We start from the raw sequence: 144,179 nt of genomic DNA on the forward strand, positions 1-144,179 counted from the left end.
TAGATTTTCAGGAGAGGTATCGTTAATCACACCTTAGTGTGTTTCACCTTATCTTCTCTCCTCCATTTACTACGGAATCAGACTCAATATAGAAAGGATCGAAGCGTTAAAACTTAGATAGACATTTTAACTAAAATTAACCAAGATTCTTGCATCTCACATTAGCGTTAGGATCTGCATTTCATATAAGACAGTTATTCATCCAAGCAACAGTTGTTCATCAATTACTTGGTCCTAAATTCCCTAGAAATATTGTTGACTCCATAAAGCAATGGTATCAATCATCTAAATCTAATCGAATCCTACAAGTCTTGCTAAATCTAAAACAAGTACTTGGTCACTTCACTGTCCCCCGAACTGGTTGGTTCCCAACTAATTCTCCTTCATTCCATTTCCGTAGAGTCTACCCCCCTTAGCCTGTTGTTGGAAGACAACTTAAACGGAGAGATTCGAGATCAAGGTGACAACCCCCAATCTGAGTCCTCGTTGCAGTGCCTAGACATTTTGTGTGACAACAAGACCATTGAGCGATATTTGTCTTTGAAGGAGCTCTCCCTTCATATGATCTCACATTCAATGATTAGCGCAATTAGTGGTCACCACTTGTTAGGTCTAAAGGCAAGCCATTGATCAAGACTTCTTGGTTCTCAACCTTGAGGCTCTTCAAAAAAGGCATCCATTAGGAGAATGATGTTTTCAATAATTTAACAAGTGGCTCCCCTAGGTTGATCTTAAGCACAAATATAATCTCGCCTCCAGATACAAATCCATTTTGGAGTGTAATCAAATATTGAACCACTATGAGCTCATGATTAAGCTTAGCATCCCTACACGTCAAGCTTGGTGAAAACATTGGCAATGGTAAAGGCTATAGTTTTTTCAAGATACAAATCAACCATGGGCTATAAGTTGCTTTGCTTTAAGCCTCTCCTTGAAGGTTAGTTGACCAGATTGTGGTGTCTACAATCTTCAAAAATGAACTTGGTTACATTGGCTTCACGACATCTAGAAACTGGTATCTGAACCCAAGAAAGCAATGTTTATATGGTATCTAATTATTGTTGGGGGGACTCCATGCAAATAAGACATTCTAAAACTCAGGTGTGCAAAACCCTTATTGTCCATTGTGGATGAGTGGAAACCCTTAAACATATTCTAGTTTTTCCCTCTAGTCAATCTATGTAGGCATCAACTTGGCTAAGTCATTATGTCAAAACAATATCTCCTTGCCTCTCTCTCCAACATTGCCTTGTTAGGCAAAACCTTCCTTGGGCCATTTCATTCCACTATGCTTGGATACTTATTGCCATTGAAGTTTTGTCTTAGTTTTGGAAGAGACACTATGATGCTTCTTTTAATTTTGTTGTCTTGTCACAAATCTTTTCCTGATATGACAACACTCTAATAGATCCCAACTTGTCCTTGCAAATCATTATGTAGGCTCAAAAGATTCATGTTGAGATAGAACACTTCTAGAAGCTTTTGGAACATGGATGCCCCCCTTTGTTCTATGAATAGAAAGCTAAATGCCCTTAATATACATCTACAAGCTCACACATAAGAGATAATAGGTCATGCCACTGAACTAAGAGATAGACACATGAGTAACACAAGCACTAGAGGAGTTGGCCACTAGCTATATTGCTTGATGATAAACAATTTTTTACTTTGACCTTCGCTATTTCCAAGGGAGTAGTCTTTAACGCGACTTTTTGAAAGCCTTTCCGGCGATTTTTTCCGGTGAAAATCCGGCAGTAATTTATTGGAATCCAAGTTTGATAGCTAATTTCTGCACAATGAAACCGTCCCAGGGGTTTTTCAGGGTGCTGAATCCGAATATGCAGTTAAAAAACCATTTTAACTGCAACAAATCATGATTTCATCTCAATTTCTTCCGCCGGATTCCGTCACCGGAATCTCAAAAAGTCGCATTATAGACAACTCCATTTCCAAGTGGCCCAAGCCCCCAAAGCCTTGCAAGGATGGGTGGGAACTTGGGCACCCGGATGATGTCAATCTTATTATATCTAGATGTGGCCCTACCCTAGATGACCATGGTTGCTTCTTAGTGTTATTTGCTCAAGCCTTCACCCTTTGTCTTTGTCACCTGAGCTCTTCACCCTTTATTTGTGCCACACTAGCTTTTGTTTTCATACCCAATGTGTGACATTAACTCATAAGTTTAAGCCAAGACTTTTTTTTAAGTCATGATTGTGGGTGTTTTGGCCTAAAATCGAAACCACACATTGTTTACTTTGCATCATGTTTGTGAGGCTTTCTATATTGTTTACTTTGCAACCATTTTTTATTATTAAAACGTTGCATACTTTATTCATAATATTAATGATATGAAAGAACTTTAATAACCAGAGAAATTAATAAGAAAATGAAATATAATGTCATTAAGTATAAACCCTAACTTAACATTAACATACCAGCACGACATTAATATGGAAAGGGAAATTTAATGCTTTACGAATTAACCATGAAATAATCTCCGAAATACTTCTTTAACACAAAAATAACTTTAGCAAAGCTAATCCTAATCCAGCGTGGAATCTCTGACCAAATTCAATGTGAAGAATGATGGTTAGAAGAACAGGGAAATTTTAAAATGAAGACTTTAGCAAATCTAATCCTAACCCAGAGTGGAAACTCCAACCAAATTCAATGTAAAGAATGATGGTTAAATGAGCAGGAAAAATTACACAATGAAGACTTTAGCAAACAAAACATTAACTTCATACAAAAGAGGCGAATAAAATGTGAATTAAGACACAAACAGAAGTTAGCCCTTCTTATAGCAGTGTTTTGAACTAAATTGTTTTAATACTGAATATAAACATGGCCAAGTGGCAAAATGAGAAAAAACAATGAAATGGTGGGAATATCCACTGAATGTCTCAATTCTCATCTTCATCAGTTCCACTCGTAATCAGTAACCATTTGGCTCTCATGCCTTGAGGGGTGTTATTATGTGTTTGTCCTGCACATCCTGTTCTAGCCTGACCAGTGTTAGAAGAACTCTGTTCTCCAAACTTGAACATGCAATATCAAAAATAAAAAAGATAAACTTATCAACCTACACCATGTGTGATAAAAAATTTAAGTCCAGACTGGCTTCAGTGATTCTAGGATATATCTAGGAAGAATGAAAACAGAGAGAAATCATGAAATGTGAAATTTACAATGAAGACCACTTGGAAAAAAATAGAACCAGAGGGACTCTAGTGATTTTAGGTTACATCTTAGAGGAATGAAAACATAAAGAAATCATGAAATGTGAAGATACCCTAAAGCATAGCAGAATATCTGCTATGAAGACTCTGAACGTTGTAAATGGAAAAAAAGGCTTGCAGCCACTCAGAAAGTAAGTCTTTCTGGCCTGCAATATATGTACAGGTACAATAATTGTTTGACATTCTGACCTTATGATTCAATTGGCAAGCTCACTCTCATAAAAGAAAAGGCCTCTCGAGAAAGAGGTGCATGCCAAAACCGATCCTAAAATTATGATAACTCCTGCAGATCTTTGCTGTTTGTTCCTGACAATTTGTGCCTTAGTGTTGGCAAAAATTATGTTACAAAATAGAAATAAGGCATTTTTATTGCGTATCCTCCTTAGATAGGCATACTTCATCAAATCCAATGACCCACAATACTAAACTTTAGTTTCTCTTCAGCTGTGAATCAGATAAGCGAATGACAGCAAGGTGCTTCCAAAGATATCTGCCACTTATTTATTGACAATATTTCGAGGAATCAAGTGGTAAAACACGAGAATGGCATTGTAGCATCTGCACATTTTCTTTTAAGGCAACGGCTCCTGTACATTGCCAAGCCTATTTAGGTGCAGGTAGGCATCTGTCCCTGCAAACGAAGCCAAGTAGAACTAATTCAGACAAATGACAAAAAATATATGCTAACTCATGCAAAATAAAGAGGTATTGTGACTCTCTGTCATCTTTACTGAATCAGTGTAAAAAAACATATTTGTGCAGGAATGCATAATTTCAGTTGCAGTTACCATTTTTCTTATTTTCTTTTTGTTAATAAGGAGATTGAGGGTTCAAATTTTTGCTTTCAAAAAAACAGTACTCGTAAAGGAATTGTATGGACCAGTAATTGTTAAACTATTACTTTCATAAACAAGTTCTTTCGATGGAGAAATTACCATAGCCTTCCATGGAAATAACCTGCAATTCACCTCCAAAGTATCTTGCATAAAGTCTACTAATGGGAAGACCATAACCATAACCAGCCATAATGCAGGGCATTTCCAGTATCTGCGGTCCATATAAGACTGGAGTCTGTGCAGTACTATAGAAATATGTCCAGATTTTTGGCAGTCCACGCCTGGGAATACCACCTCCTTCATCAGAAATCTGCCACCGTGAAAGGGAAAAGCTAAGCACAGCCTCAGTATAATCGCTACAATTGCATATATTATTAGCAAGCAGCATAGAAACACAAGTAACGACTTGTTCTTCTAGAATTAGAACACAAACACACAATTTGGTAAAATTGCCTGCCAGCGAAAGTACAGTCTTTGACAACAAGGGAAAATATGTGTAGCAAATTGCAATACAGCAACATAAATATCCTTCGAAGTTTTCTACAGCCAGATTTGAAGATTTCAAGTCAGAGTGGCAGAAGAAAATTCAAGCTCGGTGTTCACTAAAATTCTATAGTTCATAATATCATTGTGAAGCAGATTTGAAGAATTCAAGTCAGAGTGGCAGAAGAAAATTCAAGCTTGGTGTTCACTAAAATTCTGTAGTTCATAATATCATTGTGAAAAAACCCAACGACTATGATGTAGCAATGTAGTACTAGGAACGACAGCATCACGGAAACCCCACTTGGCGTAATATCTTCTATTGTCCAAATTTTGCACTGTCCGTCGAGGATTAAGATTGCAAATAGACCAGTTAGAAGGCCTCACAAAAATATGAAAATCCACACATTTAATCTATTAATAAAACTAAGATCCAGCTATGGAACTGAACTTCTATATCTGATATATTGTCCCCCAGTTAATTTACTGTCTTGTCATGCAGCTGAGGAATCTTCTGACCGTATATTGATACATTGTCCTGCAATCAATGTTGCAGAACTTTTAATGAGACAGGGAGGATGGTTTAATAATAGTTTGGATCTTATAGGTAACTGGGAGAAAACAAATTGTAAATCTTATCTGAAATGGATCCATATGGTCTCGCATATTTTAAACTTTGTAAACAAAACAATATTGCAAAGTTTGTCCAAAAAGTCATGGAAGATGAAAAGACTCATCTGATGGTTGGCCTTTGAAGAAAATTCTTCAATTTATCACTGGGGTTTTATCTACTCCCAGTTATCCTTCACTCTGTCATTGATATTCTGAGTTGACTTGAAATGTGAGCCATAGAAAGCTACATCCAGTATGAGCTGTAAACAGTATGCCTATCTGTCCTTCTCACCAACATGGATCATCCGTGAAAATATATTTTCATTGCCTTGCTCTGCTAATTATCAGCAGGAAAAATAAAAGCTCTATTTGTGTGATGGGTCACCTTGCTGGTTACTTGCTTGTGGTGCCCAGCAAATCTATTCTGTCTTCAGATCTGGTTTTAAGATTTGACTGGTTGGTTTATCTGCCGTCATGCCAAGGCCACAGCCCATCAAGAAGGAGAATGCACTTCAGTTGTGTTGACTTAAACAATGCACTAAGTGTTTATGAAACAGCAATCACAACACTTGATTAACAACATGCATCCTCCCATTCACAATACGAGCAAGCAATAAAACAAGCCTTTAATCATACACAACGCTCTTAATTCTGTCTTACCAGCTGGATACATATACTATGTTTATATATTTGACCGTACATACTGTAGGGAAATAACTCAACATCTATTTGAGTATTCTAGCCCAGAGCTCTAGTCAACACTTAATTCACCATTTGAAGGAATTTATAACCATACAAAGAACAGCCTCCTATATGGTTAATGAATAGCTGAAGTATGTCTCAGTTTTGTAATATAGAATGCGCAACATTCAATCGGATAATTCACTACCTGTTACATAGAAATGCACAGCACTGAAGCCTTGCATCGTACCAGCAATTCAATCTAATAAAAATTAAGGCTGAAAGTTTAACCCAACAATCTGATATTTAATAACAAGGATTTCCGTAGGCAGAGCCAAAGTTTTTGGGTCAGCACTCAATTAATTACATGTATCTGCACCTCATACGACTCAATGTGCTGTTTAAAGTTTAAACAGAGCAAAACTATGGCAGAATATAAAGCTGAAGTCTGCCTAGATGCTTTACTGTCCACATACCATCCAATACGAGGAACAGTGTTGGTGGAAAGGCACAAAACCATGGAGAATGCTATCTCAACTCTATATGCAAACTTATCCATTCCTGCAAAAGCTTCTAGAGTCCTTGCAAATTGCTTCCACGGCTGCTAATGAACCTTCCCTTCTCAAGACAATAAGAATCATAGTAGGCTTTATTTGTGGCACTTGAATCACTTTACGTGGCTCAAGTCTTTATGCCCCGTTCAAGGAACCTAAATCCTTCTTCTGTCCCTTCCCAAGTCCTTTCTTACCACATTTCCTCGTCTTCCCAATGAGGGCTAGGTTCCAACTCTCTTTCATTCTGGATAAAGGAGTCTCTACTAATCTCCTCTTAGATGAAATCACCACAAAACTTTTGAAATGTAGGAAGGTTCTCCCAAGCATAAACCACTGAAACAAACATATGAAGGATGAATGGAACCCATTTATTGCTATGGGCACTGTTACCCCTCATTTCAGCATGGGTACATATGATCATTTCTTCACTTTTCATAACACCATTGAAAGTCTAAACTATGCAAGTTACAACCTTGTAGGCCATGTGAGATTTTGCATTATTGGTCAGCCATGGCTAGTCCCTTTAGTTCCCAACTTCCCACTCTTATGTCGGGTGTGTGTTATATTCTTTCCCAAAAAATTATTTTATGCAGACCCAAACATGGTGGGCAGACCTACCCATGGTTTTGCGCAGATCCGGTCAAGGGAACTACGGTTATGTTCTAATCCAGGGTTAGTGGATTGGGGTTTATGAATGCTTCGACATGTATATATATGTACTGTAACATCAAAAGGAATATAATGAAAAATCAATCTGGTATTCCTAGTTTTGGGATCCAGGGGAAAATCTCTGTGTATATTTGTTTTATGTTCTCGCCATTGTATATTTTTTTGTTTTAAAAATTCGTTTACAGGGAATTTATGTACAAGGTTAAAACCTACATCTTAGTTCCTTTTGTCCTTGATAGGATTGGAAGACTCGGAGTGTATCTCATTGGGCCTCATGGTTTATGGGAACCTTTGATTATGTAGGGGTGATTGCAGTGGTAGGGCTAGTCCAGTGCATGTTGTGTGCACCTATGTCTTACCACATGGTCATGTGTCATAGTGTTTGTATGCATCCTTGGCTTTGGTGCAATAATCATCAAATAGTTCTCAACATCGCAGTCTCAGAGTTCTTAGCAGTTCATGTTTCTTGAGGCAATTCACGTTTCCCAATGCATGTGGTCCCGAGGTCAAAATGTCATGAGGTTCTTAGATTGCTCAAAATTAAATATAGATAACATGCCATGTAAAAAAAATTGCAAAGATGAAGGCATCATTCAAAAAATTACAGTGAAAGATGGCCAAGTGACACATGGGGCATCTAGGTGGCAGAATAAGGTGAAGACTTGGAGTACAAAGGAAAAATTTACGTCAAAATTTATCCAAAACATTAGTAGGACAAAACCTTGTGGCAGATTCCTCAAATTCTCAAGGGATTTGGAGTTCTAGCAAATGAGCCATCCATGCAAAGATGGACGTCCTACCTTAGTGCCGCATGGGGTCAAGATAGCCATTGCAAAGGTCAAAACTAACCATTGGGACTCAAAGGAACATTGAAGATGGTCAAGAACTCAAGGATAGACGAGTCATCAAGTTAGAAAAAGCAATGGCATTGAAGATCTAACTCCATGGAGCAATTCGACCCCCCTCAACTAGTGGTTTGGTCTTCCAAGTGGAACATTGGGTTTGTTATGGTCAAGGCAATGGAATGTTGGAGCAAAAGTGGACAAAAACAAAAAATAGCCATTCCAAGAAAATTCATTCTCTCTTCCAACAAATTAAGCCACTCTTGGACCAAGTCAAGCTTCTCTAGCAAACTGACCCTAGTCAAGCAAGTTGAGCTACATCACCTAGTCGTTGGGTCAACTCAAGCAAGTCATTAGGCCTTTTGTGGTTATTGTTCATCATCATATGCTTCTCCAAGGTCAATGCAAGGGAAACGGTCCCTCCTCAAGTCCTTTCATAGTCAAATCAAGTTAGGTCGAACTCCTTATTGTGGACAATTTGTAATAAAAATATTTTCTCATGACTAACTTAACATTTGGTTTGTGCATGACAAGTTGGAAAATTATTTTTTTGAGAGACAAGACCAACTAGCTGTTACTAAAGAAATTATGTAAGTCTAACCCTCTCATTTTGGTGGTTGTTGAACTATGAAATCATTGTATGCCATAATAGAGCTTTGCCATTTGCAAACATTGTGTACTTTGTGGATTGATTTTTTCTATACTTCATCTTTTTAGCACTGGGGGTAATCGTACATGTTGCCAAACAATCTAGCAGGGATACCTAAGGGGCAACTACTAGACCAAATGACAACAATGGGGCAAAGACCCACTATCACCTCAATCAGTGTCCCCTGCTCTTTACAGACTTTCACTGATGGGAGGAGTCCCGGTAGAAAGAAAATCACTTGAATGATAGGATGAATGGCAAGGTATAACGTGATTTCCAAGGCCCATTGAAATGAGAGATTCAATTAATGGTTCGAATGCTTAAAGAAAAGCTAAAAGACTCCCCAAGAAAGACCTATGAAGGATGACCTCGAGCTTAGGAATATTCAATAATGATGAATGCCTAAGATCAAAACTTCCAAAATCCCTCACTTGTGATTGATGTGTTTATACTAGGGTTCAAAGTGATGCAAGGATGGCTCATTCAATGGAAAGATTCAATCAAAGTGTGAGATTTAGGAGAAGCTAGGGTGACTTTCCACGAAAAACCCCTTGAGAGAAATATTATAAGAGACCAAGGGTTGAGAGATATATGGATGCCATGGTAAAGGTTCATCCAATGATCAACTATAGTTACGAGAAAAGGTCTTGAATGATGAAGTACAAAGTGCAAACCTTCAAGAAATCCCCCAGTCAAAGCAGCTTCAAGGGTTCCCACTTGGTGTGATAGCTAGGGCATCCATTTATTTGAAATTCCACCCTCAGAATTCATCCAAAAATAGAGGATGCCTAGAGGAGACATAAATAACGTAACTTGTCCAGATGGAATCCTAAAATTCTTCCTCCCTAAAATTTCGCACCAAGCCCTAGAAAATCTCCTTATCGATACTTGTAACTAAATTTTGGATAAATCACATCAATAAAATTTGATGGTTGACGTTTCGAACCTACTAATGAGGTTTATCTTTAGGACCAAGGTGAAAAACCGATCTACCAAAAGGAATAAATAGCAGAGATGCACCATGTTCCAAAATTAGCCATTAAAATTTATAATATAATTTATTCAAAACCAAAGTTAACAAATAGTTATGGTCAAAATATAAGAAATTATAAATAATTTGGTCAAGGTATAAGAAAATTATTAAAATATTAATAAAGTAAAGGAAATTAATTGTTAGAATTATTAAGAATCAAAAATAGGGAAAGAACAACCAATTTAGGGATGAAAAAAAGAGGTGAAAGAATGATATTTCGTTAAGTTAATGTGATCACCAAGGATCTAGGACCAGTGCCTAGCTATCGGGAAGATTGGAGTCAAAATGATCAAGATTTAGGAACTTTGCTCTTCAAGGAGGCATAAAGAAGCAATTATGCTCTCTATGGATGCAACTTCACAACAACCTTAGACCTTTATACTTCAATGGAAATTATTATGGAGTTTCAAGGAAGCAAATGCAAATTATCCTCTAGGAACATTTATTCATTCTTTATCCAATGAGTAACACATGCAAAAATCTCCAATACTTTCAATGATTCCACTAATTCACATTAAGTAGGGCACATTATTTCACCATAAGAAAATAATTCCATGCATTAGACATCCATTAAAACAAAAAAATATAGCATTATATGACACTTACAAGAAAAAGAAGCGTATATCCATCCACAGTTTTGCTGATAAGAAGGCTCCAAGAGAGATAGAGAAATCTTTCCACACATCAAATTGCATTTATTCATCCAAAATCATTCCACAATTGTAGGTCTGAATTCTTTAGAGAGAGATATCTCAAATCCAAGTGATGATGTTTAGCAAATGAGGCTCATTTCTAATTTATATGAGCCTCCAATAGTTCAAATGGGTCCAATTAGCCTAATGAGCCCCTAAAAATGACTCTAATGTGCAAAATAACAATAAAATTGGTGAAGTCCACCAAATACCTCAAAAGGTACATAATAAGCCCCCCTAATAAGGCTGAAATGATAGAATCATGGTGCAAAGGGCCACTGGAAGGCCAATACATGTACCTCATGTGTCGTAATGAAGAACAGGGCTCTAAAAATGATGACCAAGGGGTTGGCCCCTTGGTTTCCAAGAAAAACATCTGTGGTGCTCCCAAGTGGTTGTGGGGGCACAGTGAATGGTCTTCTCCCACTGGATCAACATGTCGATACTCCATCTATAAGGGCTAGAATGATGATACAAGCCCTCCTATGTCTCCCTAGGTGAAATAAAGCCTCATCTGGGCCTTGGATCATATGCCATGTGTTTGGTGTAAGTATGTGGTCGGCTGGGTGATGTGGTCCAAGTGCATCATCATCATGCATGAGCGGGGCATGAGCAAGCCAAATGTGGTGTTGAAGAATCCCATGGCATGGAAATCATTGTTCTACTTGTGGAGGAGGCCCACGGCTCTTAACGCTCACCCTACAAGTGCCATCATGACCCTCTGGATGGCCTGGATCCTGTATAGGGAGGCAAAACCCACGACGAAGACCCACCTGCAATCCTGTATAAGATCCAATGTGTCTCCTCACCTTCCAATACAACAATTCATTAGTGCAATTGAGTAAATGAGCTTACAAATCAGGGGCCCAAGTGGACACTTCATAGTGGCATGCCCTTCCATAATGGGCTTTAGAATGTACAAATGTCCCTAGGCTCAAGAGGGAGGTTAATAAAGGACCCTATTAAGTGATTTCAACCTCTAAGGGAGTGATAGGTCCATGGTACATCCATCAAATGGAAAGTGTCATGTGTGTTGAAAAATGTAACTAGGATAGGTCTTCATAATGTCCTATGTACTCTTGATCTTTGTATTTGATGTAAAAGAGAAAAGAAAAATTATTATTATTATTATTTTATAGCATGGGTTTCATACTCTGGGTTAATTTGTTTTAGGTCATGCACCCATTGTGTGCTTCTAGGAAGTTGTCATAGAATCAAAGAAGTCAAAGAGTCATTGTCATATGTAAGAGACCCTATTGGGCATTTTGTATCAAGTCAAAATAATTTATTTGAGTCATAAATTGTGTCAAAATCCCTCAAAGACCAAGTTGGCCTGCAAGAGGACAAGTCAGGCTCATGATGACAGTTCGAGCTCTAAGGAAAGTGTATATATAAGTGCCATCAACCTCATTTGAAGAAGGAGTCCAAGAAGTTCGATCTCAAGAAGGAAAACAAGAAAAAGGAGCAAAGAAGGAGAAACACGGAGACAACAAAGAAGCCGAAATCTGAATTTTTGGGTCCAATTCTCTCACACGTGTGAAGAGATTAGGGCATCAATCTGTTGCAACAAAGATCAAAATTGTAGTCATCACAAAAGGTCGAAGATTGGGTTCAAAAAGGATCAAAATGGAAGTCGAGTTATCAAGGAGAAAGTACCACCCTAAGCGAAGGAGAGAGAAGGTCAATTTCAGCCTCTAAACCACTCACACGTGCGAAATTGCAGAGATTGCATGAGGGCCGAAAAGTGGAGACCTAAGGCAGTAGCCAAAATTCTGAAGGAAGGTCGAAATCTGAAGTGTTGAAGTAGTTTGACTTGGGTTGACTTTATGAAGTACAAGCTCATCAAAGGAGGGGTTGACTTGGTCTTGGAGGGGTCTTTGTTTTGAGTCTAATAGGTATTGGAATTCGTCATTTGAAGATTCTATAAGGAGAGAAGAATTCTTGTGGGTTTTCCTCTCAAGGGAGAGGTTTTGGCCCTAGCTAGTAGCCCATATCTTGTGTCCTCTTGTTCTCTTGATCTTCATAGTTAGGTAGTTGTTTGATGATATGAACACAATAATAATCAAGTGAAGAAGAAGCTAATTACAAGTACATCAAGTTAAGTAAAAGAACATCACAAGAAGTTATCAAAGTAAAGAGAAATCACCCTAATCTAGCTGCCCTAGATTTCTCAACATGGTTTCAGAGCTAAGGTGACAAGAAGAGGCAGCTTGAAGATCATTCAATTGAAGAAGGATACATAAGGGCCAAGCATAAGAAGAGCATCAAGGAAATCAAATCATCAAGGAGAACTACGAGAATCAAGGAAATCTTAAGGCCCTATCATTTTAAAGGAAGAACTCTTGGAAGGAGAAGACCTCAAGGACCCTACCTCTATTCAAAGAAATAAAGATTGTACATATTTGAAGTATTTTGTGAAGTTTACACATTCTATATCATCATCCAAAGAAAGCAAGAAAAGAACTTCATCATCATCAAGGAAATCAAAGTGATCTCCCTCTCATTGAAGAAAGGATCACACCTCAAACATCTCTCCTTATATTGAAGAAGAAGCATTGTCATTCTTGAAGAAGGAAGATCATCATCAAGGAAGCATCTAGTGGAAGACACCATCAAGGAGGTATCTTCATTTGACAAGTAAGTACTTTATATTTTATGTCTCAATCTACAAACCAAATGACTTCTTTCTGCAAGGAGAACAATAAACTTGTTGGGACATCAAACTAACTTGCATGGAAGAAGAGAATAGATTTTATTCTCATGGAGAATAAAGTTATTGAATATGTCAAGTGCTCAATCTCCAAACCACCACAAGAGCAATCTCAAGCACTATCAAAGCATACAAAAGGCGAAATAAGGGCTCAAAGAATCCTCATTGAATCGATCAAGGATTCTATCATCCCCTACATAGCAAAGTTGAAGACATCAAAAGAAATATATGACAAGTTGATGGAATTGTTCTCTGTAATTACTGCAAGGGAAATAATATCTTTAAGAACCGAACTATACAAGATGAAAGTATCAAGGGAAAAAGGGGTAGCGTCATATCTCATAAAGGTATCTCAAATAAGAGATCAACTATAAGAGCTAGGAGAAACTATGTCAGATCCAGAGATGACCACTCTTGTACTAATGCATTACCAAATGAATGGGGACACTTTGTATAAAGGATCTATGGAAAGAAGGAAGCCACTCCATTCAGTGATCTGTGGTCATTATGAAAGATTGAAGAAACCATATTAAAGGCAAAGAATGATAGCAAACTCAAACATGTGCAGTTATGACAAGGAGAAAAGGGAAGTTTTGGAAAGTTTGAGCCTTGAACGAAATTTCAAAAGAAAATTGACATGTCTAAAATCCAGTGCTATGAATGTAATGAATATGGGCACTTCAAAAGGAATTGTCCTAAACTCAAGAAGGGCAACAAGAAAAGAAAGGAAAGAAGTGAAGCCCATGTGACCGAAGAAGTAGAAGAACCAGAAGAGAAGAAATCAAAGAAGGAAGAAGTAAAAGAACTCTACTATTAAAAGGTCTCTCACATACATTTAGTTTATTTTTCAATATATAGAAGTTAGCAAGTCATGGTAGGAAGCATTACAATCATGATAAGATGCAGTATAGCAGTATTGAGATGACATCATATTAGAAGCATGGAAGGATAGCCGAAGTAGCAGTTTGTATGGTTGAAGCAAGTCATCTAGCAAGATAGGAAGATAAGAGTTTGTCACACCTCATCATCATTAGAAAGAAGCATTTGCAGAATAAGGATCATCAAGATCCTCCTTTGGAATCTTTGTTAAAAGGTTCACCTCTACTTAGAAGAAGCAAGTGTCACACAGATAGTCTACATTCCACCTAGTGTGGGATCCACAATTTAGAAGGATGAAGGTATGGTGATAGAGAAGTGCAACATGTCAAGTTGGTTGAAGCATTTTCATCTTCAAGCAAAGAAAAGGGAAGTTGTTGAAGGAAGCCTAGGTGACCACATGTAGGACGAGGTATGCATATATTTGTTATCTTTAATAGATGGATAAAGTCATGTCATTACTTCATTGCAAATAGAATGTTTAATGATTAAAGAAGGGACCCTTCGTTATGAATGATACATGAAGGCATGAATACAATATGCCTTGAACTCTTCTATATGATGACATGATGGAATCAACATTACATGACCTCATGAAGAATATGAGGTGGTTAGAAACCATTGTTCCTATAATGAAGGAGCTATGTATTGAGATCCCAAGAAAAGAGGTATATGGTGAAGCTGGAAAAAGAGTTTGAAAGATGCACCTATAGTCATTTGAGATAAGATGAGTAATCAACATATGATAAAAATTAGAAGGATTAGCTATGACGTCTCCATGGAGAAGGTATGAAGACCCTGATATGTAAGATGAAGAAGGAGGACTTTCGTAGTGATGTCTTGGAGATGGATTCATACAATATGCAGGATTTTGATGTTGCAAAAGATGATATAATGATGAAAGGCCATCATGAAGAGGTAATTATATTTTTGAAGTTCACTTTTTGATTTTTTGAGCATCTAGTTGGGTTGGAACAGGGCTACTAGAAAAAGGTTGTAGAAATTCACCTACAACTAGTACACAGACTTGGGTAGAAAACTCTGGAAGGAACATGACTTGGAAAAGGTAACAGTATGAAGGTTAGCCAGATGATGACGAAGAAGGTCACTTCCCGATGAAAAGAAGGATGACATGACTATTGGTTCAACACTATGTTTCGTTGAAGGGAAGTGATGTAGAAGATGGTCGAAGCCCTACGAAGAAGATGGCTCCATGATGAAGTTGAAGTTCATCCATGGCATGATGATGCAAAAAGGAGGAACCCTACAAGCAGTTGATAGTACCATGATCTCCACCAAAGAACAAAGAGTTGTTGTTGGAAAAAAGTCCCTAGTTAAGAGGTAGCTTGGGTATATTCCTTTTATAGGAATGAATGGATCCTCCCTAGTTGAAAGGGAGAGATAGACACATCATTCTTGTCTTATTAAGAAAGAATGGAGGATTGGGTAAGCATCTGAGACTAATACCAATACTCTTTGAGGATGAGGTAAGGCAGCCAATAGGTAAGAGTAGTCAAAGAGGAAATTCCTTGAGGATATGTAACTCCAAGACAGGAATGGTCCTAAAAGGACATACCTTGAACATTCGGATGGGGTATGTGCCTTCAGAGACAATGATGAAGGTGTCTATAAATCATTGTCTCCCCAACATTGTGCTCTAATCTAGTGGAGAGATAGAGTTGTTAGTTAAGGCCTTGCTATATGACAATGTTGTTTGATATGATTAGATGCATTGATATAAGCTGATAAGATAGCTTATGAGATGGCTTACCAATCCAACTCTTCTTATGAAAATTCTTCAGTATGAGAATGTCCATGTACCGTGTATGTATTATGAATACCTCCCTAGTTAAGAGGGAGTGTTAAAAATGTAACTAGGTTTGGTCCTCATAATGTCTTATGTACTCTTGATCTTTGTATATAAAAGAGAAAAGAAAATTATTATTATTATTTTATAGCATGGGTTTCATGCTTTAGGTTAATTTGTTTTAGGTCAAGCACCCATTGTGTGCTTCTAGGAAGTTGTCATAGAGTCAAAGAAGTCAAAGAGTCATTGTCATATGTAAGAGACCTTATTGGGCATTTTGTATAAAGTCAAAGTAATTCATTTGAGTCATAAATTGTGTTAAAGTCCCTCCAAGACCAAGTCGGCCTGCAAGAGGACAAGTCGACATCATGATGACAGTTCCAGTGCCAAGGAAAGTGTATATATAAGTGCCATCGACCTCATTTGAAGAAGGCATCCAAGAAGTTCAATCTCAAGGAAGACAAGAAAAAGGAGAGAAGAAGGAGAAACAAGGAGACAACAAAGAAGCCGAAATCTGAATTTTTGGGTCAAATTCTCTCACACGTGGGAAGGGATTAGGGCATCAATTTGATGCAGCAAAGACCAAAATTGCACTCATCACAAAAGGTCGAAGTTTGGGTTAAAAAAGGATCAATTTGGAAGTCGAGTTATCAAGGAGAAAGTACCACCCTAAGCGAAGGAGAGAGAAGCTCAATTTCAGCCTCTAAACCACTCACATGTGCGAAATTGCAGAGATTGCAGGATGGCCGAAAAGTGCAAACCTAAAGCAGTAGCAGAAATTCTGAAGTAAGGCCGAAATCTAGAGTGTTGAAGCAGCTTGACTTAGGTTGATTTTGTGAAGGACAAACTCATCAAAGGAGGGTTTGACTTGGTCTTGGAGGGGTCTTTGTTTTGAGTCTAATAAGTCTTGGAATTCGTCATTTGATAATTCTATAAGAAGAGAAGAATTCTTGTGGGTTTTCCTCTCAAGGGAAAGGTTTTGGCCCTGGCTAGAAGCCTATATCTTGTGTCCTCTTGTTCGATTGATCTTCATAGTTTGGTAGTTGTTTGATGATAAGAACACAATAATAATCAAGTGAAGAAGAAGCTAATTACAAGTACATCAAGTTAAGTAAAAGAACATCACAAGCAATTATCAAAGTAAAGAGAAATCAGCCTAATCTAGCTACCCTAGATTTCTCAATAATGTGAAATAATAGATATCATTTTTGGGATTCAACTGCGTTAAGTAAGTCATTCAAACGTATGACCATTTCCATGAGAGGTAGTCGTAACTGACTAATTTCTCATGATTTTTGAATAGTTCACTTAGCACTCATTGCATCGGGTGATGCTCATAGGGGTGAAGAAGTGGGATTGAAACTAGTGAAATGTGGAGAACGAATCACATAGCATCAATCATCACTTCCGGGGCTTGCACCCGGTAACCAGGACTTCCCAGGAGGTCACCCATCCCAGAACTCCTCTGGCTCAAGCGCGCTTAACTGTGGAGTTTTTCCCACAATCAAGCCCACTTAGCTTGCTACCCCATTTGCTACCCCATTTGCTAAGGTTTTGCAAATGGGGTAGCAAGCTAAGTGGGCTTGATTGTGGGAAAAACTCCACAGTTAAGCGCGCTTGAGCCAGAGGAGTTCTGGGATGGGTGACCTCCTGGGAAGTCCTGGTTACCGGGTGCAAGCCCCGAAAGTGATGATTGATGCTATGTGATTCATTCTCCACATTTCACTAGTTTCAATCCCACTTCTTCACCCCTGTGAGCATCACCCGATGCAATGAGTGCTAAGTGAACTATTCAAAAATCATGAGAAATTAGTCAGTTACGACTACCTCTCATGGAAATGGTCATACGTTTGAATGACTTACTTAACGCAGTTGAATCCCAAAAATGATATCTAATATAATGCACTGCGTAAATCCCCCATACTTAAATTCAAAAAGAGTCAAGGGATCTCTACTTGAATGGTTCATGAGGCACAATACTTGCTAAGGTTTTGCAAATGGGGTAGCAAGCTAAGTGGGCTTGATTGTGGGAAAAACTCCACAGTTAAGCGCGCTTGAGCCAGAGGAGTTCTGGGATGGGTGACCTCCTGGGAAGTCCTGGTTACCGGGTGCAAGCCCGGAAGTGATGATTGATGCTATGTGATTCGTTCTCCACATTTCACTAGTTTCAATCCCACTTCTTCACCCCTGTGAGCATCACCCGATGCAATGAGTGCTAAGTGAACTATTCAAAAATCATGAGAAATTAGTCAGTTACGACTACCTCTCATGGAAATGGTCATACGTTTGAATGACTTACTTAACGCAGTTGAATCCCAAAAATGATATCTAATATAATGCACTGCGTAAATCCCCCATACTTAAATGTGAAATAATGACAAAATAGAGTGGGGCAATAGGAAAGTCTCCAAGCCACATGCCATGGTACAAGGGTAGCTACAATGAGGGAAATCCACACACGAGTGTATAGATGTAGGAGGGAGCAACTGTGGTACATGAGTTACCCCGACCTTTGTTTTTCCACCCTTCATATGTCTTTTGCCTTTTATTGATTTTTCTTTCTTTTAATTGTCCAGGGCTCCAAGGAATGAGACCATGATGTGTATAATATAGCAGTGAATACCCCCTTAAGGTTGGGCAATTCATTACCCACCAAGGTTTGGGATAATCATGGGTTCCTTAATGATGTAGGGGACTCACATAAGGGCCCATAATGATAGGGGGTCGAGCTCATGTTTGACTTTTGCCCACGTGCTAAATCTTTATGTCCCAACCATCTTTTTCATTTTATGTTACATTTCCTGTTGTAAATGGCCAAATTATGCTTTTACCTTTCTTTTTCGCTGCATCAACCTCTGGAGAATCATTCCAGGCTTGACCCAGAGTGTGGACAAGGGGAGGGGGAGGCTAACTCCTTGTGGACCCAATGGATAAATGTGGACTCGGATGGGAAATATGTGAAAAGGGATTATAATGAGTGGAGGGGAGTGATGTATGTCGTGTCGAGAGGCGGGACCACGCAGCCAAAATCAGGGTTTCCCATGTAGTGCCACTACTAAAGCTAGTAGCCAATAAAGGAGATCTCAAAGGTCTAGGATACAAGACTAACCACCAAGTTAGACAAGGGAGCAAGACTATAGACCAAGCCCATTCTTTCCATCGAATCCCTCCACTAACCCATGTCCAAATGTGTCCATGATAAGTAAGCAAAAATACCCAATTATAGAATGAAAAGCCATACCTTCGGGGTTGGAAGGCCCACCTTCAACAAGTTGTTGGATGATGATTGAAGACAAATCTAGGAAAAATTTTCTCCTATGGTTGTCACCCACTGGTGGTGGGTAACATTTGGCTCCAATTGGGACATGAGCTCTCAGTAAAGTGCACGAACATACTTGAATAGGGAGGTCATGAGAACACCAACAATCTCTTGGGATCGTAAGAACTGTTACCTGCACATCAAAGACTAAGCACACGGGGAAACATGTTTTTATTGCATCTTTTGATCGCCCATGCTTTTGTTAGGCCATAAAAATCAACAAAAATAAAATTTAATTCTAAATGCACTTTTAATCTAAATGCATCTAATCCAACAGGATAATAGAATATGAAATTAGTTCTAATGCAAAAACCTACATGCAATGCATCCTACTCTAATATGTTAGTTTTTGTAGCATCAGATGTGTTCTAGCCACGAAATTCGGTGGAGAGGCTAGAATATATGAGATCTCCAAAACCCATAAATCTTTTCTGGAAATTCGGTCTAGAATGACTTAATTATATTATTAACTAGTTTTTAAATATTTCCTAAGTCTAAACTTAGGGAATATGGTCAAGGTGTGAATGATCTAGAAATTCACACGAATCGACTTCAAGATGATCCTACCCATCGATTAAGATTTAATCTTGGCCATTGGAGTCACAACAGAGGATTATACGAAGTCGATGGGCACTTGGAAAATACACTTGAGCAGTTCGATTTCCAGAGTAGCAACAGTCAGTTGCCGGAGAGAGAGCTAGAGATCGAAGCAGTGAGAGGGGCAGAGACATTGAAGTCAAACCAGTATTTCCAGATTCGGCGAGTGCATTTGCAGAGAGGCAAAGAGTCACAGAGAGGTTGACGCTGGGGCAGTGCAGTAGCCTCTAGAGGCAGTTTCGATTTTGCTGGGGAAAGCCGAGTTTCAGTGCTAGAAGTTGGACAGAGGTTTTGGAGGCCAGGAGAGACATTTTCCCAGATAGCAGCAGACTAGACGGCTTGAGGAGAGGTTGTTCCAGACTAAGTGCAAAAGGAACTGCGTTAGGGTCACGCAGTGTCCACGCAAAGCCAGTTTGGATGGCTCACTTGGAGCTGAGGTCAGAGCCCGGATTTTCCTGTGGGGTGAGGAAATTTCCTCACTAGATTTTTGCCAATATTTTCTCTACAAGATTGCCAATATTCGGCATCCAAATTGTACTCAGATTATTTCACTGCTGCTTAATAATAAAACCCTCAGTTGTTGCACCGGTTTTCCCAAGTTGGGTTTTTCCGGGGACTTTTGTCCAAAAATAATTGTGTTATTTTATGTGTGTGCGCTACCATTTCTTCTAGCGTTTATTCTTCTGCAATTTTATTTGTGTAGGTTGCAGTGTGATTTATTATTTTTTGTTGTAACAAATAGTAAATAAATTGTTGCAATAGGATTCTAGTTTGGAATTTTCACATGGTATCAGAGCGTAGATGATCAGCCGGAGAGCTCAGAGGCAAGAGAGAGAAGGAATTTCGCTGCTCATTGTGGGAAGCAGGTCGAAATTACCAGGGGCAGTGCAATCACTTTGCCAAGACGTCAAGTTACTTGAGGAGATTTGATTTTTCTGAGTGGGGCAGAAAAATTCGATCTCTCTAGATTAAGGGATTCCAGAGGCAGAGGGAGCAGCTTAGTATTTTCGTGGAGCAGATCTCTAGCTAGACACAATGGTTTTTGCAGCAGTTTGCTAGAGCAAAACCAATGTCAGGTGGAAGGAAGAAGAGCACACACAGAGGGAAAAATTTCCTCAGGGAACTTCTAGTCTCAAGAAGTTCAATTTTTCCTTGCAGATCAGCAGTCGTTGTGAGCAGATTTTCTCACTCCAAAAGGGAGTGCGAATAGCTGAACAACAGCTAAGCAGAAGGAAAGAGGAGATTTTCGACATTTTGTTGAGATGGCCATTGTTGGGCTTCATGATCAGGATAGGTTGGATGGAGCTTCCAACTATGTCATCTGGAAGGCAAGGATGTCCTTCCTTCTAGATGAGTTTGGCCTGAAGATGTATATTGATGCAATGGTAGCAGTTCCCCAGGATGCAGACCAGCTGAAGGAGTACAAAAAGGAGATGGCACGGGCTAAACGCTTGATCCTAGATGGTGTCTAGGATCATGTGGTTTCTCACATAGCTGGCAAAAATACTGCCAAAGAGATGTGGGATGCCCTCTCTACACTATACCAGGGTACTTCCGAGCAGCGGAAGATGTACCTAGAGGAGAAGTTGAGGTGTGTCAAGATGCAAAAGGGGGAAGGCATAGACCCCTTCCTCACCAGGATTCCAAATATCCAGGACTAGCTTGCAGCTGTTGGGGCAACGCCTAAACCCATGAAGCTAGTGCAATTGGCACTCAACAGTGTCTCCGAGGATTGGCAGGGATTCGTCCAAAGTATTTTGGGTAGAGATACATTGCCAAGATGGGACATGACGTGGGCTGATTTGCAGCAGGAGGAATTGAGACGAACTCTTCTAAAGAGCTCCATCAATGGCAGCAACAATGGATCGATGAAGGAGGAGGAGAATGTGGCCCTCGGATCAAAGGTTCCCAATCAAGGATAGGGGGAGTAGAGGAAGAAGAAGAAGGACCTGTCAAAGGTCAAATGCTTCAGGTGTGGTGAGCTTGGTCACTACAGTACCCAATGTCTTCTCAGGAAGAAGGACAAGGAAGAGAAGCAGGACCAGCAGGCAGCTTCAGCAAAAATCGATAGGCTATCCTCCAGGCTGGAGGAAGACTTCGCTATGTTTGTTGATACACCTCCAAGAGTGAGGTGGGGAGATTTGGTGTAGCCCCATAGCGCTACAAATGGGCAGGATCCTTGAGGAGTCCACCTCATGGATCAACAACTTGTTACGGGGGCCCACAATATTCAGTAGCAGGATGGATCAGTGACAGTTGTGCAGTCAGAGACTGAGTGACAGTTGCAGAGACTAGTAGCAGTCAGATGTTGGGGAGCGCAGTGCAGAGTGCACAGTGCAGAGTCGGCAGCTACACAGTTTCTCTAGTGACAGTGCAGATAGCAGTTAGAGACTCGAGACAAAGATGCATCATACTGATCACAGTTGATTCAATGTTTTGGATGCTTTTCAGTTGCAGATGTTGCAGTTGCAGCAGCAATAGATGAGAGGGAGTTGCAATGCAAATGTAGTGTTGGCAGCAGTATGGCAGTGTCAACAGCAGCACAGATGCAGCATGTATCAAAGTTGCGCAGTGGTTGGTGGGCAGCATGGCCAGACATCAACAGCGTGACAGGGGATGATGCAAAGATAGGGTGTTGCTACAGGGGGTGCAATAGCACTAAAACACATTCCTCGCTAAGAGGGAGTGTTAGTTTTTGTAGCATCAAATGTGTTCTAGCCACGAAATTTGGTGGAGAGGCTAGAATACATAAGATCTCCAAAACCCAAAAATCATATCTGGAAATTCCGCCTAGAAATGATTTAATTAGATTATTAAACACGTTAATAAATATTTCCTAAGTCTAAACTTAGGGAATATGGTTAATTAATCAAAATTAATTAAGTCAAGGCATGAATGATCTAGAAACCCACACAGATCGACTTCAAGATGATCCTATCCATCGATTAAGATTTAATCTTGGTCGTTGGAGTCCGAACAAAGGATTATAAGAATAAATCGATGGGCACTTGGAGAATACACTTGAGCAGTTCGATTTCTAAGCAAATCGATTTCCAGAGTAGCAACAGTCAGTTGCCGAAGAGAGAGCAAGAGATCAAAGCAGTAAGAGAGGGGCAGAGAAAGTGAAGTCGAAGGAGGATTTCCAGATCCAGTGAGTGCATTTGCAGAGAGGCAGAAGAGCCACAGAGAGGTTGACACTGGAGCAGCACAATAGCCTCTAGACGCAGATTCGATTCTGCTGGGGAAAGCTGAGTTTCAATGCCAGAAGCTGGACAGAGGTTCTGGAGGCCAAGAGAGACATTTTCCCAGATAGCAGTAGACTAGACGGCTTGGGGAGAGGTTGTTCCAGACTGAGTGCAGAAGGAACTGTGCTAGGGTGATGTTGTAGCTGCGCATAGCCAATTTGGGCGGCTCACTTGGAGAAGAGGTCAGAGCCCGGATTTGCCTGTGGGGTGAGGAAATTTCCTCACTAGAATTTTGAGAGCATTTTCTCTGCAAGATTGCTAGTATTCGACATCCAGATTGTACTCAGATTATTTCACTATTGCTTAATAATTAAAACCTCAGCTGCTACATCGGTTTTCCCAAGTTGGGTTTTTCCGAGGACTTTTGTCCAAAAATAACTGTTATTTTATGTGTGTGTGCTAGCATTTCTTTCAACATTTATTCTTCTGTAGTTTTATTTGTGTAGGTTGCAGTGTGATTTATTCAGTTTTTGTTGTAGCAAACAGTAAATAAATTGTTAAATTGAATTAACAATTAAGAGAATAAATTCCAGTTGCTACAATAGGATTCCAGTTTGGAATTTTCACATAATATGCATATGACATCAAGAAAATGCTAAGTGTCATCATAAACCCAAAGTAACCAACATATCATCCGAACAATATGAGAACACCTGTTCCTCTTACTCATACAATAGATCCAAAGATAAGGGCAGGAATGGCCATATGGAAGGTCACAAGGGCGGGAGGTGGGAAAATAAAATGACCACACATGGAGGATCATGGGTGAAAAGGGAATGAAGGGATGCAACCTATTCCATAGGATCCTCTCCTTCAACCAAAAGATAGAGATATCAACAATCAAGCTCATAAATCTCCGATGAATGGCAACCTCAGGCATATCATCTTCATCATGGTCCCTATCATTTATATCGAGCTTTGTGGCCACCACAAGGTCATGATCGGAAGGAAAGGGAGACTGATGACATGGAGAGACACAACAAGCAGGTTGCTCATGATGACCACACTTAGGAAAGAGAGAGGGTTCCTCATTATTAGAGATAGTGCATAGAGGCTTGAGGAAAGGGTCCACATGAGACTCAATTACATCCCCCTAGGATCATGAGGAAAGACATGGGTCCCATTGATATCATCATCATCGGTGTCATAGATAGGGTCCTTGTCAAAACGATGCCCATGAACCTCCCATTTCCCCTCTTCAATATGTAAGTAATCATTGATATCAAAGTTCAAAGGGGGAGCAGGATCACTTTTCCCAAGATCTTCATGATGTTCAATGAAGGCTTCGTTTTGAATATCCAATGGTTGGTACGCCTAAAAATGTTCAAGAAACCATCAAAGAATGCTTCAATAGACAAGATACCATTACATTTGCAGTTATGTAACCATGAATTATGACCATGGAGGGATCTCATAAACAACATCATGAGGACATCGTGATGAACCAATTTGGCGTTTGAGGCATATGTGGCAAATCTTGCCACATGATCAACTGCAGATAATGGATCACCATCAAACTTGGGCACCCCACGTATGATAGTCCATGTGAGATGCTTAGGGCGTCCAGGAATGCGAACAATGTCCAAGGCAGGGAAATCATCAAAGAAAGACATCCTATTAGGATACACATGTGATTTATGTAGAATTCACCATGGTGAAATTAGAGATGCCTGGAGAGATGCTTGCTTCACCCTACATGCATTGACCTTAAAGTTCAATGAAAAATAGGGGCTTTGTTCTTCCAATGGAGTCGCCAAAAGATATGTCAATAATGTCGTATGGGAACCACACACACGTCTCATTTCCCCAGCAACGACGCCAAAAATGTTGCCACACAATCTAGCAGGGGTCCTAGGAAGGGTATCTAAGGGACAAATACTAAACCAAATGATAACAATGGGACAAAGATCCATTATCACCTCAGTCAATGTCCCCTGCTCTTTATGGACTTTCACCGATGGGGGGGAGTCCTGGTGTAAAGGGAATCACTTCAATGATAGGATCAGTGGCAAGGTATAACGTAATTTCCAAGGCCCATTCAAAGGAGAGGCTCAATTAATGGTTCAAATGATTAAAGAAAAGCTTAAAGTCTCCCCAAGAAAAACCTATGAAGGATGACCTTGGGCTTAGGAATATTCAATAATAATGAATGCCTAAGATCAAAACTTCCAAAATCCCTCACTTGTGATTGATGTGTTTATACTAGGGTTCAAAGTGAGGCAAAAATGGCTCATTCAATGGAAAGATTCAATTAAAGTGTGAGCTTTGGGAGAAGCTAGGGTGACTTTCCATGAAAAATCCCTTGAGAGAAATACTATAAGAGACCAAGGGTTGAGAGATATACCGCGGTAAAGGCTCATCCAATGATCACCTATAATTAAGAGAAAATGTTTTGAATGATGAACTACAAAGTGCAAACCTTCAAGAAATCCCGAAGTCAAAGCAGCTTCAAGGGTTCCCACTTGGTGTGATAGCTAGGGAATCAATTTATTTGAAATTCCACCATCGGAATTCGTTCAAAACTGGAGGTTGCCTAGAGGAGACAAAAATGAACAAAACTTGTCCGGACATAATCCTAAAATTCCTCCTCCCTAAAATTTCGCACCATAGCTTAGATAATGTCCTTATCCTTAGAGGGACAAAGAAAAGAGGTGAAAGAATGATATTTCGATAAGTTAATGTGATCACCAAAGATCTAGGACCAGTGCCTAGCTATTGGGAAGATTGGAGTCAAAATGATCAAGATTCAGGAACTTCGCTCTTCAAGGAGGCCTAAAGAAGCAACGACGCTCTCTATGGATGCAACTTCACAGCAACTGTAGACCTTTATACTTCGATGGCAATTATTATGGAGTTTCAAGGAAGCAAATGCAAATTATCCTCTAGGAACATTCATTCATTCTTTATCCAATGAGTAATGCATGCAAAAATCTCCAATAATTTCAATGATTCCACTAATTCGCATTAATTAGAGCACATTATTTCACCATAAGAATATAATTCCATGCATTAGACATCCATTAAAACAAAAAAATATAGCATTATATTGCACTTATAAGACAAAGAAGAGTATATTCATCCACAATTTTTCCAATAAGAAAGCTCCAAGAGAGATAGCGAAATATTTCCACACATCAAAATGCATTTATTCATATAAATTCACTCCACAATTGTAGATCTGAAATCTTTAGAGAAAGATATCTCAAATCCAAGTGATGATGTTCAACAAATGAGGCTCATTTCTAATTTATATGAGCCTCCAATAGTTCAAATGGGTCTAATTAGCCTAATGAGCCCCTAAAAATGACTCTAATGTGCAAAATAACAATAAAATTGGTGACAAGCCCATCAAATAGCTCAAAAGGTACATAATAAGCCCTCCTAATGAGGCTGAAATGATAGAATCACGGTGCAAAGGGCCAGTGGAAGGCCAATATGTTAGAAAATGGAAAGACAAAACTAGAATGAAACTTACACAATGAAACTAGCAGCTCACAAGTGAGCAAGCTACACCTGGGGACTGCCCAAGCAATACGCTCTATCTCATTAATCAATAAATCAGAAATATATAAGTTTACATTCAATTTAGGAAGATCAAAACAATCTCTTAGAAAATAGGAACTAACTCTAATCTAGGACACACACCCAACCGTGAAACAAACTTTCTCCATTATTTTCAACTCTCCCCCTTAATGGAGAAAGGATTCATTTGCACACCTAACATCTCTCTAAACAATTTAAAATTTAGTCTTTCCAAGAGGCTTGGTGAAGATATCAACAGCATTTTCACAGGTGTTACAATATTCAATAAAAATCTCTTTGCATGGAACCTTTTCTCTAACAAAATGAAATTGAGTATCTATATGTTTTGTGTTTTTATGAAAAACAAGACTATTTTCCAGCCTGATTGAACTTTCGTTGTCACATTTAATCACCATAGCTTCTTTTTGTTCTTCCCCTGCATCATGAAGAAGTCTTCTCAACCAAATTGCTTCACAAGTGGCTACACATACAACTTGATACTATGCTTCTGCTGATGATAAAGATACAGTACTCTGCTTTTTACTGCTCCAAGAAATGACCCCGAACCCAATATTGAAAGCATACCCTGTTATAGATCTTCTATTGTTTAGATCTCCAGCCCAATCTGAATCTGAATAGCCTATCAGTTTAACATCAAAAGAATCAATATATTTAATGCCAAAATTTATGGTTCCTTGAAGATACCTTAAGACACCTTTTGCTGCCACCCAATGATTTTCAAGAGGTTTTGTCATGAACTGACTCAACACACTGACTGAATATGCTAAGTCAGGTCTGGTTGTAGTCAAATAAATCAAACTTCCAACCAGTTGTCTGTACAATGTAGCATCCACCTCTTTAGAACCATCATCATTCTGAAATTTAACATTCTGTTGTATAGGTACTGAAGCAGTTTTACACTAATCCATTATAAATTTCTTCAACAATTCCCTGACATACTTTCCTTGAGTAACAAAAGTTTGGCCAAAATCCCTCCAGACTTCAAGACCCAAACAATAATGCAGTTCTCCAAGGTCTTTCATTTCAAATACCTGTGACATCTGCACTTTAATTTTTTCAACCAATTCATCAGAATTTCCAATAACAATTAAATCATCAACGTTTAAGGAAATCAACACAATCTGCCCCTTTGAATCAAATCTGGTATACAAATTTGGGTCATTTTTACTTCTCTTATAACCATGTTGTAAGAAGAAAGAGTCTATCTTTTCATACCAAGATCTGGGAGCCTGTTTCAATCCATACAATGCCTTCTTTAATTTACAGACAAAGTGTTCCTGCCCCTTTTTAATAAACCCTTCTGGTTGAGTTAAATATACCTCTTCTTTCAACTCTCCATTTAGAAAAGCAGATTTCACATCTAGCTGGTGTAGGCTCCAATGGTACTTAGTAGCTAGAGCTATTAACATTCTAATGGTATTTAACTTAGCTACAGGAGCAAAAGTCTCCTCATAATCAATTCCTTCTCTCTGTGAGTACCCTTTGGCCACCAACCTAGCTTTATACTTGTCTACACTACCATTTACTTTGAACTTAGGTTTAAATAACCATTTACAACCTATGGGTTCTTTTCCTTTTGGCAATTCAACTAATTCCCAAGTTTCATTTTTAATTATGGACTCATACTCTTCTTTCATAGTTGACCTCCATTCATCATACTGATTTGCTTCATTATAATTCATGGGCTCAACAACATTTAAAATACTAGTCATAAGAGCATAATCTTTGTACCTTGCAGGTAAGTGAGTCTGCCTACCTGATCTCCTTGGTAGCGGACTTGCCTCAATTATGTCTTGTGTGATTTCTTGCTCACCTCTGAATGGACTTCAACTGTTAAATGTATCCACATCACTAGGTTCCTCTTTTTGCTATTTCCGTTGTAAATGACTATCTTTGGCTTCATCATTACTGTCATCAATCAGTAAAGGCACTCCTCATAACTTATGTCCTTATTCCCTTCATCAACTTGTTCATGAAAGATAACATCTCTACTCGCAAACACCTTGTGAGTAGATGGATTAAACATCTTATATGCTTTGAAATCAAAACAATACCCTACAAATATGCATTTTATAGCTTTAGCATCCAATTTCTTCCTATCTTCCTTAGGAATGTGTGCAAAATCTTTAGAGCCAAATACTCTCAAGTGATGGACTGCAGGTTTGAAACCATACAAAGCCTCAAATGGAGTCTTGAGATCAAGACACCTAGTTGGACTTATGTTCTTTAAGTAAACTGCAGTGCTAATTGCTTATGCCCAAAAACCATTGGATAGCTTGTTACCTTTTATCATGTTGCATGCACACTCCACAAGAGTTCTGTTCTTCCTCTCTGCAACCACACTCTGTTGTGGAGTGTGGGATACTGTAAACTGTTATACTTGTTGATTTGGGGTAGCATCGGATGTGCTCTAGCCACGAAATTTGGTGGAGAGGTTGGGGCACATGAGATCTCCAATACCTAGAAAGGGTTTGGGCAGATTCAAACAGATTGGGAGATATTAAAATAATTAATATTTTTAATGGAGTCCCTAAGTCTAAACTTAGGGAAAATAAAATATTAATGTGTATTAATATGAATCTGTGTTAGAATGGTCCAAAAGACATGGATCAAGCCAGATCTAATCTTAGTCGTTGATTAGGGACATAATCTCGGCCGTTGAGATGTCAACAGGAAAAGTATAAGAGGAGACTTGAGGGTCACTTGGAGAGTACACGAGATGATCAATCATTCTATTCTCTAGAGTAGGGTTTGCTAAGAGAGATAGAATCAGTGATCGAGAGAGCAGCTGAGGGGCATTGAGTACAGAAAAAGAGAAGGCAGAGATTGTGTCGGGAGAGCAGCGCAGTAGCCAAGGAGGGTGACGCAGAGCCAAGAAGGGCTCACGCAGGGCCACGCAGAGGCAGCCAAGTGTTGCGCAGAGCACCGGAGGGGCCAGCGTAGCTGACGCAGAGGCTCCCAGAGCTGACGCAAGGCCTCCTGGGGCTGACGCAGGCCAAGAAAGGTTGATGCAAGGCCAGTGTAAGACAGAGAGGGGCTGACGCAGTCCAGTTTGGGCAGACGCTGGGGTTGCAAAGCAGTTTTGTGCTGAGGAGCTGCTGGAAGGATTTTCCAGGGTTTCAACCAGGAGATTTCTCTCAAACTGTGAGGTATAGCTGCTAAGGAAATTATCTGTTGGGTAGGCCAGTTTCGGCACCCAAATTGTACTCTGATATTGCTTAATAAGAAAACCCTCAAATAGCTGCACCGGTTTTCCAGCATTGGGTTTTTCCGAGGACATTGGTCCAAAAATAATGGTGTCATGTGGTGTGTTTGTTCTTGATTCTTTTAGTTGCTAATCTGTAATATGTTAAGCATGCACTGGTGTTTATTTTCAGTATTTACTTTGTAAATAACTTGTTAAATGAAAAATAACAAGTAGGTAGGAATAAATCAGAAAAAGTGCATGAAGGGTTTCTAACTAAGGAAAATTAAAACTTCAACATGGTATCAGAGCGTGATTGCCGATCACAGCAGGCCTAAGAGACATCAGCCGAGCGGAGCAATAGCAACAGAAAACAGTTGTTCCGAGATGACAGAAGTTGTTTCTAGTAGCACAGAGGCCAAGAAGTGTGATGCAGAACCAACCAGAGCCACGTAGAAGAAGTCGGGAGTTGCGCAGAGCCTCAGAGAGGTCAGTGTCGCTGATGCAGAGGGCCAGAGGGCTGACGCAGACCCATCTGGGGTGACGCACAGCCAGCGTGAGGCAGAGAGGGGCTAACGCAGTTCACAGAGGGGCAATTGCTGGAGTCTAAAAGGCTGCAGAAATATTGCAGAGTGGAGCTGGTGAGGTACTGTAGTCAGAACAGTACCTGATAGAGCAGGGTCAGAGGAGTTATTATTGAGGGTTTCTAGCCGAGGAACCTGGATCAACAGTACAGTTGCACAAGACGATCAGAGTAGGGGGCATCTCGACAAGCGGCAGAAGGATTTCCAGGAGGGAAATTAGGACTCAGAGGGAGTCCAGAAGAGAACTTCCAGACGGGAAGTAGAGACTCAGAGGAGTCGAACAGAGAACTTCCAGGAGGGAAGTAGAGGAGCCTCATGGCACTTCACGGGATAAGAGACCAAGATAGACTAAACGAAGCATCGAACTTCGCAGTCTGGAAGGCCAGAATCTTATCAGTGCTTGACAGGAATCGTGTCAAGAACTTCGCCTTAAAGGTTATAGCTATCCCAGTCGACCCCAATGATAACGACAAGTACAAAGAGGCGATGGCGAGGGCCAAGTGCATTATCCTTGACGGGGTCAAGGATCATGTGGTACCACATATAGCCGAGAAGGAAACGACAGTTGAGATGTGGGAGACTCTCAAGAACCTGTACCAGCATACTTTTGTGTAGAGAAGAATGCTGCTCGAGAACCAAATGAGGTCATATCAGATGAAGAAGGGTCAATCGATTGACACCTTCCTCGGAGGACTGAATGAGATCCGAGACTAGTTGACTGCTATAAGAGCGACACCGGATCAGGACCTTATGGTGAGGACAGCCCTGAATGTTGTCTCAAAAGATTGGGAAGTGTTTGTCCAGAGTATCCTGGGCAGAGGGACTCTCCTACCTTGGGATGATATGTGAGCAGCGCTTCGCCTGGAAGAGATCAGACGGCAGTCGAATACAGGTAGCAGCAGCAAATGGATCAAAGTTCAGCAAGAGGAGGAATATGTGGCCCTAGCATCTGAGGGAAACCAGGAGAAGCGGAAGAAGAAAGATCTCTCCAAGATCAAGTGCTTCCACTGTGGGGAGATGGGTCATTATGTGACCCAGTGCCCAAGGAAGAAGAGTAAGGGAGAGTCTTCCTAGACTAAGGCAGCGCCAGCACGGGCAGAGAAGGAAGTTTTGATAGACGATGACTGTGCCATGAGTGCACACACGCCACTTGAGCGGAAGTGGGGAGACATCGAGCTGTAGTTAGATGGACTACAAGCTATGAGGGGCAGGATCCTCGAGGTACCCAGCCTCTTGGATTAGACCTTGCTACGGGAGCCCCGACAAGGAGTAGCAGAACTCGTTGAGTGGGTAGAGACAGATGCAGATGGAGTGGCAGAGAGAGCTACAGTGCAGGAGTCCCAAGACAACGCAGAGCTAGCAGGCTGCAGTAGTGCGAGAGGCACAGGAGTGTTGCACCAGTGCAGGAAGGCATAGAGAGGTGTGTAACGGTGCGAGATGCAAGGAGTTGTTGCAATAGCGCAGAGGTCAGAGAGGGAGCACTTGTCAGCAACAGAGGGAGCTTCAACATCAGAGGGTGTTTCTAGCCCAACAGGGAGGTCAATTGGGAGATCAGTTACTTACTTCTCAGTAACTGAGTTGCAGTGCAGCAGTGGGTAGCACGATGCAGCTTGATGAGAGGAGGTGCAGTGCGGATGCAGTGCTGGGAGAAAGGACCAGCAACAACATGGATGCAGAGGGAGCTGTCGTACAAATGCAGCAGTGGCAGTGGCAGAACCATGGGCAACAGTACAGGATGCAGCAGTGCAGAGGATGTTGGGCAGGAAGGCCTAGCATCAGCACAGGTATCGATGCCGGATGATCAAAGTAATACTTAGTGAGGAGTATTGCCAGAGCACAGTGCACGCTAAGAGGGAGTGTTGATTTGGGGTAGCATCGAATGTGCTCTAGCCACGAAATTTGGTGGAGAGGTTGGGGCACATGAGATCTCCAATACCCAGAAAGGGTTTGGGCAGATTCTAAATAGATCGGGAGATATTAAAATAATTAATATTTTTAATGGAGTCCCTAAGTCTAAACTTAGGGAAAATAAAATATTAATGTGTACTAATATGAATCTGTGTTAGAATGGTCCAAAAGACATGGATCAAGCCAGATCTAATCTTAGCCATTGATCAGGGACTTAATCTCGGCCATTGAGATGTCAACAGGAAAAATATAAGAGGAGGCTTAAGGGTCACTTGGAGAGTACACCAGATGATCAGTCATTCTATTCTCTAGAGCGGGGTTTGCTAAGAGAGATAGAATCAGTGATCGGGAGAGCAGTTGAGGGGCATTGAGTACAAAGAAACAGAGAAGGCAAAGATTGTGTCGGGAGAGCAGCGCAGCAGCCAAGGAGGGTGACGCAGAGCCAAGAAGGGCTCACGCAAGACCACACAGAGGCAGCCAAGTGTTGCGCAGAGCACTAGAGGGGCCAGCGCAGCTGATGCAGAGGCTCCCAGAGCTGACACAGGGCCTCTTAGGGCTGACGCAAGCCAAGAAAGGCTGACGCAGGGCCAGCGTGAGACAAAGAGGGGCTGACGCAGTCCAGTTTGGGCAGACGCTAGGGTTGCAGAGCAGTTTTGTGCTGAGGAGCTGCCGAAAGGATTTTCCGGGGTTTCAGCCAGGAGATTTCTCTCAAACTGTGAGGTATAGCTGCTAAGGAAATTCTCTGTTAGGTAGGCCAGTTTCGGCACCCAGATTGTACTCTGATATTGCTTAATAAGAAACCCTCAGATAGCTGCACTGGTTTTCCCGCATTGGGTTTTTCTGGGGACATTGGTCCAAAAATAATAGTGTCATGTGGTGTGTTTGTTCTTGTTTCTTTTAGTTGTTGATCTGTAATATGTTAAGCATGCACTGGTGTTTATTTTTAGTATTTACTTTGTAAATAACTTGTTAAAGGAAAAATAACAAGTAGATAGGAATAAATCAGAAAAAGTGCATGAAGGGTTTCTAACTAAGGAAAATTAGAAACTTCAACAATACCACCCCATGATCTCTGCAATATTTGATGAAGTTTCCAAGCGTGTATTCTCCCCCTTGATCTGAGCGGAGAATTTTGATGACTTTCCCTGTCTACTTTTCAACCATATTTCTAAACTCTTTAAAATATTCGAAAGCATGACTTTTCCTTCTAAGAAAGTATACCCAAGAATATCTTGTGCAGTCATCAACAAATAGCAAAAAATAATAAGCTCCACCTAAGGACCTTGTCTGCATGGGTCCACATATATCAGTATGCACAAGTTCGAGTATATCTTTCTTTCTCCTATTTAAACTAGAGGGAAATTCATCCCTGTGCATTTTCCCAAGTGCACAACCTTCACAATCAATATGTTCATTCTTTAAAACAGGAAGTCCATCAACCATACCTTGTTTCTGTAGCAGCAATAAGTCATGAAGGTTGATGTGACCAAACCTTTGATGCCAAAGATTCTCTGTAGTCATAGTCGTTGAAGTTAAAGCTTGATGTGGCACGCTTGTAACATTCAACTTATAAAGGCCTCCAACTCGTACTCCTGATACGACCACTTTTTATGATCCAGCAAATCCTTTATAACATAGTAAGTTTTAAAAAATTCTACCTTTAAATTCTGATTTGCAATCATGGAGACAAAGATCAAATTCTTTTTAATACTAGGTACATACATTACATTCTGGATGCGCCTGATATTACCATTAGGCAATATCACAAGAATATCTCCATACCCTCTAATTTGATATACCCTGTGATCTCCCAAGTAGATGTTAGTGCCATCACTAGTCTCCTTAAAATTTTCATACCAATGTTTATTACCTGTCATATGAGTGGATGCTCCGGAATCCACAAACCAAGTTTCAGCCTCATCTGTCTCACCAGAAAGCGCAGCGTCAGACACAAATAATTTAAGAACATGATTCTGATCTTCGCTAGCAAAATGCCCTATATGCCTCTTGTGTCTATGTCTGATTTCATCGGTCTTCTTTCTATAACAATCTCTAGCAATATGACCAATTTTGCCACAGTAAAAACACTTAATTCCTGAATCATTTTTAGTGGATGACATACCTTGAAATGGCTTTTTCTGGGACGGACCACCGCTTTTATGTCCTCCTCCTGGTTTCCCTTTAAAGAACTTTTTCTTCACTACCAATGCCAGATCTATATTCTGAGGCTTCAGATTCATACGCCTCTCTTCTTCCTGCATCAAGATCCCTGTCAACTCTTCAAAGGTGGGAGCTTTCTCCCTCGCCGCAAGCCCTGTAATGAACATTTGATAATCCTCTATCATACCATTTAAGGTAATTGTGACGAGATCTGTATTGGACACTTTCTCCCCTATGTCGCTCAACTTGTCTCTCAGTTCTTTAATCCGTGAGATGAATGCAGCAACAGATTCATTCTCCTCCATTCTGATGGAGAGAATCTTACTCTTCAGAAACAACAGACAATTTGTATTTTTCGTCTCATACAAATCCTTGAGCGTCACCCAAATGTCATTGGCGGTTTTGCATTCTCGGATGTGAGGGATTATGTTGTCTTTTACTGACATCTTCAATAGCAACTTCGCTTTATTTTCCCTCTTTCTCAATCCTGAACTGATGTGGTTATGGCACCACCAGCTGTAGTTGGCTTTACTTCATCTCCGTTTTCAATTGTCCACGCACTGGAACCCTCGAGCAATGTCTGCAACTTGAACTTCCAGTTGGCGTAATTTGACCCATCGAGCTTATTGCTCTCATTAAGGTATGTCTCTGCAATGTGGTTATTCATTGTGACAAAACCATGACTCCACTAACAGATCCACTGGTCCAATCTATAGATCCAGTAATCTGGCACCTGATCTACGGATCCAACACCAGATCCTCCAACAGTCGATCTACAAATCGAACTCCAGATCCTCCAACAGTCGATCTACGGATCGAACTCCAGATCCTCCAACAGTCGATCTACGGATCTAACTCCAGATCCTTCAACAACTCCGGATCCGGGTGGCTACGAATCCAAATCCAAACAGATGGCCTTAAAAAAATGTTGGATAGGACCACCAACTCAAGCACTTCTAGTCTCGGGCCGCCTCCAACAGGCAAAAAACACCAGTGCCCTTTCACCGTACTGCAGGTCGCGCTGACGAAAAATTTTGTAAGTTTTCTGGATTAGCGCAAATTTGACCCCTAAAACCAGCACTGATCAGCGTTGTTTCACATTGCATAGCCAGCGCTGATCAGCACGGGTTTGACCCCTAAAACCAAAACTGGTCAGGCTTCCTCAAAATTTCAGTGCTTCGTCACAAAAGCAATTGAATCAACCACCAAGGCTTACACGCTCTCAGCCACCAAGGCTCAACTCAACCACCAAGGCGACTCTCAATCTAGCCACCAAGGAACACTCACCATAGACCCAATTCTCTGTGCCTTGATACCATGTTAAAAAATGGAAAGACAAAACTGGAATGAAACTTACACACTGAAACTAGCAGCTCACAGGTGAGAAAGCTACACCTGGAGATTTCCCAAGCAGTACGCTCTATCTCATTAATCATTAAATCAGAAATATATAAGTTTACATTCAATTTAGGGAGATCAAAACCATCTCCTAGAAAATAGGAACTAACTCTAATCTACAACACACACCCAATCGTGAAATAAACTTTCTCCATTATTTTCAACTCAATATATGTCCCTCATGTGTCCTAATGAAGAAGACGGCTCTAAAAATGATGGCCAAGGGGTTGGCCCCTTGGTTTCCAAGCAAAACATCTATGGTGCTCCCAAGTGGTTGTGAGGGCACAATGAATGGTCTCATGGGTCTCCAACTGGATTAACATGTTGATACTCCATCCATAAGGGCTAGAATGATGATACAAGCCCTCCCATGTCTCCCTAGGTGAGACAAAGCCTCATCTGGGCCTTAGATCATTTTCCAAGTGTCTCATGTAAGTACGTGTCCGAATGGGCGATGTGGTCCAAGTGCATCATCATCATGCATGAGCGGTGAACGAGCAAGCGAAATGTGGTGCTGAAGAATCACATGGCATGGAAATCAATGCTCTGTTTGTGGAGGAGGCCCATGGCTCTCAACACTCACCCTACAAGTGCCATCATGACCCTTTGTAGGACCTGGATCCCTTATAGGGAGGCCAAACCAAAGGTGAAGACCCACCTGCGATCCTGTATAAAATCCAATGCATCTCCTCACCTTCCATAATGGGTTTTAGAATGTACAGGTGTCCCCATGCTCAAGAGGGAGGTTAATAAAGGACCCTAGTAGGTGATTTCAACCTCCAAGGGAGTAACAATTCCATGGCACATCTATTAAATGGCAAGTGTCATGTGAAATAATGACGAAACGAAGTGGGGCAACAGGAAAGGCTCCAAGCCACATGCCATGGTACAAGGGTAGCTACAATGAGGGTGTTAGGTCCGTATAATACTAGTGTATCCCCGTTATTTTTATTGTTAATGTAGCCACATATTGTTATTGTTGTACCCATGTATCCCCCATGCCATATTGTTGTGACCCACAGAAGCTCATTATTGTTATTGTTTTGCCCTTACATTATTATTGTTATGTAGGCTTTGATTATATTGTGACCCCTTAGACTCCTATATATACCAAGGAGGTCTTATCATTTGAATCATCCAAGAATTGTTTATTTATGTAATGTAAAGGAGCTTTCCCCCTTGAAGAGTATAATTTTTAAGTCGTTGATCTATCTTTTCTTTTGTTTTGTGAGCTGGTTGCATAACATTTGGTATCAGAGCTTTGGATTCTAAGGTTTCGCTGCTTCAAACAAGCCATCTTGGCATTTTTGCTATAATATTTTTTCTACGAAGCTTCAAAAGTTGAAATTACAACCACGTGGAGCTGAAATCGTGGTGAACTTCATGTAGGAGTTTCAAGTCTTTGTTTGTTATATTTTTTGAGATATGGGCCAAAGAAGTTAGGGTTTCTGCATGCTCCAGAATTCAGTCTTAAACAAGTGACCGAGGGAAAATCGTCATAACTCTCTTAAAGCATCGGATTTGAATTTCGTGAAAAGTCACAGAAATTGCACAAACTGTAGTTTCTGTTGTACAAATTTCAGGGCCGAAAGTGGAAACAATGACACGTCGAATTTCGTACAAGTTCGCTTTACTGAACCAATCCATAATCAGGTCATCATGGGAGACTTGGCATAACTTTATTTTGAAAAATCCAATTTTGATATGACTTGTGGCATTGGAAAGAAGACTCAGAGGGATAACAAAGGACAAAATTTCAGACGTTGAAGAGCCAAAATTAAAAAGATACAACAGTTTCAATATTGAGCTCCTAAAAAACAAGAAAAATGTGTGTATTTTTTTTTTTAATTTTGCATAACTTTTCTTTGAAAAATCAATTTGAAGTGATTTAAATGGCATACTGAAGCATAGATATCATTGTTTGATTCCAAAATGCCTCAAAGCAATAAAATGGACACACCTAGTAAGCAACCAGAAATCTGTACTATGACGCATGAAGAAGAGGAAGAAATGCAACATGATATATCTAAATTATGAGACCAAGTGCAACAAATTTCGCTCTCGCAAAGAGTAACCAAAAATGAAGCGATGAATGTTAAGATGGATGGTTTAGAAGTAAAAATAAAAAGGGACATGAACGGTTTGAAGGATGGTTTAAAAGCAGACGTGGAAGCAATGATGAATGTCAAGATGGAAGGGTTGAAGGAAGGTTTGGAAAAGTTGCTAGAGGAAAGGCTTCCCAGTGGGAACAAGGTAATCCATGAAAATCATGACGAAGACAAAAGGAAAATGAATTATGATTTTAGAGACTCTAATGTTGGGTTTAAGAACCACCACATTCCAAAGATCAATATGACAACGTTTGATGGCAAGGATCCAGTACTACAGATGGAGCAATAATTTGATCTCCATGATGTGCAACACACACAAAAGGTACGCATTGCATCTTTATATTTAGAACCTAATCAATTTGTATGGTATTGATGGCTTTGTTTTCGTAAATCACTTGTCACTTGGTCAAATTTTACGAAGGAAATGATAGCACATTGTGAGGATACAAAGAGCAACACCTTCTTTAGCCAATTGATAAATCTCAAACAAAAGGGTTCAATGGTGGAGCACATTGAGGACTTCCAAAAATTGAATATCAAGGTAACTAATATTCCAGAAGAGCATAGGATTGATGTCTTCATAGGGACTTTAAAGGATAACATCCAACATAAGGTTCGTCTTTGGGACCCTGATTCATTGGAAAAGGCATTCAGGGTGGAAAGAAAAGTTGAAAGCAAAATTATTGCAACAAGGAAGTCTACCACTCACAACTATAAAGATGGAAGTGTTGTTGCTCCTAGCCTTCCACAACCTACAAGGTTGACACCACAACAATTGGAGGAAAAAAAAGCAAAAGGGCTTGGTTACAATTGTGATAGCAAGTACACTAAAAGTCATAAGTGTGCTGAGAATAAATTATTCTACATAGATTGTGAAGAGGAGGAAGAAAAGGGACAAGAAACACAAAAGAGGAGGATATACATCAGAAACCAACCCCAGAGCAAGAAGAAATGAAACTGACCATATCTTGTAATGCATTGGCAGGAATTACCACTCCTCAAACTCTCAAGATAGAAGGATATATCAAGAAGAAAAAGGTAATAGTGTTTATTGAATCAGGCAATACCCACAATTTTATTCATTGTAAGATAGCTAAGGAATTGAATTGTTTCTTATATCCAGCACCAGAGTGTCAAGTGATGGTTGCAAATGGAGGAACTATAAATTGCTCTGGAAAGTGCCATAATATCAAGCTAACCATGGGGGAATATGTATTGAATAGTCCAATGCTTTCTATTCCAATGGGTGGTGCTGATATTGTACTAGGAGTCCAATGGTTACAATCTTTGGGGATGATAGCTTTTAATTTTCAAGAACTTTTCTTGAAACTTTTTTGGGAAGGAAAGGAAGTTGAATTAAGGGGTATCACAGAGAAACCAAGAAAGATAATCAGTGCTAATGGCATGACAAAGCTTCTAAAGAAAGAACAACAGGGCATAATTGTACAATTATGCTCACTAGAGGTTCAAATATCGAAATCATCTATTTCTCCAGATCTCCAAAAAGTCTTGGACAATCATTCCAAGGTATTTGAGACTCCCAAAGGCCTCCCACCTATTCGTGATTGTGATCATGTTATTCATTTGATTCCAGGAAGTGTTCCTCCAAACATCAGACCTTACAGATATCCTTATGCCCAAAAGAGTGAAGTTGAACGTATGGTTGCAAAAATGCTAGAGGTTGGTATAATTCAACCTAGTCAAAGTTCTTTCTCTGCCCCAGTAGTATTGGTGCACAAGAAGGATGGATCATGGCGTATGTGTCCGGATTATAGGGAGCTCAACAAGCTCACTATTAAAGATAAATTTCCCATTCCTGCCATTGATGAATTGTTGGATGAATTACATGGAGCAATTTACTTCATCAAGTTGGATCTTCGTTCAAGATACCATCATAATAGAATGAAGATTGAAAACATTCTGAAAACGACATTCAAAACTCATGAGGGTCATTATGAATTCTTAGTCATGCCTTTTGGCCTTACCAATGCACCTTCCACATTTCAAGGTTTGATGAATTCCATTTTCAAACCCTTCCTTAGAAAATTTGTGTTCGTATTTTTTGATGATATACTAATCTACAGCAAATCTTGGAAGGATCATGTTCAACATGTTGATAGGGTGCTCAAACTATTGGAGGACACCAACAATTATATGCAAAAACCTCCAAATGTTTCTTTGGAATACAAGAGGTGGAATATTTGGGTCATATTGTATCTCATGAGGGTGTTAAAGTAGACTCTAACAATATTTAATCCATTAAGGAATGGAAAATCCCCACAACCATAGAACATCTTCGAGGATTTCTCAATTTGATAGGGTATTATCGTAAGTTTGTTAAGAATTATGGGAGAATAGCAACACCTCTAACAACATTACTGAAGAAAGATGCATTTTCTTGGACTCCAAAAGCAATTAAAGGCCTTTGAACATCTTAAAGAGGCAATGTGCCAAGCACTGGTCTTAGCTACGCCAGACTTCACAAAAACCTTTATTGTGGAATGTGATGCCTCAAGAAATGGAATTGGTGTTGTTTTAATGCAAGAAAGAAGACCCATTGCTTTTGAAAGTTGTCCAATCAAGGGAAAGTATTTAACACAAATTTATTAATGAGAAGGAAATGTTGGCAATACTACATACACTAAAGTAATGACAACCTTACCTAATGGGAAGACACTTTAAGGTAAAAACAAATCATGATAGTCTTAAATACTTTTGGCAACAAAGATTATCCTCAGAAGAGTAACAAAAATGGGTCACAAAGATGTTGGGTTATGACTTTGAAATCATCTACAAAAAAGGGAAGCAAAATGTTGTTGCAGATGCACTCTCAAGAAAGGATGAGGATGTGGAAGAATTGTTGTGTGCCATTTCTATTATCCAACCTGATTGGATAACCGAAGCAAGGGATGAATGGAAGAATGACGAAGAGGTGTGGACAATCATTCATAAGTTGCAGCAAGATCCTAGTACATCTGATACGTTTAGCTGGAAAAATGATTCATTATGGTACAAAGATTGCTTATATCTTTGTAAGAATTCCCAACTCAAGCAAAATATTCTTTTGTAATTGCACAACTCCCTCTTAGGAGGGCACTCGAGATTTTTTAAAAGTTACCACAAGGTCAAGAAGGATTTTTTTTAGGATGGCCTTAAATCTGATATTCAAAAGTTTGTGGCAGAATGTTTGGTTTATCAATAAAATAAAGTTAAGACAATTAAGACCTCGGGTCTGTTACAACCTTTAGCCATTCCAAGTCAGCATTGGGAGGAGGTCTCAATGGATTTTATCATAGGTTTACCCAAGTCTGAAGGAAAGAGTGTAATGCGATGGACAATTTATTTTCCCGATCCATTCTTCCCAATGATAGGGTTATCCTGATTGGATAACCGAAGCAAAGGATGAATGGAAGAATGACAAAGAGGTGTGGACAATCATTCAAAAGTTGCAGCAAGATCCTAGTACATCTGATAGTTTAGCTGGAAAAATGATTCATTATGGTACAAAAATTGCTTATATCTTTGTAAGAATTCCCAACTCAAGCAAAATATTCTTTTTTAATTGCACAACTCCCTCTTAGGAGGGCACTCAAGATATTTTAAAAGTTACCACAGGGTCAAGAAGGAATTTTTTTAGGATGGCCTTAAATCTGATATTCAAAAGTTCGGGGTAGAATGTTTGGTTTATCAATAAAATAAAGTTGAGACAATTAAGACCTCGGGTCTGTTACAACCTTTAGCCATTCCAAGTCAGCGTTGGGAGGAGGTCTCAATGGATTTTATCATAGGTTTACCAGTCTGAAGGAAAGAGTGGAGTGCAATGGACAATTTATTTTCTCGATCCATTCTTCCCAATGAAATTTTGTATTCATCATGGTGGTAGTTGATAAACTTACCAAGTATGCACACTTTTGTGCATTATTTCATCCTTTTAAAGCCAGTATAGTTGCTACAACATTTAAGGAAACAATTCAAACGCTACAAGGAAACCCAAAGATTATTTGAAGTGACAGAGATCCCATTTTCACTAAAAAAATTTGGACGAAATTATTTTCTTGTTTTGGTACTCAATTAGCTCATAGCTCATCTTGTCATCCTCAACCTGACGAGCAAACTAAGATAGTGAACAAATGTTTGGAAAGATATCTTCGTTGCTTTGTATCTAATAACAAACACAATGGGTCAAGTAATTACCTCTAGTTGAATGGTGGTATAACACTTCCTTCCATATTGCAGCAAAAATGACCCCATTTATGGCACTTTATGGATATCATCCACCATCCATCACATCATCTTTAAGATAAAATTCTAAGGTTCAAGCAGTGGAAAATCACATCGAGCATCAACAACAAGTTCTCCAACTCTTAAAGGATAACCTCACTATGGCACAGAATCGAATGAAACAAGAGGCAGATCAGTATCACAATGAAAGAAGTTTTGATCTAGACAACTGGGTATTTTTACAGCTACAACCATACAAACAAATGTCCCTCAAGCAAGCTAAGAAAGATAATAAATTATCACCCAAGTACTATGGTCCTTACAAGGTGTTGCAAAACATACAAATTGGAGTTGCCTGCATCTTCCCGAGTACACCCAATTTTCCATGTTTCATGCTTAAAGAAGGTTATCGATGACAAGCTCCCACTTCAAGCAGTGTTGCTAGAACTTGACGAAGAAGGAAAAATCATATTTGAGCCTAAAGCAGTCACGGAAACAAAAACCCGACAGTTACGGAATCGATTAATTTCAGAGTATCTCATTAAGTGAAAGAATTTAACCGTTGAAGATTCCACATGGGAGGATGAGAATTTTATAAAAAAGCATCTGGAACTACTCAAGCGTTGAGGACAACACTTTTTTGAAGGAGAGGGGCATGTTAGGCCACTATAATACTAGTGTATCCCCCTTATTTTTATTGTTAGTGTAGCCCCCTATTGTTATTGTTGTGCCCATGTATCCCCCATGTGGTTATTGTTGTGCCTCATAGAAGCCCACTATTGTTATTGTTGTGCCCTTACATTATTATTGTTATGTAGGCTCTAATTATATTGTATCCCCCATGTGGTTATTGTTGTGCCCCATAGAAGCCCACTATTGTTATTGGTGTGCCCTTACATTCTTATTGTTATGTAGGCTCTAATTATATTGTGACCCCTTAAACTCCTATATATACCAAGGAGGTCTTATCATTTGAATCATCCAAGAATTGTTCATTTATGTAATGTAAAGGAGGTTCCCCCCCTCGAAAAGGATAATTTTTAAGCCGTTGATCTAACTTTTCTTTTGTTTTGTAAGTTGGTTGCATAACAAAGGGAAGCCCACACATGGGTGTATAGATGTAGGAGCGAAAAATCATGGAAAATGAGTTACCTCGGCCTTTGTTTTTCCACCCTTCTTTATATGTCTTTTGTCTTTTATTGATTCGGTGCTCCAAGGAATGAGAGAATGGTGTGTATAATGTGTATAATATAGTAGCGAATACCCCCTTAAGGTTGGGCAGTTCATCGCCCACCAAGGGTTGGGACAATCATGGGTTCCTTAATGATGTAGGGGGCTCACATAGGAGCCCTAGGAACCAGGATAATGGCCATAATGATAGGGGTGGAGCTCATATTTGGTTTTTTCCCATGTGCTAAATCTTTATGTCTTGGCCATCATTTGCATTTTATGGTACAGTTCCTGCTATAAGTGGCCAAATTATGCTTTTACCTTTCTTTTTCACTGCATCAACCTCCGAGGCATCGTTCCAGGCCCAACCCAAACTGTGGACAAGGTGAGGGGGAGGTTAACTCCTTGTGGACTGAATGGACAAATGTGGACACGGATGGGAAATATGTGAAAAGGGGTTATAATTGTGAAAATTCCTAGATCTAACAATCTCAGGAATCCCACTGCAACCAACTGAATCTACTTCACCTAGATTGTAAATTACATTACAAGCTTATTTCAGAATTCTTCTTGAAACATTGAAGTAAATTACTGAAGCAACCTACACCAAATTAAATATGGTTCTGAAACATATAAACTGAGCAAGGAAAATAGAAACACATAGGACACTATTATTTTTGGACTAATGTCCCGAAAAAACCCAATGCGAGAAAACCGGTGCAACAACTCTAAGGGTTTATTTATTATTAAGCAGTAGCAAATTCTAAATACATCGCTAAATACCTCACAGGGTTATTTAGTTATAGAGAGATAAATACTGGCAGAAGCTTTGTGTGTTTACCTCACACAATCACTGAGAAAAGGTCTCGGTTGTTCCGGTTGTTGGATGAAGTGCCTCTGGCAGGCCCTACATTGCCTCTAAATTGTCCCAGCGTCGACCCTCTCAGACACAGCGTCACCCAACTGGGGAATCGATTAGTAGCCCAGAGTCACTGCTCTCAGCCTCTCGGTCTCACACCCCGGTTTCCGGCTTCTGAAACTGACTCTCTGCTCTGATTTTCGACTTTCTCTCTCCCTCTATGTTGCTTCTACGTGGCCCTTCTGGCCCTAAGTCAACCTCTACGTCAAGGCTACTAGATCACTTTCTGCCCCTCTCTACTGATAATTCTCCAGCTGAGAAAATCTCTCTCGGGATGTTATCCCTGCCCCTCAACTGCAAGAAATCTCCTCGACCAGAACTTCCTCCTGAGAACTTCTCACTTCAGAAATTCGATCTCTTGATCTCTCAGTGTATTTTCCAAATGACCCACAAGCTCCCTTAAATAATCTTCTTGTTGACATTCAACGGCCCAAATTAAAAGCTAATCAATGGCTAAGATCATTTTAGCTTGATCCTCATCTTCTTCTAGAAGTTACACCCACTATTAGATTAATACCCATTAACATTTTTAGTTTCCTAAGTTTAGACTTAGGGACTCATTAAAAAATATTAATTATTTTAATAAAATTGTTTCTGGGTGGAATTTCCCAAAACGATTTCTAGGTTCTTTGGAATACATGTGCCCAAGTCTCCCTGCAAAATTTGAGTCTTAGAGCAACATCCGATGCTACCCCAAATCAACACTCCCTCTTAGCGAGGAATGTGCTCTAGCAATATACGCTGCTGCATACTGCTCTGACTCTAAAACATCGTCTTCTGCGCTGCTGATGTCTGACATTTTGTCCACCAACTACTGCGCTACTACTGCAACTGTACTATTGCTAACACTACCACTGTCAACACTGCATTCGTACGACAATTCCCTCTCAAGTGTTGCATCTATGCTGCTGCTAGCACTGCCACTGCCAACTACATCTGCACTGCAAATTGTTGCTACTAGCAACGGAAAACATCCAAAATTACTGAAGTAATTGTGTTTAGTATAATACCACGTGAATGTTGAAGCCTGACTGCTGCTAGTCTCTACGCTGACCCTCTGAATCTACTGCGTTGTTGTTGACCTCTACTCTGTGCCATTTGCACTGCTGCCAACTCTGCTCTACGTTGTTCAGTCTCTGGTGCTCCTAACTACTGCAACTGTCTCTCCGACACTCCTCGCCACCATCCGACACTAGTCCATCCTGCTACTGCAAAACTGGGCTCCCATAGCAAGGTATTGATCCAAGAGGTGGACTCCTCAAGGATCCGCCCATCGGTAGGTCTTTCGAACTACAACTCCAAATCAACCCACCTCCCTCCTGGAGGTATCTTGGCTATCATGGTGAACTCCTCTTCAATCTTCGCAGTCACAACCTTCATATCGTGTTTCTCATCCTTGTCCTTCTTCTTGAGAGGACATTGAGTAGCGTAGTGACCCATCTCACCACACCTGAAACACTTGATCTTCGAGACGTCCTTCTTCCGCCTCTGCTGCTCCTATTGTCCCTTCGACGCAAGGACTACATTATCCTCCTCCTCTTTGGGCTTCCACCCACTGTTGTCGCTGCTTCTATCAAGTTTGACCTTGACTAAGTCTCTCCTTAGCTCCTCTTGTTTTAGAGTTGCCCACATCTCATCCCAATTTGGCAATGCTGCTCTGCCCAAGATACTCTGGACAAAGACTTGCCCACTCAGCTGAGACAGAATTGAGGACCAATCTAACCAACTTTGAATCCTGAGGTGTATACCCCACAGCAAACAACTCATCACGGGTTTCCTTCAGCTTTGTGAGGAATGGATCCACACGCTCCCCCTTCTGCATCTGAGCAGATCTCAGCTTCTGCTCCAAATACATCTTTTGTTGCTCGGAAGATCCCTGATACAACGTGGCCAAGGCATCCCACATCTCCTTAGCAGTTGCTCTGCTAGCAACGTGGCACACCACGTGATCCTTGACTCCATCCAGGATCATCCTCTTGGCCTTTCCCATCTCAGCCTTGTACTTCTTTAGTGGGATCTGCATCCGCAGGTTCATCTACCACACTATCAACATACGTCTTGAGGGCATGCTCATTTAGAAGGAAAGACATTCCACCCTTCCAGATGACGTAGTTGGAAGGTACGTCCAACCTGTCCTAATCCCTCAAGCCACTAATTGCCATATCCTCTGAAAAATGTCGAACAACTCCATCTTTCTCCTTATTACGTAGCTTCTAGGCTGGCTTACGCACTCCCTAATGGAGTTGGTAAGTCTGCTACTCCTTTGTTGCTCAGCAAATGAGAAATATTGATTTTCTCAGCAAGAAATTAGTGAGGAAGTATTCCCTCACCATGCGATCTGCTTCTTCCTTCCGACAGCTTTTTTGTCTAGCACACTTAGCTTGCAGAAAACTGCGTCCCTCTAGCTCTGCGCTGATGCTCTGCATGGTTCCCTCTGCCTCAGAAAATTCTCGATCTGACAGTGTTACCTCTCTGTCAGCTCATTCAGAGAGAGACACACACAGAAATATAGCTCTCCTAGCTAGAACTGTGCAATCCTTCAGGGGATTCGAACTATTGCTCACTGCAGCAAGTTGGCCCTTACTTCAGAGCTAGATTTTCTCTTCCCTGTTTCACATTAACAACTCTGATACCATGTGAAAATTCCTAGATCTAACAATCTCAGGAATCCTACTACAACCAACTGAATCTACTTCACCTAGATTGTAAATTACATTACAAGCTTATTTCAGATTTCTTCTTGAAACATTGAAGTAAATTACTGAAGCAGCCTACACCAAATTAAATATGATTCTAAAACATAGAAACTGAGCAAGGAAAATAGAAAACATAGGACAGTTATTTTTGGACAAATGTCCCTGGAAAAACCCAACGCGGGAAAACCGGTGCAGCAGCTTTGAGGGTTTATTTATTATTAAGCAGTAGCAAATTTTGAATACATCACTGAATACCTCACAGGGTTATTCAGTTATAGAGAGATAAATAATGGAAGAAGCTTTGTGAGATTACCTCACACAATCACTAAGAAAAAGTCCTGGTTGTTCCAACTGCTGGATGAGGTGCCTCTGACAAGCTCTGCATTGTCTCTGCATTGCCCAGCGTCAACCCTCTCAAACATAGCATCACCCAACTCGGGAATCAATCAGTAGCTCAGAGTCACTGCTCTCAACCTTCTGGTCTCACACCCCGACTTCTGGCTGTTCAGTTATAGAGAGATAAATAATGGAAGAAGCTTTGTGAGATTACCTCACACAATCACTAAGAAAAAGTCCTGGTTGTTCCAACTGCTGGATGAGGTGCCTCTGACAGGCCCTGCATTGTCTCTGCATTACCCAGCGTCAACCCTCTCAGGCATAGCATCACCCAACTGGGGAATCAATCAGTAGCTCAGAGTCACTGCTCTCAACCTTCCGGTCTCACACCCCGACTTCCGGCTGTTGAAACTGACTCTGTGCTTTGATTTTCGACTTTCTCTCTCTCCCTCTGCGCTGCTTCTGTGTGGCCCTTCTGGCCCTACGCCAGCCTCTGTGTCAAGGCTACTAGATCACTTTCTGCCTCTCTCTACTGATGATTATCTGGCTAAGAAAATCTCTCTCTCTCTCTGGATGTTATCCCTGCCCCTCAACTGCAAGAAATCTCCTCGATCAGAACTTCCTCCTGAGCACTTCCCACTTCAGAAATTCGATCTCTTGATCTCTTGGTGTATTTTCCAAATGACCCACAAGCTCCCTTAAATAATCTTCTCGTTGACATTCAATGGCCTAGATTAAAAGCTAAATAATGGCTAAGATCATTTTAGCTTGATCCTCATCTTCTTCTAGAAGTTACACCCACAATTAGATTAATACCCATTAATATTTTTAATTTTCCTAAGTTTAGACTTAGGGTCCTGTTGACCACTGAAGTGGCACCTTATGATTATATGAAGACTCCATGCCCAAGGATGATCCAGAGGACACTTGTACCATCAGATATCATCAGTCAACAGAGTTTTTTAACTCTACTTCTATCTTCTCACCATCTTTCTTATACCTAGATTCCACACCCTGCGGGGAATTGTAATAAGTGATACTAGTAATGATGAGTTTTTGAGTTTGTAACAAGCCTAGGATGTTGGGAGTCTATCAACAAACGAGTACACCTTGGAGTGTTTTTTTTATCTAGTTAATTATCCCTTCTTTTTCAAAGGCGGATAATTTTATGGGTTTTTCACACCCCCAAAGCCGGGGTGACAGTTTGAAGGTTGAGCCCCTAACACATCTTAATGTCTAGAGTCGATGTATATTACCATACTAGATCACACAAAAAATTTCATGGAATTTGGCTAGGTCTAAGTAGGATTTTTTAATAATTAAAAATTTCTCGCAAAACAAGATTTTTTAATATGTAATGATGTAAATAAGTGGCCTTAGGAAATGTTTGGGGCGTGTGACTACTCGAAATTCATCCTCAGAGACCTAGCGTTATCCTAGGACCCACTTTGAGGGTCAAAAAATGACTTATAGTCCCTCAAAAGTCGATTTTCCTAGTGACAGTGGCAAAAAAAAAAAAAAAAAATTGGAAAAATTTAGAAATTTTTCCAAAGTCAAAGAAAGTCAACCAAATGACATGGCAGTTCCAAATGAAATTCAAATATGATGTGGTAATTATGTGGGGCCCACCACATGAAGCCACAACTCAAGTCAAAGTCAAAGTTCCAAGTGGCAAGTCAAATGGTCCAACCATGAGTTCATAAGACACAACGTAAAAGTTTTTTAACATGTTGAAAATATGTGGTGCACATTAAAAGCTTAAAGGGGGACAAAATATATGACATGGCAGCCACATGAGGCCCACAAGTAGTGGGGGACAAATCAACCAAGTCATCGATTAGTGTTGGAAGTCCACGAATTAGCAAAAAGGCTTCAAAAATCAGTGTTAAAATGTAACAGATTTGGAAAAGTTTAAGTGAGGACAGAACTGCCACATGGTATAGTTCTTGTCCCCCACTTACTCTCACTTGTCTCCCACTCACATACATATCAACCAATGGGTTCATCGCAGGGATATGTCACTGCCAGCTAAAAGAATGATACGCACCAAATTAACCCACAGTTAACCGCACTCAAACAGCAGCCTACGGAGATTATGAACAGCAGTTTGTTAGAGGTGGCAGAGCATGGTTTGTTGTTGAAGATTCATTGGGAGTGTGTCTCCCCTTCTTACCCACTCGATTGCACATGGCAGCCTCAATAGATTTGCACATGGGAAAAGGATATACGCTGCCTGTGGTGGCAGCCAACACATATTTTTGAGGAAGTTTGTCTACCACACTCTTCAGTTAAGTCTACACTTGACCAGCAGTTGAACTAGCACGTTGATACACAAGTGAAGTACGTACCAGCAGTTTGGGAACACCTACAGCCAGTCATCTTGCCACTTGTGATTTGATTTTCTACATTGGGATTGTCAATCCATCTCCACTTGTCATTGGAATTTTCCGTGGGATCATCTCCCATTTTCTTATTTATATGAGTCTTGAGCTCTCATTTGTATGATAGAAAACGAGTTGTTGGGCTTGCGGAGACTCTGCTGGATTTTATATTCATCTTTCATATAATAAAAGAGACTTTGGGTACTATTGTGTTGGTGTTCTCCTTCCATTTCTTGAGGTGATGTTATTTCAATTGTTGTGCTTTACATTCTACATGTATGTTGGATTATGCTAGTTATCATTTTGCCACTTGTTTGGATTAACATATGCAAGCTATTTTGTATGGTTTTTGTGGGTTAGAGAAATACTCTAAGAAGAGGAACACTAGAAGATTTTTGGTGAAATCTCTGGCCTTCTCCTCCATTGTATAATCTAATCCATTATGATTGCTGACATCTTTTTCCAAGTGTGTAGAGATCTTTAGATTTGGTTGAAGGATTTACTTGGGCGTGGGGTAGCTCTCCAATAGACGAACTAACTCCCAAGATCAAGAATAGAAGGACCCAATTGGTTTGCCTCAAGGATCTCATCAAACGATTTTGAAAGAGGGAGTTTCCTTTCCTCTAGCTTATTAAGATCACATAAATTTATATTAAATATTTTTATTGATCAATATCTTGTGCTTTCAAGGATTTTATTTGCTACCTAGAGCATTGTTTTAACTAGACAAGTATGGAGTTCTACTTGCATGTCTTGATCTTGTTCTTGTACACTAATTGCAGATTATCATTTTGACTATTTCATGTCATCTTTGTCTCCATTTCAGGATTGCTTTGCTTTCAATTTTTTAAGCATTCTACTTTTGTTTTAAGCAAAATACAATTTCATTTCTTAAAGAGCAAATACTTGGAAGACACTGGTTGTTTATATATTTCACGCTTATCTTATGATGGTTATTGCTCATATCAGTTTTTTGTTTATAAATCTTAAAGAAATAATCTATTTAACTCTAAAAATTCTCCTAGAAACTCACATCTCTTTTTTAACTTAACTTTTCATTAGGGACCACCCCCCTTAACTAACCTAGGAGATAGCCTAAACGAAGAGAGAAGGGATTCAGTGTGATAGCCCCTTCTCTGATTTCCCTGCCACCAACCACACTTTGTGGGGTTGAAGGCTTTTCTCACTGACTTGTAGGTAGGTGTAGGCGACAGGGTCAACAGGTCCCATTTAAAATATTAATTATTTTAATAAAATTGTTTCTGGGTGGAATTTCCCAAAACGCTTTCTGGGTTCTTTGGAATACATGTGCCCAAGCCTCCCTGCAAAATTTGAGGCTTAGAGCACATTCAATGCTATCCCAAATCAACAATAATGAGTGGAGGGGAGTGATGTATGTGGTGTCGGGAGGCGGGACCACACAACCAAAATCAGGGTTTCCCATGTAGTGTCACCCGTAAAGCTAGTAGCCAATAAAGGAGATCCCATAGGTATAGATACAAGACTAACCACCACGTTAGACAAGGGGGCAAGAGTACAAACCAAGCCCATTCTTTCCACTGAATCCCCCCACTAATCCATGTCAAGATGTGTCCATGATAAGTAAGCAAAAATACCCAATTACATAGTGAAAAGCCATAAGTTCGGGGTTGGAAGGCCCACCTTCAAACATATGATCATAATAGACAGGCAATGGCACATAATGGCAGGGTCAGGTGGTGGAGAATGGTGGCACATCGAGCTATCTAGAGGCTGCAATGCGTTGTTGGCTGCCGGCTAAAGACAAAGCTAGGAGAAATTTTTTCTTATGGTTGTCATCCACTGGTGGTTGGTAATAGTACCCAATAAGATAAACAAAAGCAGATCTAGGTTACACAATAGTTGGAGGGTTGATTCATCGAGGGGCTACATAGCCACATTGAAGGAATAGAAAGAGCACTAGTTTTCATTATACCCTTTGTTGGAAATTGGTGTTATCGAATCCAAGTAGTTGGACAAATCCTTATCAGGGATATCTTCAACTAGGTGAAAATCTCAACCAATCTCATAGTCAACCCAAAGATCAAATCCATTTCTCAAGAAATCGTTCCCAGTTGAACTTGGAAATTTGAGTTGTCTTAGTCAAAAGTGGGGACAATTAGTCTTCTAGACTCTAACCCTGTTTCATGTCCAAATTGCCAGGCTAACTTAGAGTAGATTATGATTCGCAAACCCTACAAGTGAAAAAGTAATGTTGGGCCAAGGTAAGTCTCATTTACAGCAATCAATTTATTTCTAAAATCTCAAAATATTTTCTCTTACTATTTGTAAAATAAAAAACACAAAAATATTTACTAGTTTGCAACTTTGCATTACTAGATTTTTATATCAAGATAGCCAGTTGACCCTTGGGTTTTTGAACTAGATTTCTAAGGAAAATATACCTTTGTTCTTTGCTCTTAAAACATTTATTTCACAGTCGAACAAGGACTAATATTTCCCCCAAATTGTTGATCCTACCGTGCGCGCTCCTCTGCTCCCGTCGCCGCCTACAACACTAGGTTTGAATTGTTCTTCGGCCGCTCAGTATGGCCCCTCCGGAGGTTCCACCGGAGGAGGCAACTCTCCAACACGCCTTCTCTGCCTTGATCAAATCCATGCCTCCTCAACGAGCTCGCCCTACAGTCTCAAAGTTTGTGAGAAAACTTGATGGGTTACATGAAGTCTCTCTCCCTCCAACGTTGCCCAAAATGGTTGCTCTTGCCTTGGCAGAAAAAGGACTTATTGGGCAATTTACAGGCCTTTGGCCCTCTCCAAAAACAGTTCAGAGGTGGGTGGAAAGGAATTGGACAGACAAAATTCAAGGGAAAATCTCTATCAAATTTTGTGGAAAGGGATACTTTACATTTCATTTTGAGACAAAGGAAGACAAGGATTTAATCTTCCGAAATGGACCTTATTTCATGGATTCCAGAGGTCTATATTTAAATAAATGGACTCCGGATTTTGACCCGGAGCTTGATATTCCTAATGCGGTCCCTGTTTGGGTCTGGCTTCCTCACCTCCCCTTGCACTGGTGAGGAGATGAATCAGTGCGTGCTATTGGGAATGCTGTTGGGAAACACATTGACCGGAGTGAACCGAAAGATAACATGCAGGCCTACGCTCGCATCTGTGTAGAAGTTGATTTGGGCAAAGGCCTGCCAGAAGCCATCAAACTCAAGGTCGACGATTGAACGCACATTCAGCAACTTGATTATGAGCAAATCCCCTTCAAGTGCAAGGTATGTCACGAGTATGGTCACTTTGCTAATCGTTGCACTAAACTTTCTAATGTAGAAAATATTCCACAAGAAGAGCAATGGGAAACCGTTACAAAAAAAAAAAGACAGCCCCTAACCCTAAACTATCCCATGAAGCTAGTCCTTCCTCTAGACCTTCCCGCCATCTCTCCTTCCTCCTCTCCCCCGCCCTCATTTCCTCCCCTTTCTTCTCCACAACCTCCCCTATCTTCTGATCGCTAGCCGGATCCCCTTCCTTCTTCCCCCTCCTCCAATCCCTTTCACATCCTCTCTCTTCCTGAGGAATCCCCTGCTCCCTTGATTCAATCTGATCCTCCCTCTTCTCCCCTTCCCCAGGTCACTTCCTCTTTCCTCCTGTCAAACCCTCCCCCTCTCAGAATCACCAGAAGCAATTCTAAGGAGCATGGATCCACTCTTGACAACCAAAAGAAGCCTGGAAGAAAATCTACCAAGCAGCACAGGGACGAAAATGCGCAAAAAGACATAGCATTGGGGCTCCAAAACCCCATTGAATCATTTATTCAAGGATCAATAGACAAAGACATAGCAAACAAAGACAAGGGAGGGAGAGCAACTCCTCGCACTTCTTACCTGAAATGATTAAAATCCTCTCATGGAACAGCAGGGGACTAGGGCACCCCTCCAAATCAAATGCCTTAAAGGACCTTATTATCCAAGAGAAACCAACTATTGTTTTACTTCAAGAAACAAAGCAGAGACAGTCGTAAATGAACAAGATTATTGAACAACATAAGCGCTACAAAGGATGTATATGTGATTCCAGAGGAGCATCAGGAGGAATTGCTACACTTTGGCTTCAAGATGAATGGAACAACACAGCAGAAAAAGTAGAACAGCATTGGGTCAAGATTGTCTTGCAGAACATTATGAGAAGTCAACAGATTGTAATTTACAACGTTTATGCCCCAAATCATTATAGGGATAAAGAAGTCTGCTGGGATTCCCTCAGCAACAACATAGAAGAAGAAGACAGCAGCAACATCATTTTAGGAGGTGACTTAAATCTCATTTTACATGCTAATGAAAAACGTGGAGGCAGCTTCACCCCAGATCCTTTTAGAAATCTGTTGGAAAATGTAATGCAACATGGTGATCTTGTTGGATATCATTCCAAAGAATCGTAAATACACCTGGAGTAATCGCAGATTGGGGAGAAATAATATTATGAAAAGGCTCGATCGGATCCTGGTAAATGTATCCCTCCTCTCCACCTTTTCAGCTGTCAATGCTTCCATCCTTCCTTTTGCTGCTTCAGACCATTATCCCACTGCCTTAACTCTTGAATCTCACTGCCCCTTGGGCCCTCTCCCTTTCAAATACAGCCCTTTATGGAATGACATCGAAGCAGCCAAAGAGTTGGTCCAGCAAACTTGGTGTCAACATGTTGAAGGATCTCCAAGCTTTATTTGGGAAAGCAAACTCAGAAATGTAAAGAATGCTCTCAAGAATTGGGCAGAAACCCAATATAAAGAGCCAGAAGCAAAGAAAAGAGAAGTGAAAGCCAAAATCGAAGAACTTCACTATGCAATAGAAAAACAAGAATATTATCAGGCTGAAAAAAATCAAGAAGAAAATCTTTACAGTCAGCTCTACAGTATCAGAAGAGATGAGGAAGAAAAATGGCGAATAAAATCAAGGCAGACTTGGTTGAAGAGCGGAGACAGGAACACAGCTTTCTTTCATAAGCAAGCCACTGTTCGGCAAATTAGAAATAATATAACAACTATCACAGATAACGCATGCACTCAACATAATGACCAAACTGCCATCAAAAACGCTGCCTCAGACCATTTCAAAGAGCTCCTAACTAAATCAGGGGAGGACGAAAACTATGCTAACCTCCTACAGCACTTGCCAAAAAAGATTGCAGCAGAAACAAATGAAAGGCTGACAGAAGAAATAAAGGAAGAAGAAGCCAAGGAAGCAATTTGGGGCCTCCAGCCAGACAAAGCACCAAGGCCGGACGGCTTTCCTATTTGTTTCTATAGGGAGTATTGGGAAATGATCAAAAAGGACCTCATCAAATATTTTAAATGGATTTAGAGGGAAAACAAATTAGGAGGCTACACAAATTCAACACATTTGGCCCTCATTCCACAGGAGAACCGCCCTTCAAATTTTTCTCGTTTCCGGCCCATATCCTTGTGTAATTCTTCCTATAAAATCTTCACAAAAATCCTTGCTTCCCGTCTCAAACCTCTATTGCCTATGTTAATCTCTGAAAATCAAGGTGGCTCTATGGCAAATAGGCAAATTTCAGATTCTATTCTCTTAGTCCAGGAAGCCATTCACTCAAGCCCTTCTAGAAATGAAAAGGCTTCATCCTGAAATTGCATTTGGCTAATGCCTTTGACAGGGTTAAACATTCCTTTCTATTTGTTGTCCTTCAAAACATAAGCTTCTCTTCCTTTTTTATTGATCTCATAAGAGCTTGTATCTCTGGTCCTTGGATAGCTCCCCTTATCAATGGCAGACCCGGCCCTACCTTTCAATCTTCAAGAGGATTAAGGCAAGGCTGTCCTCTGTCCCCCTACCTTTTCCTCTTAATGGCCGAATCCTTCAGTAGCGCCCTCAACCATAAGCGGCAGACAGGCCTCATCACTAGTATTAAATTTGAAGATGGAGTGAAAAACATCAATCACTCCCAATTTGCTGATGATACCCTGCTGACTGGAGGGGCGTCCACAATCATAGCTCGCAGATTCAAATCTTTATTAGACAAATTCATGAGATATTCCGGGGGAATGATTAATCATTTCAAAAGTTGTATTTATAGATGGAATGCCTCAGCTCAAACGCTTCAAAACATAGCCAACATATTTGGTGTGCCTTGCAAGTTAAATTGGGACCATTTCAGTTATTTGGGAATGCCAGTGAGTATAGGAAACGCAAGAGCTAATGTTTGGGAAACAATTTTAGACAAAATGAAAAGAAAAGTTCAAAAGTGGGGAACCACTTGGCTCAACCCTGCTGGACGATTGGTGCTCCTCAAATCGAACCTTTCCTCTCTTCCTCTTTACCAATTCTCCCTTGCCCAAGCTCCAGCTTCATTTCACCGCAAAATGGACAGTATTCTTAGATTTTTCCTTTGGCAGGGAGGGAAAATCGAAAAGAGAAAATTTAACTTGGTTGGATGGAAACAAGTCATTCAAAACCAAGAAAAAGGAGGTCTTGGAATTAGATCTCCAACACTTGCAAATTCAGCCTTTGGCGGTAAGATAGTCTGGAGGCTTATTGAAGATCAATCAGCTTGGTGGAAAAAAGTTTTGGAAGCCAAATACCTTAGCCACACAAGGCAGTAACTGCTAACAACTGAAATACCCAACAGAAACAGTACAAGGATCTGGAAACTCTGTAAAAAAAACCATCTCCTTTATGGCTCAAAACGTCTCCAAGGTGCCCAAAGGTGGCAGCAACATCAACATTGGCACCGATAAAATTATGGGGAATCAGCCAATTAACAGTCTTCCAGGTATGGCTCCAATAATTCTCTTCCTTCAAAGCAAAGGAATATACAGTTTAGACCAAATTTCACAATGGGATACAAATACCCAAGCTTGGAAGAGATGGAGCCTTCCTCCCATCCCTCAACGCCTTAAAGAGAATCTTGACAACTTCCAGATGCAGCTTCACAACATTGCTCCTACAATTAAAAATGGCAAGGATGGATTCCGATGGGACCCCACTGGCACCAGCTATTCAATACAAGCAGGCTACAACTATCTATGCAACATGGACTACCCGGCACCAACATGGATACATTGGAAAACAGTGTGGAAATCAGAAGCCATCCCTAAGGTGAAATTCTTTATGTGGACACTCTTAAAAGAGAAAACTCTCACTGTAGAAAATCTTAAAAAAAAGGTATTGCTGGACCTTCCAGATGCCCTAATTGCCGAGAAGCAGAGGATTCTATCCAGCATCTCTTCATATCGTGCCCCTTTGCTCTTTCTTGTTGGAATAGCATTACCCCATTCGTTCCTCTCACTTGGAACTCACAGCTAACCATTGGGGAAGTCCTTAACAACTGGAAAAAAAACTACCCCTGGCAATCCAAGAAAAACAACATTGTCAAGAGGGTGTGGGATGCCCTCCCATTTGCCCTCTTATGGAGAATCTGGATTGCTAGGAATAGCAAGATCTTTAAAGATAAAGAGACCTCAATCAGGCATCTTTGTAGCAAGGCTAAAAGCCTTGCGATAGAAACCATCGAAGCTAAGAGCACAAAAAAAATTGACATGGCAAGCCTTTGGGTTGAAGAAAAATATTTCATAAGGAGTCTGATAGATAAGGTCAGTATCCTTCCAGCAGCGAAAATCTACAGTAACATGGACAGCACTCGCAGCCACCGCTGGAAAATTCGACTAAAACAAGACGACTTCAACAATTGGCTCCGCACTAGCAACACCCACTCCTTGTTCTTTGACGGTGCCTCCAAATCAAATCCGGGAGCGGCGGGAGCAGGGGGCGTTATCTACAAACCCAATGGTGAGCCCTTAGTCACCTTTGAGTGGGGATTAGGAACCCTTTCAAACAACAGAGCAGAGGCTCTGGCGCTCTATCAAGGAATACTACAACTACAAATTCATGGAATCAAGAAAGCTATGATCTTCGGCGATTCTACTATCATTATTAGTTTAATGACTAGCAAGCGAAAAGCCTCCAATCTATTTTTACAGCAAACCATCAGCAGGTGCCAAGTCATGATCAATCAAACTCAAGAATTCCAATTTTATCATATCCTTCGTACCATCAATCGAGAAGCTGATAAACACGCCAGCCAAGCATGCATACGGCCAAAAGGAAATATCCTCTATAACAATGAGGATCTTTTTCAAATTCTTCCATGATCTCCATGACTTGTGACAATTTATCATATCTAGTGACTCACTTTTTTCCTAGGGCGTACCCTGACCAAATCCAAAACAATCCCGAGGTTATCTACTCCTCGCCGTCGGAAATCCTCCCATTTCTCCCTGAAGACTCCTCTGCTTTTCTGAATCCATGTTGCCCTAGTGGAATCCGTGATCTCATCAGCTCTACCCACGTGATCCTGTCCTCACGCCTTACAGCTCGCTTACTTCTTATACCTGGGTGCATCCTATTTATTTCCAGGCCTCCCTTCCCATCTTTGCTCGTCCCGCTGCTCTTGCGATCATCTTGGATCGCTGTTGTTTCCCAGTGCTCATTTTCAGTGACAGTTCCTTTTTTCCCCAATTGCTTACTCCTCCTACAGCAGTCCCTTCCTTGCCCGATTCTATACTTCAGCTCTCCCTGAGAGCCGATGGCCTCTGTTCTTTAATCTCCATTTATATATCCCTCATCTATTTTCAGTTCTTCCATTCGAGCCAGTGTTGCCATGGATCGCCTCTTCCCTTCTTCATAATCTAATTACCTATAATCATCCCTCCTCCTTATCTGCTTTCGCTTCAAACTTTTTATTTTCTGGAACTTCTTGCCGCCCTGCTCTCGGTCTTCTGAACCTTCACCCCTCTCACTTCCCTGTTCTTCAGAACCTCTGTTTGGTCTTTACTGCCACGGCTATTTCAGCTTGCTGGAGCAGTGTTTCAGTGTTTCTGTAGGACAAAGCCGAGGACCTCCAAATGGCCCGTGGTGAAGACTGTCTTCACTGCTGTGACTTGCAGGAAGAACTTGAGCAAATCAAAACGCATCAGCGCCTCTTGGACGAGAAAATAGATTCCGCCACCAGGATAATCACTGCTAAATATGAAGCTGATCTAAACCTATTCCTCCATCATATTTCTTCTCTGCAGGAGCAATTTAATGCCTTATCAAATACCTGCGCTCATATCCAGGAATCTATGGACATTCTCAAATACATGATGGAAAAGCTCAACGCCCACATACCAGTTCCTCTAGCATAAAGATCGCTGAAGCTGATAACCATCCAGAGGAATCCACTGCATATCAGTCATATAAGTATAGACTAGAATGTTTTGTAAAATCTGTTTACTTCTTTTCCAGTTTGTCCGAATCTATTCCTGTGTTAGAACTCTTCAAGTTGAAAATGAAAGCAATCTAGCCGAATGTTTTAATGTAATTCAGTTGCAAGCTCATCCTGTGAGCTCTACTCTTGTAATACTGGAGCTTAGCCTCCCTATCCTTTTTTGAATACAAACAGCAACCGAATTTGTCAAAAAAAAAAAACATTTATTTCACAAGGTATATCAAATATATTTTGCAGATCAGTATAGCAGCAAATTGTACATCAGATCCAGCAATTTTCCAAGCACAAGGGGCACTTCCAAGTAAGTAATTATCATATAAACCCTTGTATAAGTTTCCACAATCCTTTTACAAGTTTATTTCACCCCAATGGGGATTTGACCCCAAAACTTTGCAACAAGTTTCTAACTTGCTGGAAACGCAGATTCGGTTGTAGGTCTAAGTTTAAGAACGTATATATCAATATATCCTTGCTATCTTAGCTTCCTCCACCCCTAGATCATCAGTCTTGAGTGTTTATACACTTGTGGGTGGCCCCGAAAGGGGATTGTCTTACTGTTTCTGCAATTTTTCTGCGGTTTTTTTAGAGCTGTAGCTACAGACCAACAAGTAGATTTACACAGTACAGCGGCAGCCCCTTGTCCAAGGTACAACTCAAGAACATCCTACATAATTGGTAAGGGTTTTCTTTACTCACTAATTAGGTGGTCCATTGCATGAACTGCAGATAAATGGCAAGTTCTATGAAAATCAAATAAACAAGATAAGAAGAGGAATTGCCAATAAATGTAAGGGATTTTTCACAAAAGTAATTTGGTACTATAAATTTAAAAAGAAAAAAGGATATTATTCAAATGCATTAATTGTTATTATAACTTGCCTTCATCTATGTTTCCTTTTTCACGTGTTTATTGAAGGCAAAGTGCTATAACGCAGGTGTCAAAGCAAATCATCCTTCATGTTTACACTTTTATGAGGGAAATGGTAAGCAAACATGCAATCTACCAATCCATATCTTAAATAAATAAGTTATTAAGTAGGTATTGGATAACTTGTAATTTGAGAACTCACGGTTCTGTCATGACTTGTAACCATGTTCATAAAGTACGAGTGTTAGCAAGCTCATAACTTTAGGAAGTTTGAGCAGTGTTTGATGTTATTCAGGATTATTTTATCACAAATTTGAAAAATTGATAGGAAAGAATGCTGGAAAGACATGGTGTATTGTTTGACTTATTTCGTCTTTGATTAACGTTTGAGATTTTCCATGTGTTTCTAATCTGTTCCGTAATTATCATCACTAGTAATCTCTTGCTCTCTAATTGTTACCCTTGATAATCTCTTGCTTTCAAATAGGCACCATTGATGTATACATCCCAGAACCAGTACTGAAGGGGGATGTTCATTTTTTGACATCCCACATTTCGTCAAAGCCAATTTAATAGGCACTTTGTGCAATAATCACTTAGTCCCTCTTTCAGACTAGAAATGATCTTCTGAAAACATGAATCGGCAGCAAACTCAACAAGGAACTCAAAATAAGTGACTGATACCTTAAAAATTCTTAGTGTTACTCAGCTATGGCTTCAATACCAAGTTCCTGCTTTTTCTCACTTTCTATTTTCTCCAATTTGAAGCAAAGAAGTGACATGATCAAAGCACCCAATGTGGTTCATTTTAAAATTTTCCATCCAACAGCTGATTCCTCAATGGCTACACCGAACATCACAAATTCTATGCTAAATTTCATAGTTAAATTAACAAAACAAAGAAACTCCTTAAAATAAATAGGAAGAAATAGCCACCGACACCTCACTATGTAAAGAATAAGACCAGCAAATTCTGCTGACATTCAATTTTCCAATATGAAAAGGTGTGTGTGTGTGTGTTAGCATACTTGAATTTTTCTTTTAAATTGGTTAGATTGTTCTTTAAAAATTGTCATAAAGCAGCAAGTTATCCACCTGCGGTAATGAGAATAAATAATGCATAGAAAATGTCATATAAATATTCAATATCCAGAATAGTTTGTGTGTCTAAACTAGCGGACTCTATTCTAACAAATATAGAAAAATAAACTGGACTGGAACAAAATTCCTTCCAAACGTGAGAAATAATATGCTCAAAAATACCAATTAAACTGATTAATCACCTTGATTGTAACATCCTCAAGGCCATCAGCAACAACAACTCTAATTGGTGGGCACTCATGATCAGAATCCATATACCGTTCTTGGACAGCTCGCAACGAGTTCTTCACCAATTCAAATACCATGTGATGCAAATGAGTTGGCACATATCTGCTAACCATAAAACAAACACGAAATGGGCATCAAACAAACTTAATGTATTAATTAATCTATTGCAAAGAATAAATAGAATGAATATTTTAAAAGCTTCCACTCAAATTAAACATAAGCTACATAGTAGGATTGTAAATACAATTCTTTTGGAAAATCCAAAGTTTTGTATTTAGAACATTTTACAAGTAATGCCACAAATGATATGGAAAAGCACCATTCAAAATAACGACCCACAAAATGGTTTTCAAAAATTATGATATTTAGCTAGAAGGTCAAAGAGGTCTAGGACTGCCAAAAACATTTCTCCAAGTGAACATGTTAGCCATTGCTACTCACTTCCTCTATTTGATTCAACATAGTAAATGGAATTGAGTATAATTCTCACTCACTCAAGAAAGGCACATGGGTTGATGATGAGAATCTGTTCTAAAACCTAAACATGATCTTCAATCCAAATGCCATGGTGTGAAAAAAAAGTCCAAGAAAATCACAGCTTTAAATACTGTAACTGACAATCACTGTATTTCTATGTGTTTGTCACCCTACTGGACTCCCTAAAGGAATTTCACAGTGTATCAGACTCCCCATACAGGAATTTCCAACTGTATTTCTGCATTGTCTGATGCAAGTGTGAATCATGCAATTTGAATTTCTGTCCAAATTGCATCTTTCAAGAGGTGCCAATCATTCTATGTAACCCATGATTAAACAGTATTCTCCCCCCATTCCCCCGGATGGGTTAACAAGCCTCCACAAGACTTTTCAGAAGCTCCCATTCAGGATCCTGGCACAGATCACACCAGACAGACCAGCCCTGCGAGGTCCCAGGATCAGATTCACTACACGCCATACTGTTCTCCAGTTCCAACTGGGTAGCCACTCTTCCATTCAAATATTCTTCCCCTCAATCTTGGATGTTAGGAGTAATGGGCTTCATCAATCCAGGGCTCCTACCAGGATTCATAACCAGGCTACCACAACCCAGGATGTTCATAGGACAACATTATCAAGCAATGCATTGCTCAACCCACAATGATTAATGACTCAGATTGGGTGCCATCCTCTTTCTCTCCCCACTCAGATTCACATCCCATATGCCTTGACATAGTTATGATCTTGTTTTTGTATCTGCAGTAACTTTTATGTTTCTATTGACCAATTAGTTAGCTCTTTCTTTCCTTTAGTAGAGTAGTGATAGGAACTGTTTTTGCACTCCCACTGTTTATTCACATTAGCTGTAATTTTGAGTCCCATTGACCAACTTTCTGGTCCATTGTTCGAAAGTACCTTATCTCCCTTGTGCAGTGAAAACTTTAGAAATTAGAAATAACGATCCTCCTTAACATCAATATTATATGAGAGCAATGACAAAAGCAACTTACGCAAAAGTGAAACTTGGATCCCCATAAACATGAACATCTGGAGAAGTTCCATATGTTCGCATACATGCAGATCTTGCATCATCAATGGCATTTTGTGCAACTGTAACAGGAGATACTTTTGTACATATAAGACCAACATACCCTGGTGGAGGGTTTGGGGCATGCAAAGCCACATGCTGACCTGCACATTAAGCATACAAATTAATCCAGTCCACATTTTGAAATAAAGAGAAGTAACATGCTATATTAAGATTGACTTTTAACTTACAGACAAAATTTAGCAAATAAGACAGCATAAAAAGTAGAAATTTTTCAAATTTGAATATATGCAACTAATAACCAGATAGCAATGGTGAAACAAAAACCTATGAGCATACGAATGCCAATACGAGACATGTAAAATCGGTCAAGAAACTGGTGGATTTCTGGAAGTTCATTCAATCCTTGTTTGCGCCCTAAGTCTTTTTTCAGTTCCTGGATACCAACAGCCATAGTTTGCATTACATAATTATGCCGCATTTTAATTTCATCGATCAACTCTGTAAACCTTAGCTCATCCTTTGAGTCTTGTATCTCTGGAAAGTTCCGCAAGTCCTTAAATGAATCAACATACCAATCACGGACCTGTCATGACAACAAACAAAAGCATATCATCCATGAATAATGAGGATGCATATTGTACTTGAACAAAGGTTCCTAATTTTCTAGTCAGATGAAAATAACAAAAATGCATCAATGCTTAGATTATGAGAATTCAAAGTTATCACAAGGAAACAAAACAGTAAGATAACTGTACCTGGTTTATAACTTTAAAGTTTATACTACTAAAGATTAAAGAGAGGCAACTTTTACTATGAGCTTATTAAAGTAATGTACAGCACAGTTGACAAACGTCAAGTGAGCCAATAATCTGATGACCAAAACAATTCATATTTAACGTGAAATTTTCGTGCACAGTAATATTTAGCTAGGGTTGTGAGATATTGCCAACAAAAGATTATAGGTTTGTAAGATACTACCAAGACAAATAAGTCAATAGGCAAGTGGAGAAGAAAGAAATTACAGTAATACTCCTTTCTTGTGTTTCAAATTGCTGATAAAAAAACAACAGGATATGAATTCAAACTTCAGGGTATGATAGGTGAACCAAACCAATTTTCTAGAAAAAAACTACTGATCTGTTTTAGAGGCAAGTATTTGTAAAATATAATTCACAGCACACATACAAAGAAGTTGTCCCAATATCACAAGCAATCTCTTTGGGTAGGGTTGTGAGACATTGCCAATAGAAATTAGATAGGTTTGTAAGATACTACCAAGACAAATCAATGGTCTTTAGTCAATGAGCAAGTGGACATTAAAGAAATTAGAGTAAAATTCCTTTTCTTGTGTTTCAAACTGCTCGTAAAAAATGCATCAGGATAAGAGTTCAAACTCGAGGGTATGATAGGTGAACCAAACCAATTTTCTAGATAAAACCAGCTGATCTGTTTCAGTGAAAAGTATTAGTAAAATATAATGCACAGGAAATAAACAAAGAAGTAGTCCCAATATCACAATCTCTTAGTGTAGGGTTGTGAGATATTGCCAACAGAAATCAGATAGCTTTATAAGATACTACCGAAACAAATAAACAGTCTTTGGTCAATAAGAGAGTGGAGAACAAAGAAACTACAGTAATACTCCTTTTCTGTGTTTCAAACTGCTGATAAAAAATGTGAAAATCTATGAGTTCAAACTTGCAGGTGTGATAGGTGAACCAAACCAACTTTCTAGAGAAAACCTATTGATCACAGCACACAAATAAAGTAGTCCATGTTACCACAAAATCTAGCAGGCCTAGTGCAAAGCCTGTCTAGGCAACCTAGGTCTTATGGAAACAATAATATTAGCTACCATTGTCACCTTAGCGGCGTCTCTCCTGTTGTTTAGTGGTGGATGTTATCCCCACAACGTAGGCTTCCCTAGCAAGACTCAAAGGATATTCACCTGAGACAAATGAATCTCTAGGGGATTTGTGAATAATATCACCCAGCAAAGTCTTCAATAAATAAGGCCTCAAGGGTTCTATAGGTCTAATGGTTATGGACGAAGGTGCCAGCAAGGACTTGATGGCTGTGATAAAATTAGCAAGTAATCAAGCACACTTTCCACCAACCCCAATAGACTAGAGTCTAGAAGAGGGTTGTTATAAACTAGGGTTTTTACAATGTGCATACTTACAACATGCAGTGTTAGAGTTTCCCAGAAACCTAGCATCCGGTAATCGGTTCCCAACAATTATTAATTGAACGAATACACGGCTAAGTTCCTAACCAAAAATATTTAGCGGAAGCAAAATTACTCAATCTGATCACACACACAAACAGATTTCGTCCCAATTAACATTTCTTCATTGAAAAATTAATCACAAAACTTGCTTGGGCTCCCGTCCTAGGATAATGGCCCAACTGAGAAAATACAAATTACAAAACTGATCACCGACCTTTCTGCACTCTCTTGGACCCAGCACATGCTCACTAAGTGTGAAAATTCCAAAGCTGGAATCCTATTGCAGCAACTAGTATTATTTCTTCTAACTGATAAATTAATTATTCAGTTTATTGCTACGGAAACATCGAAATAAACACATTGCAACCTTCACAAATAAAACTACGGAAAATAAATAGCATTGGAACTGAGAAAATACTAGCACACACATAAAATTTACACCATTGTTTTTGGACAAAAGTCCCTGGAAAAACTCAATTCGGGAAAACTGGTGCAGCTGATGAGGTTTTTATTTTATTATGCAGCAATGAAAATCTGTGTACAATCTGGATGCACAAATTGGCAATCCACTACAGGAGAAACTAGCCACAAAAATTAGTGAGACAAATTTTGTCTCACCCGGCACTAATCTAGCTCTGAAACTGGCTCTGAATGGGCTGCACGAAACCCCTATGTCAGCCTCTACGTCAAGCCTACGCAGCCACTGATACACTCTACCTAGAACTGCAATTGATCAAGTCGCCTGCCTAATCCAACCTCTGAGAATGACTCGCTGGTCCCTTCTGGAAATCTTCCTGGCCTCTAGCAACTGAATCGACCCTCTATCTGGCCAAATCAAATTGTTGCCTCTGTGCAGCCTCACTGAGGAAACTCGACCCTCCTGTAGTTGACTCTCTGGACCTGGAAAATCTCCTTCGGACTCAATGTCCCTGCCCCTCACTCACTGCTTCGATCTCTGGCTCTCCAGCAGCTAACTGTTGCTACTCTGGAAATCAATCTGCCAAGGAAATCGAACTTATGGTGTTCTCAAGTGTGTTCTCCAAGTGCCCATCTACTTCCTCTTATAATCCATTGTTGGAGCACCAACGGCCAAGATTAAATCTTAATCAATGGCTAGGATCATCTTGAAGTCGATCCGTGTGAGTTTTTAAATGATTCTCACCTTATCTCAATTAATACTGATTAATTAACCATATTCTCTAAGTTTAAACTTAGGAAATATTTAAAAAACGGCTAATAATCTAATTGAGACACTTCTAAGTAGAATTTCCAAAAACGATTTCTGGGTTTTGGAGAATTCATCTATTTTAGCCTCTCCACCAAATTTCGTGGGTAGAACACATCCAATGCTACAGAAACTAACACTAAGAAGCCTCTCTCAATCTTGTGTTGTTGTTGTGTCTTAGCCTCAACACTTGGGCTCAATTTATAGCTTTCCTAAGCTAAGATTGATGGCCAAAATTAGCTTGTCAAGTTAACTGAAGATAAGTAACTTTACTTTAGTCAACTTTCCTATCTTTAGCTTTCTTTACTTTAACTCAAGTACAAGTCATAAAATTAGCTTGCTTTACATGCACATTTCATGCATGTCACATTCAACACATTCGCATGCATGCAACTCGCTTGCACACTCTGCATATCGCATGCAAGCTCTTAAGGAGGCAAATCAAGGTCCTAGTCAAGACACAAGACTAGAAGTACCTTCCAAGCTACAAAATTCAACACTCCCTCTTAGCGAAAGAGGTACTTCTAAGAGAACCTCCTCCACCTGGATTTGTCTCTGACACCACCACGTTATCCGTTATTGTAGTTGCTCCCTCTGAACTATAAGACTTCCCTGCTACCTGCTTCGGAACCTAATCTAAAGACTTATTCCTTCCAACCATGCTCCTAGGATCCTGCTCCTGAGCTTCTAACAATGTCATATCATACCTACTGAGGCTCTTGGCAGTACTTGAAGAAACACTCTTCCTCACCACTTGCTCCCTCTCAGCAATTGACATTGATCTTGTATCCCCTCGGATATACCCACAAGTTGTACTAGCAACTTGTATGACTGCATTTGTCTGATGCCAAGCACTACAGCTACATCCAAGGTCGCCCCCTCTAAATATAGAAGCATATGTTCATCTTGTAACAAAACTCTATATCCAACATCCTCCAAGGCTGATACTGAGAGCACGTGTACCATCAACCCTGGAACAAATAACATCCCTGTCACCTCCAGAAATCCTCCTAACTCTAGCTGGAATCTGACACATCCAACCCCCTTCACTACATGCATGGTACTAGCCCCACTAAACACATTGCAGTCTAAACCTGTCTCTGAAATACTACAGAACATTGACCTCATCCTCGTCATGTGACTAGACACTCTATTGTCCACTAGCCATAACCCATTGTCCTCATACATAATAGTATTACTATCAGAAACACAAGAAACTAGAGAAAATTTCTTCTCAGACTTCTCTGTAAAGTCATCAAACTCAGTTGATGTTGATGCAGCCACCTAATCCTCCTTATTCTTCTTGTATGGATACTAGCTCACATAGTGACCAATTTTGTGACACGCAAAGCACTTCACTTTGCTCATGTCCTTCATGGAAGCAGATCCTCCACTTCCCTTTACTTTACCTTTTCCCTTACAGCAAGAGAAAAATTCTCCTCATCATCCTTACCATCATGTTGCCCTACAGTTTTGAAATGTCTCCTTGTCTCTTCTTGTACAAAATCATCCCACAATCTATCCCAATTGGGTAGATTTTCCCATGTGACGATCCCATCAACAAAGACATCCCATTTCAGAGGAAAGCCACTCAAGGCTGATCTGACCAACTCTTCACCATCAATAGTTTCCCCCGCTGCTACCAAGTCATCTCTAATATGAGTGATGCTGGTTAGGTATGATGCAACTATGTTAGTTTCAGACATCTTCACGTTTCTTAGTGTCTCCTTCAACGCCATCTTTTTGTTTTGGTTTGTACTCTGGTACAATGTTGCACGATCCTTTTGCCCCCAAGGATCCAAGGTCGGAACCGTGTCCTGTACGAATCCTTGGGAAATCCTCTGACAGAACCACGGATCTAATTCTTAAAAATCTGGAACTGCATGAGCCCAATCCACGATTTCGTATTTCCGATCCACAGATCTAAACAAGAATCGACCTTGAATCCATGGAGGATTGGGCATGGATCCCGAGCAAATCCAAGGGCCAATGGGCAATTTTGCGAAGGCTCATCCCTTTTTCTTTTTTCTTTTTTTCTTTTTTTGGTGCTTTAACTTGAGTTGGGGGTGAGTTTATGGTGAGTTAGGGGAAGGATAGATGGGATTAAAAGGCATTTCCCTCTCTCTTTTCCTCATTCTTGCATCTTTGGAGATGTTGGAGAAGAGATCTTAGAGAGGAGAGGAGAAGAGAGGCTTGAAGAGAGCTTGGAGGAGTAAAGAAGGGCTACCATCTACAAGAGCTAAAGAGGTAAGTGAAAACCCCAAACTCCCTCATTTTTTTTGTCATTGTTGTTTGTATTTTTCCTCCTCCCTCTCCTACTCTTTCCCATTCTTTTATTCTTACTCATTTCATTTCAGGTTGTCCATCTATATTCATATTCCAAAATGGTGTTCTTTTGGCTTATATGTATCATTCCACTTTTGGTTTTCATGATGGTGTTGGGGAGTAGGAATAGAAGGGATGAGGAATAACAAGATAGTGGTCCCCATATAAGTGATCCAATGTATGATGAGGAGGAAGGGGATGAAAAGGACACTGAAATGCAAGAAGGGAAAGCATTGAGACCCTTTGTGGAATTATATAACCAAACATGAGGGGGGAAAAGGTGTTGGAAGCTACAAGTTTGTGTGCCCTTATGGTTGTCATGGAGGAAAACCATATAGTGGTTCATATACCCATGTCACGAGGCATCTTTGTGGGGTGATGAACGGGTGATGAGAAAAAGGATCCCATGGGGATAGCAATTTTCCCTAAGGTTTCAATGGAACAAAACAAAAAATATGTCCAAATAGAGGAGGTTCCACAACAAAAAAACAAGAAACAAAAAACTCATTATGAATCAAGTGCAACCTCTAGATTTGGTAGCTCATTTCCTCAAGGTACTTTTGCAACCTCTGAAACTAGAAGAACAATAGCAGATTTCTTGAATGTTGTTGTGAGGGATGATGTGGATGAAAAGATTGACCGGTTTTATTGTGCTTGCGATGTTCCATTCAATGTGCTTCGCTCTCCCTATTGGCATGATATGGTTAAGGGCATCAATGAAGCCCCAAAAGGATACAAGAGCCCCAACTATGAAAAAGCTAGAAGTGTGTTATTAGAAAGAGAAAAAGCAAAGGTTCAAAGAGCTTTGACACGTTTTACAAATGAGTGGGTGATTTGTGGGGTATCCATTATATCAGATGGTTGGACAAATCTTAGAAACCAACATTTGATAAATGTTTTAGGTGTTTCTACTAGTGGTGCAGTGTTTCTTGCAAGTCATGACTCCTCCTCCATCAGTGCAACTTCCCAAAACATTGCAGATCTCCTATTGAAATTAATCAAACATGTTGGTCCTAATAATGTGGTTCAAGTGATCACTGATAATGCAGCAAATTGTAAGTCAGTGGGAAAAATTATTGAGCGTACTCATCCACACATCTTTTGGTCTAGGTGCTTAGTGCACACATTGAACCTTTCGATGCATGATATTGTGAAACATAAATAATGTGGATGGATTAATGAGCTTTTACAAGGGAAACGACTCATTAAATTTATCACAAGGCATATGAGGGTAAACTACTTTTATGGCACTTACTCCAAGTTGCAGTTGCTTAAACTTTCAAAAACAAGATTTGCAAGTTATTACCTCACCCTTAGGCAACTAGTGAAGATAAGACAAGCTTTAACTAATATGGTGACCTCTAAATCATGGGATGACATTAACACTGATAGAATGGTGCTAATGTAGTCAAGGACACTTTTCTTGGCAGTTACTTTTGGTCACAGATTAAATATATTTTGCAAATCACCAAACCAATTTATTACACGATCAAGTTTGCATATTCAAATCGGCCAATAATTGGGGAGGTGTATGAATAGATGGATAATATGTTGGAGTAGATTAAAGACATTGTTGAGACTAGAGATATGTTTGAACTTAGACTTCTGTGATCCATAATAATTATCATAACATCTTTCGGAAGAAATCACATAAGAGATTCTCGTCGACGCGTTTCGAACCAGCCAGTGTGGTTCATCTTCAGGACAAGATGAGGAATCTGATCTAGGCATTTAGATAAATAGATGTAGAGAGCTGCTAACTAGCCGTTAGGGATAACAGCTAGTTTGACTCAGGGTAGGAAATAGAAAAGGTTAATGACCAAAAAGGAAGGGAAATAATTAAAACGGTTATTATTATTATTTTTTGGATAAATTAATGATGTAAAAAGTTATAATTTAGAAAAATTATAACCCTTTATAACTAAATTAATTAATATATATTAAAAATAATTTTAAGAGTCATAAATTGGGTACTATCAATAAATGATATTCTAAAAGGAATTAATATTTTAATCTTATTCAAATAATTATTAATTAATATTCGATAGTCAACCTTATAAAACTATATAATATAATCATATTGAATAGGGAAAAAATAGAAAGGGATTTTACCACAAGGTTAAGGGAAAACTAATTAAAGAGAATAAATTACCATATAAAAAAAAATTAAATTAAATTGATTTTAATATATAAAAATGATAAAACACGTTATATAACCTCATTAATGAATATGATATTATATTAAATAACCTCATTAATGAATATGATATTATATTAAATAACCTCATTAATAAATAAAAAAGAATATATAGATATATATATATATATATATATATAATCTGTAAGAAAAAAAAAATTAGGAAGAAAGCGCAGGAATCCAATTTCTGTTTATACTCGAGCCATCATCTCTATTTAAATTAACAGGTCTCTTTTCGATTTCTAAGGCCTCCCTGAATTTACGATGATGAAATTGGTCAATCCTCGCAATAACCTTAGCTTCTTCGATGCAGATGTGATGATTTGTTTTTTCTGCATGCTCTGCCAAAGCAGAGGAGCGAGCTCTTCGGTGCCTAAGGTCGGCAGCATGTTCAGAAATCCTTTGGTTAATGGATCGGCCGGTCTCACCAATATAAGGAGTTCCACAAGAACAGGGAATAATGTAAACACCCTTTCCATCCCTGGGATTAATCGGGTCTTTAATAGAATGAAGAGAACTTCGGATAGTGTTAAGGGGTCTAAAGGAAGAATGAATCTTATGCTTCCTTAAGATCCTCGCGATTCTATATGTGGTCCCTTGAATAAAAGGCAAACGAACACCAGAAGACCAATCCTTGGGGTCAATTTTATTCTTAGGGCCTTTTTCAGCATTTTGAAAAGCCTTAAGACCTTGAGACCTACTATAACCATTCTTATTAAAAACTTTTAGGAGGTGGGATTTCTCATCTTCAAGGTGATTTTCATCGGAAACTCGCATTGCCCGAGTGGCTAAGGTGTTGAGAACGCCTAGCTTTTGAGCAGAAAAATGATGGGAACTAGCATGGAGATATTGCTCTGTGTGAGTTTTCTTCCGAAAAACCTGATGGGAAAAAGAACCATCATCCTTCTTAGAGATAAGAACATCAAGAAAAGGCAGGCTATTATCAACTTCGAATTCCATGGTGAACTTTATATGGTCAGATTGACTATTAAGATGATGGAAACACAGCTCCAACTTCTCTTTACCATGAGACCAAACGACACAAGTGTCATCCACAAACCTTTTCCAAAGTTTGGGTTGGTGAAGGGCCGAAGACAGGGCTTTGGATTCAAAATGCTCCATGAAGAGATTGACCACGACGGGGGATAGGGGAGAACCCATAGTCACTCCGCAGGTCTGCTCGAAGAATTCACCTTCGAAACTAAAGAAAGTAGAGGTGAGACAAATCTTAACTAAAAAGGCAGTATCGGGATCAGTGATGCGATAGATAACATCAATGGCCTCATTAATGGGAATATTAGGGAATAAGGAGACCACATCGAAACTCACTAGTTGATCCTCGAGGTCAAATCTAAAATCCTTTAACTCATTCACGAACGAAGCTGAATCTTTAACAAAAGATTATGTCCATCCAACGAGGGGTTTGAGCTTATTAGCAAGAAATTTCGCTAAAAGATAGGTGGGCCCACCAATAGTATTGACAATGGGGCGAAGAGGGATCCCTTCTTTATGGATCTTGGGGAGACCATAGATCCTGGGGGTAAGAGGGTTGCCTTCAATAAGCTTCTTGCTAAGGGAGCTAACAGAACTACTCGATTTTATGGCTAGAGCAACAGCCTTAGAAATCTTTTTTAGGAGGTTCTTCGCAAGCTTTTTGTAGTTTCCGCTATTACAAAGGTGATCTAACATCTTCTTACGGTAATCCTCGTTAAGAATGACAGCTGCACCCCCTTTGTCAGCTTTGACATCGTTGTTCTAAAAGATGACAAAGGGGGTGCAGCTGTCATTCTTAACAAGGAGGATTACCAGAAGAAGATGTTAGATCACCTTTGTAATAGCGGAAGCTACAGAAAGCTTGCGAAGAACCCCCTAAAAAAGATTTCTAAGGTTGTTGCTCTAGCCATAAAATCGAGTAGTTCTGTTAGCTCCCTTAGCAAGAAGCTTATTGAAGGCAACCCTCTTACCCCCAGGATCTATGGTCTCCCCAAGATCCATAAAGAAGGGGTCCCTCTTCGCCCCATCGTCAATACTATTGGTGGGCCCACCTATCTTTTAGCTAAATTTCTTGCTAATAAGCTCGAACCCCTCGTTGGACGGACATAATCTTTTGTTAAAGATTCAACTTTGTTCGTTAACGAGTTAAAGGATTTTAGATTTGACCCTGAGGATCAGCTAGTGAGTTTCGATGTGGTCTCCTTATTCACTAATATTCCCATTAATGAGGCCATTGATGTTATCTATTGCATCACTGATCCCGATACTGCCTTTTTAGTTAAGATTTGTCTCACCTCTACTTTCTTTAGTTTTGAGGGTGAATTCTTCGAGCAGACCTGCGGAGTGGCTATGGGTTCTCCCCTATCCCCCGTTGTGGCCAATCTCTTCATGGAGAATTTTGAATCCAAAGCCCTGTCTTCGGCCCTTTACCAACCCAAACTTTGGAAAAGGTTTGTGGATGACACTTGTGTCGTTTGGTCTCATGGTAAAGAGAAGTTGGAGTTGTTTTTCCATCATCTTAATAGTCAATCTGACCATATAAATTTCACCATGGAATTCGAAGTTGATAATAGCCTGCCTTTTCTTGATGTTCTTATCTCTAAGAAGGATGATGGCTCTTTTTCGCATCGGGTTTTTTGGAAGAAAACTCACACAAAGCAATATCTCCATGCTAGTTCCCATCATTTTTCTACTCAAAAGCTAGGCGTTCTCAACACCTTAGCCACTTGGGCGATGTTTTCCGATGAAAATCACCTTGAAGATGAGAAATCCCACCTCCTAAAAGTTTTTAATAAGAATGGTTATAGTAGGTCTCAAGGTCTTAAGGCTTTTCAAAATGTTGAAAAAGGCCCTAAGAATAAAATTGACCCCAAGGATTGGTCTTCTGGTATTCGTTTGCCTTTTATTCAAGGGACCACAGATAGAATCGCAAGGATCTTAAGGAAGCATAAGATTCATTCTTCCTTTAGACCCCTTAACACTATCCGAAGTTCTCTTCGTTCTGTTAAAGACCCGATTAATCCCAAGGATGGAAAGGATGTTTACATTATTCCATGTTCTTGTGGAACTCCTTATATTGGTGAGACCGACCGATCCATTAACCAAAGGATTTCTGAACATGCTACTGACCTTAGGCACCGAAGAGCTCGCTCCTCTGCTTTGGCAGAGCATGCAGAAAAAAAAAATCATCACATCTGCATCGAAGAAGCTAAGGCTATTGCCAGGATTGACCAATTTTGTTAAAGACACACATGGTAGCAAGAGAATCTAAAGGATAAAACATGAGAATACTTTTTTTATTAACAAGTGATATACATTTATAGTACATGGTTTGACCGTTGGGTTCCACATCCCAAGGTCTCTTGGACTCCTTTTGTCTATTCGGCTTCCACACTAACCCATTGAGGATTAGGTGTCCAACATTCCCCCCCTTAATTCGAAGGGTTATGTATGAGTCCAAGAAGAGAGCTGTAATACAAAATGTGCAAAAAGTGCATGGCAGCACTACGCTGAATGTGCTCTCTGAAATGTTGGTATAAAGGGTGGTGGTTTAAGGATGACCACCAACACTGGAACGCTTAGTGCAGTTCCCGGAACTCTTCCCAAACTGCAAGAAGCTGAAGTCTTCTGCTAGAGGAAGTGCTCCTATTGTTTTGAAGAGGGAAACCTTCAACCATGAAAGGGAGGTCTCACCCCGCATAAAAGGGAGAACTTCAACCTGAAAAGGGAAGTCTCAACCTGTGATGGTTTAAGGATGACCAACAACTCTAGAATGCTTAATGCAATTCCTGGAACTCTTCCAAAACTGGCAAGAAGCTAAAGTCTTCTGCTAGAGGAAGTGTCCCCAATTTCGTTCCTAGAATACTTCCGAAACTGGCAAGAAGCTAAAGTCTTCTGCTAGAGGAAGTGTCCCAGATTCTTTGAAGAGGCATTATCAACTGAAGGCATGCTCAGGGGCATCTTTGTTTCTGGCTACAACTCTGAAACTGATGTGGCAAGTTGTGGCTCAGGCTTGCTTGATGTGGCTTTGAAGCTTGTAGATGACCATCATTTCCCCCCTATCAAATACAAGGTGAGATGATGGAGAAAAAAGCAACTACAAGATTGTTCAATACTCTGGAACAAGTTCTGACATGTGATTGGAATATCTTCTTGGTTGTTGATGCCCATTGCCAAGAAGCGATCCATCCAAGATGAATCTTTGTTCTTGCAGGACGTTTGTTTCTGAAGCATCTGTGTGAAGAATGGGTGGTTTTATGACAGTGCTTACATGGATGAAGATCAAAACAGTGATCTTTCAAATGACCAACTCGGTCACAGTGTTGACATTTCACAATCCGTTGTTGTTGTTGTTGTTGTGGAAGAGGGGCAGAGTCTGGAACAACTGGAGGTGAACTGTCATGAATGAATCCAGCACTCTGAAACTGAATGGGCTTTGAGTAGTTTGGAATATGAAAGGACACGTCCTTGTCATATCCAAGACCAGTTTTGTGCTTGTTGTGGACAAGTTGTTCCCAAGGTCTGATGATGGGCTTGGGAAGTGCAAACTGAGTTTTTGCATCTGCATGTACAACTGCTGCTTTATGGGAGTCTATTTCAATCTTCTGAACAGAAACAGATTCAGAATGATGTTGAAATTTGGTACCGGAGGACAGGTGGTTCCCTAAGGCTTTGATCTTTGGCCTAGGGAAAAGTGTCCAAAAGAATTTAATTTTTCTCCTAAAGTAACTTTATAATTTTATAAAGTTAAATCTAATTTAAAAGTGACTTTAAGTGATAAAGTTACTAAGTCTAATTTTAAAGTGACTTTTATAAAGTCAATGAAAAATTAGAAAGGAAAAGTGACTTTGGAAATAAATGACTAAGTGGGTCTTTATTAAAGTGGGGTGAATTAAAAAATAGAAAGTGAGATTTAAATGAGCATTTAATCTCAGCCATTGATCTAAATCTATTTCAGCCATTGGATTTAGAGATCACCCAAAAGTCACTTGGATCACCCAAAAGTCACTTGGAGTTATATTAAAGGAGGAAAAGGAGGAAAAGGTCATTCATTCTTTCATGAGCAGACTGGGAGAAGGAGAGCAAGAGAGATTTCTGAGCAGGGAGGAGAAGGAGACAGCAGCTTGGCACACATTCCAAGGCAGCAGTTGAGCAGATTTGTACAGCTGATTCAACACATAGTGAAAGGCAGATTTTTGCACAAAAATCGATGATCAGTTTACTGATTTTTCTGCACACAAAACGGAGGTCGTACAGCATTTATTGCTGTCCTGTTTGCTGTAATTTCCAGATTGCTGTGAGGCACGGGAAAGGAGATAAGTTGTAAATTTGCTTGCTGATTTTTGCTGAATAATTCTCACTGTAAAAAGGCAATTTTCAGAAATAAAGAAGAGCTCTCAAACTGGTTTTCCCCAAGAGTTGTAGGGGGTTTTTCCAGGGTCAAGTTGACCAAAAATATCAGTGTTTTAATGTGTTTTAATGGCTGTTTTTGATTGCTGATTTTTAATTCTGCAATTTCCAGCATTCTGAAAAATTTCCAGAATTTGTGTTTTCAGCAATATTTATTTTTTTTCAGTCTGTTAAATGTATGGTTATGGGAATGGGCATTTAACTACATGGGAGAAATAAGGAGAAACTGAAAACCGGGGTGGGAAAACAGAAATTTCTACATGGTATCAGAGCTTGAGTGCTGAAGGGCAGTTTGGGACAACAAAAGGAAAAATTACAGTTGCTGATTTTTCACTCAGAAAATTCCAGCAAACTGATTTTTTCATAAACAGCAGTTTTATCTTTACTACAGCAGTGCTATTTTTCAGTTTTAGGACAGCAGGATGTCATTGGGATTGAGGGTGGAGGATAGGCTGGATGGTCATATAAATTACAGCGTTTGGAAGGAGAGAATGCAGAGTATCTTTGAAGAGGCAGAAGTCTGGGATATCATGGTGCATACCGCACAGAACCCTGTTGTTGTGCCCACTGACGTTACTCAATTGGCTGAGTATAAAAAGAAGAACAATAAGGGTAAGAGGCTGATTCTAGACGGAATCAAAGACCATTGCATTCCTCATGTGAGAGGAAAGAGCAATGCCCATGAGATGTGGACAGCATTGTCCAATCTCTACCAGAGTACCAATGAGAACCGGAAGATGGTCCTGAAGGAGAAGCTGAAGAACATTAAGATGGGGAATGATAGTGCAGCTGGATATCTCACAAAGATTACTAATGTGAGAGATGAGTTGGCAGCGATTGGAGAGGCCATTCCACCCACTGAGTTGGTGCGGATTGCAGTGAATGGCCTCCCCCGTTCATGGTTGAACTTTGCTGATGGGGTTTGTGCACGTGAGACCCTTCCCACATGGGAGAGGTTTTGGGATGATTGCATTCAGACAGAGATCAGGAAAGGTCAGCTTGGGGCAGCCAAGCCAGTTGAGCAGGATGAGGATGTAGCACTGGTGGCAGGAGGCAAGAAAGGCAAAGGGAAGAAGCAGGCTTCCACAAGCAGTGGTGGGGGCAAAGGCAAAGGTAAAGGTAAACAGGGGAACACACAGAAGGACTATTCCAAGGTGAAGTGTTGGAATTGTCAAAAGATGGGACACTATGCAGTTGTGTGTCCGGAGAAGAAGAAGAAGAAGGGGAAGAACCAGGACGTGGCAGCTTCAGCAGAGATTGAGGACTTTGCTGGTCGTTTTGACCGAGAGTTTGCGTTCACTACGTGTGAGTCCTCTAGTGCAGGATCACCTGCCACACAGGTTCAGAGGGAGCATGCTTTTCCCTCGATTAGCGGAGCATCTTCAGGTATCTGGTATGTGGACAGTGGGGCTTCACGTCATATGACAGGAGTCCGTGAGTACTTCTCAGAGCTTTCAGAGAGTGGCACTGATATCGAGGTAGTACTCGGTGATGACAGAGTTGTTAGAGCAGTCGGGGTGGGGACAGTGACATTTCAGAGGGAGTCCAAACCTCCCTTGAAGGTGTCAGAGGTTCTTTATGTGCCAGGGATGAGGAAGAACCTCATATCCATCTCAGCTTTGGAGGACAGAGGATATGAGGTACTGTTCAGGGGAGGACAGGTGTTGATGTATCCCAGGGGCACTCCAGCTGATTCAGCTAGAGTGATAGGTGTACGCCATGCAAAGGTGTACAAGTTTGCATTTCAGCCCCTTTTGGCATTGAGCAGTAGTACCGACAGCAGAGCTAACAGTTCTGAGCTGTGTGAGATTTGGCACCGCAGGATGGGACATATGTATCATGGAGCCTTGAGGACATTGCGGGAGATCACTACAGGTGTGCCAGATTTCAGTACTGATCACTTTGATACTTGCAGAGGTTGTGCGATGGGCAAGTTTGCCAAATCCCCTTTTCCCAGCAGTGACAGCAGAGCGACGGGGATACTTGATTTGATTCATTCCGATGTGAGCGGTCGGATGTCTCATGTTTCCTTGAGTGGATATGAGTACTACGTTTTATTCATTGATGATCACTCCAAGAGGACCTGGATTTATTTCTTGAAGACCAAGAGTGAGGTCTTCAAGCGGTTTCAGGAGTTCAGAGCTCTTGTGGAGACACAGACAGGTCGGAAGATCAAGTCCCTGAGGTCGGACAATGGAGGAGAGTACACCCTTGGAGAGTTTGTTGACTATTGTGCGGAGGCAGGCATTAGGAGGGAGTTCACTGTTCCTTACAACCCCCAGCAGAACGAGGTTGCGGAGAGGAAGAACAGATCCATCATAGAGGCTGCCAAAGCCATGATACATGATCAGGGGTTGCCATTGTTCTTGTGGGCAGAGGCCTGCAACACAGCTGTTTACTTGCAGAACAGGAGTCCGCATCGTGCCTTGGGGCACATGACTCCGGAGGAGGCTTTCTCTGGGAAGAAGCCTGATATTGGTCATCTTCATATCTTTGGATGCATTACATACTCCTATATACCCAAGGAGAAGAGGACCAAACTAGAGCCCACCGCAGAGAAGGGTATCTTTGTGGGCTACAGTGAGACCTCAAAGGCCTTTCGGATTTACATTCCTGCACAGAGGAGAGTTGTTGTCAGACGGGATGTGAAGTTCGAGGAGGACAGGGCCTTTAGGAGGTCATGGGAGTTAGAGTATCTGGATCAGCCAGACCCTCAGCAGCAGTTGAGTCAGTCGCAGGGATCCAGTGGGCAGGGATCAGGAGGTACATCTATGAGGATGTCAGGTCCGTCAGTGAGCAGTGGCTCATCGAGCCAGAGGGGTGGTGCTCCGGGCAGCATGCAGAGCAGTTCACTAGGGAGTCCACTGATGGACAGTTCACACGGTACCTCAGCTTCTACAGGTTCAGGTGCAGGCAGGAGGACAGCAGACAGACAGTCAGGAGTTCAGGCTACTGATGATGATGAGGAGGAGTTTCATTCGCCGGTGGGAGAAGTGCGCTCAGGGAAGAGGAAGCCCAAGTGGCTTCAAGACACCTTGAGAGATGCCACATCTGTTGCTGAGCCGAAGAGGCCGGTCAGAGAGAGTAGACCACCTGAGAGGTTTTGTAGCTATATGGCGATGGTTACCAACATCCTTGACTCTGAGCCTTCTAGCTATGAGGAGGCAGCTAGCCAGCAGGTCTGGAGAGAGGCCATGCAGGAGGAGTATTCTTCTATCATGAGGAATGATGTTTGGGAGGTGGTGCCAAGGCCTGAGGGCAAATCCGTGGTTACTTCCAGATGGCTTTACAAGGTAAAGCATGCTGCAGATGGCAACATTGAGAAATTCAAAGCGAGGTTTGTGGCTAGAGGGTTCTCCCAGGTAGAGGGAGTTGATTATGAGGAGACCTTCGCTCCCGTGGCTCGATATACTTCGATCCGCTCGATTATATCGATAGCAACAGAGATGGGTTGGAAGATCCACCAGATGGATGTGAAGACCGCATTTCTCAATGGCTTCATACAGGAGGAGGTGTACATTGAGCAACCACAGGGCTTTGAGGTGCATGGGAAGGAGTCCCATGTGTGCAGACTGAAGAAGGCCCTTTATGGCCTGAAGCAAGCTCCCAGAGCTTGGTACTCCAGGATAGATACATATTTGCAGGGGATGGGTTTCACAAAGAGTGAGACAGATCCGAACCTTTACTTTATTGTGATTGGTGAAGAGCCTCTCATTCTGGTGCTGTATGTGGATGACTTGATCATTACAGGTGCAGAGAGACTCATAGAGCACTGCAAGAGAGATCTTGCGGCGGAGTTTGAGATGAAGGACATCGGTTTGATGCATTACTTTTTGGGTTTGGAGGTGTGGCAGGAGGAGGGGCATTTCTTCCTGGGGCAGGGGAAGTATATTGTGGACATCCTTAGCAGATTCCACATGGAGGATTGTAGACCCATGTCGACACCGATGATCACCAACTGGAAGAAGCTTCATGCTTCGGATTCCGAGTTGGTGGATCCCACATTGTACAGGCAGCTGATTGGTTCCTTGATGTATTTGGTCAACACTAGACCAGATATCTGTTTTGCAGTCAACACGATGAGTCAGTTTATGTGTGAGCCTAGGAAGGTTCACTGGGTGGCTGCAAAACACATTTTGCGGTACTTGCAGGGGACAGTGGATTATGGTCTGGACTACAGGTAGGGAGATGGAGTGAGATTGGCAGGATACACTGATTCTGATTGGGCAGGTTGTGCTTCTGATAGGAAGAGCACTTCAGGGTGCTGTTTTGGGTTGGGTTCAGCAGTAGTGTCATGGTTCAGCTGGAAGCAGCAGTCAGTAGCACTGAGTTCAGCGGAAGCAGAGTATATGGCAGCCAGTCTAGCTAGTTGTGAGGCTATCTGGCTTCGCAAGATGTTGTTTGGCTTATTTGGTCAGTCGTTGAGACCTTCAGTGATTTACTGTGATAATCAGAGTTGCATTAAACTCACGGAGAATCCAGTATTTCATGACAGGTCAAAGCATATCGGGATCAGATATCATTTCATCAGAGACTATGTTCAGAAGGGAGCTGTGAAGCTTGAGTATATTTCCACTGATGAGCAGGTTGCAGATATTCTTACCAAAGCCTTACCACGGGGCAAGCATGTCTACTTCAGAGACAAGATGGGTGTGGTGAGGAACACCTTCCTCGGTAAGAGGGAGTGTTGAAATTTGGTACCGGAGGACAGGTGGTTCCCTAAGGCTTTGATCTTTGGCCTAGGGAAAAGTGTCCAAAAGAATTTAATTTTTCTCCTAAAGTAACTTTATAATTTTATAAAGTTAAATCTAATTTAAAAGTGACTTTAAGTGATAAAGTTACTAAGTCTAATTTTAAAGTGACTTTTATAAAGTCAATGAAAAATTAGAAAGGAAAAGTGACTTTGGAAATAAATGACTAAGTGGGTCTTTATTAAAGTGGGGTGAATTAAAAAATAGAAAGTGAGATTTAAATGAGCATTTAATCTCAGCCATTGATCTAAATCTATTTCAGCCATTGGATTTAGAGATCACCCAAAAGTCACTTGGATCACCCAAAAGTCACTTGGAGTTATATTAAAGGAGGAAAAGGAGAAAAAGGTCATTCATTCTTTCATGAGCAGATTGGGAGAAGGAGAGCAAGAGAGATTTCTGAGCAGGGAGGAGAAGGAGACAGCAGCTTGGCACACATTCCAAGGCAGCAGTTGAGCAGATTTGTACAGCTGATTCAACACATAGTGAAAGGCAGATTTTTGCACAAAAATCGAGGATCAGTTTGCTGATTTTTCTGCACACAAAACGGAGGCCGTACAGCATTTATTGCTGTCCTGTTTGCTGTAATTTCCAGATCGCTGTGAGGCACGGGAAAGGAGATAAGTTGTAAATTTGCTTGCTGATTTTTGCTGAATAATTCTCACTATAAAAAGGCAATTTTCAGAAATAAAGAAGAGCTCTCAAACTGGTTTTTCCCAAGAATTGTAGGGGGTTTTTCCAGGGTCAAGTTGACCAAAAATATCAGTGTTTTAATGTGTTTTAATGGCTATTTTTGATTGCTGATTTTTAATTCTGCAATTTCCAGCATTCTGAAAAATTTCCAGAATTTGTGTTTTCAGCAATATTTATTTTTTTCAGTCTGTTAAATGTATGGTTATGGGAATGGGCATTTAACTACATGGGAGAAATAAGGAGAAACTGAAAACCGGGGTGGGAAAACAGAAATTTCTACAAATGATTCCTCTGTTTTAATTCTTCTTGCTGTAGCTGAGATTCGAGCTGCAAAAAATCAATTTTCTCTTGTGCATTTTGTAGACAGACCTGAATGTTTGTGAGAGAAACTTTGCTGACTTTTAATGTATCATGAGTAGTAGACAATATCAGAGTTTTGAGGAATTCTAATACTTCATTGATTCTAGCCATTTTTTTTCTTCAATGTCAGAATTACACCTTAAAAAACTGAACACAACTACTACTCAATGCAGAAAAGTAATATCACTCATAGTACATAGCAATATCCTTTATAAATGTGCAGCAAATGATCAGTGTGCAACCAGCAAGCACCAATTACAATCCATTACATAAAAATGACCAGCACTATGTTCTGACAATACAGCGGACTAAACTTTTCTCCACAAAAGATTACTTTCATTTGTCAAAACAATAACAGCCTTTATACAGCCCACCAAACTCTTATGCAACAGTCGAATCAAGGAATCAATGCATATATATGTAGACAAAAATTATAGTGAGTTTTAAATACAATGCCACACTGGGCCAGCAACAACTACAAACTTGCTTGGATCCTTCAAATACTCCTTCACTTTCAAAGCAGAAATGATGGCTATCAAAACTTCAACAACTATAGCACCATGTCATGAACAGGACTTGAATGCTCATATATAAATACTTTGACTAGGGTACAAATCAATATTCTCTGATCTTGCCACTTTCTTCAAAGAAAACAATAGTCCGATATAAGAAACCCAACTGGAATAACTAAGAGAAAACCACAAAGAGTCTTGAGTTTGTATGGTTTGGTCCACTGTAGTATTTTAACAAACAGTTTGTGTATCAAATGCTATAGGTGCATTCCTTGTTGTTGGCTCATGTAAATACATAATATGCTGGGACAAATACTTGTGGAAGAACTTCAAAATATTAATTTGATATCAACTTTAGACCCAGCAAGCATAAATAATACTAATAACAAGTGTAGCAACCACAAACTTCTTCACTCTTCACTGAAATACATGTTCAGAATTTACACAATGATGTTGTAGATGCTAGCATACCAGCCATTAACTATTTTAATAGATAAAGGGGAGAGCTAGTACACAATCTCATAAACCTCGGAACCAGGAAATAATCATGAAACTATTGATCTTCAGTTCAGCAGCCAGCAACCACGGCCTCATGGGTTTCATATAACCAGCACATCCTCTTCTTCACAGTGTTCAATGCATCCCTTGAAACCATCGACTATTCCACTCCTTTCATCATCATTCAATGCAGCATTCCAATGGACCATCTGGCACATCTCTTGAAGAAATTTTAATGTTCAACTAGCATGGTCTCCATGGACATTTCAACGCCCGGCAGGATCATGTAAACCGCCTTTAAAAACCAAGAGAGACTGCATCTCCTGCTTCAAACAACCATGGACTACGCCAAAAACAGACGATAGAATACACAAAACAAGTATGCAACAATTGAAAATCCGAATGACAAAACTCAGTGTACCCTTTTGCAAAACACCAGCTATAATCCACCTCTCTTGCTGCAAGGATCCATATTGCGTGCCTGATTTCGTCATTGTAGTCATTTTGTGTGGGTGATGGTTCTCTCACCTCTCGGGCTCATATAATTACATCATTGATATGGAAATAGAAACAGAGTCACAACTAAAAGCAAGACTTCATTGTAGGTAAGACCAGCTTTAGAGCGCTAAGTGGATTTAATTACTGACAGTCCACTTGACATAAAATTCCAACCAGATGCAGTGAACGGTGTTATATAATTTCATTACACAACACGGCGATGCGAATCAGGGCAAAGAGCATCACGCGGCGATGTGTCCAATCAGCAGAATTATCCAAACGCATTGTTCAACGATATTCACAAGACAGGCAATGGCTTCAACGCATTTTATATGCCAACAACTTCAACGCATACAATGATCCCAGCATTACAATGATAGTCGCGTAATCACAAAGGCAGCGTAAGTACAATGTAATACCAGCGTTATATAATACCTGCGACGGCTACCAACATTTCTATTCCTGGTCACACGACACTCTTTTACTTCACTTTCGGAATACCAGTTCTTCCACCAAGCCCTCAAACTTCGAATAAAATTAACCTGTTCGCAACAGGTAAATCCACCAAAGCAGTTCGATGCGCTGTTTCATACAAGGAGAGGAGCGAGCGCAGTAGAAAACGAGGAGAACAATTTCAGAAACAATATGGCATCGATCCTTTTCCTTGACATCAACTCAGGTGGTTGCCCAGCATCATTGCATCTAGGACGATGGCTAGACTTATATAGTGGGACAGGTTCTGTTGGTATTGAAGCTATCAATAGAGGTTGTGCAGAGGTGCATTTTGTTGAGATGAACCCTTGGGTTGTGGAGAAAGTCTTGAAGCCAAATATAAAACACACAGGATTCGAGGAACAGTGAACTATACATATGGTGATGGCACAGGCTCACAGACATTAAGCCTTGGTATAGGAGAAATGCATTACTCTCACGGTCATGGAGGCGATATTCCGACCAGTTCTGCAGGATTTGCAAATACACTGAAGTCGTCCCTCTCTCAACGCAGCAGTGTTCCTTCACGCAGGTATGGGAATGTTTTCTGAATTTAGGCAGCAAGAAAACAGTGGATAGACTGCGCAGTAGGCACGCAGAGAGGTAGTGGACCACGATGATTATGCGCAGAAGACGCACAGAGAGGCAGTGGACATACAATGGTGCAGACAATGGCAGACAAAGGTTATCCAGAGAGCCCAGAGAGCGCGGAAAGGAACATTATGCACAGTCCAGGGAGAGTAGAGGGCACAGAGAGAAAATATGGCAGAAAGACTGATACAAGGAGTTACAAAGGCAAGAATACTAAAAATAGGCCCTGCTCATAAAGACCATAAAACAAATGGCTCAAAGAAATTATGCAAGGCAGGAATACACCTGCTCTGATACCATGTTAAAGACACACATGGTAGCAAGAGAATCTGAAGGATAAAACATGAGAATACTTTTTTTATTAACAAGTGATATACATTTATAGTACATGGTTTTACCGTTGGGTTCCACATCCCAAGGTCTCTTTGACTCCTTTTGTCTATTCGGCTTCCACACTAACCCATTGAGGATTAGGTGTCCAACAAATTTCATCATCGTAAATTCAGGGAGGCCTTAGAAATCGAAAAGAGACCTGTTAATTTAAATAGAGATGATGGTTGGAGTATTAGCAGAAACTGGATTCCTGGGCTTTCTTCTTAAAAGAAAAAAATCTTATAGATTATTTTATTTTTTTTTTTTTTTTTGTAATTTTTATTCATTAATGAGGTTATTTAATATAATATCATATTCATTAATGAGGTTATATAAGGTGTTTTATCATTTTTATAAATTAAAATCAATTCAATTTAATTTAATTTTTTTTTTTTATATGGTAATTTATTCTCTTTAATTAGTTTTCCCTTAACCTTGTGGTAAAATCCCTTTCTATTTTTTCCCTATTCAATATGATTATATTATATCGTTTTATAAGGTTGACTATCAAATATTAATTAATAATTATTTGAATAAGATTAAAATATTAGTTCCTTTTAGAATATCATTTATTGATAGTACCCAATTTATGACTCTTAAAATTATTTTTAATATATATTAATTAATTTAGTTATAAAGGGTTATTATTTTTCTAAATTATAACTTTTTACATCATTAATTTATCCAAAAAATATAATAATAATAACCGTTTTAATTATTTCCCTTCCTTTTTGGTCATTAACCTTTTCTATTTCCTACCCTGATTCAAACTAGCTGTTATCCCTAATGGTTAGTTAGCAGCTCTCTACATCTATTTATCTAAATGCCTAGATCAGATCCCTCATCTTGTCCTGAAGATGAACCACACTGGCTGGTTCGAAACGCGTCGATGAGAATCTCTCTTATGTGATTTCTTCCGAAAGATGTTATGATAACTAGAGATATTATCACCTTGTACAATTATATTGGTGCAAAGGTGGAAAAACGATGGGAAATGCTAAACATTCCATTGCATGCCTTAGAATATGTTCTGACACTAAATACTATCATCCATCATGGATTTCGACACCAACACCTGGGGGGGAGTAGAAAAAAACCACACCTAGATCCAGAGGTTCTATCTAGTTATATGAAAGCATTGGATAAATTAGTCCCTGATGAGGAGGAGTCTACCATGCTACAGAAACAATTGAGCAACTCTACGCTTGGCACTAGTCCATTTGGGAGCAATCATGCAATTATAGATCAAGAGAATTTCTCGTGGTGGAACATGCATGGAGGTGCTACTCCACTTCTACAAACTTTGGCATTGCGAATGCAATCACAGGTGGTAAACACTTGTTCTGCATAGAGGTGTTAGAGCTCTTACTCTTTCATCCACAGTGTTAAAAGGAACAGGTTAAAATTAAACCAAGAAGAGAGCTTGGTTTATGTTCACTACAACTTGCGATTGTTGTCCCATACCTGTGCTGATGCAAAGACTAATAAAGACTTTAAGCTTTGGGACAAAAATCCAGAGGAGGCCAATTTGGAGGATGGATTGTTGCGATTAGAGCAATTGGAGGATGCTTTTATCTAGGACAATGATGATCGAGCTGAGATGCCACCCCCAATCGGTTCCCAGGTTCCATGTTTCAACACCAACAACAGGGGCTTTGGGACAAAAATCCAGAGGAGGCCAATTTGGAGGATGGATTGTTGCGATTAGAGCAATTGGAGGATGCTTTTATCTAGGACGATGATGATCGAGCTGAGATGCCATCCCCAATCGGGTCCCATGGTTCCCAAGTTCCATGTTTCAACACCAACAACAGGGGCTTAATCTTCATCAGTTCCACTACCACAACTTCCACAGCCACCATCTTCTTCACTACCACCATATGGAGGCTCACATACTATTTGTGGTGGAAGGAAGAGAGATTAGTAGATATATTCACAATTTACTACTTTTGTCATACTTGTAGTCTTGTTGTGAATTTGAACTTTTCTGTCTTACTCTTCCTAGTTGATTGTGTACTTGGTGGTGGCCAAGTGGCCCACCTGTAAACATTATTAATTGAATTTTGGGCATGACTCATGTTGACAGTTGCTCACTTGCTAGATAAGTTATTTGAATGTTTTATGATTTTATCTTATTAATGTTTTATGTTTTATGATATGCTTAAAAATTTGATGTATATTTGTAATTGCTAGAATCTAGATGGTTGATGCTCGAATAAGTAATCATTGATGTACAATGGACGTTGTATCTATCTTGATTTATGTACAAATATGCATGTTTTCATATCTTCTACAAATAATTTGGTATTTTGGATGTTTTTTTTAATATAAATGCAAAAAAATATAAATATATATATAGTAGACGCTTCCAAGACACTTCACTTCCTAGATTTTTGGAAAATGACGCTTTCGATCCTTCACTTCCAAAAAACGTCCCCCTTCATACCTGCTACATGCAACATTGCTATGGTATAACTTGGTTAAAGATGTCCACATCTCAAAGGCATACTTCTTCCTCATCACATGAGGTATAATATGGTCTCTAATGGAGTTTAGGATTATTCTCTTGGCCTTCACGTTCTTCTTATTAAACCTAGCCAACTGAGTAGGATCTTAAGGGAAATTAGATGACCTTCTCTGTGATGTCCCACAACTCGTATAATAGGTGGTCTCTGATGGAGTTCAGGATTATTCTCTTGGCCTTCACGTTCTTCTTATTAAACCTAGCCAACTGAGTAGGATCTTAAGGGAAATGAGATGACCTTCTCTGTGATGTCCCACAACTCATGCTCAAATAATATAACAATCTGCTCCTTCAATGGGTTGAAATTTCCTACCCAATCCAAACTGTCCTCATAACGTAACCGAGTAATCATCTCAAACCCCACTGACCAACAATAATTTTCACACTTTTTTATTATTTTTTTTTAAATGGGCCTTTCTTTTTCCTCTTTTCCCCTTTTTTTAATCATCCCCCCTTTTTTACTCAAAGATTGCCCCTAAAAAAAGAGAATTCCTCTCGGCCCCTAAAAAAAATTCTAGCTCGTATGATCCCACCCAACCTGGCTCCGACATGAACTCAACACCTGTAATTCCAAGATCGATTCAAAGTTGGAGCTCTGATACCATGTTAGAATTTCCCATGAACATAGCACCCGATAATCGGGTCCCGACAATTATTAACTGAACGAATACACGGCTAAGTTCCTAACCAAAAATATTTGGCGGAAGCAGAATTACTCAATATGAATCACACAAATAGATTTTTGCCCAATCAACATTTCTTCATTAATAAATTAATCACAGAACTTACTTGGGCTCTCGTCCTGGGATAATGACCCAACTGAGAAAATACAAATTACAAAATTGATCACCAACCTCTATGCACTCTCTTTGACCCAACACACGCTCATTGAGAAGCCCCTCTCAATCTTGTGTTGTTGTTGTGTCTTAGACTCAACACTTAGGCTCAATTTATAACTTTCCTAAGATAAGATTGATAGCCAAAATTAGCTCGCCCAGTTAACTGAATATAAGTGACTTTAGTTAGCTTTTCTATCTTTAGCTTTCTTTACTTTAACTCTAGTACAAGTCATAAATTTAGTTTGTTTTACATGCACATCTCATGCATGTCACATACAACACATTCACATGCGTGCAACTCACTTGCACACTTTGTATGTCGCATGCAAGCTCCTAAGGAGGCGAATCAAGGTCCTTCTAGTCAAGACACAAGACTATAAGTACCTTCCAAGCTACAAAACTCAACATGTGGTAACATATAACAACCAAGAAATAGCCTATAATTGATAGATTCAACAAAGGATGGAAGGATGTGAAGGGGTAAGCTAAGAGAGAAAGGATTTTTTATGGTTTCTAATGGTTTTATGCAGTGAAGAATGACCCGTATTAGACCTGCGAATACTCGCGGATTTTGGCGGGTTTTATACTGAGCCAAGTCACTCGCATAGAACTCGCGTTTAAGCCCCGGACTCAACAGGTATCTTATAGAACCCGTCTCCCGTATAAGACCCGCGGGTATTCTATAAGACCCGTATTGGACCCCTATAGAACCTGTAGGCTGTCAAGCCTCAAAAGGCACAGTTTGTTCAATTTTTATTTTTATATTTTTTCTTTTTTGGAAATGAGGTGGAGGGAAAGGGAAATTGGAGGGAAGAAAAGCTTTATAAACACTTCTCTCCCTTCCATTTGTCATTCACTTGTCATTTGAGTGTTTGGCTAATTTGTATGAGTGTTGAGTGATTCCATTGCATAGTGAAGGAGCTCTTGGAGGAGGCTAAAGGAGGCTTCATTGAATCAGGCCCAACTTTAGGTAGGCTTCATGAACCTTGTTTGAATGTTTTCCATGTAATTTTTTTGTATTCAATTTAGTTTTTTTTTTTTTTTGAAATTTTTTTGTATATTTGCATTTTTTTTTATGTTTGGGCCTGTGTTTGAGTTTCTCAGACACACAAGGTCGCTGTGTGGCTGAGAAACTCAGTCCTCCTCAACCCGCAGGCCCTGTGGCTGAGTTTGTCAACCACACAGCGGCCTTGTGTGGTTGGGAAACTCAGCCACAGGGCCAAAAAAATTGCAAATTAAAAAAAAAATCATAACCAAAAAAAAAAAAAAAAATTTTCTTCCACATTCTGTCACTACGCCACCAAAGGGTTCTAGAAAGTCTCATGATCCGACATGGGCACATGGTCAACGAATCATTGCCAGTAATGACCACCATGTCAAGTGCAATTATTGCAATGCCACAATGCATGCAGGCATAAACAGGTTGAAATACCACCTAGCCAAAATTCCTGGGAATGGTGTGGGATGTTGTCAAAATTGCCTTGATGAAGTCACTACTGAAATGGCAGCTGCTTTGGAATCCATTAAAGAAGAAAGTTCTAAGAGGGCAAAAAGGAAGGATGAGATTGTTGGGATAGGTAGATCTTCATCTCAGAGTGAAACACAGATTCAAAGTCCAAGTATTGGTAACTCCTCTTCAAGTGTTGTGGCAAACAGGAGTATAACCTCTTCTTTCTTCAGTCCTCGTACAACTCCAGGATCTCAACCAACCTTGGATAGTTTTAATGAAAAGAAGAGGAAAGAGGCATATATGGCAGTGAGGAGGTTTTGGTACCATAACAACCTTTCATTCAACTATGCAAAGTCTTATTTTTATCAGCCCATGGTGGATGTCATTGCAAGTGCTAACCCTGGATACAAAGCCCCGTCTTATAATGCACTTAGGGGGAAAGAGCTAAATGAGGAGCTTGAGTCTGTCAAGGAACAACTGGAAAGCATTAAAAGCTCGTGGAAATTTACAGGTTGTACAATTATGTCTGATGGGTGGACAGATCAGAAAGGTAGAACAATAATAAATTTTGTTGTAGCTTGCCCTAAAGGAAACATGTTCCTAAAATCCATTGATGCATCTGCAAATGTAAAAGATGCACATTTGATTTTTTCATTGTTGGCTGATGTGGTGGAGGAAGTTGGGGTTACAAATGTTGTCCAAGTAATCACGGACATTGCAAAAAATTATGTGGTAGTTGGAAGGTTGCTTTGTGCCAAATATCCCACCATTTTTTGGACTCCATGTCCTGCCCATTGCATAGACTTGATGCTAGAGGACATTGGGAAGTTGGAGTGGGTGCAAGATGTTGTGCAAGAATGCAAGCAAATTACCAAGTATATTTATAATAATGCTTGGGTGTTGAACCTTATGAGGGAATTCACACAGGATGAGCTTGGTCGCCCAGCTGTCACACGGTTTGCTACAAAATTTATTTCCCTCCAAAGCCTTTTGTATGAGTACCAAGCTTTGAGAAGAATGTTTTGTAGCCAGCAATGGGTATTTTGGAAAGATGGCACAAAACCAGAAGCATTGTCTGTGAAAGCACCTGTCTTTGGTGATAGTTTGTGGGACAAAGTCACTGAGATTGCCAGCTTCATTGAGCCCCTTGTGAAAGTCTTGAGATTGATGGATGAATCGAAACCTGCAATGGGATATATTTACGAGGGCATGGGCAAGGCCAAAGAGGCCATCAAGACTTTCTATAAAGGAAACGAATCTAAATATCTCCCTATATGGCAAATTATTGATTCCAGGTGGGATAGGCAACTACATTCACCATTGCATGCAGCAGGAGCATGTCTCAATCTGAGCTTATTCTATGATGAGGAGTCTAGCATTCAAAGAGATCCCGAGGTGATGAGAGGTGTTATGATATGCATTGAGAAGATGTTCCCGGATCAAGATATTCAGGACAAAATCAACATATAATGAGATATGTACAAGGAAGCATCTGGCATGTTTGGATTCAACTCAAGCCAACGTCTCAAGGACAAGAAAATGACTTGTAAGTGCAAATTGTTAGAACTTAGCTTGTAATTTTGCCAGTTCTCTTTTATATGTTTGGCATTGCAAACTGATAATCTTTGTTGTTAACTAAGTCACCTGACACGGGGATTCAGGATTCGTAGGATTCGGGATTCGTAGTATCGGGTTCGGACACGTTGACCCCTCGGAACAGGACACGTAGGATTCGTTATATATTATTTTATTAATATATATATATATATATATATATGTATGTATGTATATATTAATTATTAGATATTTATTACACAAATTTTAATTAATGATACAAATTTATTTATCATTAATTTCAAACATTGGGTACTTATGCTATGCCATCTCATGCACTTATGAATGTGGATAACCATATGAACCTCATGGCCTTCACAAAGAGTTTATTCAACACATGCCATAAAAGAAACTTTGATGCATGTATGGACTCTGACCTTTTCAATGCAACATAAAACTTCAACTCTTTTTGTTTTAACACAATGCCATACGTATGACCAGAATGACCAACGAACCAGATAAAAGCATTCAACAAGTAGCATAAGACGTCATACCAAATTCAACGCTCCATTGCATAGACAATTACACCATTCAACCTTCAATTCAATGCAGCGTTCAACAAGAGTCAAGGGTACACAGTGAACACATACTTGAATGCACAGACCGCTTTCAAATTCATCACACGAACTATCAAACAGCTCAAACAATGCAGACCCAAATGATAAACAGCGTGAATGAAATGAAGAAATGCGGCCTTTTTTAACCTGCGGCAGTCACTTTTCTGGGATACGAATCCTGGAATCATGATTCACTGGCCAAAATCGGGATTCGTTTAGGATTCGAAGAATCCGAGTTTAGGATTCGATTTTTGGGCGAATCGTACCGGACACGCATGATTCCGGTTCGTCGGGCTATATGGACGAATCCGGTTATTTAGGTTGTTAATTTTTTACAGCTCATTGGTGGATAGATTGTGGCACTGAGGCACAACAATTACAACAATTTGCCATCAGAGTTCTGAGTCAACCCTACAGTGCTTCTTCTTGTGAGCGCAATTGGTCAATGTTTGAGCACATCCACAGCAAAAAGAGAAACAGTTTGGAGCATGAGAGGTTGGAGAAGTTGGTTTTCATCTACTACAACCTTCGAATGCTCACAAAACAAGTGCAACCAAAGGATATAGATCCAATTTTATTGGATACTATTGATTTAGAGTTTGATTGGGTTGTGGAGGAGGAGTCCTCTGATTTGAGTTGGCTTGATGAAGAGACTGAGGATCTCTCTAGTTTGCCATCTCAAATGGAGACTCCAAATACACCTGCCTCACAGTTGCTTCAACCTTCCGATGTTAGCACTAGCTCCACGAGGGCTTATTGTAGGCGTAGTCATCCATGAGTGATGAGACTCAAGATTGTTATGAACTTATGAGACAATCATTTATCATTTATGACATATGTATTTGAATTTTGAACTTACTGACATTTTTTATTTTAATTATGGAATCATGAGTCCTTTTCTTATTCAATATCTAAATGTTTTGCTTACATAATTTGAATATGTTATGTTGTATTTTAATAGATATGAGATGATGTTATGAATTATTGCATATATTGTGGTTTTTAAAAATTATAAGGATTGGAATTGTCATTAATTTTTTTTGTGCTTAAATTTTACCATATTTTAACGTTTTTTTGTATTTTGACGAGTCTTATACGAGTCTTATAATGGTCATTCCCGAGTCTTATACGAGTCAATGAGTCAATGCCGTGACGAGTCAATGCGCACTCCTTTAGAGAGAGAGGAGAGAGTGAAATGTGACGATGAGAAAGTGAAAGTGACTTCCCTCTAACAATTCCAGTGCACTCTTTATCTGAAATTTTCTTTAAGATCCTACATGGTCCTATCTTGATCTTCAACTTGTTGTATGTTCCTCTTGGAAAACTTTCCATTCTTACATGTGCTAACAAATGGAATTGTTACCCAAAAAAAAATTCCTAACACAAAATGGGATAATCGGGGTGACGCTTGGATCCTTTATGCGTATCTCTTTCCCTTCATTTCACTTCAGATCAAGAGCATTCTTTTAACTTCACTGGACAGCGAACAGTTGCTTGAATGTTGTGTGCACTTTCATGAATGAGCAAAGAAACAGTGATGTGAAACTAACAATAACTATTAAATCAGCAGATTCAGAAGATGGGAATGTAATGGGGCAGATTTTGTTTTAAAACATTGGTTTCAGTCAAATAATATTGCTGATCTGACTTGAGATCAATCCACACTGGTAGCAATGGCATTTTTGTTTCAAATAATGATCAATGGAAGGTTGATTGAGCTTGGAGAGTCAGAGGAAGTTGTCATACAAAGGTCTGTTTATGACAAGGCTAGGATCAGCATGGCAGAATAATAATAATTGCTTTTCTGCACTCTCATGATCCTGTAGCATGATGACAGAAGTGAAAAGGTTCCTGGTTACTTGCAGCAGTCACAAGCATAGATATGCACAGAAGGTTACCCTCATCATTTGAAGTAAGGACTGCATTGACTGGTAATGATGTTGCTGATGTATCTTGGCCTTTATTCAAATTTCAGATAGGCTGGTAGCATAAATAATGAAAACCTTGTCTGTAATAAGTGCTATCAGTGTGTATGAGTCTCCTGGGTAAGAAGTTCATTAAAACTGAGGTATATTGGAGTTTGTTTGGCCTCAGGTCCTATTCCGCCTTTGTCTGTGCCATAGGTCAATGGTGAACATATCAGAGGGAAATTACTGCAAGCCTATCCTTGAAATGAAACAAGTTGGACAGCAGTAATGAAGGACTCATTTACAAAAAAAAGGAAAAAATGTTCAAAACAGACCTCCTAATGAGCAACTGTCATGCCCAGAAATTAGTTTGAAATAGGCCTCAGGCTTAGATTACAAAGCAGGGAGAATTAACATGGACTTGGAGCATATATGGATTCTGAAGTGTGACCAGTCTGTGGAAATTCGGCCTAAACAGCACATTCAGAACTGTTAAAGTGGTGGAACAGGAGACAAGTGTAAGGTTTGATTTAATAAGTGCATGTGGCTTATATATATATGGACACAGTGTGAAAGTGCAGGGCCGACCTAACTTAAAGGCTCTACCCAAAACCATTATATAGGCCGAATTGTATTATTTGATGATTTGAACCTTGGAGCCGGCCTGTATAGGTCTCAATTGCGGAGGTATTTTGAAGGTCTCTTTTCTGTTTGAGGGGTTTCATCACGCATTACTGTAGCGTAGCTTGCATCAGAAGATTAGAAGAGATTGTTATTTGGAGATTTTGGGGGTAAAAATACCCATTCTGAGACCTCGCATGTGCATATTTGAGCATTGCTCATATGAACTATTGGGTAAGCAAGAAATCCTTTTGAGTATTGGAAAATGTCCCACTTAGAGGATCATTTGTTCCACAAGCTGTCCCCTATTTGTGGATCTTGCTTGTGTTTTGTGTCACTGGAAGGATAGTTGGACAGTCTACTTGGCGTTTGATGATGGTTTGGGAGAACCCTTTGGGTAATGATGAGGCCACATGGGGGATTGTGTGCCCACATTGGAGAATGGATGTGGCTTTGAAAAGTTTTCTTTCAGTCCACTTGGGCAGTTTTGAAGTCACCTTGCAGATGAAGTATTACTTCTTGGGGCTTGTGTACCAAGTTCCAACTTCTGGGTAATTTGGGGGAGTTTGATTGCTGTTTTGGAGACTTGTAGAAGAATTCATGCACATCGAAGGGCCTTTGGAGGCTGGATGCTGCACCAGCACCCCTTGTTTCCCCTTTATTTGAGGAAAGGGTCATCTTTTGAGGGGCTTAATGTTACACATTATTTTATCACCATTAAGCAAATGACAGCAAATCTGGATCCCTCACTATCCAATGTAATGTTCCAAGCATTCCCCTACAAAGTTGGAAGTAAAACAATCCCAAAGACTACAAGAATTCTGGATTGCATTGCTCAAAAACCTATTTTTAAGCACTTGTGCAGTTTCCCTAGCCATTACCTGCGCAAGTGCAGATTTGACCATTGTGGCATGCGCAAGTTTGCGCACTGTCTTCCCTTATGAAATGAGAAAATCACTTAACAAGAGTAAAAAATAAAAAGTGATTTCTAGAAGCCTTGTTGGAGGAATATTTCCCAACTGAAAGCCTCGAGCCTCTACATACTTGGGCCTCATCCCTCTGTTTATGGAGAAAACTCCCTCCCTTTGTGGAACCCTAATCCCTCCTTTTAAGGATCTCATCCCTTGAGAAGAGGATCTCAAACCTCCTCCTCTTGGCCTATAAATTCAACACAGACTAGAGGGTGAAGGGGGGACTTTTGAATGTAAACTTATGTTGTTGGAATAGGGCTGGAAAGCTTGTCACCTAAGGGGAGGATTGGAGACCATTGGGAGGAGGCTTACATCATCAAGGCTAAGGTTGTATTGCTCCTTCTTATTCAAGATTAATACAAAAGAGTGTTTCTTTCCCACTATATTGTTCAATGGAGCTGATGTATTGTGTGTTTACTTCCATTTTTCCATTGATAATGATATTAGGTACTAGTTTCCTTGATCACTAGTATGGGTTTTATTGAGTCATTTATCTATCATATGCCTTTGATCCTTTGTTGTTATTATGTTTGCAGGTCTCCAAATTCTGAGCATTGAGGAGTATAGCATCAAACCATAGCGAGGATCTTCATCAGGCCATTTCGTTTTGAAAAGTATGGATTTCATATTCCAGCATTCTTACTTATGATTCACTAGGAATGAACTCAGGGAAAGATTTACTAGTTTGTTTGTTTGTTACTAGATTCAACCAATGAATCTAGGGAGATTGCGCTTGTCCGCTCACCTCTTAAGTATGAAACAGAGGTTGTAACAAATCACTTTCCAGTCTAAAGATCATCTGATCAATCTTCTCAGATAGTAAACTAATTGACGGGCTTTCCTAATAAAGGATTTAAAGTTCATATATAGAGGAACAAAAAATAAATCAGAAAGAAATTATGGATTCTCTCAATGATTATAGATCACAGAAAGCTAATCTTCGCAACATAATTCATGGAAAGCCTTAAATCAGTACATTAATGATTGACGTCTGGCTTTTGGTAAATGATGGGTCAGTTCTCTGTAGTTTACAAAACCAAAGAAATATATTCTAAGGTTAAAGCAAGTTGTAAAGGAAAAATGCCAACAAAGCACATGCAATTTCAGTATTCTATCTTTCAGAACAACACTGAAACTGTCCTGAATCATCTTAAGAATGAAACAGAGGTTGTAAAAAAATCTCTTTCCATTCTAAATATCATCTGATCAATCTTCTCGAATAGTAGCCTGATTGAGGGGCTCTCCCTACACAGGTTTTAAAGTCCAAAAATAAATCAAAAAGAAATTATGCATTCTCTGTAAGACTAAGAAAGGACTGTCTTCCAACAAACTTTGAAGTCCAAAAATATAATAACAACTAACAATTCTCAAATAAAATAAAAAGGAAGATAAACTATTGGCTGCCTCCAAGGAAAACTAAACAAATCAGTGAGTCTCCGTCTAGCTTTAAAGTCTAGAAATAGAATGACAAAATAAAATAATTTAAAGTCTAGAAATAAAATGACAAAATATAATAATTTGAAATGAAAAATTAAAAAAAAAAATAAAATAAAACGAAACATGAATTTGCAACCATGAAAATATAAATATATTAAAGATGGAAAAATAAATTAAAAACCAAATATACAGTAAAAAATACTAAAATTCTAAAATTCACAACAGAAACTTATTTTTCGGGGGACTGTGCTCAGGCAAAGCTTTAAAGCCCAGACAGAGGAAATCAAGAAGCGAATCAAATCAGAGGCAACATCTCTATAAAAATAACAAAATAAATATCTGCAAGTTTCAAAGGAAAACTAAAGAAATCGAAGACCTTTTTCCTTGCCAGTTTTAAATTCTAGAGATAGCTAATGTGAAACAGATATGTGTAGTGCTTCTTTCCTGCAAAAATCAGCCTATAAAAATAAATAATTAGATAATAGTTGGCCAGCGCATGTTAAAAACTAAAGTTAACAACGACTGGGGCGACAACCCTGGTAGGCAGGCAAAGAAATAAAAGAAGCAGAATATAGTAAAAAAATTGTAAAAATATGTCAACTGGAAACATTTGCTCATTTACAAGAAAATCGATAAATAAATCAGGGGCTATACTCGGGCAACTCTAAAAATCGGAAATTATTGACCGATTATAAATAATAATTAAAAAAACAAACAACAAACAAAAAAACAAAAAAAAAAACGAACAATATTTTGCAGCTTTAACAAAATATTAAAAATAGTGAACGAAAACAGAACGATAAAAGTGGAAAACAAATCGAGAAGAAATTGAGCATTTTCTTACTTAAAATAAAGAAAATTTTCATTTCTGTTAACATAAAATATGAAACAATTAGTCTTCGCCTGCACATAGAATAATAAGATTATAAGAATCTATCAAATCAAGAAGACATAATACCTTAAGCGTATAAGAATATTCTAAATCAAGAAAACATAAAACCTTTATATGATGGAAAACCTTTATAACATCGGCCTTCGATGAAAACCCGTGCGGTAAATTTTCGAGTTCAATGAGGCATATTTCAAATCAAGAAAACATAAAACCTTTAAAACATCGGCCTTCGATGAAAGCCCGTGCGGTAAATTTTCCAGTTCAATGACGCGATGCGCAAGCCTGACTGGCAACTCCTTGTGCAAAAACTGCGCGGAGTACAGTAAATTATTTTCATTGGGATAGGAGCCGAAATCCATCATGTGCTTCAGACTAACACCGGTTTGTTTCTTCAGGCTGCATCTGTGAATATCGTCCAGCAGGCTGCGGGATACCGATGCCGCTAACTTGTACATAGCCATGGCCGGCAGCGCCCAGGACAAACGACTGAATCCTCAACAAACTGCTTCACGGATCACAATTTCATAAGGAAAACTTCGCGACGCCGCGGCCGGAACGACTGAAGCCTCAACAAACTGCTTCACGGATCACAATTTCATAAGGAAAACTTCGCGACGCCGCGGCCGGTCCTCCATTAATATTCCCTAACGTATTTTCAACACGGCAGGCTGCGACATGGAAGGCGTAATGGAAGTGACTCAACTGAATTGCACAGACTTCGCGTCAGCCACAAGCTCGGAAATTCCAAATAGCAGCGAAAGACGAGCTAAATGCGGAAAAAACACGGCAGGCATGTGAAGGGTTCGGAGTTTGCCCGAGGTTTGGGTTTATGTTCATAATCTCATTAAAGACAGGTACATGACGTGTCTTGATGATGAGCGCGATGACTCGCTGGCATCTAATCCTGCAGTTGTCGTTCTTCGTTACGGGTCAAGAAAAACACGTGGCTTTCATTCGTTGGCTCGCTACGTTGATTGTTCGGACTCCATCGCTGAACGAGTTGACACGTGTCAATTAGTGTTTAGATAAGCATATCCTTCATTAGGAATTTGCCTTTTCAATAATGTTTGTTTAAGTTTCGTGCGATTGGCGTTAGGATTCCACGAGGCTGACTTGGACTTGTGGTGGGGATAGACATGGATGGCTCATTCCATTATTCATCTTCTTTTTTATAATGTTAGTTCAGCTTTTCTTCTCATCGGTTTTAGGATTCCAAGATGCTGACGTGGACGTGGAAAATGAGTTAGTACCTGTTTCTCCGATTCTATGTTTATTTGTCATGCCCCATACATGGTTTGTGATTTGCTGAGCCTACCTAAGTTTTATTTTATGGATACTTTATTGTTTCGTCAAAGAGGTGATGATATTGGACTTTCTATAGAAATGATGGGTCAAATATGGCCATGTACCAAGCTGTTGTCCGCATCCTCACAACTTCCTATATATTTCAATATTGATGTTACATTATTAAATTTAATTTTGTTTTATAACTATAAAGAATCTTATACCTTTTAAGATAGATTTATTTATTTGAGAATTTGAAAAAATCAAGTTTAAGATTATTTGGGGTAATTTTGCTTTCTCTTTTGTTTTCTAAATTTATTTATTTATTTAGTCCACTTAGGTTTGAAATTTCATTTTGGGAATTTTTAGTAAGGTAATCAATAGTTTTTTTTTGTTTTTTTGAGGTTAAATCTATTTTGTATGTTGGTAATATTAAAATTGGAGAAATTTAGTCTTTTCCATATTAATGTATTTGGTTGTTTGTTGTTGTACATGAGGATTGAGATCTTTTATTTAGTTCTAAGATCCTATTATTTAGGGAGTAGTTTAAACCACCCAACTAATGTATGATTTTATATGTACGAGACTTTGAATGAATGTAGTGTGCTGAGTGCTCGGCATTCTCCAGGTGATTCACCTAGAAAGCCTCTTGATTTTATCTCATATTTTGTCCCTTCATGATTTTAACATTGTATTGGAAAATGGGATCAAAGGCATGTGTGTTGTTTATTAAGTGAGGTTGACTCCTTGAAGGTGGACTGCGTGATCTCTGGTGTCGAGAACGAAAGCCTCTACCTGGTGTCACGAGCGAAAGCCTCTGCCTGGTGCATAGTGTGTGAGAACGAAAGCTTCTACAGGTGGAGCTTGTGTCATATTCTGATTCTGATTAGGGTTGTGATCGTGGAATTGCCCCCATCGCTTCGCTGTATATGTTGGTGGATATGTGGATGATCATAGGATGATCAGGCGGTGGTGAGTTTGCCCATCGCGGAGGAGAAGTGGATCTATGAGTTTGCGTGGAGACCTGTGACTGCTGAGATCCGAGTGCAGTGGAAGCGTGGTGGCGATGCCTTCGCGTGGGAGGTCGAGTCTTGGTGAACCTGATTGCCTGTGTGGTCGAATTGTGGGTACAGCGTGAGGGTTGTCGATGGCGGATCGAGTACATTGCATAGGCAGTACAGTGCAGGTCCATTTAGAGGGTGTGTATGCGTGGATCGAGCAGGATTCGAAGTGGCAGTGTTCGATCTGTTTGTGTGTATGCAGAGGCAATGTTTCGTGGTGAGTCTGCGTGGTGGTGACGGATTACTTTAGCTTCAAGATCGTGTTAGTTCCTTTCCTCTATCAGTGGTGTAGCAGTGGAGGTGACAACTGTGGTGTGGTTGTTGGCCCAGGTTTCCATGAAGTGATCCGAGCGATGGTATGGTAGCGTTCCGTCAACTACTTTTGCCAGGGTGAATTAGGTCAACTATTTTGCTGTGAAAGAGGCGAGAAGTTGTACTACAGAAGGTTAGTCGTTGGAGTTGTGAGACGGTTTTATTTGCGTAGAATTGTTGTTGCACAGGAGGTGTATGTGGAGTCTCAGAAAGGAATTTGGAGTGAAATATGTGGTGTTATCAATATGTATGTATTTTTAGGCGTCTTTGACATGGATATTTTCGATGATGTCTTTTTCATGTGGCCATTTGGAGGCATTTCTGGCTTGGGTAGTATTTTTGAGTCAGAAGAATTTTCCGACAAACAATATGGTTTTACTAATGACAAGAAGTATCATAAGTCACAATCTGCTCAACAAGTTTCAGCAATTGAAGAGTTACCAGTGGTTCACGAAGAAGGGCATAAACACTTGAATCATGAACCTATTGTTCAAGATCTAGATGATGACGAGGGAAACACAGAACTAAGAACACAACAGAGACATAAAGGAAACAAAGGTGCCTTCAATGTAACTAAAAATTCTTATCAAAGCCAATCATCATCTCAAGCTTTTCCATCTCAAAGCTCCAAAGTAATCTACAGGGGACAAAATAAATTATATTATACATCCTTAATAATAAGGAGAATGGAGCACATGGAATCAGATAAAACCATGTGTGGGTGGAAAGATTCTCACGCTCAGAGGATTGATACTAGAAGTAATGCTTCAAGTAAGCTTGCACTTTGTGAAGCATTATCTATCACCAATGATCAAGACAAACCACATCAAGTGGCCTATGTTAAGCCAAGGAAGGAAAAATATGACTTTGGGTGAATTTCTCCATTAAGGGGGAGTGTTGAAATTAATGGAGAAATCTAGTCTTTTCTATATTAATGTATTTGGTTGTTTGTTGTTGTACGTGAGGATTGAGATCCTCTATTTAGGTCTAAGATCCTATTATTTAGGGAGTGGTTCAAACCACCCAACTAATGTATGATTTTATATGTACGAGACTTTGAATGAATGCAGTGTGTTGAGTGCTTCGGCATTCTCCAAGTGACTTACCTGGAGAGCCTCTAGATTTTATCTCATATTCTGTCTCTCCTTGATTTTAACAAGCAATAACTCTAAATAGATGGGTTCTTATTTCATTTTCCCATCTGCAGTGATTAGTTTTGTGGAATCAAAAATTATGGATGACATTAATATATGTGATTGGAAGAACTCTTTGTTGATAGGAAGACACCACTCAAAGCAGCAATAGAGCATCCCTATTTTCAGTGATAGGTCCATAAAAACAAACACCAATGTCCATCCATCTCAAAGTGTAACAATTATGAATATTTTCTTTCACCAAAGATAAAAATTGGATATTCTTGAAGTATAATGTAGAATGCTTAGGAATCTAGTTCTTAATTTTCATAAGGATTCTCTCTTCACTACCTTAAACCATGGATCAATTCAACTCAAGTTGACTTCAAAAGAAGTGGAGATAATTTGTGAGATGGAAGAGAACATCATGGATGTTGATCAACAAGCTCCTCCCCTCTAGTGTTGAAAATGAGGAAGCCACCCATCAACATGTCTTGTGATAATCATCATGTTTTTTAAATTATTAGAATATTGGGTGTGTTTATGAAGTAGTACACCTAAATAAATATGTGAGATTTAATTATTATGGTGTGCAAACTCTTATGTGACTTGTGAAAATTGACAATTTTACTTCAAATTCTATAATAATATTTTTTTTACTATATTCATGGTTAATTTTACTATAACACTTTAATATAAAATTTCTCAATTTCAATATTAAAAAATATATATATAGAGTTTGATTTTTCTCAGGTTAAAATCTATATTTATGAATCTTGATTAATATCAAATATAAGTTTTAAACAAATTTAATAAAATATTATTTATATAATAATTTTCTAATTAAAAAATAAATTTAATATAATAATTATAAATATTTAAATAATTTGTTTAAAAGTGTTAAAAAGAAATAATGCATTTTTTTCATTTTGATAAAATAAATATTTTTTTAATTATTAACTAAACAAATTAAATAAAATGTTTGTTTTTAATTATTAACTAAAACATTTTTATTGAAATATTATAATTTTATAATTGTTTATATGGTTTAATCATCATAAAAGAAAACTAACCAAACAAAATTTAAAAAATTGTTTAAAAAAATAAAAAAGAAATAATACAACATTTTTCTTTGATAAAATAAATACTTCCTTTTTTAACTGTTAAATAAAATATTTCCATTAAAATATTATAATTATGTGTATCCATCGGAATCATCACACATGAAAACCACCTGAAATCCAAAAAAACACCCCATATACAAATAGTTTTGTGCTATTCAATTTTTCATTTTTTTCTAGGTGTCATGTCAATCATAAAGTTCTAGGTTATCTAAATGAATAAAGTTCTAGTTTTAACATGTGATTAATGAATGGAAATTGAATTGGAAAAAAAAAAAAAAAAATTAAATTTAGAAAAAGGAGATTTGTAATTTTTATTATTTAATTATTTATTTTGTAATTTAATTAATAGATAAAATGGTTTTTTTGTAAATAATTTTGTTCAAAATTTATAGATATTTAAAAATCATAAATTTATATTGTTTAATTTATAAAGATAAAGTGTTTTAGGAATTTTTTAGAATATTGAATTTATTTATGCATTCAAAGTGCATTTAAAATAATAAAAAATCACAATCTTATTGTTGTCGCTTTTAATGGCACTTATAGCACAAGTGCTTCACGAGACATAGAAAGTTTCCTAGAGACAACCTCTGGGTTGATTGTTTACTAGTGCCTAGGACATCTTAGATAGAGGAGTGCTTTGGAAGTTTATTAGTGAGGGGTTTTGGTAGCACTCCAATTGTCGCGTAGTTAAAAAGATAATAAAAGGGGCTTGGTTTAATCGACCTTCACGAAGGTAAACTCAAGCCAATACATGGATCTGAAAGTTCAGGGGGTAAATTGGGATGACCTCAAAGAAAAATGTCTAGTTTTGGTGGCCAACACACAACAAGAGACAGTCTTAATATTGGCGTTGTAGTAACATGAAGAGGAGGAAAGAAAGGAGGGAAATCAGTGCGTAGGGCTGATTGAAATGCAGAATCCTAAGCCAAAATGTTCCAGTATAAATATGGAAGAGGGAGGAGATGAAGGAGCGGAAAGAGTGGAGCGCTAGTTAAGGTTTAATGCCATATACCTCATGGGAACCTTTGTCACCAAAAGCATAAGTAAATTTGTGCACATTACAGGTACATAAGTAAATTTGTAGCTAGCAAAGGTACTGTCACTACTTAGTAACAAATATACAATCATGAACGAGGGCGAAACCTGCGGCTTCATCACACTATTTCAACGAAAGAAAAAACATATATTAAATGAGATTTACATAGGGAAAAATATATTGTGCATTGCTATGATTAGAATCACCAAAGAGTTTCATTAATATTCAAAAGGAGTCTCATTCACCAGTCCATTTACATTCAGCAATCTACAACTCAAGTCCCTCATGAACAAGCAATTAGAACCAAAATGGAACCAAAGAATTTCAACCCCTCAAGTGCAGAATTCTGGAACCTCTATTAAGTGTTTCTCCCCCTTATTTATAAGGAGAGGGAGATCTTGGAAATTAATTACAAAAATATCTCAGCCTAAGCATCCAGCTGTCTGCTAGAGTAGCTGTCTCGGCCTGCGATAGCTCTGCTGCCCACAATGATTACAATCAGGATCTAATTCCTTTTAAAATGTAAGAAATACATAATAAACGAAAATAAGGAAAAATTGACTGATGGTGAGGAAAACATCTCCCAGTCATTCTTTTTATGGCCTCTGGTCAGACCACGTCTTTGCCTTGGTGTGCCCCTCCAACTACTCAGCCGATTTCTGTCACTTTCACCTTAACTGTCAGAATCGCTCATTCTCCAGAGCTGGGAGTGTTTCGATTGTGAGTTTCATGTCACGGTATAGTGACAGAGGTCATCTGGGCAGTACTTCGTCTTCCCTTTGCATGTGTTAGTTCCAGTCTTCGCAGTCTGTCACCAGGGATCAAAATGGGCTCTTACTATGTCTGGTTTTCAGAGATGTTTTTCACATGAGTTTTAGTGCAAATCATATCCTAAGCATGTTCATCAGAAGCAACTCAGAAAAATCTTTCCAACGGTATATCACACTCCCAAAACCGGCTCCTGGATCAGAAGATATGATCGAAATGAATGATTGATTCTTGGTTATGCATGTTTTGAGGTCATTTGCTGCACACAGGGACAAGTTTACTACAAAATCAGTTTTTGAAGTAATGGACATGAATTTTATAAAAGTGAAAGAGGTTTTTGTCAATCACATACCAAATAACAAAAACCTCCTTCAGTTTATGCACAGGTGTTACTATGTGGGAGATATGCAGTGATATTTGAAGCCTACATTAAAACAAAACAAATTTTGCATTTGTTTTATTGTTTTAGTCATTGTAGTGCGGTGCCATTTTACAATAGATGGAAAGTAATTTTGAGAAACCCAAGGAGGTTTTTGTCAACCATGAACCATATAACAAAAACCTCTTTCAGTTTATTCACAAGTGTCGTGAATTAGAATATTTGACTAGATCTTTACAACCTATTTTTACAGATTTAAATATTTAGTGATTTCCTGTTTAGAGATTATTTTGTGGCACAGATTCCGAGCAACTGGAAACAAATTTCCAAAATTTGAGAGAGGTTTTTTCTCAAACATGACCTTATCTACAAAAACCTCTTTCATTTTTGTAACAGGTGTTATGGTTCAAGATATACGAGTTCATCATTAAGCCCTATTTTTAGAAATTCGGTCCAAATTTAATGTAACTGATTCTATCTTGAGAGAGATGGTTGAGCTCAACTCCCTTAGTACAGGGATGAGCTAATTGTATATATTTGATGAATTTCAGAGTGTAATGGTTGGATTTTTGTAGCAAAGTGAGGTTGCCATTGGACTGTGTAAAGTTTTCCTTGAATATTATTTTAATGAATCTTTTTCTGCTCTTTAAATTTGGGATTCATCACGGTGTTTAATGTGCAGCATGTTTTTCTTGTAAATTCATTTCCATGCTTTGTTTTTTCTGCTAATTTGGTTACAACATTCTCTAAGGGAAGTGTTAGGAATCCATCCATGCACGATGCTCCTTTCACAATGATTATGTTGTTTGATGTAGTGGTTATCTTTTTAGAATCCATCCTCTGTTAGATGCTCTGTTGAGTAACCTTGTGCTTCTCTTTCTTCTAAAGTTGCCACTGTAGATCCATCCCCTGATTGATGCCTGCAGGGCAGCGGTCTTTTCCCTCTTTTCTTCTCTCATTATATCTTTAATCTGGTTGTAAATTACACTTACTTTGCGCCAAGTTTGCTGGCAGAAATTAGCCCCAAATCCATAGCCCAATAGTCCCTTCTCTTGCTGTTTTCAACCCACAATTTTCAACTAAATCCTTATTCTTCATAGCTAGCCTAAGATTCAGTTGTCGCAGCCACGTTTTGTTGGCAAAGAGACAACCCTCTCTGGTCTGGCAGGGCTAGAGGCCATATCAAAAGCTTGGTCTGTAGTTACCTCGGAATTGCCTCTTCTCATGCCTTGAGGTTCATTCTGAGTGCTAACATATTGGTGTCGTTGCCGGGGATGAGGTGACAAATCTTCTCCGGAAAAGGTCATTCAAGTTTTAGATCTGATTGCTGATGGTGGACAACAGTCAGACACATATGAAGGCTGAAATCATCTACCTGACGACTCCATTGTTCGAAATCCCGAGTTTCAAAGTATTGATGGTGGCTCCACTGGCTAAATGAAGGACTTAGATGTTGTTTCTATTTGTTCAAGGTATTCATGTATCAATTTTTCTAATCTTCTTGGTTTTCCTAATCAATTATCGAAAGATGCATATTTTTTGAGCAATGGCCCTAAATTCAATGGGGAAGATCTAACTTTGACTCTTGAACATGTAGCAAATTTCAAAACATTTATAGAATCTCTTAGAGTAAAAAAAGAGGATATTTTTATCAGATTGTTCTATGATTCATTTCAAGGGAAATGTAGACAATGGATCAAAAGTTTTCCTATCAGATCTATTAAGTCATTTGCAGATTTTTGGCATATCTTTCTTGAAACATGGATGGAGAAAGAGGAAGAATTCGAAATAGAGGTGGCCTCTATTCAAGGCTTTAGAGAATGGGAAGATATGTGCACGGATGATGAGGTAGATGAGAACTTTGCTTCATCTCTTTCTTCTTATTTGAAGTCTTGTCGATGTAGCCATGAAGTTAAGCTCAATTTTTTGCAAGAGTTTGCCATCAAAATTGAAGAAGATCTAACTGAATTGGAGACCCAAATACAGTCCCAAGATCTGGACTGTCAAGTCCCATTCTTTGGGGACCTTTTCCAGCAGAAGGAAGGAAAGGTAAGGCTACCCTTGGATGTTTGCATTAATAATTTGCAGCTGGAAGCATGTATTGAGGAGTTGGGGCAGCAAACAAAGTCTAGTTTCTTTGATCCTATTGCGGCATATATGGAAAAAAATTCAGTTTGAATAACAAGCCAGATTTCCTTTTACACAACCACACTCATTTTGTGCATGTATGGTTGTCAGCATTTACATTTATGTTCTGTTTCAAGCACTGCCAAGCATCATCATTGCTACAGTTGCTTGATTGGTTAATTTGGCATTACAACATCACTTGATCTAGTAATTTGCAGCAAAGTAGGGTAGGGTTGTACATAAATAAGTTGCCCAAAGCAGCATTTCAGTTTTCGGCATTTGTTTTAGTTTCCTAATGTACAGGTTGCAGTATGTGTGTTTTTTGTTGTTGGAATAAGTTGTTCAGGTTTGCAGTTGTTTGTGACCGTATTGCCCAATGGATGAGGCACTTGGTCTACGGTGTTCTTGACACCTCCAAGGAGCTGCCATCCCCAATAAGGCCAATGTTAGTTCTAGTCTTCGCAGCCTGTCACCAGGGATCAAAATGGGCTCTTACTATGTCTGGTTTTCAGAGATGTTTTGCACATGAGTTTCAGTGAAAATCATATCCTAAGCATGTTCATCAAAAGCAGCTCGGAAAAATATTTCAAACGGTATATCACACTCCCAAAACCAACTCCCGAATTAGAAGATATGATCGAAATGAATGATTGATTCTTGGTTATACATGTTTTGAGGTCATTTGCTGCACACAGGGACAAGTGTACTACAAAATCAGTTTTTGAAGTAATGGACATGAATTTTATAAAAGTGAAAGAGGTTTTTGTCAATCACATACCAAATAACAAAAACCTCCTTCAGTTTATGCACAGGTGTTACTATGTGGGAGATATGCGGTGATATTTGAAGCCTACATTTTTTTTCTAAGTAAAACTAATCTATTAATAAAAACATAATGTACAAAGAGGCACTGGCCTCTGCAGTACTAGGTCAACTATATGACCATTTTGAACAGCAAGTCTTGACATCACGACTGCCCCAATTGGGGAAATTAGTCCGAGAACGAGATACGAAAAAAGTTCATTTTACCCATGCAGGGGCTACAGTTCTAGAATTCAAAATTTTTAACCAAAATTAACACTGTGTAAAGACTGTAAAATTCATAAAGACAACCACAGTAAGACCACAATATAGTTCAAAATTAACCACAGTGAAATAGCCCAAGAAAACCAAAACTCAGAACTCGAGCTGGACGCGAGACTCAAAATTGACCATAGTAAAACGAAAATAAACAAAACCGAACTCAGAACCCGACACGTGACCTGGCATGCAGCGGCTAAGTGTCTTAGGTTGGTGTCTTCTCTTCCACGATCGGACACTAGCCATATTCTTCTGAACCAGTTTCCATTGATTGCCCGCCACCTGCAGTGTCTTGTGGCTCACGGTCCTCCGCTTGTATTCCTTTGCCTTTATAGGTGGCGTCGCCTCCTAGAGTCTGTTGTCGATTGCTAGACGGATGGTCCATGTCTCTCGGCGGGTGGCTGGTGCTCGGCTCCCCCTGAAAGTTGACAAGCGATGGAGGAGCCTAGTTCATTTCCGAGCTGAGCAATTATGACCAGCTTATCCATGGAGCAGTGGAACCAGAATTGAGCTTGCTGGGATGAAGCAGTGGAAGTGGTGTGCTGGGCGACTCCACCTAAGCGCCGAATCTTGTGGGTGCCCATTCTACCTCGGCCGCTGCGGGTATCCAAATATCTGCCAAGGAAGTGGGAGGAGGAGGGGCTTGGGGGGGTGGAGGCGGACGGGGAAGTGGAGACAGAAGGGGGCAAAGATGAAGGGCGAGTGGCGCCACCCTGACTACCACCTCACCTGCACCGCATTCGATGGCGTTGGCGCATAATTCTCTGACTAGAAAGCTGCAACGAGCGTTGAGTTTCAGGGGCAGGAGGCGGGGCGAGAACGGCGGAGGGGATGTTGTGAGGAGCAGGGGAATTCAAATCCGGGCCAGAGAGAGGGGCCGAGACCTCAAAATGCAGGTTGCAGAGAAAGGACTGAGAAAAATGATGACCATTGCCCAGGTCGACGCAGCAGAGGAGTTTGCAGCATCTTCCCGTAGCAGTGCGAAGGCTCAGCTCTGCTGCAGAGGGGTGGCAAGAGCAACTAAGAGGCCGGATGGGTAATTGCAGGGGGGCTTTGCTCCATATTTCTAAATTTATAGGGAATTTCTCGATTCTCACAACGAGTTGATGGCGTCGGCCGAGGAGCAGTGACCTTCCTTAAATTCCCACAGGGGAAGGCACAGGTTGCCAGATGGATCAGCCACCTGTATGTCCGGTGGCCGATTTGCATTAATTGCTCATCTAACACCTGCATCCGGGGTATTTGAAGCCTACATTAAAACAAAACAAATTTCGCATTTGTTTTACTGTTTTAGTCATTGTAGTGTGGCACCATTTTACAACAGATGGAAAGTAATTTTGAGAAACCCAAGGAGATTTTTGTCAACCACGAACCATATAACAAAAATCTCTTTCAGTTTATTCACAAGTGTCGTGAATTAAAATATTTGACTAGATCTTTACAGCCTATTTTTACAAATTTAAATATTTAGCGATTTCCTGTTTAGAGATTATTTTGTGGCACAGATTCCGAGCAACTGGAAACGAATTTCCAAAATTTGAGAGAGGTTTGCTCAAACATGACCTTATCTACAAAAAAATCTTTCAGTTTTCTAACATGTGTTATGGTTCAAGAGATACAAGTTCATCTTTGAGCCCTATTTTCAGAAATTCAGTCCAAATTTAATGTAACTGATTCTATCTTGAGAGAGATGGTTGAGCTCAACTCCCTTAGTACAGGGATGAGCTAATTGTATATATTTGATGAATTTTAGAGTGTAATGGTTGGATTTTTGCAGCAGAGTGAGGCTGCCATTGGACTGTGTAAAGTTTTCCTTGAATATTATTTTAATGAAGCTTTTTCTGCTCTTTAAATTTGGGATTCATCACGGTGTTTAATGTGCAACATGTTTTTCTTGTAAATTCATTTCCATGCTTTGTTTTTTCTGCTAATTTGGTTACAACATTCTCTAAGGGAAGTGTTAGGAATCCATCCATGCATGATGCTCCTTTCACAATGATTATGTTGTTTGATGTAGTGGTTATCTTTTCAGAATCCATCCTCTGTTAGATGCTCTATTGAGTAACCTTGTGCTTCTCTTTCTTCTAAAATTGCCATTGTAGATCCATCCCCTGATTGATGCCTGTAGGGCAGAGGTCTTTTCCCTCGTTTATTCTCTCATTATATCTTTAATCTGGCTATACATTGCGCTTACTTTGCCCCAAGTTTTTCGGCAGAAACTAGCCCCAAATCCATAGCCCAATAGTCCCTTCTCTTGTTGTTTTCAACCCACAATTTTCAACTAAATCCTTATTCTTCATAGCTAGCCTAAGATTCAGGTATCGCAGCCATGTTTTGTTGGCAAAGAGAGAGCCCTCTCTGGTGTGGCAGGGCTAGATGCCAGATCAAAAGCTTCGTCTGTGGTTACCTCGAAATTGCCTCTTCTCAGCCTTGAGGTTCATTCTGAGTGCTAACAGCATGGACCTCCATTTTGAATCATCAAGTCCTCCTGAGCCCCATACATTCATTTACTCACGAAAGATGTGCTGTGAAGCAGTGGAATTCATTTTTGCGGCCTGTGTAGTCCTTGATTTCTTGTTGCAAGGGCCTCTACAGGATTAGTCCATATCGATTTGCCATTGCTCCATGCCTTCATTCAATGCCTCAGCTGCTGACCCATCCAACTTCAAATCTCTATACCACACTATCGGAACGTTATTATATCAGGAACTCTACTCTAAAAGGCATTACAGAATAGCGAGCCCCGATCTCCTTAGGTCCCCTTTGGTTTAGACCCTTTCCTTTTAGTTCCTCTAGCGACTGCGCGCTTAGCCAAATATCAGAGCTCCTCTACATCGAAGGTTTCTAGTCAGGGTTTTTATATTGGAGCCGCAACATATTTGCAATTTCCGATTGTGATAGCCCTTTAGTGTTTACCCCTTGGTTCCTCGACTCTTTATGTGATCGCGGGCCAACCCCCTCATCAAAGCCCCCTAATCAGAGGTTCGCAATCGGCGATTCCTTTTTTATTCACACCACAACCATCGATCGTTGATCGTCGATCACCCTCCGTACTTAGCCCTTGGTTCTTTTAGCTCTTTATGTGACTGTGGGCTAGCCCCTGTATCAAAGGTTTCCAGTCGGGGTTCTTTTTTATTGGAGTCGCGATGTGCTTGTAATCTTCGATTGCGATAGTCCTTTAGGGCTTGGCCTCCAGCACCGCCTTTGGTTTTTTGTGCCTTTGTGACCACGGACCAACCCCCACATCGGAGCCCCTTTATCGCACTTTCCCATGTGTGCACTGCATTACAAAGTGTCGATAAGCCTCAACCTCCGATTTGCAATTGTCGATGTGACATCATCACTACCACATGAAACTTCCTGAGTGGTGACACATGTCACTCGGATATGCCCTCTTTGGACCCTTAAAAATGCCAGATCTGCATGCCACGTGTCCTCTGTATTGACACGTCATGATGATGTCAACTACCCTATGTCTTTATCGGATCTAATCCCGTGCTGCCATATGGCCCCCTAGAGGAGAGAGAAAAGGCTTGCCTGAACTTGGTTTTGCGTTGAATTTCTTTGTTAAATGCTTTTCGGCCTTTCCCTACATTTTAACACCATCATATTGCAACTTGCGATATCGCAACATTTTAGAGTTGTCACCCCGCCGGCCCGCCGATATGTCAATGTCGTTCTAGACCTCCGATGTGTGAGCCCTTAATGAGCGATGTATTTGTGTTGTTGCCATCATTGATCGCTGATTCACCTCGCCGATATAGGACCTCCTGTATATCGGACATCTGACATGCGATGCGTCGATATGCCATGTGCCATGGACCCCCTGATCGTCGATGTGCGATGCCGCTTGATCCTTCCAATATGAGAGTTGCGATACCAACGATCGCTCCACTGCTGGTCCTCTGTCATTTGTGATTGCCGATATGCGGGATCATTGGAACCTCTGATCTCCGATATCAGTGATCGTTGATCGGTAGTTTTCTCTGCCCTCCCCTGCTGCTGCTTTTAGAAAACTCCGATTGCGATTTGCGATATGCTCCCGGACCTCTGATCTACGATTCTTTCCTCTTTTCAAAGGTGACAAGACCCCCATCTTTAACATGCCATATCTTCTGATTCTGGGGTCCATTTGAGGATTTCCATATACCATTAGAAAGTTTATTCCGAGCCCTATCCAATGAAGAGGGTCTGATTTAGCCTTGAGAGATTTTGTGGCTTAGAAAATGGCTACAAACTTTACTGGTCTTTTGCACTTTGGGTGATTGAAAACACATTTTGCAGTGAGTGACAACACTTACTAAAAAATTAGATTGTTAGATTCATACCAAAAGACCATTTCATTTATTAATCAAATTACACCATTATTTATATAATTTTACCATTTTGAAATATAAAAATTACACTTTAACACAATAATGTAAATATTTTCATAAAATTTTTGTATTAAATCGAATACTTCATAAATTTTTACCAAAAACAAAGCCTCTGGAGTTTAAAACGTTTTAACAACAAAGTCACCTTATCTAAAGAGCTAAGCATTGAATCACTAGTAAATAAGTCTAGCTATGTATTCAAAGATATTTGCACCTTAAGTTTTAATAAATTAACTTACATGAAAAAGGAAGATAACATGGAAAATTATATGATATGAAAACAAACCCACAAGTACAAATATCCCAATTAATTATTTTAAAAAATAAACTAAAAACAAATAAGTCTCTCCACATATTTCCGTTAACCATTATCTACTTAATAAATTCTAATTTTCATTTTTCATTGAACGTAGAGGTGACATGGTAGATGAGTGACTTGGGGCATTCCATAGAATTTGTGGTTCAAAGAGTCTATCCTAAGTCCATCCTTTAGAATTTTAGGGCCCGCTTTGGATCCACATCTAAGGGCAAGCTTTATCCCATAAAGGAAATTATCTCAAATGTATTAAAAGAAATATGGAACAAAACCAAAAACTTTTTTTGGTAGAGACGTGTGAGGATATTTTGTCATATTAATATTTTGTTTTAGAATATTTTTTTTTTATATATTTTATGGTTATATAATGGAGTGACTTAATGAATTTATATTTTTATAAAAGATTAATGTTTTAATTTATATAATTTTAATAGTTTAAATTATTTGAAAAAATAAATAGGTATAATTAGGTTTTATAATAATAATTATTTTTCATCAAAAAGGTAAATTTTTATAGTTATTATGTTTACAATTTTTTTTTGAAATAGATAAAAAAATTAAAGATAAAGTTAGAAGATGTGGTTTAATTGTTCTACATTTTGAAAGTTTTTGGGACATATTTTTTGGTAAAAAATATTTAGAATTTAAGAGGAATTTGTTGAAATCACAAGTTTTGGTAAAAAATATTTAGAATTTAAGAGGAATTTGTTGGAATCGCAAGTTTTATTTGTGAACCTTGCACAAATTGAGTGCCCCCACGGCTTTTCAAGGAGCTAAATTCATTTATGGATTGAAAAAAGATTTTGAACAACTAAAAAACAATTTCATCAAAAATTGTTTCACTGAATTCTAGTCAAAAGTTTCAAAATGTAGAATAGTTAAAAAAAAACACCTTAATAAAACATTTGCAATACTTAGGATTGTCAACCCACAATCTATCAATGCAATCATTGTGTGCTAACAATACTTGGCCACATATAATAACTAAATAATGGTTTATAATGGAGCAAACTTCTACTCTTTTAAGATGACTCTAGGTTTTCAACTGTCAATTGTTTTCTTGTGTTCGAGAAGATAAACTCTTAACTAATTAAATATAATATAATGTAATACTCTAAGATCAAATAATGATTTTAATTTAAAATAATGCTTTTTTTTGTGAGCAAAATCATTTCATTTCTTAAATCCATTCATAAAAATATATTGTGGTTTGCTTTGGTTTGCCACAAGGGAAACCGAACCAATGGCAAAACCAAAGTTTTTTCAGCATCCAAAAATTAACAAAGTTTGTAGATATCAAAATTACAACAAGTTTGTCCTGAGGCATATAGCCCGCTATTGCAACTATACAAAACTAAAAGACCAATATGGAAAATGAATAAAAGTGAAGTAAACATAAATTATCATCTAGTCTTGGGGATTTTGATTCTTCTATTACAATTGGTTATTTATAGTTACATAGTGAGTATCCTGGGTTTGGAGGGAGGCCCAAATGAGCTTCAATATGTTACATATGTTTATCCAAACCAAGGATAGAGAGTTGAAGTTCATTAAGCATAAGGTGGATCTCTTCACTGGCTTTGTTACAGTCCAACATGACCCTCCCCAACAACATCTTTAAGTTCCAACAAATATCCATCATGTACATATACTTACTGAAAAGGCCATAAGTGTGGCCAACATTAGGAACCCAATCAACGATTTCACTTGCCACCTCAGTATTAGTTAAGCAACCATGCTCACCTACAATGTTCCTTTTAGCCTTAGCGATTTTGTCCTAGATAGATTGGGGCGTATGAGAGTAGAAAAGCCTCATAAAGGATTCCACCCTCTGCTAGGATTTTGAGCCACCATTATCCCTGTAATAGGCAATGCCACATTGGAATTTGGCACGTTTCCTTGGCATTGTTGTCATTAACCCGAGAACCGAATTAGGCTTAAGATGTAAGGGGGCAAGGTAGGGAGTGAAAGCGGAGGCCAAAAAATGATGGACATAAATGGGGGATAGCGAAGAAATTATAAATACGATGAGAGGTTGGATCTAGGAAGGTCCTAAAGAGAAAAGAATGAGAAGAGCGCCAAAATGACTAGGGGATAGGGAAAGTTCTATATCAAAAAATGGAAAGTGAAGGGATTAGAAAAGACAAAGCTAGAAAATGAGAAACATTACTAGCAAGATTTTTTTATCATAGACTAGAGAAAAACAATTGCCTCAAAAGGAAATAATCAAACATAGCCAACAAACATGGAAATTGATGCAATTTTCTGCCTTAGTGTCCTTATCTTGCAATAAACCTATAATGTGGAAGGCAAGAGCCATGAGTGGCCATAAAACATTTTGAAATTGAAACCTGTACCATTGGTGCATGCAAAATTTTACACTTGTATAGACTATGCATCCCACTTCATTTGGAATGAACGATCAAAATGAGAAGTAGGGAAGGTAGTGAGCATGTTAATGATGCTTGCAGCCCTCCACTCACTAAAATAATCATTGACTTGATTCCCAAACTAAACACCACTATCCAAACCTATCGTCGTGATTAACTTGCATTATTCTCCTATCTGTTTTGATAATTTTAGGGGGGTGCATCACTAATCTACTACCATTAATACTCGTTGGTACAAAATTCATGCACAAACAACCCCCAACCAACCACACTCCTCCTTAACATCTCATCTGAAACTAAATAAATAAACAAACAAGGGGAATAGTTGTGATGCAGCATAGTCCCTTCCTATATCGTTAATTAATTGATCAAGGCAACGTTTGTAGTGTATTCCATTGTTAGTGTTCCTTATTCGGGAATGCTTTGCACATTTGCAATATGTCATTATTGATGCCTCCGCACACGCACAACAAAATACATCTCCACACATCTTCTTTCATTTCTGCATAGGCACACATCTTCTTTCGTTTCCACATAGCTTTCTCTGCACAACTAGTTGTTTTGTCGTTTATTCATTATTAAAGAGAATGATCTTTGCACTTGCAATTTGTTGTTATTTTCATCTCCGCACACACTGTTGGGCAATTCAATTGCTTAAATTGCTTTCATTAAATTATCAACCAGGGATACTCGTAAGCTTGTGATGATGCCAACAAAATATATGCAGGAGTAGTCAACTAACTCTATGTCTAACTAAATGATTTCTAATTCAATATAATATGCAAGGGAAGAGGCTCCTAATTGACGAGGTCCTGGTTGTCCTTCCCTACATTTTTATAGATTGAAAAGAAATAATTGATTACATAAAACCAGAAACTTGAAATAAAGACAAGAGAATGAATTTTAATTGTTGTTCAGATTCAAATAGAGAGAGAGAGACTAACTTAGTCCCTTGATTGTCCCCTCGTATACTGATCAAACTAAACTAAGATTCATTCATAAGCATAAGAAATGAAATAAATTGAAACTTAAAAGAAAAAGAATGAATTTCAATTATCATGCAAATCAAATAGAGAGAACCTAACTTAGACCTTTGGTTGTCCCCTCATATGCTGATAAGATTTTAATTTAAAACTCATTCATCAATCACAAACAAATCCTCAAACATCTAGGCAATTAAATGAAATAGATCTATTATGAAATAAAATGTTGCTTTGATCTTTTTAGAGTGAGCTCAATTCTCTTAAGAACAAAGTGACAAGCTATTCACATTAACACAATTTATATCTAAAACTATAGAAAGAAAACTTTATCTTATTCCATCATAAGTTAGGATACATGCTCCAAGAGTCCTCCCTTTGGAATGGAGGAGGTGCTCCTGTTTATACAAAAATTTAAGCAACTAACTCATTAATGAATCCACTAATCCCTCCTAGATCCACAAATCCTTCATATGGTTACAACAAATATGAGACACATATTCCTTTATCCATGATTTTTCTCCTTGAGATATGCTTGACCCTTATCCCAAATCTCCTTCAAATCTTCAAGAGAATTCGAATTTGAGTCTCGAAGGCCACATAAGAGTGTCTTGGAACCTTCCAAATCACCTACACATGTCATGAAACTCAAGCCACTTTTAGGTATTAGCAAGTATATGTCATTTTTTAAAGTTTTAACCATTAATTCAAACAATGTAAACTTTGAAACGGGAACTATAAACTCAAAACGGGAACTCTGGCCAAAAAACCCCAAAAAAACATCAAAAACAGTGCTAAAAACGAAAAGTGTGTATACTGGAACGATGTTTTTTTTTTTAGGTGTCAATTTTGAACGTGTTTTAAAAATGGCAGTGACTACGAAATTTACTACGAAATTTTCGTGCAAAATATAGCTTCAAAACGAAAGTGATGATACTGGAATAATGATTTTTTTTTTAGGGTCAATTTTCAAACTTTTTAAAAAATTCTAATAAAACCAATTTTTTATGTCTCAAACAAAGTTAATTTTTAAGGAAAAAACACATCAATGTTTCTGGTAGAATATCATTTTTCTTTCCTAAGTATAAATTTAACATGTTTTCAACCACACCATGCTAGATACAAAAGAAATTGAAATTTTTTCAACTATAAAATTAAAAAACCATGACATTATGAACAAATTATATCACTGAATGAAATCAAAAGTCTTTATTTGTAACTGAATAAAACAAACATTATATCTCTAATTTGATATTGCATTGTAGATATTTAAACAATAAAATTTATCATACTTAAGACATAATCCAACAACATAAAAATGCTTCATAACTTCTCATTTAACAACATATGGAAAACAATAATTTTATTTGAAGATATGATGCATACATCAGTTATATAATCTGTCTTAAACAATTATTCAAAATCACTCATATTTTCTTGCACACCATCACAATTCGCATCTTCAGATGAGTGACTGGATGCTAATGAAGATGTTCCATATTCTTCTCTTTCATCAACTAGTGCCCCATCTGAGTCCACATGCATGCCCAACATTCCAGGTTTCAAAAGTCTTCTAGATCTACGACTGGTTTCAGCAGACTCCCATGTCAACACTATTCCTTCTGGTAACAACCTTTTTCAGAATCTCTGACGTCTTGAAGCGAAGAGTTCTTCTCTTTGTTAAATTGAAGTCATAAACAAGTATGTCAACATCCTCCAATTGTAATATGTCTGTGCGGCGACGATTTATATTTGTACCCTTTCTTTTTCTTTTTCCACCATTTTTTTTGTCAACTACCATCTCTGGCTTATACACACCATTGAATGGGTGTGTATTTGTGGCATACCAATGTACTTCAACACTTGTAACATCCTCATTTTCTGTAAAGACCTTTATAACTTTAGCAACCCAAAATGGATAGCCTTTGGGATCTCCATCTGCTAGCACTGCAATCATGCAACCCTCCTTAATATCATGTACTGAACCCCTATAAAGGTCTTCCATGGCTTCACGTTGTGCACGAGATCTTCTAGAACCAATATACATCTCTCTTTCCATTGCCTGTGAAGAATTAATAATACCTTGAGTTTGTTGTTGTTCAACAATGTTTACTTCCTCTTGTTCATTCGACACATTTTGTGGCCAAATAAATGGATGTGGGAGAAAACCTATCTAGAATGTGAGGCCTATGCTTTGCCACTTTTCCTTTAGTTATGTGAATGTAAATACAAAGAAAGAGACGCGCACCATGGAGTTTTCTTTGGCACCATGGTGTGAATAACAACTAAAGATTATTTTCCTCCTTTTTTATGCTCTCAAATACCATTTCTAGATGTTCTAGTCAACTATGGAAGGCTTAAAATGCTAAATAATGGAATCCCTTTCTTCCTATTGGCCCTATATTTAACATAGCTTAATAATATATTAAAATTAGGTTTTTTGCATGCTTCACCCTCAACTTTGAAGTCCACACATGGCTAGCCATAAATGTGTGGCTAATGAGGCATAACACACCATCTAGTTACGTCATGGTTGTCAAAATGCTGGTGCTTTTTACATGGTTAGAAATGTCTTTATTTTCATAACAATGTTTAGGAGTTGTGAGCTATAATCAAAAAATATTAACCCAAAAAAGTGTTGGTTGATTGAAATGTCTAAATAACTATATAAAGTTCTAAACCCCAAATCTCACTCAAAATTTATAAATATAAATAAAAAAATATATAATAATTACTCCATTCCAAACCATACCATATACATATACAAAATAGTTAAAATTTATAAATATAAATAAAAAAATATATAATAATTACTCCATTCCAAACCATACCATATACATATACAAAATAGTTAATTTCATTGAAGGAATCTTTTTCATGGCTGGACATCCAATACAACTCATTTATAAACTTACCTCATGGTTTGGCTCCCTATTCTGCTTCGATTTTTGTATATACTCTAATTGGATAGATAATTAATATTAGTTTGCTCACATACACCAGTGACATTTATTATTATTTATTTATCTTCAATAACTTTAATGATTAAGGCCTTTAAAGGAGGAGAAACACTTTACCGGATATTTTTTAGATTATATATTCTGTAATAAAGCATCCAATGAGAGGAAGCATATAATAGAGCATAGGAGAAAAGCACCATAATATCATAGTTTTGCAATAAGCTTTATGGATTTAGATTTTAACACTCCACCATTATTTTATCAAGAAAAAGGGCATGACACTGCATAAACTTACTTTATTTCCAACCACGTGTTCTCCTTTGTCAATATCGTGTTTGCTTTTGACCTTATTGGTGCATTTCCAATCTTATATCATAGTAGCAGAACAATCTGTGGTGCGTGCTGCTGCTTTTTAAAAAATTTAAAAACAGAAATTTCGCAATCAAGCATAACCTGAATATCTAGAAGTAGTAGATCAAGATTGTGCAGTTATATATCTAGGTTTATGACTAAGTATCAAGGCCTCGTCGAAGCTCATATCAAGATCAAGATATGATTGAATAGACAGGCTGAGAAGTTGTCAGGTTTCACAGTTAGTCCTTCGAGTTTTGATAGTTTGCTATGAAGGATTTGGGTGCCTCATTGAGAGCTTGAATCACGGTGTGTATATTTAGAAACCAAATCAGCAATGCACAGTTCTTTTGAGGGCAAGGATGTTAAAAATTCTAATCAGTTGACATGAAAGAATATTGTTTTATATTATATTAAATTAAGGATAATTACTGTGTGGCAGCGCCACCCCCGGGCCGCCCCGCCCCGCCCCTCAAAAAAAGGTGTTTTCTTTATCTACATGCATGCATTTGGGAGGTTTTTAGGTTTCGACGGACCTACCAAACCTGGTGCCAGCCCTCTACTTTATGCCTTTTCATATTGGGATCTTCTTGACAACCTCAACTGTGTATATTGCTTTAGATATGTTTGGTAACTCATTATATATGTAATTACGTCATGAATTATAGCAGTAACTACGCTATAGCAGATCATGTTGCTATTATATATGTCATTACCTTTTTTCTGGCCAATCTCGTAGGGAGAATGTCCAAAACCTCCGCCAAGGGAGCTGATCAAAAAGTAAGTCAAATGAACCCGCTTGCTTGACGTTAGGAGGGCAAGGGTGAGCCTGTCGAACTCTTTTTTAGTTACTTATTTGAGAGGGGCCACCCATTTTGGTTCTATATTTGTTCGGAGAAAATGTTTAGCCAATTTCATGCGTCCAACCAGAAAATCCTTTCTTCTTCTAATTTTTTCATCCTCCCATCTATCCACAGTAGATTCTTGGTTCTCTTCCAATCTATTCCATTTCAATTCCACCAAGTTCTTCCATTCCATATGTGAACGATCTATAATCATTTGCAGATCCAGACCGTTCGGGTGCTAGTGCGCCCGGGGTGAACAATATTAGTAGGTGTTTCCCTTTCGGAGTGAAGGATGCTGTTCGAATAGTGATTTTCTAAGTCTCTTGGTTTTAGTCGGCCATAGAAGGTTGAGGGAAGAGGTCCACACCAACAGGGATGAACTACACCCGCCTGTCCAACTAGTCCAGTCCCACCAAGAACACCAATCCCACCACACCTACTCCCACCAGGCCAAGATCCATGGGCCTACTCTGCCAACAAACTCAAAACCAAGGGCTCCAGCGGCGGGTCGATTCCAACCTAATCGACCCATTTTATAATTTAAATATGAATGAGGGATGTTTTCAACCTACTCCCCATTATCCATACGAGTGCAGTCAACGTTAATCACCATTTCTGTAGGTTACCTCGTCTGGGACTACCGGAATGTCCAAACGTATGGCCCTCTTCACCCAAATCCCATTGCTGAAAGGCCTCTCGGCATTCCTCAGCTGCAAATTTTGTGGGTCATAAATCTTTTTAAATTGCATTATATTGTGATATTTTTAAGTAAATGTATTTAATCTTTTCCATTTCTTTGAATTATTAGAAGTTCCACCCTTTTGCACCTATTAAATTATTATAATTTATAAATAGACATGCTACATATATATTTATGAGTACGGTAATTTTTCATCCTTTCCCGGACGGTTTTACAAGCGCCAGTGGTTACATTCAGACTTTATAAATTGAAGGGCGCCATTTTCGTGAGCTTCTTCAACTTCATTTACGTTGTTTTTACTGTGGGATGTTCTAGAACGCCTTTCTGTCAGTTTTGCTCGATCGATTTCGGCATTTCTGTGATATGATTCAGCGATCCGTGGGTGGTTATGAATCATACGTTTGAGGGCCAAAAAAGAGAAAGAGAAGCTTGACCGCGTAAGGATAGAGTAGTTACGGTGCCGCAGCATTTAGCATCCACCTGCAGATTCACTACCTCATGTTGCTGAGACATTTTTGTTAATAAGACGGTGCTGATCAGTAGGAAGTAACAAAGGAGATTTCGCTCTGCTAGATTTCCAAAGATCGATTGACCAGCAGATTCATAAGGATACAGTCCAGCCGATTTACAAGAGCGAGTTGGCAACGAGATTGGTAAAGTCAACCACGTTAGTTTTTAATAATTGTATTTTTTTGAAATATTATGGTCAGGCTTTTAACTGTCTATCCAATGGGAAGAAGAACATCCGAAGGTTTTTATCAGAGTCCAAAGAGGTTGACTTACAGTTAGATTGACCCAAATAAAAAGATCTAAGTTGCTTTATTCATGGTTAAGACTTGGATTTCAAAAAATATTCATTTTCGTAGACCTTATGCTAACAAGAAGGAAATGCGGGTGCTAGCAAGTCTCAGTCATTTAGTTTGAGTCTTATTTACAACTTGCAAGTGTGACACAGCTATTCTATTTTTCGATATCCAACGAGCTAGCACAAAGACACATCGGGAATGTGGTCGATGGCGCTTTAATTCCAGCCAACGATAATGTGCGTACCTAGAGCATCAATTAATCCAAGCCAACGACACGCTGGTGACATGGAAGATATGTATCAATGCCAATTTTATATAGTTTTTTAAAGTTTTAAATATATTTTTTAACAGTGGCCTGAAGCTTAGATTAATCAGTCTCAACAAGCTTCTTAATCAATAAAAAATTTATAATTTAAAAGGTTTATATATAAGGCATTTACATATACATTATTAATAACTTTAATTAACCTTATATAAAAATTTACCAAAAGACTAATAATTGGAACCGGAAAAGAGTCTTATAATCTTCATTTACATTTACATGGGAAAAGAAATAAAATTTGCACATGGTGAAACTGTCAGTCCTAATTTCCCATATTTTTTTTATGGAGGATTCAACTCAAATTGTGACATGGAGATTGCAATATTCTCAACTTTGCAATTTGGGTATTTCAAAACTGTATAGTGAATTTTTTTTTTTTTTACGAAAATGTGACCGAATTATTGTTTCATGGTCTACGTAGTTAATCTTTCCATCATATTTTTTGAATATATCTATATATATACTAAAACCTCCCCATCCTTTGAAAAGAAAAACAAGAATGTGGACACTCAAAACCGAGAACAAACTGAAAGTTGATGTTACTGCAATTCCAGAGCATGTCCACAACGTGGGATTATTAATAGTAAACTATATATCAAATTCATCTTTGTGTTATGAATGGGATTCCAGAGCAGGTCGATTCCGGGAATCGACCTGCTCTGGAATTCATGAAAAGTAAACTATATATCAAATTCATCTTTGTGTTATGTTATGGTAAGTATTAATGTACTCGTTCATTAATGAATTATGGAACTAAACCTATAGCATTTCAGTAATCCTCGTTTACCAATTATGGTTGTATCAATGCCAATTTTATATAGTTTTTTAAAGTTTTAAATATTTTTTTTAACAGTGGCCTGAAGCTTAAATTAATCAGTCTCAACAAGCTTCTTAATCAATAAAAAATTTATAATTTAAAAGGTTTATATATAAGGCATTTACATATACATTATTAATAACGTTAATTAACCATATATAATAATTTACCAAAAGACTAATAATTGGAACCGGAAAAGAGTTTTATAATCTTCATTTACATTTACATGGGAAAAGAAATAAAATTTGCACATGGTGAAACTGTCAGTCCTAATTTCCCATATTTTTTTTATGGAGGATTCAACTCAAATTGTGACATGGAGATTGCAATACTCTCAACTTTGCAATTTGGGTATTTCAAAACTGTATAGTGACTTATTTTTTTTTTACGAAAATGTGACCGAATTATTGTTTCATGGTCTACGTAGTTAATCTTTCCATCATATTTTTTGAATATATCTATATATATATACTAAAACCTCCCCATCCTTTGAAAAGAAAAACAAGAATGTGGACACTCAAAACCGAGAACAAACTGAAAGTTGATGTTACTGCAATTCCAGAGCATGTCCACAACGTGGGATTATTAATAGTAAACTATATATCAAATTCATCTTTGTGTTATGAATGGGATTCCAGAGCAGGTCGATTCCGGGAATCGACCTGCTCTGGAATTCATGAAAAGTAAACTATATATTAAATTCATCTTTGTGTTATGTTATGGTAAGTATTAATGTACTCGTTCATTAATGAATTATGGAACTAAACCTATAGCATTTCATTAATCGTCATTTACCAATTATGGTTGTATCAATGCCAATTTTATATAGTTTTTTAAAGTTTTAAATATTTTTTTTAACAGTGGCAAGCTTAGATTAATCAGTCTCAACAAGCTTCTTAATCAATAAAAAATTTATAATTTAAAAGGTTTATATATAAGGCATTTACATATACATTATTAATAACGTTAATTAACCTTATATAAAAATTTACCAAAAGACTAATAATTGGAACCGGAAAAGAGTCTTATAATCTTCATTTACATTTACATGGGAAAAGAAATAAAATTTGCACATGGTGAAACTGTCAGTCCTAATTTCCCATATTTTTTTTTATGGAGGATTCAACTCAAATTGTGACATGGAGATTGCAATATTCTCAACTTTGCAATTTGGGTATTTCAAAACTGTATAGTGACTTATTTTTTTTTTACGAAAATGTGACCGAATTATTGTTTCATGGTCTACGTAGTTAATCTTTCCATCATATTTTTTGAATATATCTATATATATACTAAAACCTCCCCATCCTTTGAAAAGAAAAACAAGAATGTGGACACTCAAAACCGAGAACAAACTGAAAGTTGATGTTACTGCAATTCCAGAGCATGTCCACAACGTGGGATTATTAATAGTAAACTATATATCAAATTCATCTTTGTGTTATGAATGCGATTCCAGAGCAGGTCGATTCCGGGAATCGACCTGCTCTGGAATTCATGAAAAGTAAACTATATATCAAATTCATCTTTGTGTTATGTTATGGTAAGTATTAATGTACTCTTTCATTAATGAATTATGGAACTAAACCTATAGCATTTCATTAATCCTCGTTTACCAATTATGGTTGTATCAATGCCAATTTTATATAGTTTTTTAAAGTTTTAAATATTTTTTTAACAGTAGCCTGAAGCTTAGATTAATCAGTCTCAACAAGCTTCTTAATCAATAAAAAATTTATAATTTAAAAGGTTATATATAAGGCATTTACATATACATTATTAATAACGTTAATTAACCTTATATAAAAATTTACCAAAAGACTAATAATTGGAACCGGAAAAGAGTCTTATAATCTTCATTTACATTTACATGGGAAAAGAAATAAAATTTGCACATGGTGAAACTGTCAGTCCTAATTTCCCATATTTTTTTTATGGAGGATTCAACTCAAATTGTGACATGGAGATTGCAATATTCTCAACTTTGCAATTTGGGTATTTCAAAACTATATAGTGACTTTTTTTTTTTTACGAAAATGTGACCAAATTATTGTTTCATGGTCTACGTAGTTAATCTTTCCATCATATTTTTTGAATATATCTATATATATACTAAAACCTCCCCATCTTTTGAAAAGAAAAACAAGAATGTGGACACTCAAAACCGAGAACAAACTGAAAGTTGATGTTACTGCAATTCCAGAGCATGTCCACAACGTGGGATTATTAATAGTAAACTATATATCAAATTCATCTTTGTGTTATGAATGGGATTCCAGAGTAGGTCGATTCTGGGAATCGACCTGCTCTGGAATTCATGAAAAGTAAACTATATATCAAATTCATCTTTGTGTTATGTTATGGTAAGTATTAATGTACTCGTTCATTAATGAATTATGGAACTAAACCTATAGCATTTCATTAATTCTCGTTTACCAATTATGGTTGTATCAATGCCAATTTTATATAGTTTTTTAAAGTTTTAAATATTTTTTTTAACAGTGGCCTGAAGCTTAGATTAATCAGTCTCAACAAGCTTCTTAATCAATAAAAAATTTATAATTTAAAAGGTTTATATATAAGGCATTTACATATACATTATTAATAACGTTAATTAACCTTATATAAAAATTTACCAAAAGACTATTTACATTTACATGGGAAAAGAAATAAAATTTGCACATGGTGAAACTGTCAGTCCTAATTTCCCATATTTTTTTATGGAGGATTCAACTCAAATTGTGACATGGAGATTGCAATATTCTCAACTTTGCAATTTGGGTATTTCAAAACTGTATAGTGACTTATTTTTTTTTTACGAAAATGTGACCGAATTATTGTTTCATGGTCTACGTAGTTAATCTTTCCATCATATTTTTTGAATATATCTATATATATACTAAAACCTCCCCATCCTTTGAAAAGAAAAACAAGAATGTGGACACTCAAAACCGAGAACAAACTGAAAGTTGATGTTACTGCAATTCCAGAGCATGTCCACAACGTGGGATTATTAATAGTAAACTATATATCAAATTCATCTTTGTGTTATGAATGGGATTCCAGAGCAGGTCGATTCCGGGAATCGACCTGCTCTGGAATTCATGAAAAGTAAACTATATATCAAATTCATTTTTGTGTTATGTTATGGTAAGTATTAATGTACTCATTCATTAATGAATTATGGAACTAAACCTATAGCATTTCATTAATCGTCGTTTACCAATTATGGTTGTTTTGGTTAGAGTGAGAGTCCTCGCATATGGCTGTGAGCATGGTATAACGTGATAAAAGCAAAATACTTTGAGCATGGTATAACGTGATAAAAGCAAAATAATTTGCCCATTTGGTCCACCTAAAACGATGAAATGACTTGAATATAGTTGTTTGTTACGTCAATTTATAATGATGAATTGAATAGAATGTATTCACATGAGAATTGTTTTTGGTTATATATATGGGGGTCAATTTAATTAACAATATGTCATAATAGAAATAGTAGGTTTTGTAAAATTAACTACAGTTTTTTGGTTGTGAAATAATATTTAAAAATGTTTTTAATTAGTTATGAATTTGTCTTTTTGAAATATAAGGAAATAGGTTAATGTATAAAATAATTAATATATTTATCAAATAGTTTGAGATTTTTTTTGTTATTGTAATAATAAGAGATTTTTTTGTTATTGTAATAATAAGAATTTTTGTGATGATTTGTATATTATTATTAATATTTTATTAGACAATTTGTCACAATAAATCTACTAAAATATATTAGAAAATCTGAAATCTACGCCATGATGGTTTGTTTCTCTTTAGATTTAGGAATATGTTAATTATTATTGATTGCATATGCATGGAAATTATAATTATGTGGAAAACAAATAATAGTAAAATTAAACTTGTATATCAAAAAATTAACAAAATATATACCTTGGGAAGCATTTTCGAGAGAGAACCCAACTGGAAGGCGAGACCACCATACACTCGTTCTTTGAATGGAAAAAGGATGAAAGTATGAAAAAGTGAGGCATGTGGCTTGTGGGCTACTATAGTGCACAAGTCCTCTATGTTTCCTTCCTTTTTATCCACTCTCAACTACTCTACTCATATATGGCACAAAATGCACTTGAATAGAATCAAACGTCTTTTCCTCCTAGTGATTCAGTTATAACACATCTTGATAGCCTACTAGTGGTTAAGTCTGACTCATTGAACTCTTCACTTTCAATGAGTAGGGTGTAGGGGGGGGGGTTTAAGGGGGTAGGGCGCGGGTAGGGTGTAGGGGGGGGGGGGGGGGGGGGGGGGTAGGGGCAGAAGGGGTTAGGTAGGGGGATTGTGGGGGGTGGGGGTAGGGGTAGGGGCAGAAGGTGGGGGGGTTGGGGTAGGGCGCGGGGATGGGGTAGGCCATGGGAGTAGGGGTGGGGAAGGCTAGGGGGGGCGCGTGGTGTGGGGCGCAGTGGGGAGGGGCGGCCGCGGGGAGGGGTTGGGGGGGTAGGGTGTTTGGGGGGATGGGGGGGCGAGGATTAGGGGGGGAGGGGGTTTTGGGGGCGGGGGGCGAGGGGGGATGGGGCGCGGGAGTGTGGAGGGACGGTAGGGGGTACGGTGAGGGAAGGGGAGGGGGGGTCGGGGAGGGGGTTGTGGGGGGCACATGGGTAGGGGCTCGCCCATACTTGCCTAAATGTCCACTTAGCCTCATTATCCCTCTCCTGACCTCCCGCTCGCCCATTGACCCGCCTACCCGTTAGAGGTGGCAAAGACCTATTAGAAGAGGAAATTGCGCAAAAGGAAGTAGAAAATATTGTGGAAGATGACAATGATGAAACTCTAGAGGACGAAGAGTTTGGATTACGTGACATTGTTGATTAAATTTAAGTTATACCTGGAAATCAAGCTTTGCAATGTTTTGACTCTGATATTTCATGAAAAGAATAATCAATGAATTAAATTTGTTATGTGTTCAATATTTGTAATTTGTGATTTTCGCATTGATTTTTAAGTTAATTATTATTTTTTGAAAAAAAAGTTGTTATTATTATTCTTTTGACATGAAATTCATAAAAAAAACTATTATTTGACCATTTTTAGTTAATATTTTTGTATAAAAATTGTGATTTTGACATGTTAATTTTAGCAAAAAATTATCAAAACGTTTAGTTTTTTTGTTATATTTATGTTAAAAATGGTTATTTTTATGTCCATTGTTAAAAAATGTTGTTTTTTAGAAACAATTATTTCATGTGGATTGAAAAATTAATTAAGGATGTATAAATATGTAGATTATCTAAAATTCAAACTATCGACTTTCTAATTTAAAAACGCAAAACAATAAAAACCCCCCTAAAAAAAATAAAAAAAATTAAGATAGAGAACAAGAAAATATGAATAAAATGACAACTTCAAAAACTGTCAAATTTAGAAAATAATTTTTTACATTTCACACACTAGAAAATTAAAAGTCAAAAAATAGGTCTTTTAAAAAAAGGGTGTGATGCAGAATACTCACTTTTTAAAATCAGCATGAAAATCACTACGATTCTAAAACTTGATTTCATCCTTGAACATGAAAAAAAATTAAAGTTCCAAAAACCATGTTCTAAAAAAAACATGTGTATTCTGCATCACCACTTTTGAAAATCGGGTCATTTTTTTGCTATCTCTACGAAACAGGTAACAGTATCAGTTCCCGTTTCAAAGTTTACATTGTTTTCACTTAAAATACTAAAAATCATCAACTTTTGGAAAATACAAACGTAACCCCATATGATAATGAAAGTGGAGGCTAATGAAAGGTTATATGGTTATGGAGTTGTGACATGTGAGTGAAATAATAGTGATAAAGGAGAAAGTGGATGATATTTTGATGACAATTTGGAGGCCCAAGATACCCCCCAACTGAAGTTATTGCATGTCCTCATGCAATCTATTGAGTTGCTTAATCATGATTTGCTTTTGAATGAGCTTGGCTTATATCAATTGTCCTTAAACTTTGCATTTGATAATTTTTAACAAATTCATTTCTTTTTGCAAAGTATTCCTTGTCATACATTGAATTGTAACATGCTTGGTTGGTTCTTGTGTTTCAACCAAATTTTGATTTGTATTAGTTCTTGTGTTTCAAACAAATTTTGATTTGTATTGGTTCTTGTGTCTCAATACCTTGTTTCTTTTTGTGTAGCAAGGTTCATTGAACATGTTAAGAATGCATCTTTTAATCAACCATATAATATGCTCATCATTTAGACATTATTTGCAAATCATATAACTTTTGAACCATAATGCAATCATAATTGATTAGGACAAGCATGTTAGGATGAAAATGAAGTGATATGGATGTCCCTTGCCCCAACTAAAGGTGTTTTCGGTTTTAATATGGTGAAGTATTTTCCAAAAATTATAATTTCAGTATTCAAGGAATTTTATGATTAAAAACTAGAAAAGAACATACCTTTACTTATCTAGGAAGTGGACAAATTGTGCATATGTAGAAACTTTTGACTGTTGCTCGATCATACAATAGAATGTAGAATTTCATCTATTTCTTGGTTGCATAAATGGTGGATGAGGTCGTGAAAGTGGATTCTTTATTTCACTTGCTAAATCTGTTGTATCTGCTACAAAATGCTAAAATTATATAGTCTTCACCTGCTACAAAACCTAATGGTACAATTCTAGTCATGCGAATAAATGTATCGATGTCGAGCATGAAGAGAAGTCATTGGATTACTGACAATTGATGCTTGTTGTTAACCAATGCGAGACAACTCATCATTAATTTCAATGAGTGCCAAGGTACCTAAGTACATCTTACGAAGGGCGAATAGATGAGTTGATGTCAAGCCACTCGCAAGATCCAACGATCAAGGGACATTGGTGTATTCCCATGATTGCTGGCGAGAGAGCCTGTCATTAAGGCATACAAGCTTCAAGGTACTATTAAGGACTCTAGTCTTGAACCTAGATAATGTGTTGATGTCGATAGGCCAAGACTTGTTAGAAGGGAGGCCTTAATGAATCCTCCATCATCTAACGTGAGCATAAAACAATGATTTTGAAGGACTATGAATGAAAAAGTTTTGTAGTGGATCAAGGTTTATTTAAAAAATGGAAAGAAAATGTAATGAATCAGCTTTGTAGAGGAGCTGAATGTTTTATTGTGGGGTTACAGGGTAGTGAAGACACAGGAAAATGACTGTGAAGGAAAATGAACAATGGATCAAGGTTTTGTTTGAAAACATGAAAATGAAAATGGAATGGAAAATTTATTGACTAAAGAAGTGGGAATGCAACACAGTTTTTATTTACTTAAAAAGGAGTAGAAATATAATGGCGAATGTAAAGGGAAATGAGGTGAATGTTTATTCACTGAAGAATCATGGATGCAATGGAGACAATGGCATCTGAAAGGCTTGCAAGTGATAGATCTGATCTATCATCACGTGCTTATGCATTGATGTTTCATCTTTGTTGCTACTTTGATGATTTTCTTGTGAAAAAAATGTCATCTTTGAGAGGCGGAAGTGATGGATATGATGACATTCTCCCCCTTGGCTTACCTAAAATCATGTCCTCATGCTTGAAATGGGGTCTTTAAAAGACACTGTTTGCTTGTGGTCATTTGTTTATCTTCCTCAAACCTGCAAAAACTTAGTACTTTTTCTGCAATGAAATGTAAGTTTATCATAATAGAGAGGTGATCAATCTCTTTATTTATGAAATTTACAAAAATAAACTAAGAATTGGTACTAATGAAACAAATTCATGAAAGAAAAACCAAAAGAATTTTTACCTGTCTCGAAACTAGTGACTCATTTTACCTATTATGTCTTGTCAACAATTTATTCATTTTTGAACTGTTTCAAACTCTTCTGAAAGGTTTCTCATTGTTTAAATCTCACCAAGATCTTTCCAATGACGCTTGAATCGTTGAAATCCGATGTCGTATGAGAAAGTTGTGCTTATTTGAAATTTGGGTGAAATAGTGAAGATTGTCAAGAGGTTTCTCGGCTGCAGGATTGCGCCCTTCCAGCATCTAAAAAAAAGTCTTATCAATCTTCTTTGGCTGAGCCATGGCATAATATTTTCCAGTTCAATTTGTGATACCATCAGCTTCTGTACCTGCAAGACTCAAAGAGACATGATCATTCTGTATAAAAATACTTGTGCCAAAATTGTTTGTATAAGAGAGGACATTTTAGTTAAAACAAATTGCAGAATTTTAATATGTAGACTCTCATAAAACTTTGATAAATATAAACACGTGTTTCTTCTTCACATGAGTTGGATGGTAAGAATCTCAAAAAAAAAAAAAGCAAAGAAAATGGTGAATCATTCTCTTCCATGGAAACTTTGTTGTGGATCCTTGCTAGCAATAACAAAATGATGAGGAAAATCATTTGGCATGTCAACGAAATACAAACCTCTTGCACTAAGTATTTTAAGCAACTCTTACAGGGTGAGGTGTAACCCATCACCCAAAATTTTTTGTTGCCCAACCCATAGTTTTCAGCTTTCTTGAACCATAAATCAATAACCAGAACCCCCGACTCAATTACGACTTTTGTACAAGATTTGGCATAAGTTTTAATAGTTTCATTAGAAATTACCCGAATTTCAATGAATCAAAAGAGTGATTTGCTGCCTTAACTACATATATAATGAATATAATGAGATTGATTTTGGTCACTAGATAAATTGAATAAATCAAAGAGGGAGATCTCGAGTTATTGCTTCATTCTTCCTATCAGATCAGATCGAATTGAATCATTCAATCATCATGAAATCTCTCAATAATTAGCCAAAATTCTCGAAAACGTAACATAATTACATATCTCATTTACGAATGCATAATGACATACATAAGAGATGGTAAGTCTGCTAAGGAATAATTACATATCTCGAGTCATGACCAGCAATCTCCTACTCACAGAAGTTCCAATTGTTGCATCTAATGTAGCGAGATCGAAGTGAACCAAATAGAGAGAGATCCTGCGAATATGCTTGTTGTTTGATATCTCTCACCAAATTCTCTCTCACCCAATCTCGTCATTCGAAAGAGAGATAAGGTAGAGAGAAAAAGAAGAAGGTAGCTTGATTGCCAATCGTATGTGAGTGAGTTTCGGGTTCTTAGTTCATTTTGGTAGCTCAAGAGGCGTGATTAATACTACCAGCATCGAGTCCAAACATTTATTTAAATGAGTTATGATCCGATGAAGATTCTACTCCATCAATGCATGCAATAGGATCGTGATGTATTTATTACGAGATTTAGATTATTGGAGATTTCCACTCGATTTATCGATCTTTGTTTAGCAAATAAATAAAATCAACAACTTAAATAACATGATCTCACCTCCTGATCTAGGTGGGTATTGGTGGCCACCTGCCAATTCCACTTGGACCCCCACCATTGTTTCTTTCATCTTTTCAGTTTCCTTAATTGTAGCACAGTTTACTATTTTTAGCATTTTTTCGGGTCCTGAACTTCCGGAGCCATTTTGAGGCCCTAAACGACGTTTTTTGGGAAAACTGGAAGCAACAGGGGTCCATCGTCCAATGTTGCTCTTCCCAAAGTTGTAGTTCTCAGATAGATCTTTCTAACAAGATACTGTGCACGTCAAACTGAGATCGCATGCCAAAGTTATGACCCCGGGAAGTTGATGTACCAATTTACCCAAACGGGGCCCATAGTTTGGCGTTTCATCTTCTAGGGTTAGGTTTTTGGATGTTTAGGGTTTTCCATTGTTTCTCAACAATAAATAGGCCTTCGAGCCTCATTGTAACACAGTTCAGAGGCATGTAGCCACCACATCTCTTCTCAGAGATAAGCTACCATCGCCCTAGCTGGTTTATTTCCATTTATGTTTGTAAGCATATTCTAGTATTTTACATTAATGAAATGAAGTATTATTTCCACTGCATCTTTGTGTTTATGGTTATCTCTGTAATTTGTTGCGTTCTTGTTTAAACCCGGATCAGTGGTATCAGAGCGGTATGCTTTTTCTCTGTTTTTCTTTGCATGTCCCCAACGAGGTCGTGATATAAGGAGTTAGGGATTGAATTGGTCGAACCTTCGCAAGACCAGCCTCGCAAATCCCGACGGCTTCCCATGGCGGATGAAAGGGGGCAGGAGATCCTATCAAAATCTTGCTCGAAGAAGCCCTAGAGCGACAAAGGAATGCGATGATGGACAACTTTGCGCAGATCCTTCAGCGGCTACCCAGAGGCGATGCATCGTCTTCCAGCAGTTACTTTGGAAACGCCATGCCCTTTAAGGTACAAGTTAATTTTGAAATCCTCATCTTCGAGGGTCAAATAGACGTAGATGCCGTAGATAAATGGTTAAATCTGCTAGATGGGTATTTTTCTGTTCATGAATTTTCGAGTCGGGAAAATATTGTTTTCTCTCTTCTCAAAGCAGCCCCCACGTCAAGGACTGGTGGGAAACCTACTGCGAGCATAAGGATGAACGTACAGGCTCACTATTTTCAACCGCACCCACTTGGGATTCATTCCAAGATGCCATCAAGGATTAGTACTACCTTGTCGGAAGCTATGAGGATCAATACATAAAGTGGACCATGCTGTGGTAGGGAAGGGACCAAGACGTGCCGGAGTTTACCAATATTTTCCATACCCTTCGCACAAAGTTGGGTATCAAGGATTCAGAGCAACATTTGGTACTCAAATACCACGGCTGCCTGCACAAGTACATCCAGGAAGAAATAGAATTCCTGAACATCCCCTCTCTCAACACGACATACTAGTATGTCGTCAAGGTCAAGCAAAAGTTTAAACAAAAGAAGTGAGACTTTGGATCTGCGAATCCAAAGCAAGGGAAAGGTGCCCCCAAACCGAAGAACAAAGGACAAAGCCAAGGCGGGGCAACCCAAGACAACCCACCAAAGCTGCAAGCAAATGATACGAATTGGATCCATAAAGATTATCAAAGTGCCATGACTGTATCAAATCAGGACAAACTTCAAAATGTATGCAAAGAGTGATCAGGAAGACCTTTGGATAGCAGAAGTTTGCAGCCAGCAAGGAATGATGAGGTCCTTGGTCAAAGCGCGCTGATCAAGGCCCATGGAGACTGCGCAGGAGGCAAAACTGACAGTTAGGAAGCCCGGATTTGGAAACAGAGGGCATTTCTGATGCGTGATTTCACGCATCGTTGGGCAAAACCCGTCAAGAAGGAAAAGCCCCGAAGCGCTCGATTGCATGGGAAGCCGGGAAACCGTGGGGAAAGCGCTAAGGCGAAAGGCGGGTCCCGCACTCCAAAACCAACGGTATATCGGAGGCATCCTCGAGCTGTAAGCGGATTTGGACGAAAACGAGCTATTCCATTCAGCGCACGATGCGTGTCTAGCAGATGAGAGAGAAAACCACCTCTCATCACGCGCTAATGGTCGAGCAAGTCAACTGCGCGAAATGAGCGAATGCCGTAGGATATGGGGGCTCTAGATCTGATTGTGGAGATTGCGCCCGATGGAGGAACCAGATTTGATAGGGGATTAAGCCGCAACATAGAGAAGTTTGACGTTCGATTTGACCGCTAAGTTGGCGGATGAGTCATTCCACAGTGTAACTGAAAAAACCGAACCGTTGAGGAAGAGCTGGCGCAGTTCGTGAGAAGACAAGTGGCCACTCCCTGTGAGACGTTGGCGAAGACGCAGAGGCAGGGAACTCCAAGCGAACAACAGCAGGCGAACTGAAGGGGCGGAAGAGGAAGTGAGCAATCATGAGATAGAATGGCTTTAAGCCATGAACAACCAGAGAGCAAAACAAGGAGAGTACTGTAAGAAAGAAAAAGGCAGTGAGACCGAGAGACAGAAAAGACAGTGAAGCAAGAAACAGAAAACAAAGATTCGAGCTGACCTTAGGCAGCATCCAGCAGACATAAAGCTTGAGAGGTTCTAGTGGCTTGGGGGATCCAAGAACAACCCTACCAAACATTATCTATTTCAGGAGACTCAAATTGAGCTCCTCATTGTAAATCTCTGCTTTAAAGACACAATAAAATAAGGCCACCACTGAAAGCTGGACCGAAGATGTAGCCCTGGAGAATAGGGTGAACTCCTTATTAATTGTTGTGTTCTTGCATTTGCTTACTGTGTTTTCCTTACTGTTTTCCATTTTCCAGTGTCTGTGTATTTTGCAATCTGATCGATCCATTGCCTAAAATAACATAGACACACACCAACACATGAGTCTGTAATACCTTCATTCAATAATTATTTAACTGAGGTCACTCACAAGTGATTTTCAGATCAAGTGGTATTAGAGCTCTAGGTTGTTCAGGTTAGACAAGCTTGTGTTGGTTTAGATGTTGAATGCTAACTAGATCAAAGCTCAAATTAGGAGAAGAAGAGTTGGTTGAAACTAATCCTGAAATTGGGAGAGTCTATCTGTTTGGTCAATTTAGTGTGTCCTAAATTGCTATTTAAAATGTCAATCTGAGAGTCGTAAACTGCTGAAGTGAAGTGCACTGTATATGCAAGATAACCGATTTCTTATTTCTTTGTCGTTTTTGAGTTTTTGGTTTGTTTTTGGGTTTATCTTCTGTTGATTCCCTAATGTGAGATGGCAGAATTGAAAGTCAAGTATGGATGGCAATGGTGACTTCTACAATGATTTTCCAAACTTTAAAGTTCTCAAAAAGGTTTCAAAACTTGTTGTGATGAAATCAATTCCTAAGAGAAAATAAAAATGTACCAAAATAGGGAGCTAGTGACAATGAAGCCCAGTATCCTTGTTGCTGTATAAAAAGAGAAAAAAAAAAACTGAACTCAAAGCAATTCAAAGACTGTAAGCAAAGAAAACTAAATCATACTACTTCAACTCATATTCTGACCCCTCACCATTCGACTCGCTCTGGCTATAGGAGGTAATCATAAACAAATTGAGTAATCTGATATCTAAATTGCATGAAATGAAATTGCATAAAATGAAACTAAGATTAAACTACGCATTCATACTTCAATCCCTGAAAATGACATGAGTAATCTAATCACTAACTTGCAGAAAAGTAAACTAAATCATACTACATCAACTCATATTCTGATTCCTCACTATTTGAGTCGCTCTGGCTATAGGAGGTAATCATAAACAAAATGGAGTAATATGATATCTAAATTGCATGAAAGTAAATGAGCAAAACAGAACTGAAAGAAATGACAATGCTGGAATTAAAACTCAGAAAATAAATCAGCAGAAGGACAAGATGATTTCATGTCATTAGTCATTAAAAACTATGTAAATTGCCCGGGCTGTCTACAAGAACCTGAAAGAAAAACACTGATCAGTTAACAATCATGAGAAAGCGTAAAAGAAAATATGGAAAACAGTTAACATGAATATCAGAACAATGTAATATATACAAGCAAACAATTATGGAAGCAGTAACATAATGAAAGAAAGCAAGAAACTATACAGTAGTTACAGAGCCTTGGTGTACAGGGGCCCTTTGCAACCTCGGCCAATGAACAACCAAACACAAACTGAACTTTAAGAACACTGTCTTCTCATATATTAGAATGCAGTCAAAACATGAAGATAGAGCACGGCACAGTGGGCTCGTAAAACAGTCAAGATTACATATAAAAGCTAACTATCAAGCGTATGATAATGCATTATTTATAACTGAGGATGCTACAACTAATTCTTAAATTCTGCGCTGCCAAACAGACACGTGAATAACCACGTCCTGAGATCTAGCAGTATGGTAGCCGTGACAATTAAATCTAAGGAGTGGTGGCTGTTCGATTTGGTTCAGGGAGCGGTCCACAGGTGTTAGCACACCTCCAGAGATTAAGGAATTTGCCACGCAGTTCTTCACGTGGTGAAAAACAGAGTTGTGCCACCGCAAAACTCTTAGGTTGACCACTGCTTTGACTATGGCTATTTGTGAGTGATTCGGTTGAACCAAGGGGACACGCTCCATGTACACATCATTTGTAGCTTGCCCATGTGGCCGGATTCTCCAGTAGACACCTATAACATAGACTTCAACAAAATGGCTACGGAAACTTGAGCTGGCTGCGGAAAGTGACAAGTTTCCGCAGCTGATTGAACAAAAATCTAGATCAAACAGCAGTCACAAGACATAGTTAGGAAACCATTTTATAAGCTCTTTTTAAACTAATATGCAATGATTTGACAACTTGGTGGGTCAAGTAACTGGAAAAGAAGGCTAAAAAGGTGTATAGGGAAGATGCAAGTTTGGGACTCAACATACCCCCACTGTGAAGGTGTTGCATGTCCTCATGCAACCAAAATTTTAGTCATTCCCCTTTAATCCATATGTCTTGAAGCCTCTGCTAGTACATCCAATCCTCTTCTCTTCTTTCTTGGTGCTACCACCATCCTGGGTTTCCTTATTAAACATCTGAATTTGAGATTGATCAATTCCCTGCTCAACTTTCTGCACTTTTTCTTTAGTTTCTTGTTCTTCTTTTGCCATAATCCCAAATGAAGCATAGTATTATCATGAATAATTTTGTTCACTTTGCTCTGCTCCTTAAGTGCTTCATTTTCTTGCTTAATATGCCTGTTCAAAACCTCTAATTCAAACACTTCTTGCTTTAAGGATTGGACTTGTGCATCTTGTGTCATGTGGGGTAGAGTGGTTGATGTACTCGGGCCAGCACCTGTCTTTTCTAAAGATTCGAGGTAATCATACACCTCCTGTTGACTTGGATCTATTTCGGGTGTTTTTCTTGGACTGACTTCAAAGTCTTGTTGAGGAGGAGGACTGCTTTCTAGCTCTGGCCGAGAAGGGCTTTCATCAACATGTGGAGGACTAGTTTCAATACTTGGCTGAGGACGAGGTGGATTACGGCCAGCTGGAGGTTTCTCGGGTGTTTCCCCACCCAAGTCGATGAAGTGGGTCCTTTTAATTGTGTTTTCCTCTCCCTTCCTTTAAGCCTGATGTTTCTTCTTAAATACTGTGGGCTAGTACTCCCTTCTTCTATGCTCTGTTTTCCTTTTTCCTTCTTCTTTGTTGTAGCAACTTGTTTTTGAAGATGCACTAGTCTCTCAGACAATGTTTGATAGTCTTCCTTTATAGATGGCTCTGGTGATTGGTAGACTTCTTCTATGTTCATTTTTCCTTTCAGTTTCCTCTGTTTTCTGTCCTTAGTTCCTTTCTCCTTTTCTTTTTGACTAAGTTCTTGAGTTTTGGTAATAGGAGAGTCTTGGATTATGGCACTCTTTTCTTTTCTCCTACTCTTTCTTGGTGTCTTAGGTGTACTGCTTTCAGGTGCCTCAGATGGCTCTTGAAAGTAATTTCTTACTAAGAACCGTTCCCAGGTATCTTTGTTTTTCTTCAGTTGGTCTTCAATGAGAATCCTTACAAGTCCATGATGATATAAGTGAGGTTCTATATTTCCTATGTTCTTTTGGACCGTGGTACTCATCTTTTTCAAACTCAACAGTAAGAAATAAGGCAGATTAAGAGTTTGACTCTCTAAGAAGTTCATCAATAACCTAGCATGATACATGTACATTGCTCCAAAGCGTCCTTCGCAAGTGATAAACTTTTGGATGATTAACAGTAAGCTGGCCCATTCTTCTTTCAATGCATGAACAGGAATTCCTTTTGTAAATACAATAACGTCCATACCTGGGTTACGTAACATGATTCTCCATGCCTGCTCGTCCACACTTTTGTTTTTAAACCAACGCTCACCTTCCTGGGGCAAGTCTGTGGCAGCTGCTACTGAGGCTTCAGTGACCGTGAGCTTTAAGTCTCCAATTTCCACCATTTGGCCATCGAAAGACCGTGCAAAGGCTTTTGTTACCTCCTTGTTATGGCCCTTAAATTTTTGAATGAAGCATAGCCATTTTTCTTTCTTCAACAAATCTTTTACTTGGGGGTAACCTTCTAAATATTTAGGTCCTTCCGGTTCTGCCCTTAGTAATCGTCCCATCCTTTCCTCTGTTTTGAAATTCAACTGAAAATTCAATTGCATGTGAGGGTTTAGCAGAGGTAAGGTGGCTCGGTTGCAGGGTTTATGGCAAAAATACAGTGGCTGCAATTGGAGGATAACAGGTAACGGGAGTGTTCCGGAACTGCAAGCGGAAACAGAGGATGAGCAGCCGAGGTGAGTTCACAAGATGAAGTGCAGACGTATGTGAAGAAGATGGTCTTAATAGAATGGTAAGGAAATGGAGTGAAGTCGGGATTTTGAATTGAACGACTGCGTGTGAAATGTTACACGTTTAATGAATGGCTGCGAAAAATGTGGTGGAGAGGAGCCGTAATGGAATAGGTCACATCTCATGATTACAAGTGGAGTATGAAAGTGCAGTCGACTATGAGTTAAATCCGAAAATCAATCATGAGACCGTTAAGGAGTAAATGCATGGTTTAGGGAATAATGTCGTGGTATGGTAATGGGTAATGGAGCTATCGTGATAATCATTGCACATAGTAGAGCTTTTATGGTTTGACAACTATGCAAAATTGTGCCTTTAATTGCTATTTGAAAGAAATTTTTGCTCATATCTTTGGAATCCTTGTCATTTGTTGTTCATTAGCCTTTAATCAACTGCTCTTTATTGATGTCTGGAGATACTCCATGTCTTCATAGCATATGCTCAGTCACACCTGCATTTTTATGATTATTGCACTAACATTTTGACTATAAATTTGAAAAACAAAGTGGTGGCTGCAGAAACTGCTTCTGGCTGTGGAAACTGCTTCCAGCTGCGGAAACTAACACAACACCCACTTGGCTAAACAAAGATAGTTAGATAATAACTAACTGAGTGGAAATGGTCCTAAAAGAGACATTTATTGATGAAATGGAATGAAATGAATGAGATGGAGTGAGATGAAGTGGAGTGAAGTGAAATGAAAATTAAATGGAGATGGAGTGGGATGGCAAATGAAGTGGAGTGAAAATGAGAAAGAAGGAGAGAATTTTTTTTTTTGGAAAATATAGAGTGTCAGGTGTCCCTGATTTTCACTCTACATTTTCTGTATAAGACCGCCAATCAATGATTGGTTTTCAGGGTTATACAATTTTTTTTATTTTTTTTTTAAGAACAAAGGATAGGCTGGTGGGGAAGAAGGATTCTTCTTCACTAGCCTTATTGCAGAATTCTCTTGGAACATTTTGACAAATTCTTCTTTTGAGAGTGGCTTATGATAAATTTTTAATCTGTGGCCATTCACAATAAGAGGAGTTTGAAATTCATCAATGGTCTTGATTCTTACCGCTTCATTGCTAAAGACTTTGTCAATCTCATATGGCCCAAGACAATGGGTCTGAAATTTACCTTTGAAGTCTTTAAACTTGGAATCAAACAGTAGTGCCCAATCTCCCTCTTGAAACTTTTTCTCTTTGATGTATCTCTCATGCCACTTAGCTCTTTGATATCGAACTAGATCAGTTCTTAGGATTGCTTCTTGTTTGATCTCATCTAGCTCATTCAGCTGCTCCATTCTGTGCTTTTGAGCTTCTGATAGATCCATCCCCAACTGAACTGCCATCTTGAAAGTTTTGACTTGAAACTCAATGGGAAGCAAGACTTCTTTCCCATAAACGAGCTCATAGGGAGAATGTCCTGTTGTATTCCTCCATGTAGTTCTGTAGGCCCACAAGGCTTCAGGAAGCCTTTCTGCCCAATCTCTTCTGTGTAGATGAATAGTTTCGGTGATGATGCTTTCAATAACCTTGTTTGTAGACTCCACTTGACCATTTGCTTGTGGATGATAAGGAGTAGATTTTCTGTGCTTGATTTTGTATTCTTCCATCAACTTCTCCATCATGTTGGATGTAAATTGGCTTCCCTGATCTGTCACAATTTCTCTTGGGACACCAAAACGAGTAAAAATATCCTCATAAAGAAAATTAACGACTGAATTTTCAGTAGCAGAAAGTAATGCTTTGGCTTCTACCCATTTAGTGACATAATCAGTGCATACCAATATATACTTCTTCTGTTTAGATGGTGGATTAATGGGTCCAATGAAATCTAAAGCCCATTTTTCAAAGGGTTCGATGAGTACCTGTGGTTGTAATGGCATTTCATTTGAAAGAGTCGGTTTCCCTACTCTTTGGCAGTTGTCACACCTTCTGACATATTGTTTTGTATCTTTGAAGAGGGAAGGCCAATAATATCCTAAAGAAAGGATTTTATAGGCCATCCTTTTTTCAGCAAAGTGTCCACTGCATGGTTCATCATGACATGCCTTGAGGATGTCAGGCATTTCATCTTCCTGAACACATCTTCTGATCACACAATCTAGCCCTGTTTTAAACAATTCGTTAGAAATCCATGAATAATTTGAACTCTCCTGAATAATTCTTCTTTTTTCACTAGGAAATAAATGTGGAGGTAGCTTCCCTGTAACCAAATAGTTAGCAATATCTGCATACCAAGGAGTCTTAGTAGTTACTGCAAATAAATATTCATCTGGAAACTTATCCTCTACAGGAGAATCTTCGTTAGTATTTTGGATCCTAGACAAGAAATCAGCTATTGTATTTTGTTTCCCTGGTCTATCCAACACAGTAATATTGAATTCTTGTAAAAGTAAGAGCCATCTTGTAACTCTGCCATTAGTAACAGGTTTGTTCATTAGATATCTAATTGCAGAATGATCAATATGGACAAAAGTTTCATAGCCTGTTATATAATGTCTAAACTTATTGATTGCATGAACAACAGCTAAGAACTCTTTTTCAGTCACAGTATAGTTCAACTCAGTGGGAGTCAAATTTTTACTGGTATAGTAAATGGCATAAGGAACTGAATCCTTTTGACCCAACACAGCTCCTAGAGCTGTATCTGAAGCATCTGTAGAAATATGGAAAGGAAGTTTCCAATTTGGTCCTCTCAAAATGGGTGCTTCAGATATTCTTGTTTTCAAAGTTTCAAATGCTGATTGACAATCAGGATCCCATTTGAATTCATAATCTTTTGTAAGTAATTTGAAGAGGGGAGATGCTATTTTGGTAAAGTTTTCTATAAATCTTCTATAGTACCCAGTAAATCCCAGAAAACTTCTAACATCTTTTTGACAATTTGGAATAGGCAACTTGGAGATGACTTCAACTTTTGATCTATCAACTTTAATCCCATCCCCTGAAATATGATGTCCCAAAACAATACCTTCAGTAAACATCATAAAGCATTTTTCATGACTCAATGAAAGGTTTGTTTCTTTACATCTTATAAGGACTTTTTCCAAATTCTCTAATGCCTCTTCAAATGAATCACCATAAACTGTAAAATCATCCATATAAACCTCTACACAATCATGGATTAGATCAGAAAAGATTCCTAGTATCGCCCTTTGAAATGTTGCGGGTGCATTACATAATCCAAAAGGAAGCACTCGGTAGGCAAAAGTTCCCCATGGACAGGTAAATGTGGTCTTATCTTGATCTTCAGGTGCTACCTGAATCTGATTATAGCCACTAAAACCATCCAAAAATGAAAAGTACTTTTTTCCTGCTAGAGTATCTAATACCTGATCGATAAAGGGTAAAAGAAAGTGATCCTTCAAAGTTGTTTTGTTCAATTCCCTGTAATCAATGCATGCCCTCCATTTACCATTCTTTTTAGGTACTATAACCAAAGGAGAAACCCATCGGCTATCTGAAATTGGATAAATGAAGTTTACATTGAGTAGTTTTTGGAGCTCTTCTTTCCCTATCTCCCTAAGGTTTGGATTCATCCTTCTCTGAGGTTGTCTGATTGGTCTACTGTTTTCCTCAATGTAGATGTGATGAATGCAAGTCTTAGGGTCAATACCTTTCATATCAGTATACTCCCATGCAAATGCAGTAGAATGTTTTTGCAAGATTTTGGTTAGCTCTCCCTGTTGTGATTTTTCCAAGTTTTTGTTGATATTCAATGTTTTACCTGGAAAGATCTCAATGGCGGAACTACCAAAATCTTCCATAGAGTAAAGAGACATTTGTCTAGATGATAGATACTCAATGTCAGAATCTAACTAAAATTGTGTGTGGTCATATTCTGAAGATGTTTCAAAGTTTTCTAATGTGTTCAGAATTTGACTATCTTCACTGATTTCAGAAATGGTAAAGACAGGTTGTATAGTGTCCTCATCATCAACCCATTAATTATCTCCTACTTCTGTAATTGCTTTTGCTGGAGGATACAAATTGAATTTCTTTGTTGAATTACCATTAGAAATATACATATCCCCAGATCTACAACTGATAAAAGCATCAACTGTGGCTAGCCAAGGTCTTCCTAAGATGAGTGGGTGCCCCCCTAGATTACTCTTGGGAGTTAAAATCATGAAATCTACTAGATATTTCCAAGAATCTAAGGAGACCGAAATGTCTTCTAATACACCATCTGGTTTGATAATTGATCGATCTGCAAGTTGCAGTAAAGTAGGTGTAAAAAGAAGATTAGGAAGTTTTAGCTGTTCCATAGTCTGTCTACTCATAATGTTGATAGCAGCCCCTAAATCAATCAAAGTATTTGGAATTTCTATCCCATTGATATGTGTTTTGACAATTGGACTACCGGGATCTACATACTTCTGCATGGTAATTTTTCCCATCATGATATCTGTAATTTTTCCTACCAGGTGGATTCTTCTTGTATCTCTTGGTTTCCTTCCTGGTCTTTTGAGACTCAACTCCTTTATTGTTTTTGCTAGAATAGGAATCTCTCTAATGGCTTGTAACAAGGGAATCTTGATACAGACATTCTTTAATTCATCTAGAAAATCATAATCAGGCAACAAGATTTGTTTTTCCACCCCTTTGTCAATTTGTAATCTTTCAGGAAAAGGAGGTGTAGATGAAGATGCAGGTTGCTCAACTATAGGAGTTGTGGGGGTTGACTCTTTTTCTTTTTCTTTTTGAGTGCTTGGGTTTTGAAGAGGTGCTTCAGAACCTTTATTGGTTTCAAGAGAATCTTCCTCAGAAATGCTTTATTTTTAAGCATCTATAGAAGGCTTGTCTAAAACTCTACCAGATCTGAGTTGTACATCATTGAGAGGAACAATCATATAGGTAGGAAATTGTTGTCCTTCTACCATGTAAGCATTTTGAGGGTTTTTATTATTGGGATTTGGCAATGGCTAGGAAGGTAGTTGATTTGTCTTCTATTGGAATGGAAGCAAGAGTGGGAATTTGGATTTTGTTGAGAAGGTTGTTGTTGTTGTGGAAATGGTAATGAAAGTTGTGGATTTTGATTTGGAATTTGTGGAGCTTGTTGGTTTTGAAAAGATAGAGGATAGTGATAAAATTGAGCAAATCTCCCATAATGATTTTGCATACCTTGTACCCATGATTGAAATGGATTGTGAGGTTGGGACCAAGGTTGTTGCCAAGGATTCCAATTTGGTGGGGGTTGAAAGTTCATAGGGTTGTTAAACCCTTGATTTTGTTGCCCCTGCCAAGGTCTCCTTGAAACAAAACAGAGAGACTCAATTGAATTTGGATCTTCTTGAAAGACAACTTTGAGCCCAGGAATTGAAGGACAATCCTTGGTCTCATGGTTTTTTGAACAAATCACACATGTTTCTACAACTTTTGCATCCAAGGGACATTCCCTTAGAGCATGTTTCTTTCTACATTTCAGACAAAAGATGGCCAAAGCTTCAGC

General features: G+C 38.8%; 1 protein-coding gene across 1 annotated transcript; it reads right to left on the bottom strand.

Moving 5' to 3' along the window:
* Positions 1-3,166: 3,166 nt before the first annotated feature.
* On the bottom strand, positions 3,167-98,226 carry PDK (pyruvate dehydrogenase kinase). The gene is made up of 7 exons (XM_089405993.1): positions 97,976-98,226; positions 97,622-97,902; positions 62,775-63,033; positions 62,410-62,590; positions 60,877-61,024; positions 4,175-4,385; positions 3,167-3,870 (listed from the first exon to the last, which is right to left on the bottom strand). The coding sequence occupies exons 2-7, from the start codon at positions 97,868-97,870 to the stop codon at positions 3,812-3,814; spliced, it is 1,107 nt and encodes a 368-aa protein (XP_089262119.1). The 5' UTR covers positions 97,871-97,902; positions 97,976-98,226; the 3' UTR covers positions 3,167-3,811.
* Positions 98,227-144,179: the final 45,953 nt, after the last annotated feature.

The sequence above is a fragment of the Pinus tabuliformis genome, chromosome 2_2 (assembly GCF_031772625.1).
Source record: "Pinus tabuliformis cultivar Carrire ecotype Pingquan chromosome 2_2, CPIR1, whole genome shotgun sequence".
In the NCBI taxonomy this organism is placed as follows: Eukaryota; Viridiplantae; Streptophyta; class Pinopsida; order Pinales; family Pinaceae; genus Pinus; species Pinus tabuliformis.

What these genes read in the sequence shown, in the direction of transcription:
- PDK (XM_089405993.1), bottom strand. Translation starts at nt 97,870, where the DNA reads ATGGCTATGTACAAGTTAGCGGCATCGGTATCCCGCAGCCTGCTGGAC. An exon ending in CGAAGGCCGATGTTTTAAAG is followed by an intron (nt 63,034 to 97,621) that starts GTTTTATGTTTT and finishes TTGTCATGACAG; the next exon opens with GTCCGTGATTGGTATGTTGA. An exon ending in TTGAGGATGTTACAATCAAG is followed by an intron (nt 4,386 to 60,876) that starts GTGATTAATCAG and finishes TCACGGTGGCAG; the next exon opens with ATTTCTGATGAAGGAGGTGG.